Source organism: Sapajus apella, unplaced genomic scaffold (assembly GCF_009761245.1).
Source record: "Sapajus apella isolate SASKATOON/1434 unplaced genomic scaffold, GSC_monkey_1.0 scaffold1, whole genome shotgun sequence".
NCBI lineage: Eukaryota > Metazoa > Chordata > Mammalia > Primates > Cebidae > Sapajus > Sapajus apella.
Window position 1 is genome coordinate 60,312,991 of NW_022436941.1, and position 144,179 is coordinate 60,457,169.

General features: G+C 39.8%; 2 protein-coding genes and 1 long non-coding RNA gene across 10 annotated transcripts in view; all 3 read right to left on the bottom strand.

Moving 5' to 3' along the window:
- Positions 1-16,213: 16,213 nt before the first annotated feature.
- CMYA5 (cardiomyopathy associated 5) lies at positions 16,214-116,431 on the bottom strand. 3 transcript variants are annotated; one of them, XM_032277316.1, is made up of 13 exons: positions 116,170-116,426; positions 69,909-80,130; positions 65,220-65,315; positions 63,627-63,860; positions 62,031-62,053; positions 55,667-55,785; positions 49,814-49,963; positions 46,769-46,915; positions 45,526-45,673; positions 26,410-26,543; positions 24,764-24,863; positions 21,901-22,074; positions 16,214-17,072 (listed from the first exon to the last, which is right to left on the bottom strand). In XM_032277316.1, the coding sequence occupies exons 1-13, from the start codon at positions 116,316-116,318 to the stop codon at positions 16,826-16,828; spliced, it is 11,943 nt and encodes a 3,980-aa protein (XP_032133207.1). In that variant the 5' UTR covers positions 116,319-116,426; the 3' UTR covers positions 16,214-16,825. The 3 variants fall into 3 exon arrangements, 2 of the variants coding, with proteins under 2 accessions (XP_032133207.1, XP_032133210.1); XR_004268806.1 differs by lacking the exon at positions 62,031-62,053 and having other exon boundaries at positions 116,170-116,430; XM_032277319.1 differs by lacking the exons at positions 16,214-17,072; positions 21,901-22,074; positions 24,764-24,863; ... (3 more) ...; positions 49,814-49,963; positions 55,667-55,785 and adding an exon at positions 59,480-59,786 and having other exon boundaries at positions 116,170-116,431.
- A 3,538-nt stretch (positions 116,432-119,969) lies between these two features.
- TENT2 (terminal nucleotidyltransferase 2) overlaps positions 119,970-144,179 on the bottom strand; it is an 82,293-nt gene continuing 58,083 nt past the window's right edge. For 4 of the 6 annotated variants that reach the window (XM_032277336.1, XM_032277334.1, XM_032277345.1 and 1 more), the window contains exons 13-16: positions 133,726-133,862; positions 127,154-127,245; positions 124,440-124,519; positions 119,970-121,407 (exon numbers count right to left, since the gene is read on the bottom strand). In XM_032277336.1, the coding sequence (XP_032133227.1) occupies positions 121,333-121,407; positions 124,440-124,519; positions 127,154-127,245; positions 133,726-133,862 (384 nt within the window). In that variant the 3' untranslated portion in view covers positions 119,970-121,332. Of the gene's footprint in view, positions 121,408-124,439; positions 124,520-127,153; positions 127,246-130,453; positions 130,703-133,001; positions 133,272-133,725; positions 133,863-144,179 lie in introns of those variants that run through there. The other 2 variants (XM_032277354.1, XM_032277358.1) reach the window with 2 other exon arrangements.
- Positions 125,406-126,466, bottom strand: LOC116551292. Its single transcript, XR_004268831.1, has 2 exons — positions 126,393-126,466; positions 125,406-126,085 (listed from the first exon to the last, which is right to left on the bottom strand). It is a non-coding gene; the product is annotated as an uncharacterized LOC116551292 (long non-coding RNA).

Here is a 144,179-nt window from a genome sequence, read left to right on the forward strand (position 1 = left end):
TGAGATGTCTTACCAGAGGAGAATAAGATGATAGAACAGTGCAGTGTCTGTGCTGCTTACACCCAGCAGGCTCTGGCTGATAAGCCTCAGTGTCAAGAACTCCAGGCAATTGAGGGGGCTCAGATATTTAGAGAGAGAGAGAGAGAAGAAAGAAAGAGAGAAAGAAAGACAGGAAGGAAGGAAGGAAGGAAGGAAGGAAGGAAGGAAGGAAGGAAGGAAGGAAGGAAGGAAGGAAGGAAGAAAGGAAGGAAGGAAGGAAGGAAGGAGAAAGAAAGAAAAAGAAAGAAAGAAGGAGGGAGGGAAGGGAAGGGGGAAGGAAGGAGGGAAAGAAAGAGAGAAAGAAGGGAAGGGAGAAGGAAGGAAGGAGGGAGAAAGGAAGGAAGGGAGGAAGGAAGGAAAGAAAGAAAGAAGAAGAAAGAAAGAGAAAGAGAGGAGGGAGGGTAGGGAAGGGAAAGGAAAAGAAGGAAAGGGAAAGGGAGAAGGAAGGAAGGATGGAGGGAGGGAAGGAAGGAAAGGAAAGGAAGGGAAGGAACGAAAAGAAGGAAGGTCACACTCAGAATGCTGAGCAAGATTGAGACCCGGGGACTTCTCCCTGTCCTCCTCCATACCTGTCTTGGTTTATGAGGCTCTGTACACAGACTGAGGTGGAGCTCAGAATAGGCTGCAAGACTCCTGGATTTGGGGCAGTTTACCTGCTGGCTTCCTCAGGAAGGCCTACTTGTGCTTTTTGCCTGAGTCATCTGATCCAGTGATCTCATCTGCACTTCTATAGCAACAAACCCAGGATTGCCTATAACAGCATAGGACTTCTTCCTGAAGGTCAACTCTATTAGCACTTCCTCCACAAAAACCTTTCTTCATCCAACTGTCAATTCTTTCCTTGGTCTGGAAAGGAACCGGCACTGTGCCAAATGGATTGAATTCTGTATCCCATTGTCCACAGCAGAATCTTTGAGAGTCACAGCATTTATCATAAGGGAACAAGAATGTTCTACACGGTCTCTATTTTTTAGACCTAGTATTGATTGACCAACGCCAATTTAACATATAATTGCAAATGAACACATGGTATTAGCTTCAAGCTTAGTTGCTAAGGGATGATCTCATTATAATTCAAAAATCCAAAAGCTCATATTAACCTCTTTGACTCAATGTAAACCTTGTACCCTTAAGAGGAAGAGAATCATTCACTAAGACTCAGGCTTGTACTCTGTGTTTAGGGAACGAAGGAAAAGAACAATTATATGACAGTCACTTTAAGAAAATGACAATAGCAAAAGAAAGGTTAAAAAAAATCTATGAACTAAAAGAGAAAGCAGAAATAATGTGTGGAATGTGAAAACAGCCTGCCTTCAGTGCCCACATTCTCAGCTTCAATTACAAGAAATTAATAGGCAGACATTTATATTGAAATTGTTTATTGTATTTCTGGACAGCCAATCTCACTTTTAGGTCAAGTAATTTCCAATCTAATGACTTCGGTTGTCATTAGAAAGGTAAATAGTAGAAAAATTCAGTAAAGTTTAATGAAAAAAGTCAAATAAATATTTTTGTATTTTAAAGTGGTATTATTGGCTTCTCAGCTGCAGAATTAGGCACTCCAAATGCACATTCTCCCCATTTCTTTCAGCTAGTGTTTAACTCTATGCTGATTTGGCAGCATCTACCAAAAGCCTTTAAAATCTTGTACACTTTAATCCATAATTCCATGTCTGAGAACTTATTTAAGGAAAATGAGATGCCTGTGCAAATATTTATGGTCAGGGATATTCATTTTCAACTCATAATAATCAAAAGTTGGAAACAACTTAAATCTTCAGCATCAGAGTATTGGTTAAATAAATGATGGTACATCAATATAAGGAAATATTAAGCACATGTTAAAAACTACATTCTTAAAGAATATTGAAGGAATGAAGGACAACATATGTGTGCACTCATACGCATATACATACACATACAGCAAATATGATTCTCTGGATGCCAGTAATAACAAAAAACTATTTGAATGACTGAAACAGTTGTGACAAAGGTGACATTAAGATGCATTGGAGAAGAGGTGGCTTTTTATAAATAGGATCAGGTCAATTTTTTTCCATGAGGAAAAAAATGCATTTTGACCTCTACCTCACACCACACACAAAAATCAATTATATACCTTTTATGTATCTCAATTCTTTATGTATATATACATATAATATGTAAAAAATACATAAAATATAGAATTTTGTGTATATCAATTATTCGTCTATACACATGTAGCATATATAAAATATTTTTAAAGTGAGAACTAAAATAAAACATTTAAAAGGAAACACATGAAACTATCTCCATGACTTGTGGTAGGCAAACTTTCTTGTATTGAACACAAAAGTTTCTAACCATAAAGGGGAAACAAGATAAATTGAATTTTACTAAAGCAAAAACTTCTGTTTATCACAAAAATTATTAAGAGTAAAAAATTAAGTTACAGAAAGGAGAGAAGAAAACTGCAAAATGTATATCCAACAAAAGACCCATTTTCAGAATATATACAGAAATCCTACCAAAAAACCCCTCAGATAGCATAGTAGAAAAATGGCCAAAATATTTGAACAGGAAATTTTAAAAAAGATATCCAAATTGCTGATATACATATGCAAAGATGTTCAACTTGTATAGCCATCAAGAAAATACAAATTAAGCTACAATGTTATACTACTACATACCATTATAATAGTTAAAATGAAATAGATAATTCATATGAAGTAGTAGGAATGATATGAAGCCACTGAAACTCTCATACGCTGCTGGTTGGAGTATAAATTCATACAACTTTGGAAACTCTTTGGATTCTTGTAGTGTCTACTAAAGTTAGACATACCCATGTCATGACCCAGCAATTCTATTCCTAGTTATTTATCCCACAGAAAGTGTACATATATTTACTAAAAGAGGAGCAAGAAGGAACAAATAATGCTATGCACTGTAGCATGAATAAATCACACAAATATAATGTTAATCAGAAGAAACCAGACAGAAAGAGAAAACTCCTATGTGACTTGGTTCTATCAGTTCAAAAACAGACAAAACGAATCTATGGTTACTTTCAGAAGTGGGAGTGACAAGGAGTCACTTCTCAGGGATGATAATGTCCTTTTTTTAAATTTGAGAACTGTCTACACGTGTTAGCTATGAAAAACTCCATCGTGCTGTAAACTTGTGATGCACTTTTCCAAAAGTATGGAAGTATGGTATACTTCAGTAGAAAGCTATTTTAAAGGCTTCAAATGACAGATGTTTATTTAACTCAAGCAACAGAAAGTTTAGGCAGTAGAGAACCAGAATGCACCTCAACAATGTCTTTGAGAACCCAGGCTCCACCATCATGCTCCTTTATGCTCAGCCTGTGAATTACGTCTTCAAGGTTGTAAGATGCCTGTGACATTTCTAGGCATTGCATCTGCATTATGGGAAGGGAGGAGGCAAAAGGCCAAAAGCCAAAGAACATGTCAACTGAGCCTGAGTCTGTGGAATTGAGGATCCTTTTTCACTTTAGGCATCATAATTTTCTATGGTTTTCAAATGTTCCACAATGATACGTATTAATGTTATTTTAAAAAGAAAGCTGTGCTAAATGGATGGCAATAAAGCAAAATTATCCTCTGATTTTGAACTTCAAGCCTGTAGAGGTAATTCACAGAGTTTCCCATTGGGCTGAATAATTGGAGAATCCTTTCTATGCCTACGGGGCAGAAAAATAGCCCTGGTCTTATTCTCGAGAGGGTGAAGAACAGTGAGCTGCTCCCGGAGTCTCATATTATAAGGTGCATAGACACCTTGTGTGCGTGGGCCCTAAGCAGTATTCTTTGGGAGCAGAGGTGTTTCTGACCTGAAATGACTTGGGGAAAATGGCAGCGTCCCACGCAGCCATGGTTTGGTGTGTAGGTGTCTGCCGCTGCTGTTCCACACTCAAATGCATATTTTATCCATTTTTCTGGAGCTCTGCAGGGTAGAGCTTAGCTCAGAATAATTAAGGAGAAATGCAAATCAAGAAATAAGCTTGGTTATAATTTAATGCACTGAAAGAAGACAAAGTAAAAAGCAGTATAAATTATATTTCAAGACAGTTGATTGCCTGAAAGATACCATTGATCGACATTTTTTTTAAAGATAAAAACCTTTGAGATAGCTTGTGCTTTGAACAGTCAAGTTTATTCACCCTATCTAAAGGATAATTCTTGGCCCTGAGGCTTCAATCTCTTACTTGTCTTCAGTTGTTACTATCTGCAAAAACTTGGTGAGCAGCAAACAAACTCCATGGGGCTTCAACATGAAGAACCCAAGGAGAGAGCTCTCTCCCTCTGATTTTCAAGTCAAGAACCATTTGAAGAAGGACCTAAAATTTTCCAGTGAATAACAGCAGGAAATCGATGCATGATGGTTTTAAATTGTGAGAAGGGAAATGGTGTTAAAGAAGAATGAAAAACCTATATAGTTTTTAGACTTCACTTTCAACAGTATTTATTTCCTGCCCACTTTGTACGAGGCCCTGTGCTAAAACCTGCCATATTCAGAGAAAAACTCTCACACCACAAGAATCTCCACAATTACAGGTACACACAGTATGCCCCCAACACACAGACGTTTCTCTCCACCACCACCCTCACAGCCGTACCCTCCACAGTCACCCCCACAGATACCCCCACAATCACCTCATAGCCCTCCCACAGCCATCATCCAGAGTCACCTCCCACAGCCACTACCCAGAGTCACCTCCCACAAGCACCTCCACAGCCATAAAGATCCACCTTCAGCTTCTCCAAGACATCAGGCTCTCACCCGCCACCTTTGCTGCATATCAGGAACACTCTCTTCTCCCTCCTGCCCTTACAATGCACTCCCCTTGATCTGGCCAACTTCTACTCAGCCATTCTTCTGAGAAAGGCAGGTCACCTGAGTCCTCCCGAGTTTCTCTGCCTACGTTTTTGTTTAGAAGTTCTTCCCAGAAACATTTAAAGGACAAAGAAGACAAAAATAAAATGTCTTTTATGACTCTATCTAAAAAGTCTTGCTTAATCAACATGCTGATGACATAGAACAAATGTTTATTCCGTACATATTACATGGCAGGCATTGCTCTCTGTGCCTGGGGGGAGTAACATGATTTATTCTTCACAGCAGCCCTGAGAGTTGGATGAGTCGGCTTGCTATTGTTCCAGTTTTACAAATGAAGACACTGAGGTATGAAAAGATTAAACAACTTTTCCCCAAGTTCACAACGCTGGTCAGGGAGTCTTTGAATGCAGAAAATGCCCAAATATGGACCCCTTCCTTGAGCTTTTCCATGAGCTTGAGACTTGATGGACAGCTCCATTGGATGACCCCAAACTCAACTAGTCCCAGCTAAGCGACGTCTCTCCCCGCAAGCCTGCTGTGTGTTCTTTGTTACCCCTTTGCTAGTAGCACAGTCATGCTCCCAGGAACCCAGCTTCAAAAGTCTGTGTGTTCTGGGACTCTTTGCTTTTTATCTCCCCTTCTAGCCTCTAGATTCTATATCCTAGTGCTATAGGGTGTATTCCCTGCTTTCCCTTCCTTTAGCCAATATTCCATTCCAGAATTTCATAACCACATAGCTATCCTGCTAGTTGGCAACTCACATCTATAATCACTCCTACTTCATCCACTTTATTCTCAGGTCAAAGATCTTTAATAACTCCCCTTCTTGTGTTGTGCTAAGTAAAAACATCTGCCTGTCATCTCAACAGCTGTTATCATCTGGGCTTAAGGTACCTTCTGGGTTTGCTACCCACTGCTGCATGTTTCCTGTGTCAGATTGGATGGTTCCCCAAACACTTCCTGTTTCCCACATGTCTCATACTCTTGCCTCTGTCCAGACTTTGCTAATCTTCACCACCACCTACTACAATAAAAGCATGTCCCAAATGCCCTGAACTCTGCACAGCCTTTCATGAATACACCAAACCAACATGTTCTCTCCCTACTTTGAAACGTCATGATTCTTCTGACCTATATACTGTGTCACAGATGTGTGTGTGTCTGTCACGGCTTCCTTAGAGATAGGAATTATGTCTTTCTCATCTTGGTTTCCAGCAGAAGTCAGTGTGCTGTCCTAACATGGTGAATGTTAAAACTACATTGAAGTTGAATATGATGACATTGAATCGACTGTCAATGAAAGTGGGCACCATGCTTGCCCCATGAAAGAGTTCTACACAATCTTCCCAGCTGGGTTTACAAAAACTGATTGAAGTTCATAGTAAATATGGAAATAATATACACTTTTCCAAGATAAAATAGAGATAAACCGTGGGCCAAATGGTGAAGTTGGTGCCTTTAAAAGCAAAGCATTGTCATAGAAATGAAAACTTGGAATGTCAATTGGACATGTATCAATCAATAAGGGAGGAGTTGAAAGGTTTAAGGTTGATCTTTTCAGTGGACGACACCTGGGCATGAGAACAGTGATGTGAATCTGTACTTGTTGACATGAGATGTTCATGACAGCATTAAGTGACCAAAGCAGATTAGATAGCAGGGAGTTTATTCACATTTTTAAAAACATATGCCTGTGATGTTTGTCTAAAGAAAAAGGAAGAGCCTAGGAAAATATATGTCAAATGTTAACACTGGTTATCTCTGAGTGGTGAAATTAAGATTAATTTATACATTGTTCTAAATATTTTTACTAAATTTTTGCCTTGAGCAAAAACAAAAAAATATTCAACTTTCATTGGGAATATAGTGCTCATGCGTAGCTTAACTACATGCTGAGGTGCGTGAGAGGACATTGTGCCATTCTCATGGGTAAACCAGGCTCTATAATTGTGGTTGGATTAGTAAGAACAGCTAAAATGTTTGCTGTTGCTTTATGCCAGGCACTCTGCCAAGAATTTATGTACATTAATTTTTTCATTTACTTGTCATAACAGCCCTTTCCTGCTTTATTTTTCTTTACAGTATATGTCACTTTCTGATATTAAATAGTTTACATATTTATCTCCTTCACTATATGCTCTTTTCACTAGAACATAAGCTACCTGAGGGCAGGAATGTTTGTTTAATTTGGTCACTGCTATATGCCTAGTACCTACTGCAGTGCCTATCTTAGTTAATTTTGTGCTGCTATAACAGAATACCTGAAACTGGGTAATTTACAATTAAAAGAAATTTATGAAGCACTTGGTTCTGGAGGCTGGGAAGTCCAAAACTGAAAGCTCACATCTCGTGAGGGCCTTCTTGCTGCATTGTCCCATGTCAGAAGGCAGAAAGGCAAAAGAGCTCACAACAGAGAGAAAAAGGGGGCCAAACTCACTTTCATACTAAACTTGTTTTCACAATGACAAACTTGCTCCCAAGATAATGACATTATTCCACTCATGAGGCCAGAGCCCTCATGACTTAATCACTTCTTAAAGGTCTTACCTTTCAAAACTGTTGTATTGGGGATGAAGTTTTGAATACAAACTTTAGAGAACACATTCAAACCATAGTAAGTATTATTTCTATTTTACAATGATGACTCTAAGAGAGGCTAAACAGTTTGTCTAAAGACACACAGATATGAAGGGGCAGAGCCATGTCTCAGCCCAGATATTCAAGTGGTTCTGGCTCTGAACTGCTCTCTCTCATCAATTGCACCAAATCCTTGAATGAAAATGTCCTCCTTCTCCTACCTGTAGTCAACCCATGGGAGATGGAGAAATGTAGCATATGCATTTACAAGAATGGTTTTCTTTTGAGTATTAATTTAGCAGGATCTTCACATAATAAATGAAATTTTATCATCCACAGGGGTCACCATAATAGGAATAATCGTTTTCAGATTAAAAGCAGGAGGGACAGGGCCCAGAAATCTTATCAAGTAGTCACTAAATAATAAAAGAAAACTATAGTCTGAGAAATGATCCTCAGGTACCTTTTTTTTTTTTAAAGGAATTATGAATGTAAGAAGTCAGACTGAATATATAGACCCCCGCAAAGGATCAGTATCTCTCAGGGAAGCCCAGTGCTGATGAAGGAAGAAAGTACTCGGACCAGCAAATGCAACTATCTGGGCCACATGGCTGGCCCTCCAGTTCAACAATGCTGGCCATTCAGACCATCCACATGCTTTGCCTCGATCATCAAAACAATCTTTTGACTGTCACAGGCTTCCTATGTGAAGATGCATATGTTCTCCTGAGCATGTGGAGTTTGGCAGGTAGGCAGCCTCATGCAGTGTGTGCAGCCTGGCCCCAAATATGGGTGCCTGCAGGTCCTGGAGCTCAGGGTCCTGGCGAGAGAATCTCCTGACTAGCAGATACACATTCCCCAGCCCCCTTGGCAATTTGATCTCCTGCTATAAACTAATCAATTAGCATTTTGAATTATTATTATTATTATTATTATTATTATTATTTTGATGGAGTTTTACTCTTGTCGCCCAGGCTGGAGTGCAATGGCATGATCTTGGCTCACCACAACCTCCGCCTCTCAGGTTCAAGCAAGTCTCCTATCTCAGCATCTCGAATAGCTGGGACTGCAGGTGCCTGCCACCATGCCCAGATAATTTTGTGTTTTTAGTAGAGATGGGGTTTCTCCATGTTGGTCAGGCTGGTCTTGAACTCCTGACCTCATGGTCCACCCACCTCAGCCTCCCAAAGTGCTAGGATTACAGGCATGAGCCACTGTGCCGGACCCTGAATTATTAATTAGTATTTTGTGAGCCTGATTAATGTGACTGAGAACCCCATGGGTCTGACAACTTTTGAAAGCTCTCCCAAGTCCAGTTTTGGAATCTTCAATGGAAAAACCATTCCTGAATTGTCATAATTTACCTCTGCCCACCCATGTACCTCCCCACATGAGTGCACACACATATACACATACAGATACAAACATACACATGTGAGCACACACACGCTCACATGCACACAAAGATACACACAAGACCTGTTTAACTAGACAGCCTCTCCAGATGATGTTATTATCTCATCTTCCCTGTAACTGTAAAATCACACAATTAAAAAGATGTGAAACATTCAAATGTGCTTGTATATTTCTCCATTTTTGGTGGTTGTCAACTTTTCATAGTGGTCAGACACTCAATTCAGCCCCAAGTCACCTGGGTACAATAGCAGGTTTTTTTCCCCCCCAGTTTGTCTCTAGGCTGGTCCTAATAGCAACGAATCAGCAGCAGCTGCTCCCCTTGAAATCAGGAAGTGAGCTGGGCTACAGGGACCCTGGACAGAGCTGAGAATGAGATGAAGAATGCCTGTTCTTCCCTCCCACCCATACGGGGCCCTTTCGGCACTTCTCTACAGAAGCTGAAACCTGCAAAGGCCAGCCCAGGGGCCCTTATGAAACACCCATTTGATATTGAAAGACCTGATACCCAAACACTGGAAAGGCCGATTCTTTGCCATTGCATTCGCTCCTCGTAACTATCCCTTTTGCCAACTCAGAATATAACAGAAAGGCCTTACCTGGCCTTCACGGCCATTAAGAACCGATCCCCAGCTATTCTCGGACTCCATCCACTACCATTCTCACCTCCTTGTTCCATGGCAGCCTCCCTGGGCTCCTCATTCTTCTTCTAATTCACGCCCATCCTGCTTCCTCAAGACCTCTACGGTTTCTATTCCTCCTTCATGGGATGCTCCTCCCTCACACACATCCACAGGGCTTGCTCCCTCACTTCGTTTTGATCTTTATACAAATATTATCTGATCAGAGATACTTTCCTATCATACTTAACACAGCAGCCCCTACCTGCTATTACTTTAATTTTTTTTTTATTTTACTTTTATTTTATTATAGAGACAGGGTCTCACTATGCTGCCCACACTGGTCTCAAACTCCTGGCCTCAAGTGTCCTCCCACCTCGGCCTCCCAAAGTGCTGGGATTACAGGTGTCAGCCACTCTGCCCAGCTGGTACTTCCTATTACTCTTTATTCTCTTCCCTGATGTACTTTTTTCCCCCTAGTTCTTATTTCCCATTGACATACTATACTTGAATTTATTGTCTGTTTTCCTCCACTAGAATGCAGTTTCCTAGAGAGCAGGGATTTTTGTTTGATTTAATGACTGCCATTTCCTTATGGGCTAAATGGTGCCCAACCCATAGTAAACACAAATAAAGATGTGCTGAATGAATGACTGGTGCTTCTCCTTCACCACTTTTTCTTTTTCTTAATTATTTTACCCACTTCCTCCTAAGTTATAAAATCTTAAAGTAGCATGTTGACTCTAGACAGGTGTCATTTTTCCTTGAAATCCTTCAAAGAGTAAAGTCCTTCATGGTACTAGGGCAACCCAAAATGAAGTCCAGTGAGTTCAAAAAGAATTTCAATCATTGGCTAGTTCTACAGAAAACCACAAAAGGGAAGATGCTAAGGGGATTCTAAAGCCATCCTCAGAGGTAATGCCCACATTCATCTTGGGAAAAGGAATGTGCTTTGGTTGGGAGAATTGCTTTAATGGGCCTTTTAGTTCTGCAAAGAGAAGCCTAGCACTTGGGGAGGATAGCAGAGGCCCAGAGAAGGGGTGCAACATTTTGCTCTCATAATATTATAAAAGATGTCTATACTGGTAAGAGAGGTGTTTTTATGTCTGATGTTTTCTAATTTCATTGCCTGCTCTGAAAAACCAAAGCTTGAGCAGACGCTAAAACTTAAAGAATAAAGTAAAACAGAGAGGTTAGTCTGTTTAATGTGGCAGGAAAATGGGGTGAAAAGATCAGAAGGGGTTCCTCACAATGCTGGATGTTTTCCATCCAGCTTCATGTTTACATATGAAGTTTTATGTATAAATACCTGCCCTCATTCACTCCAAGTCTTCAACAAAAGCCACGTTAACCCCTAACGATGTCAGCCTGTGTGAGCACTGCCTTAAGGAATCAAAGGAGCACCACGCCCATGTTTTGGGATGATGCAGACCAAATGGGCCTAGGGGAGCACTAAGAAGTAATGATGAGGTGGCCAGTGGTGAGGAGGAGCATTTGGAAGCAGGAGGTCAGAGGTGTTAACCAGACAATGTAATCGCCTACAGAAATTCTTGGAAATTTGGGATAGGAAACAGAATGCCTTGCAGTCAACATCACAACAGCATTTGGAGAGTAAAAGAAAAGGGACCCTGAAGGAATGGAGGACTTGGAGACTTTGGGTCACGCTGGGTCACAATATTCAGGCTTGAATCTCAGTGGTTATCTGGTTTTCAAACATTATTTAACCATAGAAGGCTTTTTATCAAATAAATTTTAATATGGAACCCAATGTGTAATACAGATAAAAATTAAGCTACCATGATGAAATGAGCAAGGGGTTTGAATTTCTGCCCACTTGGCCTTCCTGTTGGATCCCACATTGACCCTCAGGCACCTCCATGGAATCCCACTACTTCAGAAACACAGTTTAAACACCATCAATCTACAGCCCAAAGCAGGAATCTACCCTTTGACATTCCAGACAGTTGATGATTCTGCCTGAGTGCTCATGACCTGCTAATCAACATGCCCCTTAGCCAGCTGTCACTGATGGGTGCTCTTCCTTCTCTTCAACTGAATTCCTCAACTTCTACCCATTGGTGGGACTTCTACCCACTGCTTTTAGTAGAAAAATCAAAATAAGCTTAATTCCTTCTGTGTAACAGCTCTTCAAATCTTCAAAGACCTCTTTTTTTTTTTTTTTTTGAAATGGAGTCTCACTCTGTCGCCAGGCTGGAATGCAGTGGCACAATCTCGGCTTCTCGGCTCACTGCAACCTCCGCCTCCTGGGTTCAAGCAATTCTCCTGCCTCAGCCTCCCAAGTAGCTGGGACTACAGGTGCGCACCACCATGCCCAGCTAATTTTTGTATTTTTAGTAGAGACGGGGTTTCACCATGTTGGTCATAATGGTCTCGATCTACTGACCTTGTGATCCACCCACCTCAGCCTCCCAAAGTGCTGGGATTACAGGTGTGAGCCACTGCCCCCAGCCGGAAGATCTCTTATATCCTTCCCTAAGTTATTTTTGTTCCAAGCCAAATAGTCATTTTTTTAACTATTCTCAAACTATCATAAAGCTCATATATTACCTGGGGATCTGAAATTACAGATATTAATAGAAAAACAAGTTAGGCCTAGAAAGGGAGTTCACTTAGGACCAAAATAGGGGCACACGAAAGAGAGGCAGACTTTGAGGGTAATAAAGGAAAACGAGATACACTGATCTCCTGCTCTAAAAACAGCCCAGGATATATGTTCCCTTCTGAGCACTGTGAGAGGGTGGAAATCAACTCCAACTTCACTCAGCTCAGGGATGTGCCTGGACTCACTCCCCAGCCCTAGAAGTCACCAAATCAGGACCTAAGGAGGATGGCTATTGGCAGCAGAGGCACTCAGCTCTTCCTAATAGTATTCTTAGGCACACTGCAACATCCCTTAGCAGCTGGGCTCAGGAATTCAAGCCAAGAAGTGCTTAGCATGAGTTAATTTCACCTGATGTTAATTGGCCATATGCATATCTAGAGAGCTACTGATGCTTGGATAATGACATGGAATCCTTTTTTTTGAGATAGGGTCTCATTCTGACATCAAGGCTGGAGTGCAGTGGCAAGAACATGGCACTATAGGTGAGTGCTACCACACCTGGCTAATTTTTGGTATTTTTAGTAGAGACAGGGTTTTACCCAAATGCCCAGGCTGATCTCAAACTTCTGGTCTCAAGAAATCAACCTACGTCGCCTCTCAAAGTGCTAGGATTATAGGTGTGAGCCATCGTGCCTAGCCCATGGAATCTATTAATTGATGATAAGTGACATTCTATATGATGGATCCATCCGTTTCAGAGCAGGGTGTATCTGCCTGTTAGCACTGTTTAGTAATAATCATTGGATTGATGTTGCACTTGGTTTTGGTGGCACCTGTGGTAGTGAGGAAGGTGAGTTTCAAAGGTTATCCTTTACACACATAAAGGATAGCTAGAAAGTGTCTGTGACCAGCTCACATTCTATGAGAGACCATCACCACCACAGACAAAAGTTGAGCTTCCTGGCATCAAGCTGCAACTCACGTACACTGCTGGCAGTTTGAAGCCTAGAGACAAAAGTGCACACCATGTAACCCAGTAGTGGGAGGCCAGAGACCTGCACCTGAGACCTCAGGAGCCCTTTCCACACCTGTCCTTCTTCTGTGTGGCTGTACTGTTTCCTCTGCCTGTAATAAAGCTGTTCCACCAATGTAAACTGAGTCCTATGGGTTCTTTCAGCAACTCAACACTTGGGATGATTAATGAGTAACGAACGCCATGAGGATGAGAACGACTTCAGATACAGACCTCGGAGGCCTTAAGGATGCTTCTGATGGGAGAGTGTTGTGTTTGGACTTTAAGCACACATCTTAGTAAGTGGGTGTGATGAGGTACAATATTATAATACTGTTGGACTTCAAGGAAGTATCTCCAGAAAAACAACAGGAACATGTTCTGGTTTGCTCTAATAGAAAAATATTTCTGACTTCAATAACAAATATGGCCATCTAAGGTTGCCAGGTGTGTACGCAAACAGATAATGACCATAGTGTTAATTCTCATTTCTTCCCCATCCCACAAACTCCTTTATTTTGACCCCATATCTTCTAGAAGCAGCACTGTATTTCTATATGATAAAGTATTTTCTCCACAAACAGAATGTTATAGACTCTTTTGAACTCTCAAACAACCGTGTGAAAGTAGTGCTGGGCATAAATGGTGCTGGGCATAAATTAAGGTCACTGGTATTGTAACCTCATGTCTTTCAAGAGTTATGATAGCACCAACAACAAAACAGAAGCTCAGGAAGGAAGTCAGTTCCAGGGGGAAGAGAAAATGTATGCATGCATGTGTGTGCACACCCGTAATTCTCACACACCACACATATGTGGGGAAATGATCTATGTAAGGAATGAAGCAAAATATAATCATTGTAGTCTCACATCAGAATCTGAGCTGTATCTAAATCCACGCTCTGCCAGCTGTGACTGTGAACAAGATCAGTTATTTAACTGCTCTAAGACTAGTTTCCTCATGTATAAAATAGCAACCATTTTTATTCTGCAAGGTTTTGATTAGGACTAAAAGAGAGAATTCATGTGCTGTACCTGTTATTAATAAACACCATTGACAGATTTCCAGAGGAGCAATTTTGACCAAAATTTGCTAGCTTCCTTCCCTCCCTCTGAGGTCTGTGTTATATGAAGAGGAAGGACAAAAGGAAGGGAAAATGAAAATCAAAGAAGGACCAAGGAAGAAAAACATTGCTTGACCATGTGTGGAAAGTGTATTAATTTAGTTCTACCTGTCTGTGCTAGAATAATGCCCAAGGACCAACCAAGAAATCGCCTATCAATCAGCAGACAAAGGCTGCCAACACGTGGATCTCCTGACCCCAGAGCCCTTCCACCGTCCCCTTGCCACAGAGTCAGAGACAGGAGGGTCACTCACTGGGGACCTAGTGGAAGGCTGGACTTAGAGGATTTCTGGAGTCCTTTGTCATGATGTCATATAAACTACAAAATGCTTTGCTAGTCCATAGGCTCATTTAACCTGGTGTTTACAATTATCCTGAAAAAAGGGATAACTATAGGATCTGAATTGCCCAAAGCAATTAATCTAGTAGGGGCTCAATCAAGATTCAAACCGAGTTCTTCCCATTATGGTGGTTTTCTCCTTTACACCAGAGCTGCTTCCAACCTGATGGTAGATGCCGCTGACGCTCAGTCCCCTTTTTCCCCTGCTAGCGAGGGTACACGCGCAGTTTTCAACATACCTTGTCAGGTGTCTGTGTTTCTCATTTACTCTTGCTGAGGGCTGTCTCAGGACCAGGAAATGCAGCTGGGAAAGGTGGGGGGTGGGAATGACTCCAGGCCACCTTCAACAATAGGGGTTGGGCAGGAATGGTTCAGTGCCAGCTACTGGCATGTTCCGTGTGGTTTCCAGAGGGGCCTCCAGCAGGGGTGAGCCCAGCTGCCCACAGTGGTAATAACCCACTCATAACACATGCCCTTTGTTGACTTTCCTCACTTCTCAAATGTTCTTCCTGGAATAACTCCTAGGTAAACAGCAGGCACTGAATCTTGAAGTTTGTCTACTTTTGGAGGAACCCAAACTGAGACAAATTCTACAATTCATGTAATTATACAGTCACAGCAAAAAAAAAAAAAAAAAAAAAAAACCCAAAAACAAACAAACAAAAAAAACAACAGTAACAATGGCCACGGGTGGCTGAGCAGTCAGAACCTGAAGATAACATTTTCAAGGATTGAAAAAGTGAAGCTAACATTCTCGGCAAAGCAGCAAGTTACTTCTCCAGTTTCACCAAGACTCCATCTTGCCAGCAACTGCTGAAATTGCAATCAGGGTGGTGATGGCCTCCACAGGCTCTAGTAAGGCAGTTACAGATCCGGTTCAGATTTTCTAGCTATTAAACAAGAGATTTTAGAATACATTAAGAAAGAAGGATATTATTTCTCAATTCACGAAAACATCTGGGCTGGGCGCAGTAGCTCATGCCTGTAATCCCAGCACTTGGGAGTCCGAGGCAGGCGGATCAACTGAGGTCAGGAGTTCAAGACCATCCTGGCCAATATGGTGAACACCTGTGTCTACTAAAGAAGAAAATACAAAAATTAGGCAGGCATGGTGGCGCATGCCTGTAGTCCCAGCTACTCAGGAGGCTGAGGCATGAGAATTGCTTGAACCTGGGAGGCAGAAGTTGCAGTGAGGCAAGATGGTACACTCCAGCCTGGGCAGCAGAGCAAGGCTCATCTCAAAAAAAAAAAAAAAAAAAAGAGAGAGAGAGAAGAAAAAGAAAAAGAAAAAAAATAAAAAAAGAAAGAAAAAATCGGAATAAATGTTTTAAAGTGTTTTTTAAAAACTACAAGTATGATCAACACATTTACATTACAGAAGACAAGCACAATCATCTCAATATACATTCTAGATGTATCCACTTTGCACACATATTTTAGAAAGATTTTGAGGGATTCAATATCTTAAAATGACTACTTAATTTTAGTAAAAAGAGATTCCCAGCTTCTGTTAATTGACTGTAACTATGGTCAGAGTGATTAAAGTGTTTGTGTATGTATACAATTCTCACAGGAAAATCAATAGTAGCGCACCCCACTGAAGTGTGATGAGTTTTACCCTGCAGTTTGTCTTGCTCCAGAGATGCCAGACTAGTAAATTACAGGGAATAAGTTCATACAACATGACTGGTTTTATAGACTCTAACCATTTATTTAACAAAATGGAAACTTCTAATATCTAGCACTTTTCTACATTTAAACTTTTAGAGAAGAGAGACGTATGTTCTACAGTATACATTATTACAAAAGTGTTCATTATAAATTTAAATCAGCTAAAACACTTTCTCTAATGATCAGGATTCATCATCCTTTGGTACAGTAAGGTGACATTTTGTGGAAAGCGTCCAAGTCTCTTTGTCAGAGGAGATGTCTTACCAGCACAACCTTCCTTCTCTCCCACCTGTCCATCAGAGGATTTCCTTTACCAATAAAACAGATGGAAGTCCACTTTTCTCTTTTGTGTCCCAACTCAAGTGTAGACCTTTTAATTTAGGAAAGAACTCAAACACATATAAACCAAAGAGTGAAGGCTGTTGTTTTCATTCTCTTTACTCACACTCTGCTCTGTAAAGTCAAGGTTTTCTTGTTGATTTTGTTCACGTGCTGATTGCTATGCATGCAGCCATCATTAATGCAAATGTGTGGGAGACTTTTGGAATAATGTATAGCATCCAAAGGAATGAACAGCAGGCCCCCTGAAATTTAAATTGCTGCTCTTGCAAATTCTGAAAGCCAAGGATCACTTGTGCCTTACAGAATCCGGGGGCTCTATCCCCAGGTGCAAAGTACATTTTCCAGGTTTCTCCAGGGCAAAGGCAGGGTGGACGCCCTCATTAAACCTGTGCCTGATGACAAACAGCAGCTGGCCACTCTCCGCATTGATGAAGACAAGTCTCTGGTTGTTGTAGTCCAGCAGGATGCCTACTCTGGCTGGACGCTCAGTAACATGAACATCGCTCATGATGCCACTGTAGAAAAATGTGTATCTGAAATGAAAGAGAATGGGAAACGTAAAACTCTGGAAATCTCAAAGAACTTGATAAGGAAAGTCACTTAGGAGTAACCAATTTTTCAGTTAGTAACTCCACTTCACAATAAGGAGTTGCAATAATGCCGTCCCCACTACTTTCATTAGATCTCTTCTGGATGCTGAAATGCAGAGCTCATCCCAACAGATGAGCGTTTTTAATAATTTTGCTCCTTCTGCATTAGGAGGCAGTCCCAGAATAACCAACATATACCTCCCTTGTGATTTTGCTCCACATTCTAATTCTTTCCCAGCTGCCCACATGTTTTAACTACCGCATTCACGGCGTGTCATTCTTTTGAATAAAACTCCTTTGAGGCTGCCATGTATTTTTAAAAGTACCGCAGGCTTGCCTTCCATACAATGTATTAATTTTATAGTTTTAAAAATTTATAGGTAACTTACATAAGGGCCTTTATGAAGTTTCAGAAATATTTCATTATTTTTGCCAACTTCATCCTTTGTTCCCACTCCCCCTTCCCTAAACCAACTTTCCTTTACATTTTCTGAAGGTTTTCTGCAGCCTTGCCGCGAGTGGGGCTGCCTTGGATTCCTCTCTTTCATTCGGACAAACTCAATTCAACAACTATTCCTTGTGCATATCTGTGTATCCAGCACTTTCCTAGATGCTCTGGGGGATGTGAAGGACATGAAGCACTGTCCTGGCCCACTGGGATCCCACATCATATGGAGCAGGAAGGAAAAACTGCCCGCATTTGAAACTCGGACCAGGCCTGAGAATGGCTCCCAGAGCACAGATCTTAAAGTTGACTAAACACATTTAATGAACCTGTTTGGGTTGTGAAGGGAAAGGTTCAAGGCTGGCAAGGAGAAATTGCTGACCAGAAAAGCTCAATTGCTCTATGCAAAAAGATAACACCAGTTTGGGGTTTTATCCTAGTAGTCTTAGAAACTGAGAATGTGGCCCCGAAAGTCAGGGCAGGGATGGAATGAGAGATGGAGGAAAAGAGATGAGAGAAAGATCTAGGGATGTGTAGGCTGGAGGGGTGGGAGCACAGCAACACCAGGGCGGTTTGGGCCTAAGAATCTGAGTAAGTGACGGGTCTAGCAGGGAGGGCTGAGGATCTTTAAGACTTGCAACCTCTGTCTTAAGGCCCAGAAGCTCAAGTGCGAGTATTTAGGGGATGGCAAGTTGGCATCTTCATTGCAGAAAGCAGCTCACGTGGAAGGGCAGAGGCTGATGGTGGTGGGGAGATAAGTGAGACTTTTGAGTTGATAAAGGACCTTTTCAATGCCTTGCTAATGAGAGAGATGCCAGAACACTACAACATCTGGAACCTGCAGGGCAGACTAAACGTTTCATGTAGCAATGATGGAGACTGGCAGTGTGAGGTGGGCTCTTGCAGAAGGCTTTGGGAGCACATGGGCTCACATTCAGCCAGAAAGAACAGGCAGGACTTGAATAGATGAAAAAGAAAGAGAAAAATCCACTTAGTAAGGGCAGCAGCCGTGATGGTGAGGTAGCCGAAAAAGCCTGTATGTGACAGAGAAAGTCACCATTGGCCTGTTGGGTTTGGACAGGACACGGGGGTGACTTTTAGGATGGTACATGGATAAGCAAGTCAGGAGCCAGGCCCTAGTCCGGCCCCGTCTCATACAGGAGCCACTAGACATGTGTGGCTACTTCCATTAAAATTAAAGTTGACAAAAATTTAAAATTCAGTTTTTCAGTTCTACTGGCCACACTTCAAGTGTTTACTAGCCACGTGTGGCACCATTTTTCTCTTATTGCAGAATGTTCTATTGCATAACACTGGTCTAGAGGGTTCTGAATGACTAAATGAGCCATTTCTCCTCCCCTGATTGGAAGGTCCCCAGTCCCTGCAGGCCCAGCGCTGGTCATTCCTTGAGCCAGTCCCTGCCCTGGAGGACAAGTGGGGAAGGCATTCCCTGAATCCTTGTCTCCGCCAGTTCTGCAGGATGCAGAACCTGACCAGCCCTGTTTCTGTATCCATTTCTGGCAGAGCACATCATTCTTCCACTAACCTCAACTCTGGCCTGAAACCAAGCCTGTCTGCACGGGGCCTGACTCCCTACCTGGCTTTGAACAGAGACTTGACTGGTTTCTGTTCAAACGAGAATCATCCAGAAGCCTGGCTCTGATCACCTGCATGATCCTGGAATTGCCTCCCCTCCCCCCGGTGGACTGAGGACCCCCACTCCCTTGAATCCCACCTCTGGCCCACACTCAGCGCAGACCCCTTTAGACACTGGTGGTAACTCCCCCCAGGGCTCCTCGCCCCCAGCCTGGCCACATTCTTTCTGGCTTCCCCTCTTCGCTGTGTCCTGCAGGTGGTCCCACTCAAGTTCTGATACCACTTAGATATCTGTTTGTAGGTCTTTGAGCAGAAAAACCAGGGACATGATGAAAATGATGTTTTAGAACTATTTCCCAGTTGTGAGTGGGTAGAGACTAGAAGTGAGGGTGCAGACTGGGTGGCTGCTGCTGAAACTGCAGAGGAGGTGTGGAAGCCTTGAGCTAGCATGGCAAGTTTAGGAATGGACAGGAAAGAAACCAGCAGACTCTCCTGAGACGATCTTCACACCTCCTTCCCAATTGTGACATCTGAAAGCCCAGATTCTGTGAGTAGAATCAAGAATAATATAGGTTGATTTCAATTCATTAAACCAGAAAAAGTAGAAGACAGGAGGGGCTCCCACAGGAGCATTCTCAAGAGTCCCAGAGGCCAGGGTGCCCCCATGTGAAGCCCTGGAAGCATGACAAGAGGGCCCTGAGCCCCACCTCTCTGTGCTGAGACCACACAAAGGGACACATTCTTTCTCTCAGAATCTATGGCACCCACTCCCAGCCTGAAAGAGCCAAAGACCAAGGCTGTCGGTAGAACTTGTCGACAAAATGTACAATTCTGTTTTCTAGAGTCCAGGAATTTGTTACTGGATTGACCAGGAGGTCAGTCCTTGGTGTGGGGTTTTTTTTTTTTTTTTCTAGAGTCCAGGAATTTGTTACTGGATTGACCAGGAGGTCAGTCCTTGGTGTGGGGTTTTTTTTTTTTTTTTTTCAAGATTTGAGGGTGTAAGGACATTTTCATGAAATTAATAGGTAGTTACAGCTCTGAATCTACTAACTGTAAAACCCTGAGTTTGAGTGATTTCAAACTCTGGGCAGGGGCTGGGTCCTTAAGCACTGCACAGCACTGAATATCAATGAATTATAATTGCTCTGACTTGATGAAATGTGTGACTTTAAGTAGTGCTTGGAGATGGTGCTCTAAGGAACCATCTCAGAATCAAACTGTCAAGCAGGATGCAGGGAGAAATATGCAGCCGGAGATATGCAAAATCCCAATCTGTGGGCCTTTTCTGGGAACTTGCAAGCACTGAAGGCTTCTTTTTAAAGCATTACATTTGAATAATGCCTCACATTTCTATGATACTTCACCGTTCCTAAGCTCTTCCCTGTACCTAGTTTCATGTGATCCTCACAACCCCAAAAGGTAGCGAGCCAGGCTTTACTGTCCCCTGCTGAGCGAGATGAAGCAACAAGGTATGCTCAAAGGGTTAACCCACTTATGGCAAATAACCAAGAGGAGGCTAATCAAGAATGGAGCCAGAACTAAAATTGGATTTCTGGTTCCTAGTCCAGTGTTCTTTCTATTGGACCATTCTGTGAGCATATTCAGATCTTAATATGCCTGCCTAATCGCTCTGAGACGAACACAGGCTAATGGCTTTTCACATCAACCAACCAAACAATATGGGTAATATAGAAAAGAGATTGGCAAACTTTTTCTGTAAAGGGACAGATGTAAATATCTGAGGATTTGGCAGCCATCAGTCAGCTCCACCATGGTAGTGCAAAACAATACATAAACAAATGAACATGACTGTGTTTCCACAAATCTATTTACACAGACAGGCAGCAGGTTACATGTGGCCTACGGGCTAAAGTTTGCCAACCCCTGATATGGACCAATGTGGAGGGAGGTGTTGGAGATCCACTTCTTCCTCACTCTTGCTGATTCCTTCTCCTTGGAGGGGACTCCTTATAGCGTTACCCTTGTCGTCTCCCTCCACCCTGTGGTGAGTTTAGAAGGAAAAACTGCGATGCAGAGCCCAGCAGCCCCTCCCTCTTCCCTATCTCTTACTCACTAGCTACCAGAGAGACGCACATCCTTCTCTGATTCTCCAGGGACCAACTCTGCCTTGTAGAGCTAGGAAGCTGGCCTGGCCTGGGCTCTGGTTGGGTAAGTCTGCCTCATAATAGGGTTTAATATAAGAAACCCTCTTGCCCTCAGGTATGATTCACACACTCTAAAATCAGCTTCCTCAGTAATCAGTTTCGTCTCCACATGCTTGACTCTTGTTTTCTTTCCTTTTTTTTTTTGAGACTGAGTCTCACTCTGTTGCCCAGGCTGGAATGCAGTGGCACAATTTCAGTTCACTGCAACCTCCGCCTACCAGGTTCCAATGATTCTCCTGCCTCAGCCTCCCAAGTAGCTGGGATTATAGGTGTGTGCCACCATGCCCAGCTAATTTTTGTATTTTTAGTAGAGACAGGATTTCACCATGTTGACCAGGCTGGTCTCGAACTTCTGACCTTGTGATCCACCTGCCTTGGCCTCCCAAAGTTCTGGGATTACAGGCTTGAGCCACCGTGCCTGGCCTTGGCTCTTGTTTTCTTTCTTCGTTGGCTCAGAAGTTGGGCATGGAAGTGGGTGCTATTTATCAGGTCCCTCAGAGAGCCCTGCCTGGACACCCAAGCATAACATTTTGATAAAGAGGGGAGGGCCAGGGTTCCAGCTTACCTCTGTGGCTCAGAGCAGTGCATGTACCACGAGGTTTCCCCTTGTCCCAGGGTACCTGCCCGCATGGCCGAGCTGGAGCAGATACCGAGTCGATATGCTGGGCAGTCTGTGACTGTGGTTTCCCAGTAATGCTGGCCGCAGGAAGGCAGTTCCTCACCCAGCACTGATGGGATTCTGTGGGCAAAGTCAATCAGAGTACGCTTAGTGCAGGAATCACCGGCCTGTATCTCGCGCGCACAAACATTCATTCGCAAACTCACACAGTTTAAGCAGGATTCTGCTCTTGGAAAGTGCTGGAATTTAACTAAAGATACCCTTTGTTCATTGTATCCCTAACCTTAACCAGATCACCACAGCACTCTCTAGACTCTCAGCAGGAATTTGACATATTTCCCCTGTTACATACATACAACATGCACGTTGTATGCTGCATGTTTTTCTTTTTCTGAGATGGAATTTTGCTGTTATTGCCCAGGCTGGAGTGCAATGGTGCGATCTCGGCTCACCACAACCTCCGCCTCCCGGGTTCCAGTGATTCACCTGCCTCAGCCTCCTGAGTAGCCAGGACTACAGGCAGGTGCCATCATACCTGGCTAATTTTTTTTGCACTCTTAGTAGAGACGGGGTTTCTCCATGTTGGTCAGGCTGGTCTCAAACTCCCAACCTCAGGTGATCCGCTCACCTCGGCCTCCCAAAGTGTTGGGATTACAGGCATGAGCCACCACACCCAGCCTGCTGCATCTCTTAAAAGAGCTGGGAATCAGGAAATAACTAGAATAATAGTAGGTCAAAAAGACATGCCGCAGTCTCTGCCTTTAAGGCGACTCCTCTTCATAAATACAAGGGAAGCAGGTAGGAAACATAATTTGCATAGCTTTTTTCCAAACCTTGCAAAAAAGAAATCTCCAAAACCTTAACCATAAGTTCTAGTGCCTCCTGACCTTACTGGACACAGCCACCAAATGAGGTGCAGCTCTTAAGCAACAAGGTAGCTAGAGCTGGCCCGAGCAATGTAATTAACCAGGTATGATTAGTGGTCAACAGTCTGCAAGACTCTGGCCTTGTTGAACTCCAGTAGGTGCCCCTAAGAGGCTGGTTAAAGGTTTTTGTCTCACCTTAGCTATTTTTCCAAGCACCTCAGTGAAATGAACCAAAGCACTTTTAACTTCTGATGGGTGACCCTGTTTGCATGAATTGCTCAATTTTGCTTGGAAATGGCTGAGACAGCAAGGAAGGATTTTTAATTTAAGCAGCATTAATATTCAGTCAGCAACCTCTCCCTCTCCCCTCTAACAGATGAGAAAATGATTAATGCAAGGGAATGTATTTCACTTTTCATGTCTTTACCTAACAACCTCATTTCAGAGAGGTGGCTACTGACAAGCCCTCACTCTGGAGCAAAGCCCAGCATCCTGATATTTATGAGCTAATTTTCAGGTTAATAATAAATAAAATTCTATAAAACACATTACAGTTATCATCAGTTATTATCTGTGAACTCTTACCCTCCTCTACTCTATTTTTTTTCTTTTTGATGTTTTGAGGAATCCAAAAGACAGAAAAGCCCAATCCATTTCTCAAATCTCTTTTTTTCCCTGAACTCACTCATTTGTATATTTTTAGCACCTGCAATGTGCCAGGCCCCACGCTAGATTTGAGGGATTCCAAGATGCAGAGGGCGGGGCTTCTGCTCCAGGATGACGATCATGAAGTGGTTGACAAATGGCCCCACAAGTTATCTGTACTTTTATACAGATAAAATCAAAGGGTGCCAGGGTCCAGAGAAGCCTTGGCCAGAGCCAGGAGCAGGTAACACCCAAGCTTGGCCACAGAGAGGCAAATAGCAGCATGACAGGGAAACAGTGCAAGTCACTGCTGGCTGGCTCAGTGTTTTCTTGGGAGCACCTGCCAGCCACCAGCACCAGGGCACGTCAGCAGCATTAGCAGCCTGTGCTTCACGTGGGTTGCAGTTTTCAAGAGTTTCACATACCTTCTCCAATTTTACCATTTTGGTATGCACAACAACCCCTAGAGCTTGCAGGCAAATTGCAGGGCAGCTTTCCCCACCCTGTCCTCTGCCTTTGCCTCTTCTTTTCTTTGATGCTTCCTTTTGTGGGAGCTACTATAAGGGCAAGATTCTGTGGCCAGAAACTAGAAACTCAATAAAATGTCCTTCTTTTCTATGCCTATTTTTTTTTTTTTTTTTTTTGGGGACAGGGTCTCGCCCCCTGGCTGGGGTGCAGTGGCACAATCTGGGCTCACTGCAACCTCCACCTCCCAGGTTCAAGTGATTCTCCTACCTCAGCCTCCCAAGTAGCTGAGAATTACAGGCCTGCACCACCACACCTGGTTAATTTTTGCATTTTTAGTAGAGATGGGGTTTCACCATGTTAGCCAGGCTGGTCTCAAACTCCTGATCTCAAATGATCTGCCCACCTTGGCCTCCCAAAGTGCTGGGATTACAGGCGTGAACCACTGTGCCCAGCCTCCTCTATACCTTTTTAAGAGGGTTGATACAATATCTGGTTTGGTATAGAAAAATAATCAAAGAATTACTGAACCCTTTTTTTCTCCACTGAACCAGAGATCATACCTTAAAATAGCCAGTTTTAAACAAAACCATCTGTGCCTATATTTCCAATAAAAATATTGACACTTGCTCCAAGTGATGAACTATCTATCCCTCAGTAGGAAACTACAGCCAAACAGTGTGGATGTGTGAACACTGATATTTGAGATCACGTCCCGGCATGTTCACTGCACCATGAATATGCTCAGGCAGGCCACCCTGAGGCAACACACCCTAAAACCAAGACCCTACTGCTGGGCCATCAACTCACTTGTGCTTTCTTCTTCTACTTACTCTGTCAGCCGTCTCCTCTCAGCAAAGCTGATCACTGTCCCACTTGAGGAAATGTGTAGAGCGGGATGAGCTGTTTCTCTCAACAAGAGAAATCTGGTTCCTATTGCAGATGAGAAAGTAGGATTAAAACATAGCCATGTGGACCGGTGATGTCCCTAGGTTAAGCCCCACATTTCAGACCCTAGACTCTCTTTCCCCTAACATCAAAATCCCCCACGCATTGTCTTCGGATCCACACTGAAAACTTCACTCATGATAAGGCCTTCAGGGATGCCGGTGGCTGGTTACCTCTACCTGGTGTTGGTGCTGCAGGCATGTCCTCAGGGTGTACCCTCTATTAGCGCTCAGCTGCTATGCAAAGGGTGCTCCTGGAAACTAGTCAGAAATTCACACTCTCAGACCCACTGCAGCCCTCCTGACTTCCAATCTGTATTTTAACAAGATCCTCAGGAAAGCTGTGTGCATATTAAAATTTGGGGATGCACCGGTATAACCTACAGGAGAGATTCTAACAATGGAAGGGCAGGCACCATATTGGAACTGTGGGGAGAACACTTCTGGGAAGGCAGCCATCGCGTCTTCTCTTCATAAACATCAGGCTTGCCCTGACTATATCACAAATGAGGCACAAGCACAAGATGTCGCTGGGGAAGCAGATCACCTGTGCCCCCTCAACATTGTGCCAGCTCTGGGTCCAGGATAACATAATAAAATGGTCATCTTTCCATTCTTTACTTCCTTTCACAAAAGAGACACACATATTTTTGTTGGCATCATCTAGGTATTTTCCCAAAAATGACATTGCATAGTTTTATCACTTCCACAAATTACTCTTGGTCATTCATTTAACAGATATTAACTATCAAAAACTATGTGCCAGGCTTCAACAATTAACAGAACAAGACTGGTAACTTGTGCACAGAGTTCAAAGAATACCTCCAACCTACCACACATATCCACACACCATACCCACAAAGTATAGCACATTGTGAGCCCAATAAAAATCATCTGCAAGAGGCCAGGTGCAGTGGCTAATACCTGTAATCCCAGAACTTTGGGAGGCCAAGGCAGGTGGATCACCTGAGGTCAGGAGTTTGAGATTAGCCTGGCCAACATGGCAAAAAAACCCGTCTCTACTAAAAAAAATACAAGAATTAGCCAGACATGGTGGACATGCCTGTAATTCCAGCTACTCGGGAGGCTGAGGCATGAGAATCACTTAAACCCAGGAGGCGGAGGTTGCAGTGAGCCAAGATTGCGCCACTTCACTCCAGCCTGGGAGACAGAGTGAGACTCTGTGTCAAAAAAAAAAAAAAAAAAAGATCATCTGGAGAGATTTCTAAAAACATAAATGTTTGAGCCCAACTCTAGATCAATTAACTCAGGATCTTAAGGAGTGGAGCCAGGGCATCAGTATTTTTTAAGCACCCTGACTGATTGCTAATAGGTAGCCAGGGTTGAGAACCTGTAAAGCAGAAAAACAAAAGGAATATCTTGACCTTTGACCAACCTTGTGTCCTCATGACAAAAAACTAGCACTGACAGTAGGTTTGGAGTTTATAAAGTTGCCCTCTAGGACATCTTCTCTGAGTGGTAAAAGGGAAGGAATCGCTTGGAAATAGCTCAGTGTACAAAGGAGAAAGTACCTCTGGTGGAGATGAGAGCAGCTTCACTCTGTTCACTCGTCCCAAATGCATTGATGGCTCTCACATAGAAAAAGTAATTATCATTGGGTTGGAGGTTAACTTTCAGCTGGAGTCCTTTGATTCCAGAGAAAGATCTAAATACAGGAGGAAAATAATAATTTTAAATACAATGCTATGTGCTAAATGAGTCATATTTCAATTTGGTAGTGAATGAACATCTTTTATTAGCAACAAACAACTTATTTTCTTCCCCTTTTATGCCACTGGATTAGCAAGCCAGGTCCTACAAAATGACCACTGTCCACTAAGATTACTTTATCAAATAATTTCTATTATGTGCCTTCCAGAATGTTCTTTGGACTAGAACCAGACACTTAAAAAAATTCAGAAAACAGACTACTTTTATGGTTGGTGAATCTCCAAGAATATATCCTTTTCTTTATCAATTGTTGGCTGAGAGAGCACTTGTGGATTAAGATGTTATTAAACTGATCTACAATGATTTTTTTTACATGATCATCATGCTAAAGCCACCGAAGTTAATAGAAAGTGAAGATATTTAAAGAAGACAATATATTTTAAAGCAAACTCGATCCTGGCAAGAAAAGAGAATTCTAATTGAAAAAAAAAAATCCTCAAAGTTGCTGTTCCTAAATTGCCTATTTAAATTAAAAGAAAATTGCTGATAGTGGTATCTAATTGGCAGTGGGCTTGGCAAGTACACTGTAACAGCCCCACCACTTAATACAAATGGACTTGCTGGATTTGAAGATGGAGCTCTCTGAATCTGCCAACAAGCTGGAATAGTTTTGTGCTTCTTTCCCATTCTCTTTAATCTGTTTGATATCATAGCCTAGAGCATTAATCAAGAAAAAAAAAAAAGAGCAAGCAGGGCTCTTTCTTTAAACTTCCATTTGGAGAGTCCTTAGAGAGAGTTACAAGTTAGATTCCTTGCTAAGGAAGTTCCTAACCTGGGTGCTGGAAAGCCAGAGTCCTGCTCCTAGGAGATATAATGATTGTTAATGAATAGAATAGTACAGTACCCTTCATGCTCATTCTCAGAAGGGAAGGAGTTTTTGTTTGTTTGTTTTTGTTTTGTCATTAGTGAATATACCACAAAAACATCAGAATCCAAGAGTGGTCACTGTTCATCTACAGATGAATTTTTTTTTCCAGGCTATTTCTACTTTTGCTGACTTATTTCACTTCCTAATACCCATCTTAGAGAATAACACATGGAAAACCAGTAAAAGGAAAAAGTGTTCTTAACCCAGAAAACAAACTAATCTCAAACTTCTTAAAAGCGGAACATTTGTACAGAATAAGCACTCCACCCCGACCCCACGTCTAAAAGGACAAAACTCACGCTGTGCTCCTCAGAAGGTAGGGGGAAGGGGAGCAAGGGGAGCACCCTGGACCTGCTTGTGTAACTGCTGTTCAGTGCCCGTGTCTGGAAAAGGTCAGTGCACGCTCCTCAAATCATATTGGTTGTTATTTTAGAACTGATCACCCGACCAGGCCCTCAGGAGAGGACTGTCCTTAGATGCACTCAGACTGGATCAATGACATTGAGCCCTATGTCCACTGAGAACTAATTAGGCTTCAGTGAATTAATGAAAAACTATGTCCTATGATTGAGAATGTAATTTCTGACTAATATCTAGAATATTATTCTGGGGTAGATGTATTGCTTATCTTATTGGAATTGATGACTGAATAAATGTTTTAAATGAACATTAATTATAATTAGTAACAAAATTATTGTCTCACTAAGACATACTCAGACTGAACTGAATTTCAGACTTCATTCGCTCTCTAAATAAATATGTATTGATCAGTTATCATGTGCCCAAGCCCTGTCTCTGCCTTTTATTCTGAGGGCTTGTTGAGGAGGTGGGGGTTGGAAAGGAGAAAGTAACAAGGATTGGTGGGGAAATTTTACCTTTAGAGACAAAGAGAACACACTGGCTTCATTTTATAACAATACACTTGTGAAATACCAAGGATACTGTTTTTTCAGGTAAGTGTTTGCCCTTAAGATGTATAAAGTCTGTCAAGGAGAAAATTCCACTTATATAGTCAACTGCACACTCTGTCTCATTGCTCATTTGAAGAATAAAGGTTTACATGGTACTGAAGTCAAAATATGGGATCCGTTCTGCTTTTAGCGCATGATACAGGTCAGGCAGATTTGACAAATATGCACAATGTGCTCACTGAATCTGTGAAATAAAAGCAGCAGGCATGTGAACAAAAGTAACATGAAATGTGGTGGTGTTTTATTGTTTACAAGTTGCCATCTTACGCCCAAGCACCAAGAAGAAAGCAAAAAAGTTTAGAACAAACGGTTCGTTTCCTTGTCTGCTTATTCTGACTCCACTCAGATGTCACCAAAGTTTTCATGTCAGCTGTCCCTGCTTTTTAGCCAAATGAAAACTTTGGAATTTGAGCTCTAAAGAGGAGCACTCTTCCAGAGATTATGATTTTTTTAAATTTTAGAAACAAAAATTTGTCATCATTGCAACTAATTTCATATGACTTATAACAAGCATTGCATAGTTGGCAGTAGAATTCAAGTTCACAGAATACCCAAACTAAGGTGAGTGATCAGATAGCAAATGAAGCCACCATAGTTTGTTGGTGCTTAGTTAAGAAGGGATTTTTATACCAGTAAATAACATGACTACGTGACTATGAGTGGAAGTCTACAGCCAATAATACATTTGAAAGACAATTTGAAATTTGACTCAAATGGTCTCATTTTGGGCCCAAAGTATGGGATTCTCTCTACAAGTGCTATAGTGCAATGGAAAAAGATGGCTTTATGCGTGGAGGTTCCAGACACGCGAGGGCAGTGAACAGCACAGCACCTAGAGCCTCTGAGCAGCAGCCACGCAGTTGATTGCTGGTGGAGGATGAGCTCAAGCGGAGGTGGAACTTATCACAGAGCGCTGTGCCCATCAGGGCTTCAGAGGCCTTTCAACCTGCTCATCTCACCCTTGGTAGCTCCACTGCTATAAGCAGAGAGAAATGACTTAGAGGAGACTCACTTCTTGGGCTGCCCTGCAAATGAGAGATGATCGGTCTCTTTCAGAGGCAAATGAGTGGAAGCCCCCAGCAGCTGGTGACTGTGAGGATGGCCTCGCTAGCTTGGGCCTTTTTATTTTTGGGTTTCTGCAAGGTGTGACTGGAAAGTGTGAAGCAATTAAGATGGACAGTGGGGCGAGAATCATTCCTGGTAGGAATTGAAAAGGATTTTTACGAAGTGAAAAATAATTGGGGACATAATGCTTAAGGGGGATATTAAAAGCATTCCTGTTAAGTCAGAGAGAATATGAGGTTAAAAAAGTTGGGAGGTAGGAGGTAAAATTATTACCATTTGCAGATGATAGCACCGTTTATCTAGAGAACCAAAGAAAATCAGCTGAAAAACTCTTACATAATAAGAGAATTCAGTAAGATTGCTAGACATAAAACTGATACAAGAAATCAAAAGCCTTCATATACAAATAACAACTAGATAGGAGATAGAATGAAAAATCTTATTTAGAAAAGTGACAGACATAAAATATGTATAAAGATATAAGATCTATATAAAGAACATTTTTTAAGTAGCTACTGAGGGAAACACACAAAAGACTTGAGTAAAGGGAAAGGCACAACAGTTCTTGGACAGAAAAATGCAACATCATAAAAACTTCAATTCTCCCTAAGGTAATCTATAAATTTAACATGATCTCTAAAAATAGCAAATTGTCAGAGGCAGGCTGATGGAGGAGGCTATGCATCCTGATTCTAAAGATCATATAAAATATAAACTAGCAAATAGAAAAAAATATCAGTAAGGGGCAACCTAATCTACCAGGAATTCTAAATTATAAAGCTATAGTAATAAAACCAGTATGGTCCTGGGGCATAAACAGATGGATCAACAGACAGATTATAAAGGTCAGGCATAGAGCCAAACATATTGGCTTGGTATATAATAATGGAAGTATTTCAGATAGGAAAGGGAAAATGATGGGCTTTCCTGTTGGGACAGCTAGGTAGCCATACTAAAAAAAAAAAAAAAAAAAGTAGGATTTCCTACTTCACACAGTCTACTGAGATAAATTCCAGATGATAAAACACCTAGTTTTAAAAAACAAAATTACTCTACTGTCTACAACAAAAAACATGAGTGAATAAACACACACACACACACACACACACACACACACTCACACACTTAGAGAGAGAGAGAGAGAGAGAGAGAGAGAGGGCATTTTAAAATATGCTACCCAGTTAAAAGCTATTTTCAAAATAGATTAATAAATTCAACTAAATTATTATAAAAAATAAGCACAGAAAAAAGCTTTAAAGATTTGCAAATTATACCTTAATAGGAAAGCTAACTTCCCTTAAAAAAAAAAAAAAAAGAGCTTCTACAAACCTAAAATATCACAATCCAAGAGAAAAAATATTGATAGGAAATGAACAGTTTGTAGAAAAGAAAGTACTGTACATGGCTCTGAGTCATATGAAAAGATGTTCAACCTAATAAAAGAAATGTATAGTCAAACTAAAATAAGATTTCATTTTCTACAAATTGTCAAAAGATCGAAAGTCTTATCATCCCATGTTTAGGCAAGGGTGTGAAGAACCAAGCACTCTCATACACTGCGAGTTGAAGTCATATAAACAGCTATAGCCTCTATAGAGACAGCTCAGTAATATCTACCAAAGTTCATAATGTACATACTTTTTAACCAGTTATTCTACTTTTAATAATTTAATTTACAAATACATTTGCACACGTGTGAAATGACATAATTGCAAGGTTGTTTACTGCAGCATTGTTTGTGATGGCAAGAGAATCGAAACATCTTAAATGGCTCTCAGTTGGTAAATAAGTTATATTCTTTTTTTGTTTTTTTTTTTTTTGTTTTTTTTTTAGACAGAGTCCTACTCTGTCACCCAGGCTGGAGTACAGTGGCGTGATCTCAGCTCATTGCAACTTCTGCCCCCCAGGTTCAAGAGATTCTCCTGCCTCAGCCTCCTGAGTAGCTGGGATTACAGGTGCCTGCCACCACACCTGGCTAATTTTTTTTTTTTTTTTTTTTTTTTTAGTAGAGACAGGGTTTTTACCATGTTGGCCAGGCTGGTCTCAAACTCCTGACCTCATGAGATCCACCCACCTCAGCCTCCCAAAGTGCTGGGATTATAGACATGAGCCGTCGCACCTGGCCTAAAATTGTTTTTTTAAAATTGAAGTAGTTTCATATGTATTGATACGGGATGCTCACCAACGCATATTTTTAGGCAAGAAAAGCAAAATGATAAACCATATATAGTATGCTACCATTTGTTGAAAAACTATAAATGTTTGTATGTGCACAGACTATCTGAAAGGATCAACATGAATCAGGTAACAGTAATTGCTTCTGGGGAAAAGAATTGGGTAGGTAAAATATAGGTAGAAAGGAGACTTAATTTTCACTGTATTCTCTTTTGTATCTTTTTAATTTGTACCATAAGTACATATTCTCTATCCAAATTTAATTAAATATTTTACCTTTAAGAGCTATATTATCAGCTCAGAAGTTTAGGAGTTGGTTGAACGTGTTTGCACAATCTAAAAGGGGACATTAGTTTGAACACTGTAAAGCTTCTCCAGGAATTGATAATTCAGCAATTTGTGTGGGATGGAAAAAAGGAGTATGTATGTACTTAATGTAACTTGGGGGGTTGGCAATTACGGAGCTTGGCAGTTTTCTGCATCACCATGTCCAACTCCCCGATCTAAGCATGCTTTCTCCCCAGGGGAGGGGGCGGCCTGTATACAAACAATATGGAGGAATCCACTGCTGTGACTCCTAGAAGCAGCCTACGGATAGTGTCGTCACTGCAGTGTACCACACAGATGGCTAAGTAGGGATTGTTTTTTAAAAACACAGTTGGCTGTCACTGGCATTCACATTGGCAGCACCAATATTCAGACAGTCAGTCAACAGCATGTAATGTGAAGTGTGAAGAGAGTACATGGCTGGGCCCTGAAGGACCAGCTAGGAAGGCAGAGTTCCCTAAACCTGCCTGGGCATATTAGACCGTCTGAATCGGAATCTTTAGTAGGGCCTTCCAATCTAAGTGTTTAGTAAGTATCCCAGTTGATTTTTATGATCATTTAGGTTGGTAAACATAATCATAAGATAATGCAGGGTAAGAAGGGGTAGGAAGGGAAAAAAAACTACTTGAGAACATGAGCAACATTAAATATAAAAAAAACCTAACTGAACAGCCATGGCTGTTTGAAGCTACCTATAAAATCTTAACTAACTGTAAATATGGAACTTTTTGTTTAAGGTGGAATGCTTGGTTAAATCAAGATTAAGAAGATTTTCTTTAAAAAAGTTGGTAAATAAAAACTTTTGAACAGAATGATTTTTCTTCTGATAAATATGATATTATGAGACTCGATAGTAAGAGTCTCACTCTTAGTTCATAACAGTGTGGAAAAGAACATGGGGGCTGAATGCCCAGGCTGGTCTTGAACTCCTTGGTCTCAAGCGATCCTCCCACCTGAGACTCCCAAAATGCTGAGATTATAGGTGTGAACTAACATCACTCTTAATTCACAGTAGGAAAGTAACACGGGGGTTGAATGCTGACAACCACGGAGCTTGGGCTTTCCTATAATCAGACATTCTTTAAGAATCAGCATAAACCAAAGGTCCCAGCAGAAAGTCAAGATTTTTGTTTTCCCTATAGTTACCCTTCAAAGGCTGAATGGTATCATTTATACTCCAGGCAGAGAATCCCAGAAGCTTAGTAATATTCATTCCTCTGGATTCTCTAGGCCCTCCTTTCCCCCTCCACAGCCACATATGCAAACAATTCCTTGGGCACCCCATAAAACTGCCCACCCAGAATGGTGACTTAACATTATGCTTTCAGATCCTGTTTAAAATAATGGTTATATAGAGAATGTTTTTGCATCTTTTGTAAAACTACTCTTAAAGACAATCACTATTATCTTGTTCAATAGCCCTTATATAAAGATCTACATGAAAAATTCATCTTACAGCTGAATGTCAAGAAATATAATTGTCTCTCAGTGAAATGTGCTTCCTTTTTAAAAAGAGATGAGTTATGTAATCTCTTTTTTTCCTCTTGCTGTCTCCCCCTCTCTCCTGTTTTCACTTTAGCTGCCAGTAAGTTCAGATTTAAATTTTATGTTCCACTGAGGTTCAGTTCTTCACTTTCAGTCTCCTCAGCCCTGCATTATTTGGCTCTTGTTCTCACAGGATTGTTTTCCTGGTTCTAGCATGTCTGGGTCTTTCATTGTGGACAACCTGAATACTTTTGGAAATTGACAGACTTAGAATTAGAAGGAAGGAACTCATTGGGTTTCCACTGATTGAGGTCAATGGAAGTAGGAGGAGTATGGGAATTTAAAGGATCGCAGTCAAATGAGGGTCATTTGGAAAGAAAGATTTCATTTAGGAAAAGCTGAATGCCAAGACACTGGGGGGCATGGTGGGGAATCATCTTTGCACAGCTCCCTCTCCCAAAGGCTCCCTGCTGAGGGATAGGACAACTGGGCCAGGAAAACAATTCCATATACAGACTGGTGATTAGCTTTTAATTATTCAATGAGAATTTTGGCCCAATCATGTCAGTGGCCCTCCTGTCACCCTGAAAAGAAGTATGAAGCAGAAATGACTGCCTCCTTTAGCCACAGGGTGCAGAGAAGCTCCAGTCTCTTGCTGTTGACCACTGGTCAGTCATCATCTACCTCCTAAAGCCTCAGGAAGAAACATTTAAAGAAAAGAAAAATGCTGGGCTTCCTCACTCTGCACTAAGTTCATTAGGAAACTTACCCTCACTTGTCCTTACTCTACAGACAGAGCAGTGGGTGTCCCCAGTTGAAAAACCCACTTATGACAGGCAATTCTGTTCCTGCTCCACTAGGTGGGGCCCCAAAAGCTGGAGGAAGGAGGAATATGAGCTCACAGGCCCAGCACCCAGAGCCCAACTCCCTGGGAATGCTTGCCCTCAAGGGTGGCCCGGGGCTGGGGGGTGGTCTCCCCAATCCATAATCTCGGCCAGGGCCAGAGAGCAGGAGACTCACTCCTAGCTACTTTCTGGCGTATTGACTCTCACAGATTTGTCATTCAATACCCGGCTTCTCTGGGTGCAGCCCACACAGCTAATCCCTGTACTATATTTCTCTCAGTTTTCCCTCCTCCACCCACACTTCTTCTGACTTCTCTCCACACAGGAGAGACAGAACAGCTGAGGAAACAGCAGAACGGTGGAAAATTTTTGAAAGTGTTTTGAGCCCACCCAACCTGAGGAGAGCATTCAAAGAAAAACAGGAAGAGGGTGAGTAGGAGCTCCCTCAGCCCCCGCGCACAAGCCCAGGATTGTCACTCCCGCCTACCCCAAACCCAACAGGGGCCGACTGCTGGGACTGAGCCTCGGTGCCCACACGCAAAAATATGCAAATGTTTTCTGTGAGGATTATGGAATGGAGGCAATTGCTCAGCTATTTCAGACATCGCGTCATGGAACTTGTGGGCACAGTAGGCTCATTCCATTAAAATACCCACCGTAAGAGTTCAGCTAGCACCTTTGGTCTTAAATTGGAATCTCCAGAGCCCATCATACCTGGGGAAGGACTGCAGGTCTGAAGATGGATGTGTTTCTATTCTGGCAACCAAAATTAGGCTCCCCAATCTAGAGGACAACCAATGCCTTCTCTCCGTGTGTGTGTGTGATTTAATATTACTCATCTTTTTTTCCCTTTTTGTTTTTCATTTCCTTTCAACTTGTCTTCCTACACCACACCAGAGCTTTGAAGCCTGCCTGTTTTTTCGGGGATTGGGGGTGGGAAAGAAATGTGAACTCACTTAGCTCTTGCTCCCTCTCTCGTTTGCTGGAGATTCCAGCCAGTTAGATGACTTGAAGTGGGCAAGGACAAAAAGAGATTGGCTAATCCCATTCATTCATTCATTCATTCATTCGTGAAACAGACCTTTATTGAGTATCTACACAGATAAGTTCCCCATTCATACCCCGTTTATGTGCCAGGCTCAGTCAAACTAAGACACAGCAAATGGATGTAATCTTTGATCCCCCTAATTTCCCTTAGGGACCTCTGGATCAATTTTTGGATCTGGTTTAGTCCTATAGGGTTTTTGTATGAAATACAGAACTTATGTAAGGGTTATATAAAACCAATGGATAAATAAGCTTGCAAGTACTTCCCTACAAGTGATCCATGGGAAGATTTCTAGTCCACAGATTAGACTAGTTCTATCTTCTGGTTAACCATCCAAGCATTACAATTAATTAATTCATCCATTCTTAACTTTGCTGGCACAATTTATTTTCATCCCCATTTTGAATAAGAGATTGTCCTCAAAGCTAGCCTAACTTTCCTTACTGATAATTGATGCTAATTGATATTTACTCATTCCAGTAACACACACTTATTGAGTAGCTACAATATGCCAGGCACTGTCATAGGCACTGAGATGGCAATTGAAGGGACACAATGATCCTTCATGGAGCTAACAAAGGAGTGAGATCAAACAAATCTTGGCTGCTGTTCTTTCTGAGACAAAGTAACTTTTCCCATTGCTGTGCAGAGAATCAAAGTGAAGAATGTGGTTCTAATACAATGGACAAAAAGGAGGAATTGTTTGCATTTATTGACTAGAGATGATCAAGTTTTGAGCTTCTTTATTCATCAATTAATTCTACAGTTAGACTGGTTCTCCACAGCTGATCTCTTAGAGATTGAACTACAGAGATCGTAGTTAAACAGTTAATGCTTTACAGAATTTTGAAGCACTGGATAGTGTAAAAAACATTTTAAAGTTGGTTGTGAAAACCAGATGGTCAAAAGAACCACAACACATGGCCACTCCCAAAGAGCAGAATTTTCCTTCCAGTCCTGAATTCTTACATTAAAGATCCAAAGAGATAAAAATGAGTTTGGCAGTCCTGGGACTCTGAAATTAAGGATGAAATATTTTAGTCTATTGATGCCAACCTAGGGAATAAGACATTGAGGCCTGTCTTGCTGGGGGATGGCACTGATGTAGACTTAGCAAAAGAACAGGGTAGTAATTTGTGGCCAAGAAAATTTTTCCTGCCTCAAAAAATTATCTATTGTCAAACTCAGCAGGAATCCAGAGGCTGAAGAGTCAAACCTGGGCTGTGGACTAAACATACCATTGCACCTCCTGGCACTGAGTGGTCTCTTAGCACCTAAATGGAAAGCAACTCCAACACAGCTTTAAACTATCAACAGGGCTTCACATGTGGAATTTCCCTTTATTTCTAAATTTGCTGGGCTATATCCACTCAAAAACAAAGAACCCCTTGCATTGTTCTATAACTACTATAAATTTTTGCTTAGCCAGCCCCTAATGTGCTTGCCTGCAACAAGAAAAATAAAAATGAATCCACTGGCAAGGTCTCAAATAGAATAAACTAATGACAAGCCTTATGTTTTAATAAGCTCAATGTTGGTCTTAATGAAATGGGTGGATGGTCTTTTTTTTTTTCCCCCTACAAATGGAACTGTCATTGGTTTCTTTGGCTTTCACAAAGGATTTTTTGGAACATATTGTTGATATCAGAAGGAGTCTTTTCTTTTTTCTTTTTTTTTTTTAGGTTGTGAGGGCCCCAGGATAATCAGGGATGGGAAAAACATTAACCAGAGGGGATTTGAATGGTAAGGCATTCTCTCTTCATATCTGTTTTTCATAGGACAGAGAAAACTAAGGATGCGCGATACCACCCAGTCAACAGTCTATTGAGGGATGCCTCAGTCTATTCGTGACAGCAGTTTTAAAACTAATGGAAAGAAGAAGACAGGCCTGGGTTTGAATCCTGACTCTAAACCCTCACTCCATCATTTCATACTTTGGCCAGATTATTTAACCTCTCTGGGGTCTGATTTAGTGGAGACCACTGCCTGCTCTGAGAAGGTTCACTGAGAGTAGGCAAGTTCCTGGACTGCTGAAGGCCCTCAGTGGAACACCGTCCCCCTTTCCCTTTTCCCTGTAGCCATATTTATGAGATGACATCACTGTTCACTAGTGAGATGGCTACTAGGTCTCAGGGTTCCAGATTTCTGCTGATTTAAGTATCCAACTGTGCTGATGTGATTTATGCAAATGCCAGCTGGGGATGGATGCCATAAAGGGAATTAGTCATTTCAGAGCCTTCGTTAACAGGCTGATGTTGCCTCTGAAAGAGCTGGATTTTCCTTACTGATGGTAGAAAATTGTGGGAGAGATTACTCTGAGACTCAGGCACTCCTGATACAGGGTTCTTCTCATATAGCATCAATGAATTCTCACAGTTAAGGTCCAGGACTCCCATAAATGATGTAAAGTAAGGGTTAACAGCTTAGACTTTGAAATGTGACAAAATGAGGTTTAAATCCTAATAGCTAATACTAGCTGAGTAACCTCTCAAAGTGTCTGTTTTATTTTAGAGTTTTTGTGAGGATTAAATGAGGCAACATATCTAAAGTACTTGGGATAGTGATTGGCACATAGCAATGCTCTATAAAAGTCTAGTTTGGTGGGGTTTTTTTTTCCCCTTGCTCTGTTTTAGCCAGAGTTCACCTCTCAGCTATTTGTTAATACCTAAGCCTGCCTTCCGGCAGTTGGCACATTAAAAAAGATGTTGTTTCTTAAACATTTATTATGTTTATATTTCTGCTTAAATGCCTACATCCCATCCAAATGTACCCTACCTGGTATTAATTCATCCTTTGATTATTATTTTGTGAAGCCTGTCTTCAACTTGAAAGAAACTATCATCATTGCTCAGTCATATGAAATCTCACATCAAAACTAAACAGTTGTTGATTATGAAGATAATCAAGGGCTTAAATAACATACTTTATTAAAAAGCTGTCTAGAGGTAGCTGGCAAGATGGATGAATAGGAACAGCTCTGGTCTCCAGCTCCCAGTGAGATCAATGCAGAAGGTGGGTGATTTCTGCATTTCCAACTGTGGTTCCTGGCTTATCTCATTGGGACTGGCTAGACAGTGGGTGTAGCCCATGGAGGGCGAGCTGAATCAGGGTGGAGTATCGCCTCACCTGTGAAGCACAAGGGGTCAGGGAACTTCCTCCCTTAACCAAGGGAAGCCATGAGGGACTGTGCCATGAGGAATGGTGCATTCCAGCCAAGATACTACACTTTTCCCACAGTCTTTGCAACCTGCAGACCGGGAAATTCTCTCAGGTGCCTCCATCACCAGAGCCCTGGGTTTCAAGCACAAAACTGGGCGGCTGTTTGGCCAGACACTGAGCTAGCTGTAGGAGTCTCTTTTCATACCCCAGTGGTGTCTATAATGCCAGCAAGACAGCACTGTTCACTCCCTTGGAAAGGGGGCTGAAGCCAAGGAGCCAAGTGGTCTAGCTCAGCAGATCCCACCCCCACAGAGCCCAGCAAGCTAAGATCCACTGGCTTGAAATTCTCACAGCCAGAACAGCAGTCTGAAGTCAACATGGGATGCTCAAGCTTGGTGGGGGGAGAATCATCCACCATTACTGAGGCTTAAATAGAGGGTTTCCCTTCACAGTGTAAACAGAGCCACTGGGAAGTTCAGACAGGGCAGAGCCCACTGCAGCGCAGCAAAGCCACTATAGCCAGACTGTCTTTCTAGACTCCTTCTCTCTGGGCAGAGCATCTCTGAAAGAAAGGCAGCAGCCCCAGCCAGGGGCTTATAGATAAAACTCCCATCTCCCTGGGACAGAGCATGAGGGGGAAAGGGCAGCTGTGGGCACAGTTTCAGCAGACTTAAATGTTCCTGCCTGTTGGCTCTGAAGAGAGCAATGGATCTCTCAGCACAGTGCTCAAGCTCTGCTAAGGGACAGACTGCCTCCTCAAGTGGGTCCCTAACCTCCATGCCTCCCGACTAGGAGATATGTCCTAGCAGGGGTTGACAGACACCTCATACAGGAGAGCTCTGGCTGGTATCTGACAGGTGCCCCTCTGGGAAAAAGCTTCCAGATGAGGGAATAGGCAACAATCTTTGTTGTTCTGCAGCCTCCGCTGGTGATACCCAGACAAATAGCATCTGGAGTGGACCTCCAGCAAACTCTAGCAGACCTGCAGCAGAGGGGCCTGACTGTTAGAAGGAAAACTAACAAACAGAAAGGAACAGCATCAACATCAACAAACAGGACATTCACACAGAAACCCCATCTGAAGATCAGCAACGTCAAAGACCAAAGGTAGATAAATCCATGAAGATGAGGAAAAACCAGTGCAAAAACGCTGAAAATTTAAAAAGCCAGAATGCCTCTTCTTCTCCAAAGGATCACAACTTGCCAGCAAGGGAACAAAAGTGGATGGGGAATGAGTTTGACAAATTGAAAGAAGTAGGCTTCAGAAGATGGGTGATAACAAACTCCTCCAAGCTAAAGGAGCGTGTTCTAACCCTATGCAAGGAAGCTAAGAACCTTGAAAAATGGTTAGAGGAACTGCTAACTAGAATAACCCATTTAGAGAAGAACATAAATGACCTGATGGAGCTGAAAAACACAACACAAGAACTTCATGAAACATATACAAGTATCAATAGCCAAATCAATCAGGAGGAAGAAAGGATATCAGAGATTGAAGATCAACTTAATAAAATAAACCATGAAGACAAGATTAGATAAAAAAGAATGAAAAGGAACAAATAAAGCCTCCAAGAAATAGAAGACTATGTGAAAAGATCAAATCTACGTTTGATCAGTGTACCTGAAAATGACAGGGAGAATGGAATTAAGTTGGAAAACACTCTTCAGGATATTATCCAGGAGAACTTCCCCAACCTAGCAAGAGAAGTCAACATTCAAATTCAGGAAATTTAAAGAATACCATAAAGATACTCCTCAAGAAGAGCAACCCCAAGACACATAATTGTCAGATTCACCAAGGTTGAAATTAAGGAAAACAATGCTAAGGGCAGACAGAGAGAAAGATCAGGTTACCCACAAAGGGAAGCCCATCAGACTCACAGTGGATCTCTCTGCAGAAACCCTACAAACCAGAAGAGAGTGGGGGTCAATATTCAACATTCACAAAGAAAAGAATTTTCAACTCAGAATTTCATATCCAGACAAACTAAGCTTCATAAGCAAAGGGGAAATAAAATCCTCTACAGATAAGCAAATGCTGATAGATTTTGTCACCACCAAGCCTGCCCTCCTTACAAGAGCTCCTGAAGGAAGCACTAAATATGGAAAGGAAAAACTGGTACCAGCCACTGCAAAAACATACCAAATTGTAAAGACCTTCAACACTATGAAGAAACTGCATCAACTAACGGGCAAAATAACCAGCTAGCATGATAGTGACAGGATAAAATTCACACATAACAATATTAACCTTAAATGTAAATGGGCTAAATGCCCCAATTAAAAGACACAGACTGGCAAATTGAATAAAGAGTCAAGACCCATCAGTGTGCTGTATTCAGGAGACCCATCTCACGGGCAAAGACACACATAGACTCAAAATAAAGGGATGAAGGAATATTTACCAAGCAAATGGAAAGCAAAAAGAAAGCAGGGGTTGCAATCCTAGTCTCTTATAAAACAGACTTTAAACCAATAAAGATCAAAAAAGCCAAAGAAGAGTATTACATAATGGTAAATAAATCAATGAAACAAGAAGAGCTAACTATCCCAAATATATATGCACACATTCATAAAGCAAGTTCTTAGAGACCTACAAAGAGACTTAGACTCCCACACAATAATAGTAGGAGACTTTAACACCCCACTGTCAATGTTAGACAGATCAATGAGACAGAAAATTAACAAGGATATTCAGGACTTGAACTCAGCTCTGGACCAAGCAGACCTAATAGACAGCTACAGAACTCTCCACCACAAATGAACAGAATATACATTTTCTCAGCACCACATTGCACTTATGCTAAAATTAATCATGTAATTGGAAGTAAAACACTCGTTGGCAATGAAAAGAATGGAAATAATAACAGTCTCAGAACACAGTGCAACCAAATTAGAACACAGGATTAAGAAACTCACTCAAAACTGCACAACTACATAGAAACTGAACAACCTGCTCCTGAATGACTACTGGGCAAGTAACTAAATTATGGCGGAAATAAATAAGTTCTTTGAAACCAGCGAGAACAAAGACACACATACCAGAATCTCTGGGACACAGCTAAAGCAGTGTTTAGAGGGAAATTTATAGCACTAAATGCCCACAAGAGAAAGCAGGAAAGATCTAAAATCAACATCCTAACATCACAATTAAAAGAACTACAGAAGGAAGAGCAAGCAAATTCAAAAGCTAGCAGAAGAAAAGAAATAACTAATATCAGAGGAGAACTGACAGAGATAGAGACATGAAAAACCCTTCAAAAAAAATCAATGAATCTAGGAGCTGGTTTTTTGAAAAGATTAATGAAATAGATAGACCACTAGCCAGACTAATAAAGACGAAAAGAGACAAGAATCAAATAGATTTAAAAAAAAAAAAATGAGAAAGGGGTTATCACCACTGATCCCACAGAAATACAAACTACCATCAGAGAATATTATAAACACCTCTATGCAAATAAACTAGAAAATCTAGAAGAAATGGATAAATTCCTGGACACATAACTCTCCTAAGACTAAACCAGGAAGAAGTCAAATCCCTGAGTAGACCAATAACAAGCTCTGAAATTGAGGCAGTAATTAATAGCCTACCAACCAAAAAAAAAAAAAGCCCAAGACCAGACAGATTCACAGCTGAATTCTACCAGGAGTACAAAGAGGAGCTGGTACCATTCCTTCTGAAACTATCCCAAACAATAGAAGAAGAGAGACTCTTCCCTAACTCATTTTATGAGGCCAACATCATCCTGATATCAAAACCAGGCAGAGATACAACAAAAAAAGAAAATTTCAGGCCAATATCCCTGATGAACATTGATGTGAAAATCCTCAATAAAATACTGGCAAACCGAATCCAGCAGCACATTAAAAAGCTTATCCACCATGATCAAGTGGGCTTCATCCCTGGGATGCAAGGCTGGTTCAACATACACAAATCAATAAATGTAAGCCATCACATAAACAGAACCAATGGCAAAAACCACAGGATTATCTCCATAGATGCAGAAACAGCCTTCAATACAATTCAACATCCTTTCATGCCAAAAATCTCTGAAAAATCTAGGTATTGATGGAACATATCTCAAAATAATAAGAGCTATTTATGACAAACCCACAGCCAATATCATACCGAATGGGCAAAAGCTGGAAGCATTCCCTTTGAAAACCAGCACAAGACAAGGATGCCCTCTCTCACCACTCCTATTCCTATAGTATTGGAAGTTCTGGCCAGGGCAATCAGGCAAGAGAAAGAAATAAAGTGTATTCAAATAGGAAGAGAGAAAGTCAAATTGTCTCTGTTAGCAGATGACATGATTGTATATTTAGAAAATCCCATCATCTCAGCCCAAAATCTACTTAAGCTGATAAGCAACTTCAGCAAAGTCTCAGGATACAAAATAAATGTGTAAAAATCACAAGTATTCCTATACACCAATAACAGACAAACAGAGAGACAAATCATGAGTGAACTCCCATTCACAATTGCTACAAAGATTTAAAAATACCTAGGAATACAACTTACAAGGGATATGAAGGATCTCTTCAGGGAGAACTATAAACCACTGCTCAAGGAAATAAGAGGGGACACAAAATGAAAAACATTCCATGCTCATGGATAGGAAGAATCAATATCGTGAAAATGGCCATACTGCTCAAAGTAATTTATAGATTCATTCCTATCCCCATCAAGCTACCACTGACTTTCTTCACAGAATTAGGGAAAAAACTACTTTAAATTTCACACAAAATCAAAAAAGAGCTTGCATAGCCAAGACAATCCTAAGTAAAAAGAACAAAGCTGGAGGCATCATGCTATCTGACATCAAACTATACTACAAGGCTACAACCAAAACAGCATGGTATTGGTACCAAAAAAGACATGTAGACCAATGGAACAGAACAGAGGCCTCAGAAAGAATGCCACACATCTACAGCCATCTAATCTTTGACAAATGTGACAAAAACAAGCAATGGGAAAAGGATTCCCTATATAATAAACAATGTTGGAAAAACTGGCTGGCCATATGCAGAAAACTGAAACTGGACCCATTCCTTATACCTTATACAAAAATTCACTCAAGATGGATTAAAGACTTAAACATAAGAACTAAAACCATAAAAACGCTAGAAGAAAGCCTAGGCAATACCATCAGGACATAGGCATGGACAAAGACTTCATGACTAAAACACCAAAAGCAACGGCAACAAAAACCAAAATTGACAAATGGGATCTAATTAAACTAAAGAGCTTCTGCACAGCAAAAGAAACTATCATCAGAATGAACAGGCAACCTATAGAATGGGAGAAAAATTTTGCAATCCATCCATCTGACAAAGGGCTAATATCCAGAATCTACAAGGAATTTAAACAAATGTACGAGAAAGAAACAAACGACCCCTTCAAAAAGTGGCCAAAGGATATGAACAGACACTTCTCAAAAGAAGACATTTATGCGGCCAAGAAATATATGAAAAAAGCTCATAACCATAATGAGATACCATCTCATGCCAGTTATAATGGCAGGAAACAACAGATGCTGAACAGGATGTGGAGAAATAGGAACGCTTTTACACTGTTGGTAGGAGTGTAAACTAGTTCAAATATTGTGGAAGACAGTGTGGTGATTCCTCAAGGATCTAGAACAGGAAATACCATTTGACCCAGCAATCCCATTACTGGGTATATACCCAAAGGATTATAAGTCATTCTGCTATAAAGACACGTGCACATGTATGTTTATTGCAGCACTATTCATAATAGCAAAGACTTGGAACCAAGCCAAATGCCTATTAATGATAGACTGGATGAAGAAAATGTGGTATATATACACCATGGAATACTATGCAACCATAAAAAAGTATTGAGTTCATGTCCTTTGCAGGGACATGGATGAAGATGGGAACCATCATTCTCAGCAAACTAACACAGGAACAGAAAACCAAACACCACATGTTCTCACTCATAAGTAAGGGCTGAACAATGGGAACACACGGACAAAGGGAAGGGAACATCCCACACTGGGGCATGTTGGCAGGTAGGGGGCTGGGGGAAGAATAGCATTAGGAGAAATACTAATGCAGATGACGGGTTGATGGTGCAGCAAACCACCATGGCATGTGTATAACTATGTAACAAACCTGCACATTCTACACATGTATCCAGAACTTAAAGTATAGTAATTTTTTAAAAGCTGTCTAATTTCATACCATTATTCCTAAGTTCCATATCCTACCAAAGTAGTTTATCTCAAGAAACTTTATTTAAAAGAAAAACTAAAAACCTGTCTATCAAAATATGAATAATAATAATGATCTGAATATTCATCTTGTTCATGAAGCTGCTCTACAGCAAGGAGGTGATAGGCTAAGAAAATACCACCTCAGTAGATAAGTTAACATTTACCAAATGCCTAGTGGATGCATAGCTGCTTATTGATAAATGTTAGCTTCATCATCTTAGTGACAGAGCGTCACATTTCTTTTCTCCTAGAAGAATCTCTTTACATATTTCATGCTTTTGGAAAGGCAGGTATGTCTCCATGATAATATATATGTAATTAGCTCCTTTATGTTACCAATATATCATGGAGACATTCAGATTTACATCATACACAAGCTCACTGTTAGTTTCCTGAGTTAGGTGGTACAGATTCTGATATAGCTAGTAAAAACCCCATAAAATATGCATAAATCCTGTCTAATGACTGAAGTTAAATATACCTCAAAGAATGCTCTATCATTAAAATTCACATACATTTTTCTTACAAGGGAGTTATTCTGCATTGTAGCATGTGTTTTATTACAAACTTGGAGTTCATTGATGAATAGTGATAGAGCTGCAAATCAAGTCAACGGTTTCATTAGCTCAGCAGGATTTTAGGCTGCATTTCTCCCTTGGTGAGCATAAGCTAGAGGGTAGTTTAGGGCCCAGAGCTGGGCCCTGGGCAGTCTCTCCCATGGAGAGGGCCCCTTACCTGAGCCCCTCACCCTCAGGAGAGTGCTGTCTGCAGTACTCCAGAGTGTAGGTCTCTGTGGCCTCAGGGGTGGCGGGCCGCCATCGGATAGTGGCTGTGTTCCAACACACAGTACAGTCCTCAGCGCGGATCACAGGGGTGGAGGGTGCTGCAGAAAGAGAGTCAGGACAGCTGTGGAGCAATGCCAGCTTGCTTTCCCAGGACCTGAGACGCACGTGGTCTTCTACGGCTTGAGCACAATTTTGTTTTAAATTTTTTATCAGAAAATGTATTCTGTGTTAAAAACCCAAAAGCGATCAAATATAAATAGTGAAGTCTCTCTCCTTCTCTGCCTTCCAAATTGCCCAGGTCTCACCCATCCCCAAACAGCCCCTAATAGTAGCTTCCTATAAATCCCACCAGACTTTCTTTATACATATACAAGCAAATCAAAATAAAGATTCTTTCCCCTCTCCCGGTACACAAAAGTCAGTGAGGATCTTGTCCTCAGTAGGTGCTCAATAAGGCTTGTTTTAAAAGGCAAGAGGAAAGGATAAAGGGTAGGAGTAAACTACTTCTTCCCCTGAGGCAGGCTGCCATTATCTTAAAGGCAGTGCAGCCTTGGTTTAGGCTTCATACCCTGTGAAAAGATTTCAACTTGAGAATGCATTTCCAGTTGAATACCACTGCTTAAAATGTTTTGGAGGTTCCCAGCACCCAGACACAGCCCAATCTTTCTTACCTCTCAAACACGGCCTCTATATGTTAGCCTTTCTCATCTTGTCTTCCTTTCTTTAAGTCTAAGAAATACCAAACTTCTTACGGTGCCCTGCACACTCTATAGTGTTTCTTGCCTTGATGCCTCTATTCATATGTCTTTTTCAAGTGGAATATCTTCCTTTAACACATTACTTCCTATGGATTCTTTAAAGCATTTTCTGCAGGCATCAGCTCTAGGAAACAGTTCCTGATCCTGCCCCTGCTCCAGGCCAACTTGGGTGCCCCTCGAGTGTTCTCATAATAACGTGTGTATATCTGGATATGGCTGTTACCATACATTTTCTATGATCTTCTGTTTTTCCATCTCCCCAGCTGAGTGTGAACGTCTTGAGAACAGGAGCCCAGTCTTATTCATCATCACATAACCAGCCCTTTGCGCAACACTCAACACGCAATAGGTGCTTAATAAATATGTACTGATCTCAAGAGCCTGTGAAGAATTGAGCATTGTCTCCTAATGTGCCCTTAGCATCCAGCTCCTTACCTGTCCTAAAGATTGCTCTTTCACTGGGCAGGCTACATCCAGTGAAGTTCACAGCCATCACCCACACTTGATAGCATCGGTCAGGTTCCAAATCTTCAAAAATGCAGTAACTTTCTTTCACTGTCAGTCTGTATTCTTCTACCAACTCTAGCATAAGACACAATTAAAATCTAAGATATCTTCCAAAGTTAATTAAAGTTATAGTTATTGGAGAAAGTCATCTATGATTTTCTTGCAGTGGAAAACTCAAACTGATAACCTTCTAGATACCATTATGTGAAAACCAGCTCCTTAGAATACATAAGAAAGCAACAGCATTCTGAAAAGAGATACTGAGGATGACACAGTACTACTTGTTAGCACTTATCAGAAAATAATAGCACATTAGTAAGATTCTGAGCTTCATATGCCACAATTAAAGTAACTTATTTAAGTAGCAAATATTAAAATTACATAGAGTTTATGTTAGATTAAATCTCAGTAACACATTCTTAAGAAAATCTTAAGAACCAATACCAATATTTCAGAAGAGTATGTCATAAAAAAAGGACAACTTCATGTTTTTTAAACATCTTTACAGATTAGTAAACTATTTTGGTATTCAGTATGACCTTCCAAGTTTCAAATCCTGGTTCCTTCTAATGAACTCCAGAATTCTTTCCACTAGAGATTTCCACAATTTATACAAACATTTAAATAACTTTGATAGGTTATAAGCTACTCTAAGAAGTAACTTTGTCCAATTAAGACATTTTCCTTCTAAAATTCTAAAACTTATTTTACTTTGAATTATTTTAATAGTTAATATTACTCAGTGTCATTATGAATATACCTACCAATTTGGGCCAATTTGATTATTCTTACTGAAATTTTACCTCCCTTAAAACATATGATTTTCTTTTTAAATTTTGCCTATGGTAATTTCAGTTATCTCCCCCCTTATTACTCCTGAATATCACATCTTCAACTTTTCCACTTAAGAACCCAGGCTGTTTCTTTAAAAGAAAATTGAGAAGTCTTCAGCTTAGCAGGTCTCTCAGTTGCCTCTCTCCTTTCCAATGAGCTGTACTTGCTGGACATAAAGTTCAGTTTAAAGAATGTCATAAGGACTTGTACGCTGAAAAACATTTCTCCCGTAGCCTAGAATCTGTGTCTACAGTTTTCACTGGAATCATTCTTTTAGGCAAGTTCCGATGATATGGTTTGGTTCCACCCAAATCTCATATTGAATTGTAATTCCCAGTGTTGGAGGAGGGGCCAGGTGGGAGGTGATTGAATCATGGGGGCAGACTTCTCCCTTGCTGTTCTCATGAATGAGTTCTCAAGAGATCTGGTTGTTTGAAAGTGTATAGCAACTCCCCTACTTTACTCTCTCTCTCTCCTGCCGGCCATGGGAAGATGTGTTTGCTTCCCCTTCACCTTCTGCCATAATAGTAAGTTTCCTAAGGCCTCCCTTGCCATGCCTATACACCTTGTAGAACTGTAAGCCAGTTAAACCTCTTCTTCATAAATTACCCAGTCTCAGGCATGTCTTTATAGCAGTGTGAGAATGAACTAGTACATCCTATTACCCTGGCACTCCCTTTAACAATGCACATATGTGACCAGAGACCCTAGCAGACATGGCATGGTAGCACAGACTAGACTATCAGATTAGCTAACTGTTTTAGCACGGTTCAGGGAACAGAAACAATGAGACACAGATAGGGAAGTGTTTGGGGTTGTGGGGGTGTGAAACCCAGTAAAAAAAAGTACTCCAGGCAATAACTATTTCATAAGAAGGGTCTCAGAGAGCCACGGTGTTTCAGAAAACAGCTGGAAATAAATGGAGATGAAGTATGATGTAACAAAACACACACAGAGAGAAATAAACAAAAGCATAAGCTTTGGAGCCTGAAAGATCTGTGTCTGACTCCTGTCCCTGTCATTTACAAGTTTTGAGGCCTTGAGCAAACTACTTAACCTCACATCAGTTTTCTCACTTGCAAATAGGGATAGTAATACTTACTTTGTTGTGCTGTGACAGGCATATGGAAATAGGTCAATAAAACAGGAGTCATTACATTGCAGACAGACTTAGCCAACTTTAAGCCATGCCAGTAGTTGCTTTTTAAACTTTTTTCTAAATTAATTATCACATGACATTTCAAAAGACTTAAATACTAGTAATAGTATAATATATTACCATTCATTCCTGATTACAAATTGGGTGCCTGAGTTAGGGTGCCCAAGCCTGCCACATGCTCATCTGGTTTCCATAGTACGTAGGTCTGTCTTCAACAAGCAACACAGAATGGCAGCACTCCCAGCTCTGATTCATCAGGAAGCACAACCTCAAACTGCCTGGCTTCCAGGGCTTATTAGAAGTCCTTCTGAGCTGAGAGATACTTACGGAGGCTCAGCCATAAGACATACCATTGATTCACCCTACTAAGCACTTTCATTTCTATCCACACATTAATTTGGGACACAGAAAGACTACACCAACCTAGGCCATGCCTTGGGAACTGTGAACACTGAATAAACCTTGTGGCTTCTTGGTAGCTTTTAGCAAAGATAGACCTGAGAAACTGCCAAGCATGACACCCATACTTCATTTGCATTCCAACCATGTGGAACACATTGTCCTCTATACGGCTTCTTCCCTACAAAGTGGAACATGTGACACTTATCTTTCAGGCTTCGGTACTGATTAAAACTTTATTTTCCTTGAAACTCTGGTACATTAGCTCCTTTCTGAAAATGAGAACCACTTCACTGCTCCTGTTATTCCGAGAGCTCAAAGCCAAATGTGAATCAATTACAATATTCATATTGACTATTATGATAATGTTTATGCATTTTTGTTTTCCTTGACCTTGATTCCCAAATTTCGCTTCTGTAGTTATTATTTAATTATATGGTTGTTGGGGTTTTGTTGTTGTTGTTTTGTAAGTGGCTACGAATGCTTTGTGGAAAGAGTCATACTGCAGGTATACGTTTAAATGCTTCACATGAAGATGCATGGATATGCATGTGAATCTGTCTTTGTCTTAGCAATCCTACCATTTACTTCTTGGTCATCTTGTGGTTCCTCCATACAGTAAACCTGAAATGAATCAATGACATCTTCCTTGTTCATGCTCCAATAAACTGCAATCGTTGTACTGGTGGCAGAATTTGGTTCCTGAGGTTCCAATCTAGGAGGCTGTGGAACTGGAATATAAACAACATTTATTGTAACTAATGCTGTTTTTATTGATTTTTAGGGCAAAATTTACTTATGCTTGTTGAAAAAAATTCAAACAATACAGAAATACATGGTATAAAAGCAGAAGGGCTCCTTTGTTTCCCAAAATCCCCAACCCAAATTATATTCTTTTTTAATTTTTTAATTTTTTATTTTCTATTTTCTTTCTTTATTTTTTATTTTTTTATTTTTTCGAGACGGAGTCTTGCTCTGTCATCCAGGCTGGAGTGCAGTGATGCAATCTCAGCTCACTGCAACCTCCACTTCCCAGGTTCAGGCAATTCTCCTACCTCGGCCTCCTGAGTAGCTGGAATTACAGGCATGCGCGACCACAACTGGCTAACTTTTGTATTTTTAGTAGAGGTGGGATTTCACCATGTTGGTCAGGCTGGTCTTGAACTCCTGGCGTCAAGTGATCTACCTGCCTCAGCCTTCCAAAGTGCTGGGATTATAGGTGAAAGCCACTAGACCCAGCCATATTCTTTAGATGCAATCACTGTTGCAGTTGAATGTGTATCCTTCCACAATGTTTTCTATGTATTTGTACATGTGAACATATATAATACATACAGAAATAAACAAAAATATATTCCAAAATGGGATCACTTGAGAATACTCTTCTACAGTCCTATAGCTAGAGCAATAAACTCATGTAGGTTAAAGGAGGCAACAACTGACTTTCTTTTCCTTCAAAATAAAATGCATGCTTTGCAGATAACCAAGGCTGTATCATTCTGTATCAATATAGTCTATATTCGCAACAGAGGCAAAGGAAACCCTTTCAAGATATAGTTAGTATATCTTAAAAGCCTGAAAAATACTTGCAAAAATAAAATATCAAATACTCTTTCTGAAATGACTATCCCATTTTGTCTTTCCAACGTGCCTATCCCTATCAATTTTTTAAATTATTAACTTTTTAAAAATTAAGCAAAATATAAAAACTACAGAAAAAGTAGCCCGCTAATTGATTCAGCATACATTTTAGACAGTTAGTATAACTTCGTTGTTCTGAATTTTAAGGACAACAAAATCCTTGAGTGTTTCCTAGAGACTGGTAAAGTTCATGATTATGCTTACAAACATTAATGATATATGCAACACCATAAATCAAGCTTCAATGCAATTCTCCTCCAAAACTTATGACACAAAATCTTTGAATATATTTTTCAAATTAGAGGAAAAGGTTATTCCCATAGTTGAAAAGATAGCATGCTTTTTTTTTTTTTTAGGTGGAGTCTCACTGTGTCACCCAGGCTGGAGTGCAGTGGCGTCATCTGAGCTCACTGCAACCTCCGCCTCCCGTGTTCAAGCAATTCTCCTGCCTCAGCCTCCCTAGTAGCTGGGATTACAGGCACCTGCCAGCACACCCAGCTCATTTTTCTGTAATTTTAGTAAAGATGGGGTTTCACCATGTTGGACAAACTCCTTGGCCATAGCTGATCTGCCCGCCTCGGCCTCTCAAAGTGCTAGGATTACAGGCGTGAGCCACCATACCCAGCTCAACAGCATGCTTTTACATTTATTTTTTGTGCTTATTTTTTTCTAGTCAACAACTTCCTGAGAGATAAGTTTGCTGAAATACTAACAATATGGACCAAATTTTATGAGATTACTTTATTGAAAGTGGACACCAAAGGAAAACAAAAATAAAGTTCAGTTCAGCAAGAAGGTAAAAATGAGAAAAACATAAATGGGTCTAAAGAATATAAGAAAAAAGACAAACTGAGAAGATTCAATGGCGATAAAGAGCGGAAGAAATACACGGTTGTGAAAAACAAGAAGCAGAAGAGGAGAAGGGTCAAGTTCATGGACTTCAGTGCAGAGTGGCTGGCCCGAGGTTAAACACCGGATCCACCCCCTCTGTTATGTTAGCCTCAGTTTCCCCATCTTTAAAATGAGAAAACAATACTAATAGCATCACCTCCCAGGGTTGTTGTAAGAAGTAAATAATATCAATCAAGTGCTTAGCAAAGTGATGGGCAGGTAACCAACACTAACATTCAGCAAGCAAATGGGACTTGGGACAGGAAACAGAGGGCCGAGGCAGGAAGCTCCTGAAGATGAGGGCTGAACGAGGGACCAATCATCTGGAAAGCCACAGAGGCCACGGAGGTAAGACATGTGGAGCAGGCTGCATGCTAAGGCAGAGGCCGCTGGTAAGAGCGCCTCCCCAGGGACTGATCACGGATCAGAGACCCTGATACTTTCTTAGAATGTATTGCTTGTCTTCCCAGCAGGAAATGGATGTCATATTCTAAAGGATTCCATCCAGATAAATGTAGTTCAGTAAATTTTCATATTACCCAGGTCTATGAAAGGACCAAGCAGAATGTTTCAGCTATAGTCGATCATCTTGGAAGCAGTGTTTGAGAACTACTTGAGGCGTGAACAATGAAATTGCTCCCGCTTTTATCCTCTGAATTATACATGGAGCTGTATCTGCTTTTTAAAAATGAAAACATCTTTCACATTTCTCTCTCTCTCTCGCGTAAATTAACAAACTTAAAAACTGATTAATTGATCCAAAATAATCACTTAATTTTAAGGAAGAAGCAAAGTATGTAGGTTAGAAATTTTGTTTTAATGTGCTCCTTCCCCCAAAAGCATTAACTTTAAAACACCTTTTTTCAGAAACAGGAAATACTTTTACTTTTCAAAGGATTCTGAAATGAAAAGGGAATAAGAATATTCCATAGATATAATCTAATAATAATGGCTGGATTTACAATTCTTATGTGGTAGGACAACATCAGAGACCCGGAGTTTAGCAACTCTGTTTACACTTCTGTAGTAATAAACTTGATTGTGATGCCAGCTGGGCGCAGTGGCTTACTCCTGAATCCCAGCACTTTGGGAGGCTGAGGTAGGTACATCACTTGAGGTCAGGAATAGGAGACCAACATGGCCAACATGGTGAAACCCTATGTCTATTAAAAATACAAAAAATTAGATGGGTGTGGTGGCACATGCCTGTAATCCCAACTACTGGAGAGGCTGAGTCATGAGAATCGCTTGAACCTGGGAGGTGGAGGTTGCAGTGAGCTGAGATGGTGCCACTGCACTTCTGCCTAGGTGACAGAGTGAGACTCCGTCTGGAAAAAAAAAAAGTGTGATGCCAAAAAAAACCAAAATTAAAGTTTAGGGCTTCACTACAAGAGGCTAAGGAACTGGGCAGAAGAATCACCCCTCTGCCTGATGAAATGTGCCCCAAAAGAGCCGCCACACTTGGAGAGTTAAGCATTAACCAAACTGGACTTCAGAATCTGTGGCCAGATACACATTTCCATTCAACCTGGCCTTCAGGAGAACAGGATTATTCACAATAGCCAAAAAGTAAAAGCAACCCAAGTATCCAACAGATGAACAGAGAAGGAAAATGCTGTGTTTACGTACAATGGAGTATTAGCCTTAAAAAGGAGGAAAAGTTTGGCAGGTTACAACACAATGAGGCTTGAGGATACTACTCTAAGTTAAATAAGACAGTCCCAAAAAGAGTAATGCCATATGATTCCAGTTAGATGAGGTACTTAGAGTAATCAAATTCACAGAAACAGAAACTAAAATGGTGGCTGCCAGGAGCCACGGAAAGGGGAGAACATGGAGAGTCAGCGTTTAATGGATATAGAGTTTCCACTTTGCAAGAGGAAGAGCTCTGGAGAGGGATGGCAGTGATGGCTGTACCACAGTGTGAATGTCCTTAATGCCACTAAACTGTACAATTAAAAATGGACAAGATGGTAAATTTTAAGTTATGTCTATTTTACCACAATTAAAAAAAAATCCCCAGGTGCCAGCATCAAGGAAGCCTAGAATTCTGTTTGTTTATCCATGATCTGTGCTTCTCTCATCTGTCTCAGCAGTGCACTCTGCCTCTTTGTTGTGGGGCAGTGATTCAAGTGTAGACTCTGAACCACAGGGGAGTGAATACCAAACTCCCCTGCCACGTACACCCTAACTGGCTATGTTGCCTTCAAAATAGAACGCTTTTCTCTTCCTCTCTTTCCTCACCTTTCTTCACCTGTCGAATGGGAATAACAAAACCTACCTCTTTGGGTTGTGTTGAGATGAGATGATTTGATATGCTTAATGGTTCCCACGATGCCAGGCATCGTGTTTAAGTGTGAAATAAATCATATGGGCTGCTACTTCTCACTGGAAGACTCACATCCTTTCCTCACTGTATCTGCTTAGTTTAGGAAGGGGGTCATCAGATCAATTTTTCAGGTAACAGGTGAGGACTTCATATCCAAGAGGTGTCACAAAATGAGCAAAAACTTTTTAGCAGCAAGTCAACACCTTGGGCTCCAATTTTGTGAAAAAGACACACAAAGTAACATTTATGGCTCTGAGATCATCTGTCCATAAAAGGCTTCGAACCACAGGGACTGCCATGCGCACTTGCTGAATTAATTGCTAACACTTTGTGACATTTTAATTCTGTGACTTCAAAAATATGTTAAATGTCCTCTCATTGTCCATTAAGTATTCAAAGGCATATTCTTCTAAATTAACAATAGCATATAATGAATCCCTTAAATGCAAAAGACTAGCTCTGTTAATCAAACTTTCTTCATTTGCAATCACTGCCCTGTTCTAATCCTTCTTAAAGACATTGCAATAAAACACACTTTGTTTAGAGATATTTCTAGAGAAAATCCATTAAGATCAATGATTGAGTTTTTAATTTTATAATGGGCTAGTGGAGTTTTGTTTTTGTGTGTGTTGTGGTGTTGTTTTTGTCTTTTTAGACACACAGAAGCCTTTTTAGTAGTTACTGAACTAACACTCTGTACAGGAATGAAAGATAATCATCAATTTAAACACAACAACCATCTTTTTTTGTTTTTGTTTTTGTTTCTGGGGTTTTATTTTTTTTAGAGACGGGGGGTCTCTATGTTGCCCAGTCTGGATTCGAACCCCTGAGCTCAAGTGATCCTCCCGCCTCAGCCTCCCAAATGGCTGTAATCTTTGAGGTGGTTTTGGAAGATTATAGCATCTTTTAAGGAGGACATCTGAGCACATTGTACAGTAAGTAAAACTCGGTAACTTCACTGAAACATGGCAGCTTTGAAAAATCTAAATAAGTTTCATTGTCCTGTTTGTTAAAATAGCACATTAAAAAATATTGTGAAGAGCTGGCAGGATGCTTCTGACAGCTGAGTGGGAGGCTCCTGGCTACAGACCATGGTGCTGAGCTGTTAGTTCTCTAAGCTCATCTGTTTAGTTTGAAAAAAAGGGGAAAAGAACTGAATTGAAGAGGGGAAAACCACTCATAAACAGAAATCTGTTTGACACATAGGAAAACATTTGACTTCTTTTTTCTTCTATACCTGGCTGCTGGTATGAGGCAAACGACTCTAGAGAAGAGAGGGAGAGAAATCTTATTTTTAAATGAAAAAAAAAAAAGAGGAGATCCTTTGGTTCCATGGCTCCTTCCACCTCCTCAATCTCCCAGCAAGTCATAAAGCTTCAGATGGAAATGCCCACAGAAATGGGATGCAGGTCTCATGCTCGATTTCAGAGTCTAGCTGTAACATTTTACAACTAATACTTTTCTTTTTCCAGTTGCATGCCTTAAAATCTTGTGTATATATCCTTTACACAAAAAACAAACAAGCAAAAACTGCCATATTTCATTTAGATAATTAATATATTAAAATGCTTACCAGTCACTTGTTTTAACATCTGGTCACTTCTTGCCGAGCTGTCATCATAATGTTCAAAAAGGGAAAACGCAGCAGGCATTTTCTCTAAAGAAGCAGTGCTCTCCATTGCAGAAAGCAACCTATCAGGGGAATAGAGCTCTATATAAGTCAAGAAATTATTAACATACGGAATGAAAGTGGAAAACAGTTGTTGAAAATGAAGCTGGTGTTGGTAGTGGTGCTTTTGCATAAGGCAGGGACTCTCACTCTCTCCAAAAAAGGATTTAAGGCTTTGAAGTCTCAAGATATATGTCTAAAATCTATTCTTAGGCCACTGGTAATAGTGGAAATTTCATTCCTATATCCTCTAGTTAGAAAAGATTCTATCAAACAATACGGTCTTAAGTATTTTACCTATAAAATTAGTCCTAAAAATTACTTCATTTTAGTGATTATTTTCTTTATTTCCTAAAGGGAAAGGATTATATCCAAAGCCTTTCATACCCACTGAGGCTTAAAAAGATAAACATGCTAAGAGCACATCTGGAAACTTCCACACTGTAGATGTCCTTGTTCTCAAACCTCAATATTAAGCTTCTGGTCATTATGTCATTCAAAACTTGTTTACCTACTCTGTCTCAGGCATTGTGCTAGGTACTGGGGAAAGAGCAGTGAAAGAGAATAAAGCTTGCCATTTGTGAAAGACTAAACAAGGCACAATTTATAAATCAACAGCTTATGGACTCAACACCCTCATTAGTTGGACTGCCAACTGAGGCTAAGTCTAAGCATTTGTATCCAGATGAAATCTGGATTTAAACAAACAATGACAAAAAGGTTAACTCTGAAGGGGAAAGAGGAAACAGAGAGTTTGCAAAAGAATTTATTTTTAGCATGGTGCAGTGTCTTTTGCCTGTAATCCCAGTACTTTGGGAGGCTAAGGTGGGCGAATAATGAGGTCAGGAGTTCGAGACCAGTTTGACCAACATGGTGAAACCCTGTCTCTACAAAAAATACAAAAATTAGCTGGGCATGATGGGGGGCACTTGTAATCCCAGATACTTGAGAGGCTGAGGCTGGAGAATCGCTCAAACCTGGGAGGCGGAGGTTGTGGTAAGCCAAGATCGCGCCACTGCACTCCAGCCTGGGAAACAAGAACAAAACTCCATCACAAAAAAAAAAAAAAAAAAAAAAAATTATTTTTAGCATGAGAGGCCTCCAAGTAGAGGAGCAGCTCTCCTCTAGGCACCCCTCTCACATGGGACTGGAATTCTCTTCCAGCAACTCAGTCTGCTGCAAGGAACTGCATCGGCTTCATTTCCATGGACGTCTTGGTTTTCCTAGCAGACCTGCTGCACTTGCTGTTAGAACTCTGTTCTCCCAGACCCTTGCTCAGCTCCTTCCTTGACTTAATTTAGATCTCTGTTCAAATGTCAGCTCCTCCAATTGTACGTTACTAAACAGCCTTGCCTGCCCCCTCGATTCCTCGCTAGGCTTTGTTTTATTTCCCCAGACTTATCACAGCCTCTTTAGTTTTTGTCTGTCTGCTTCACCAGAATACCATTTACATTCGGGAAAGGTCTTTGTATTCACTAGAATACAGTATTCGTTAGAATACACTACTGTATTCTAATGCATTACTTGGCACACGATGGCCATTTAATAAACGTTTAATAATAAATTAATAATAAATTTATTTTGAATAAATAAGAGGCCAATAATTTTGTGTGGGTGAGGATATCAGGATCTCAGTGATGGTGGATGTACGGTCAGTATGAAGGAAAAATATTATAAAATAAAACTGAATATTTAAAGAGTGACTGCTACACTTACTATTGTGAGAAACAATAAAATTCACTATCATTTGATTTAGGGGAGGTGGTTCCAGAGGGACTTTAAAGAGAAGGTAACATTTGGGCTGGGTCTTCAGGAGTAGGAGTTTCCTAGGCAGAAGAGAGAATAAAGAAGGTGTTGCAGATAGAAGAAGAGCGTGAACCAAGGCATGGAGGTGGCCAATTCAGCACATTCGAGGGCCAGAGGGCACCGTGGGAGTTGGGAAACACAGACAGCTAGGGATGAAATAGAAAAATGGTTTGTGGCTTGACTATGAAGAGCCTTTCATACCCAATTAGAGTTCAATTTTGTCTTTTAAGGCAGGGAGAACCACAAGATTGTTACAAAAGGGAAATTTAGACAACGATCTTGGCAAGTGTCTAAGGAAGGGTCAGGGCAAGCAGAGGGCAGAGGTCTGAGGTCAGGTGGGAGAACTCCACATGGTCTACATGAAGGAAGACAGCACAAGCCTAAATTAAGACTTGAGGGATGGAGAGGGTGGAAATGATAGGCTCAGAATTAACAAAAATGGTGTCCCATACATGTACTAAGCCCTCTAAAAATACACACTGCTGATGTGTGTTAATGCAGGACATTTCGTAGCACAAAAGCTCTGATGATAGGTACCACAAGCAAAATGTTCCAGTTTTCCCTTATGTACCGACCTATTCCAGTTTAACATCAGCATATGAAAAGGCAAGCAGACATCCTTTTAGAAGCAGGTCTTACAATGGTTGCAACTCATTTTCATTATTATAACACAAAAGAGCAAAATGAGAAAAAAATGAATCCCCTCAACAGAACAGCATTTTCTAAGCAAATGTGTTTTTCAAGATATGCAAATGTTGAGTCTAAATATGTTTGACAGCATTCCTTAATTTAAGCATTTTTAGTGTTGAGAAAAATCATTTAATATAAAAGCACTGCCTTTAGAGATATAATATGAAGGGAGGGAGAAAAAATGGCAAGGTAAAATAAATAAACTGCAGCTGACTCTTGAACAAGACAACGTTTGGGGTACGGACTCTTTCTACAGTTGAAAATTTATGTGCATTGGTTTCCCAAAAACTTAACTACGAATAGCCTACTGTGGACTGGAAGCCTTACCAATAACCTAAAGAGTTGATTAACACATATTTTGTATATGTATTATAGACTGTATTCTTAAAATCAAGTAAGCTAGAGAAAAGAGAAGTTCTTCAGAAAATCATAAAGAAGGGAAAATACACTTACAGTACTATATTAAAACCTTAATACTGTGTTTATTAATTCTTTAAGTGTACATCATCTCTTTACGAGATGATGAATCATCTGAAATGGTAAGCAATGGTGGCTACAGCACCAATATTTCCAGACTACTAGATATTTTCAATCTACTGAAAATATCAAGCAATTCAACTTCTTGTGATGTCATCACTTTTCTGTTTCTTGGGAGCACATCCAGGATCACTAGTGCCATTTCATATAGGTATCACGGTGTTATTCAAGGTTTACAGTATTGCACCGAACACAGTAAAAAATATACAAGAACCTTAAGAGATCACTTTTTACTGCAATGTGCAATTTACTGGAGGGAATAACTGCTCACAGGGAGATGATTAGCGTGACACAGTGTTTTAACCAGATACACAACGTGAGCTCATCACAAGAGCAACAGGAGGTGGTTACAAAATTATTAAAGCAGTATGGTAGTAGTATAGTTGTAGCAATTATTTGAGTAGTACAGTATTACTACAGTTAATTTTATGCAGTTATGATTTAATACTGTATCTTTATATTTGTTTATATTTCTCCCAACTGCATATAGTGCCATGGACGGTGTTGTTTGTGTGCATAAGTGCTGATGTTTTAATTTTTATAATAGATTTGTGTATGTTTCATGGTAGTCAATGATAAAATAGACTAATATCTACATATATTTTATGTACTTGTGACATACCTAACATTGTCTTAATTTTTTCAACGTTTCTGGACTATACAGTTCATCTTTGAGTTTTTTTCAAATTGTCACAAATCTCAAAAAATTTTTCCAACATATTTATTGAAAAAGATCCACATGTAAGTGGACCTACACAGTCCAGACTCGTGCTGTTCAAGGGTCAACTGTAGATACTTAGCACTTCTTATAGAAAGGAACATCAATAACGTCGAGACTTTGAGACAACAGTTTTCTTGAGGACAAGGAAGGCTTTGTAGCAATGCATCCAGCTTCATCAAGAGCGTGCATGCATACATGCACATGTGTGACAGGGCTTTCTTTAATTGTTCATATTTCTTCACCAAATCCCAGAATTTTGTTGTCTTTTTTCTTTACAGAAAAATAATGGTTAGCCCAAGTGTACTCGCCTTTAAGCGACAGGCAACTTTCGCAATAAATTAATTCATTGTTGGTTGGACAGTGAAATAGAAATTAACTAAAATGACATACAGATAAACACATTTAAGCACAAAACCAAAGAAACAGTATTTAGTATTAAGTGAATGTCAATTTATATTTGCAATATTCTGATGATTAGAAAGGTAAAAACATTCTATTGCATTTTTGCAACTTTTCACTCACCAAATTTTCTTACTGAGCAGTATCTTCCATGAATGGATAAAATATAAGTAAGCAAATATGCATCTACACTGTCCAGTGTAGATGGAATGGTACTGTAAATCCATGTACTTTTTAGATAAAAAGAAATGTCAATAACATTTAGAAAAAATATATAATTTTTTTAAAATAAAGGAAACTGGAGGTGGGTGGATCACTTGAGCTGAGGAGTTCAAGATCAGCCTGGGCAACATGGCAAAACCCCATCTGTACTAAAAATACAAACAATTAGCAGGGGATGATGGAGTGATGGAGTGCATCTGTGGTTGCAGCTACTCAGGAGGCTGATGCAAGAGAATCACTTCAACCCAGGAGGTGGAAGTTGCAGCAAGCTGAGATCGTGTCACTGCACTCCAGCCTGGGCAACAGAGTGAGACCCTGGCAAAAAAAAAAAAAAAAGGAAGAAAGAAAAGAAGGAGGAAGGAAGGAAGAAGGAAGGAAGGAGGAAGGAAGGAAGGGAGGGAGGGAGGGAGAGGGGAAGAGAGAAAGGGAAGGGGAGGGGAGGGGAGGGGGAGGGGACGGGGGAAGGGAGGGGGGAGGGGAGGAGGAAGGGAGGGAAAGAGGGAGGTTGGAATATCGTCTAGGTATCAGTTTCCAGAACTGACTGGTGTCTTAAACTTGTCTGTGGGAATTGGTAACAAGCAGATGCCTGGTGTCACTCTGGAAATTTTGATGTGGTGGATCTGGGGTGGGACCCAAGGATCTTTGGTTAAACTAATTGCACAGGTGATTTAGGCACAGCCAGTTTGGGGAACCATTGGGCCAAAGGATAGATTGTATAAATTAGAACTTTCAACCCTGGCTGTGCATTATAATCACCTAGGAAGTCTTAAAAATGCTCAGCCTCACCCCAGAGCCATTAAATCAGAATCTCAGAATATTCAGGCATCAGCATTTTTAAAAGCTCTTTGGGGAATTCTACTCATAACAGAGCCACTGTTATAAAACACTATTGATTAATGCCAATATTAGTATACAAATTATTTTCATAAAACTAACTGGCAATATTCTGTTGAACAGAATTTTTTTAGGTAAATATGATTCTTCTGTGTGATTTCAATTATCTAAAAAAGCATATTTCAAATCTAAATCCATTTTCTATATTTTAATACATTATAGATCTAAATTTCTGATTTTGCTTCATGCTGTATCAAAATTTGAATTGGGATGGAAGTAAACGAGGATGATATTTACAATTTAGAAATTTACATTTAAAATTACACTAAAAGGAGAAAGCATTAGGCTCAAACCAGAAGGAAAGACCTTAAGTCTTGCTATGAGGCAAAAGGGAGAATGTGTCAGATCTGTCAGAGAATTTCAATATCAGATGCTCCAAAAGATAAACACAAATCTGATGTTACATGCTTTTATAGACAACATGTTCTAATTTCTTGTTGAGGGTTTTGCTTTTGAAAAGAATGAAGAATTATCTTAGACGAAGTGTTAAAAACAACAACAAAACAAAACAAAATCAAAAGAGGGAGATTCATTTAGGTTAGCTGAGCAGAAAGAGAAGATAAAGGCAGGACTATCTTTTCAAGAGAAAATGATAGAACAGTCCATTAAGATTACATAAATCATAAAATGGCTCAAGGCAGATATGAATGATTCTTTCAAATATTCATATTTAACCAATGCATCTAAGTATCTACAAAATGTTCTATATGCAGTGACGGGAAAGATGGCCTAGATTAGGCTGACAATGCAGAATACATCTTGAGGAAGCAGTTAAAAATCTACATTATGATCATTGTTATTTAACTAAAGCACATGCAGTTTTCTTTCAAAGCTGTCATTCAGCTTTTAAAAGCACTGTGTCTAAAAGTGAAAATACTATAGCCCACTAAATGTATTATTTTTTTAATTGGCAGCTCATTTTCTATAAGGCACCAAAATATTAAAAAGCAGGCATCCAGTCATGCTATTTGCCACTATATTATGCCATGTTTTATATACCTTTCATTGATTTCCTCAAACGACTTAGGGAGAAAGAGAGAGGAAGGAGGAGAAGGAGAGAGAGAGAGAGAAAAAGAGAGAGAGAGAGAAAGAGAGAGAGAGAGAGAGAGCTAATTAACAACAGAAAGAAACACCAACCAGGAGCATTAAGATTATCCACGTTTGAAAATCATAACCCCTCAGCTTCCCTGAGGTCACTTTTCTTTGGTGGCCTCAGCCTGGGCAGCAAAGACATAAGTGCTCAGAAGGCGGGGTCGTGGGGGAGTGGGATGGGCAGTGTCAGGGCAGGGATGGAGGGTGCTTTCGTTTGCAGTTGGCCCCGTCTCTATGATCAGCGACTGGCAATGAGTCACTTATGCTCTGCTTCTCTCCATTCATCAACCAATGGCTTAGCTTCCAGAACAGAATTCTCTAAAGCAGGAAAAATGACGGGATAGATATCAAAAATGTAATCAGTATTTATCTGAGTGATATTTTCTGGGTGCTTTTCTATATTTTCCAATTTTTAAAAAAATGGGTAATGTTATAAGTAGGAAAAATGCCTTGTTTTTTTTCTTTTTTAATTTGTTCTTCTAAAAAGAAGTAAATTATTCTTATTCTTATCAAACAAAGATAAGCTTCTCAGGGAACAAAAAGCACTTTATTAATGTTATGCTTCACAAGAAGTGCCCAATTTATGAATAAGAAGCTTTGTCTTAATTACACACAAAACAATGTAATGAGTTTAGTTCTCTTTAAGGATGGCCATGTCCACTTCACTCAAATTTGCCCTGGCAAAAGGTGTCCCCAGAGGCAAATCAAAAGGCTAACATTATCCCATTTTGCCTTGCTGTATCTCCAACATTTGGGTGGGAAGATGGGGAACTTTGAAAGGGAGGTTCCTGGTCATCCTAAGAGCGGTACTTCCCCCGCCCCCAACATCTCCACTATTTCTGCTGAATCCTGGCTCCATTGAGAGCCAGCATCTCACAGAATATTCTGGGGATTGACGGGAGCACAGAGTTGTCTCTGCTGGCGCAATTTGAAGCACCCAAGGGAATTTCCATGTTTACAAATTACTTGCTTGAATTAAGGAATCCTGCCCCCAGGAATCCCCTTGTAAAAGCAGCAACATGTTTATTACCTGAGAGGATACCCCATTATGCCATCCTTTTGCACACCCAAATATTACTCTCTGGCCAGGCTCAGAGGGGGCGAGGTCCACATGAGTGGTCACTTCAGCTTAGGGAGTGGAGGGGACAGCCCTGGGAGCTAGCCAGAGGACATGAGCTGGCCCTCAGAGGGAAAGCATAGCAGGAACAAGACTGCTTTCCCTCCCTCTTAGATGGTGACCAATCCAGTAGGACACAATGGAATGATGATGCTATGAGCTGTCTCCATGTATCTTTCAGCTGGATCTGGGCAGGGAGGCTTTTAGGGTTTGCTAGGCCTTTTCTATAGGCATCAGCCGTGCCCAAATAATGTTTAAATGCCAGAATTATATAAATCCCACACAGAGATATAAATAATCTTAAGGAATAGTGAGAGATGAAGCTTTAAAAGTAGATGTGCCAGAGTGGGCGCAAGGTGTTTGAGCCCGTTTTACTTGGCACTTACTGTCAGGAAGACGGCCTCGTCGAGCTCCTCTGCTTCTCTCACGATAGTCTCCAGGGTGTCCTTGGCAGTGTCCATGCTCTGAAGAAAGTGGACCATCTGCTCATGCAGGAACTCCATCTTCTTCTTCTTCACTTCCTCAAAGCTCTGGGCTTTCTCATCATACTGTGCTAAAACCTTCTTCATCATTTCCTCATTCTGTTCTTCTAGCCTTTTCTCATTTTTACTACAGTTTTCCTGAAAACAAGCAAAAAAAAAATCCTCTTCTGAATGAAATAAGAAATGCATGCTTCTTCTTTTTTTGCTTTTGTTTTTGTTTTTTTGTTTTAAACACCAGCCTTTTAAAGAACTGACCTCTGGCATCCTGATCAGAAAATCAGACATCACATGCACAGTTCCAATTTCTAACCTACCAATCCCTTTCACACAATTAACTTTGCAATAAAGCAATCGAATTTACTATAAGTGTCATCAAAAAGGTTTTAGCTACCATAATACAAATGTGTGTGTGTGTGTGTGTGTGTGTGTGTGTGTGTGTGTGTGTTTGTATGGAAGTCTTGCCCACCTGCACTCACACATGATGAAACTTGAAAATGGCATCACAGTGGGTGAGGATCCCTGGCCTTCAGAGAGTAGAGAGGCATCGCTCCATTAAAATCACAGCGCAAGGCAGAAAGCAGCCCACATATGGAACAGGGGGCTACCTCCCCAAATGTTCTACAGTGAGGTGGCAGGTTATCCCACAGAGGGAGAAATTTCATTGCCTGTCCAGACACACCCAGATGCCTGGCTGTCCTCACTAGTAGGGCTAGTAATAAGATGATCCCATAATTTACTCTGTACAAAGGACACCTGGGGAAGGGGACACCAGAAATATCTAGCGTGTATTAGTTGACCTACAATTGGAATTAAGCAGACCTCTCACAAGCGAACTGGGATGTGGAGTGGCCCCAGTAGTAGGGGAACTGTGCAGCAGCCTCTGTAGTGGCCTCAGGCCTTCTGCCAGTCCTGATTGACTGGTGAGGGTACTGGGCCATTTCTGTATAAGGATGGAGCATTGCTAGCCCCTCTCTTCCCCACAGAAGGGACAGGAGCCAGCAGCTAGGAGAGCATGAACTCATCAGAAATAGTCGTGCTATGAGAGGCACTCACTGACCCTGGGAATGGGACACTGGACAGTGACTCAGAGTATTTCTGCAGAGTTAACCCAGTAAGCGGCATGAAAACAGAGGAATGGACTTTAAGACTTGGTTTCTTATCTATAAAATGGAAACAATAATAATAACACCCTCTCTTGTATTATTGTGAGGATTCAATTAGGTAAAGCATGTAAAGCATTTGCCTTATTATAGTAAGTGCGTAATAAATGCATGTCTGTTGTTAAGGGCAAATCTTTTATCCACAGACAGAAAGGAGTCTCACTGATTATGCACAGAGAGAAGACTTTAGGCATCCTTGCTTTGAATGGAACTGAACCAACAACAGCAAACAACACATGCACCCAAAAACCCCAAGTCAGATCCCTCTACCTCGGAATCATTTATTTCTGATACTGTGAACAAGCCAAGTTAAAGTAAAATGGGTGTGTTCACTTACCTCAATGGTATTAAAAAAGGATTCTATCTCACTAACAAAGGCTTCAATCCTCAAGGACTTTTCTTGTAAATTTTCTAGAAATTCTGCTAATTGAACCTGAAGAAAAGAATTAAGATACCCTTAGTATATGACATTTAGGAAAAGAACTTCAGCCAGTGGGCTCCAATTTCCTTATAAATTTAGTACGTTTGGTAGAGATTGCTATACTATATCCACTAACAAATCAACCCTTAAATTTTCTTTGCTGCCTTATCTGACTATAGATAATTCTGTATGGTAAACAATTAGGAGGTTTTGAGTGAAAACCTCAAAGCAACTATACAAAGACAGTATATCTTCTTAAGTGAAAGAAAGGACTTTCTTGGTCAACTGATGAGCTCAAAACATACTTGTTTTAATGAACTATGGGTGCGAATGCTTTCTCTTTAGTAAGGCCTTGGTTTTTATATGTTCTGAGAGAGGAGTCTTTTTGCTAAACTGGTCCAAAATACCTGAGTAGTTTCTTCACATTTACACCAAATGTGAAGAAGGCTTAAGAAGGTGATCAGAGTGCCACAAGGCCTGAAGTCTAGCAGACCAACTGAGAGAAGCTGTTTACTAAAGGGGCCTAAAGTTCTAATGACCCTCAAAGGGTTAACATATCAAGGGGTGATAGCCAACTAGAAAATGTATGGGGTGGCAGGGTAGCATGGTATCTACTTTAGCCATAGTTATAAACCTAGCAACAGTCAATCTTGCTAAACTTAAAAAGATAACAAAGCAGAAAAAACAGCAGAGCTTCAGCTGTCTGATTCACAAGCACAGACTGTTGAAGACACTACATTGATGGAGGCCTCTTCAGGATCTGGTCTCTCCTTCCCTCTACGGCCCTTACCTCTTCTCCACAGCCCCAGGCTCCAAACACACAAGCTGAATTTTGTCCTTGCACTCTTTCTCATCTGTGTGCCTTCGTATGTTATTCCTTGGTTCTAGAATGTTGTCCCTGCCCTTGACTGCTAGAAGAGCTCTATCTCATTTAAGACTCACCCAAGCTTCACCTTTTAGAGACACCTTTCCTAACATTCCCCTTCCCACCCCACCATTTCACTCCCAAAATGTTAGCTTCTCAGCACATTGTGCTTTCACAACCTTGTATCGATTTGGTCCTTTTTTTTCCACTCTCAATGATTAGCACAGTTCCTGACGCAGAATAGGAGAAAAATAAACATTGAGAATGCAGGAAGGGAGTTAGTAAATAAAGAAACTAGATAACATATAAAAGACAAGCATATGATGGGGATGGACTAGGGAGGAGACACAAGGACCTGGGTGATCCATACCTGCAGCCCTCGGCTCCTGGAACAGGCACAAATGCCTGTCCTTAAGATGCTAGAGAATTCTCAAGCTACAATGTTTTTAATTGACTTTTATTTTTAAAAAGTTGCCAGCTGACCAGCTGCAGTGGCTACTACCTGAAATCCCAGCACTTTGGGAGGCCAACGTGGGAAGATTGCTGGTGGCCAGGACTTAGAGATCAGACTGGGGAACATAGTGAGACCTCGTCTCCACTAAAAATTTTAAAAGTAGCTGGGTGAGCCGGGCGCGGTGGCTCACACCTGTAATCCCAGCACTTTGGGAGGCCAAGGCGGGTGGATCACAAGGTCAAGAGATCAAGACCATCCTGGTCAACATGGTGAAATCCCGTCTCTACTAAAATTACAAAAAATCAGCTGGGCATGGTGGCACGTGCCTGTAATCCCAGCTACTCAGGAGGCTGAGGCAGGAGAATTGCCTGAACCCAGGAGGCGGAGGCTGCGGTGAGCCGAGATCGCGCCATTGCACTCCAGCCTGGGTAACGAGAGCGAAACTCCGTCTCAAAAATAAATAAATAAATAAATAAAATAAAATAAAATAAAATAAAATAAAAGTAGCTGGGTGTGATGGCGCGCGTCTGTAGTCCCAGGTACTCAGGAGGTGGAGGTGAGAGGATTGCTTGAGCCCAGGAGGCTTCAGTGAGCTATGATGATCATGCCGCTGCACTTCAGCCTGGGCAACAGAGTGAAACCCTGTCAACGAAGAAAGAAAAAAGAAACGAGAAGGGAGGAGAAGGGGAAGAGAAAGAGAAAGAAGAAGAGGAGGAGGAGAAAAAAGGGGAGGAGGAGGAGGAGGAGAAGGAGGAATTGCCAATCAACCAATTCTTATTAATCTTCATGGCTGACTTAATGAAATGAAGCTAGCTCCTCGATTTTAGTCAACTGGGTTTCTACCTTCTCCTTCTCACACCGTTTAGAGAAGATCAAGAATAAAAAGAAAAACTTTAAAAATGATTTTAAGGCAAGAGTTTTAAATTGATAATACTTAGATGATTATTTTTTAATATCCAAAACTCATGGAGATAAACAAAACATATTAAGAAGGCCAAAAAATTTCAGTCTTTTTTCTGCAGGCAGTGCTCAGTAGGTGTGAGTTAAAACACTGTTGCTATAGAATGGGGCCTACTTCCACTGGCACTAATGCATCTGATATCTGAGATTTCGCAAAAGAAGTTGGCCTACTTCCTAACCTCAAACTTTAACAAGTAAAGTTTCCACAACATTCTACTCTGAAGAACAAAAACCAATATCAGACAAGTTGAAAAAGATCAATTCTGGGAGGAAAAATGCCAAGACTGTAATATGTTACCCTATTGAATCAAAATGAATCTAATAATTATTTAACAAGGACTTAATTGAATTATCATATTGAAAATAATTACTATTAGCAAGGTACTGAGCCAAGCAATATGCATATACAGTCAAGAACATGAGCTCTGGCATCAGACAGATCTGGGTACCAACCCCACTTCCACCTTTCATGACCTTGGGTAAATCACTTAAACTCTCTGAGATGATTTTATTATCTGCAGTCTGATGGCAGTAACAGGTCTGTTAAAAGGATTAAAAGAAATCCTGTATATAAAGAACTTAAGACTGGGCATGGTGACTCACACCTGTATTCCCAGCACTTTGGAAGGCCAAGGCGGGAGGATCGCTAGAGCCCAGGAGTTCTAGACCAGCCTGGGCAGCATAGGGAGACCCTATCTCTACAAAAAAGAAAAATTAAAAATTAGCCCAATGAGGCAGTGCATGCCTACAGTCCCGGCTACTTGGGACTTGGGAGGCTGAGGTAGAGGGATCATTTGAGCCTGGGAGGTCAAGGCTGCAGTGAGCTGTGATTACGCCACCACACTCCAGCCCAGGTGACAGAGCAAGACCCTGTCTCTAAAAAACAAGAACAAAACAAAACATAGGGCCTGACAGAGTAAGTGCTTAATCGTTATTGTTATTTAGTAATTTTAAGATAATTCCAGCTGCCCTATGGAGAATGTATTAAAAAGGTAAGAATGGTGAGACCAGTAGGAGGGCTATTAAAAGGTAGAGGGGAGTCTCAAAGACTAAATTCCAATAGTATCTCAGGGAAGTGGAGTATTTGTAGTCACTCACAGGAGGATACGTGTTGGGACTAACTTAACCAGAAAATTGGGATCCAACAGACATAGCCAGAAAAAATGCGAAAAAAATCAGCTTCTAATGTAAATTTTATAAATTAAAGTGAAATACAGAGAAAGTAAAAATGTAAACTGTCTTAATGTATTGAGTATATATAACTTGCAATGAAATTTCTCAATGTAATATAAATGTGTCTTTTTAAAGGATGAAATTGTAGATAACAGAAAGGAAATTGTTTTTTGCAGTGTCTTGCTCAAAGGTAATTTTTAAATTTCAAGTTATTTGGCATTTTGGGTCATGTTAAGGGCTATTGCCATAAAATGCCAAGCTCCTGAAGGGCAGTGACCCTGTGTTGTTTATCTTGCTAGCCCCCAATCCTAGAAACATGTGTGGCACACAGCGTATTCACAGTCATCTTCAATATCAGCAGAGGACTGGTCTCAGGGTGCCAGCGGATACCAAAATACCTAGATGCTCAAGTTTCTGATATAAAATGGCATAGGATTTGCATATAACCTGCATACATCCTCTCCTATACTTTAAATCATCTCTAGATTACTTATAATACCTGATACAGTGTAAATGCTATGTAAATAGTTACACTGTATTGTTTTTTATTTGTATTATTTTTATTGCTCTGTTATTTTTATTATTTATCTTTTATTTTTGAGACAGGGTCTCACTCTGTCACCCAGACTGAGTGCAGTGTGTGATCTCAGCTCACGGTAACCCTGACCTCCCAGGCTCAAGTGATTCTCCTACCTCAGCCCCCAAGTAACTGGAACTACAGGTGTGAGCACCACAGCCAGCTAATTTTTGTATTTTTAGTAGAGACAAGGTCTCCCTATGTTGCCCAGGCTGGTCTCAAACTTCTGGGCTCAAGCAATCCTCCCACTTCAGCCTCTCAAAGTGCTGAGATAATAGGTGTAAGCCACCACACCCTGCCCCCTTCTATTGTTTTATTTTTTCCCTGAATATTTTTTGACCTGCACTTGGTGATTCTAAGGATGCAGAACCCAAGGATAAGGAGGATGGGCTGTACACAATGAATGTGCATCAGACCTACCTTAACTAATTCTTGGAGCAATTCTTAGTTGTTTTCAGACTATTCTGCTTAAAGATGAATGATCAAATATGAATCATCTTTAAAACTGATGAAATGTGAAATCAAATTAAATGTATATATATTATTAATTATATGTGCGTTTTAAAATCTATTTACCTTTACAGCACTTATAGCTGTATCAAGCGTTGAAACCTCATGGTCTTTGTGGGTGCCAAACACCTTGTCAGTGGCAGAAATTGGGCTTTTGCAGGTGTAGCAGTATGTGTCAATCTGGGATTTTTTTGGCTCTTTTTGTGCCTTTTCAGTTACAAACTCGGATGATAATTGGTCTTGCTCTTTCCTCTCGCTGCCCAACTCCTTCTGTTCAGCAGATGTACTTTGTTCTGCCTCACTCACAAATTCATTTTCACTGATGTGCTCAAAGGATTCCTTTCCTTGAGATAAGACATCTTCAGGTGTAGATTCTGAAGACAGTTCTTCTGATAAAATGCCTTGAGGAACAACTTCATAATGCAGGGATTCCGCAAATTCATACTCATCCTGAACAGGGCTATTACGGAGCCTCTCTTCACTTGGCTCAGGTGGGACCAGGACTTTAAGTTCTTCTAGCGGTGTTTCTTGAACATGAGTTGCACCAGATGCAAATTCTTCCTCCGGGAAGGACACTTGTACTGGAACATTCAGATTGACCTCTGAATTTGCATTTCCAACTTCATTATCCTGACTGCCTGCTTCATCTGTGCGCTCCAGAACATGATTGGTGTCTTCAAATGGAACTGCATAACTTATCTTCTGGGTAGCCACTCTGACTTCCTCTGTGATGGGAGCTTTCTTCTGCATTGCCATATTACCAAGGATCTCCACATGGCCTACTGATTCTCCTTCCCCATAAACAGCTTTCTGTTCTTCCAGGCTCTTCTCCTCGTGAATAGTTCCAAACTTCCCCCAATTTTCCCCTTCTGCAGCTATTGGTTGGTATGAATCATCCCTACCAACTCGTTTTTCTTCCAGACCTTGGTCTCGGTCCTTTTGAGTTACAGATGTGTCATGGAGAATGTCATCTTTGAGTATATACTTCTCAAAATATATTCCTGTTCCATCATCAGTGTCAGAATTTCTGCTGGGAAATGATGCCTCAGAATTCACACCGTCACACTCAGAAACTGTCTCCTCTTCCTTCTTTTTCTCTCCAACTGCTTCCTCATACAGATCCTTATATAAAAATGCAAGTGCAGGGGGCTCCTCCAGAAGTTCTGGATTAATAGCTTTAATAGTGGTAGGAAATATCTGGGTTCGTGACAAAACTCCTTCCTCTGCTTCAAATAAAGGCATCCCAAGTGACTTTGAGTCGACATCTCTCTTTATGTCCTTTGAAACATTTCCGTCAGCTGATTTTTGGACACCCAAAAACTTTTGGGTCTCTGGATGAGATAATACATCATGGTCCTTTTCCGGTCCATAAAAACTTTCATCTAATTTCACCAAGTCATACTCATGTTCTAGGGTGCTTTCCACTGAACTTACTGGGAAAGAGATCATTTCTTCTGTAACTTCCTTTGAGAGTTTCTCTTCAACATTTAATTTCTGTGGAGCTTTCTGTTTTTCTGGGTCTGGAGAGATGTTATAATCAATTAAAGTATATTTTTCAAAATAATCCTCTTCACTGGGAATTGTGGCCTGAATAAAAGATAAATCACCGGTTTCTGAATCTGTGGATATCTCTTCTTTTGCCTTATGAGTTTCCTTTTGTTTATTTTCTTTCAGTGGTATAACTTTTTCATCAGAATCTTCTAACCTGCTCTTTAATGTTTCATGACAAGCAACTGCTTCACTATTATCAGGGAGTGGTGGTATGGTTTTAAATGAGAGTTTCTCTTCCAAATATTCTAACTTATCTTGCATTTGTTCACATTCTTCCTGATCAATTGAAGAAATAAAGGCAGGAGCATGAATATTCAATATTTCACAGCCTTCAGAAATAATACTAAAGGCAGTCTTCTGATCTTCTGAAAGTCCAGCTGGCTTACTAGTCACTGTAAAGTCTTCATCTTTTGCATATGTATCTTCAGTCTCCTTGGACATTTCTTTAGTAGACACCATTTTATCAGCATTGCTTGCTGATGCATTAGATATAAATTGAGCATAGTTGCTCTTTGCTGAAGAGAGTGGTTCCTTTACACCGGTGTCTTCCACAGCCTCCAACTGGTGCTTTGAAACAAGAACAGATTGTTTAGGCACATCGGATGTGTGATCTTTAGATGTCTGAATAGTATGAACTGTATGCCTTTCTGGAGCCAATTCTGATCGTGACATTTCTTGTTTCTTCACTGCATTAATTTCTGGAGAAGCTCTTGAAGCAAGAGTTTGTGGTTTCACAGATGACAGAAAATATGGCGGTGTTTCTGAGCTCCTAGTTTCATCAAAAGGATGAGCTAAAGTCCTTTCGGATTCTTTAGATGGAAATCCTTGTTTCATACTTTCTTTTGTGATATCTACTGAACCACCTTTCAAGAGCTCTGAGTCTTTGAACTGTTCTTTTTCTTCATTGTGATCTGGCATATCTCGGTTTGACTTTTCTAACACTAGATTTCCTTCCTGAGACAAAGAGTGGCTCTTTATTTCATCATGACAAGAAAGATCCAGTGGCAGGAAAGTCTTGGTTTTCTCCACCAAAACTTTACTTTCTTCTAAAGGATGTGGTTGGGTTCCTACTGCCTTTGTTTCTCTGACTTCTGAGTGAGCCTCCGAGAGCATGGCTTCTGATTTTTCAGTAACTGATGTAGCTTTAACTAATGAAAACGACTGAGTTTCACCCAAAGAATGACCTAAAGAGATATCTGATTTTTCAGTCATAGACTCGGCTACATTCACAGAATAAGGCTGATGTTTCTGCTGCTTCTTTCTTTCTGAAAGCACATATACCTGATTTTCTTTTTCTTCTCCTTTCTCCTTTTCAGAACCAACAACGATTTTGGGTCTTTCACTGTAGTCTTCATTTTGATAGAAGTGCTGTGGCATAGCATTGACTTTTGATTCTTCCTGTTCAGCAGATCTAGATCCACGTGTAATTTGTGTCTTCCCTATTTCATTACTATCTCTAAGCTCTAATGGGACCACAGAATCTTGTTTTTCTGCCATCACCTTCTTTTCTACAAAGGTATCTGACCTGTTTTCCAAATTATCTTTCTTCTCAGTTGGACTAATAGACCTGAGTTTTGTTTCCTCTTCGGAAATTTTCAAGGAAGTAGGTTTTTGCATTTCTTTCTTTAGTCTGTCTTCACTGAGATCAATTAAACTGCCTTTTGATTCTTCTACTGGCAAAATAATTGACTCTGGTTTCTCTGATTCCTTTGTGATATTTTTACTTGCAAAGTTGGAGGAAGCTAGTTTTGGCTGTTGTGGCACCTTATCTACTACATCAAATGAAAGGAGTGATTTTTCTTTTTGATCACTTCTTGGCTGTTCCTTAAAAATAGAAATATTCCAATTAGATGGAGGAGAGATTGCTGGCTTCTGGACTCCTTTACTATGAGTAACATGAAGAGGAACAACAGTTTTGGCTTCTTCCATAACCAATTTCTCACCGATTAGTGAATAAGGTTGAATTCCAAGATGTTTCTCACCATCAGCAGAAGTAACTACTGAGTTTATGCTCATTTCCTCTGAATCGCCTGAGATTTCTTTCTTTCCATAATCTTCACTGGACACCTCAGAAATGGATTTTGGCTGTTGTAAATCTTCTAAATTTGATAAAATTGTGGATTTTTCTTTAACATTTTGACCCTCATCAAATTTTACTAAAGTACCTCTGGATTCATCAACAGTTTTAAATTTTACTTCTGGTAATGAATGATCAGCGGGTTTCTCGGCTACATTAAAATTAGCAGGAATTGTACCTTCAGGCTCTATCACAGTCACTGCTTTTTCTACAGATGGACTTGGCTGTGTTTCTAAGTCTTCTTGTTCAGCAACTTTGTTATCTGGCGTGCTTGATCCAAAAAACAAGCTGGACATCCACGATTTGAAAGATGAAAGTCCTTTCTTTCCCTTTTCCTCAGGAAGGTCTGGCTTAGCTACCTTTGGCTGCGTGGGTGACTTTTGCGTCACCTCAGGTGACTCTAGGGGTTGAGGCTCTTTTGCATCAATTGAGGAGATGGGTTTTCTTTGTGTGGGTATTTTCACTTCAGGTTCTGGTTTCTTTCCCTCATCAGCATCATTGATAACCTTCGACTGAACCATTTTTGATTCTTCCAATGGCTTCTCTCCAGGAGAAGGAGGTGTGCACCTGCGTGATTCTTTTTCATTGCCCAGTGCAGGTTCCACACCTTCTGCCAGGAAATGGGCTGTTTTGACAGAGGAGGGGATTGTTTCTGACTTCACCTGTTCCACTGACGGGCCAGACACTGATTTCTGGAGGAATCTTTCGGGAGGTAGTTTAATTTTTTCCTGGCTATCTTCTTTGGAAGGGCAGGAAAACTCTGTGTTTGCTTTCTCCAATAGCAAACTTTCACTCTCCGTGAAAGAATGACTCTCCTTCTTCTCTGGTACATTTCTCTCTACATTTCCAGCTAGAACTAAAGACTTTGGTTCTTCAGCCAGCTTTACTTCTTCAGAAGAGTAACTTTGACTTGATAAGGACTCTACATTACCACTGGAAGTATCAAGAGCAGATACTGGTTCTTGTGATGACAAATGAGATTCTTCAGCAGAATCTGGCAGGACCTGCTTTCTGACCTCACAAGTAAGGTCCTTACTGGGCACAGCAGCCTGGAGCTGCCCTGGCCTCAGCTCATTGCTGCCAGAGGAATCCAGCTGCACAGATCCTGCTTTTCTCTCTTCGTGTTGATGAGCCATATGTTCTGGCTTTCCCAACATCCAGTTTTCATCCTTTGGAGAAATAAAGAATTCTTCCCTTGTTGTTTCTTTGATATCCACGGGCTTGGCTGTCATAAATGATTTTGATTGTTCCAAAGGCAAATTCTCTTTCATAAATGAAAATTGCTTAATATCCAAATCTTGTTTACCTGCAAAAGAGGTGCTTATGTCAGGTAATTTAATAGTTTGATCTGAGTGAAGTGCTTTTTCTGTCTTCTTTTGTTCCACAAGGAGGTCAGAAGGAGCAATCTTTGAAGATTCTGTTATGCTCTGGAGTACCTGGGATGAATCTGGGTGGCCTGTTTCTTCACTTAGCTTAGCTGCAACATCTTCCATGACTTGTGCCCTCAAATTTCCTGGTGATGGTAATGGGCCTATTTCTTGATTTTCTCCCTTTTTAAAGTCGGCTGAATGGCTCAACTCCTCTGATAATCCTTTTAAAGAAAAACTAAATGGCTGAAATTCTTCTGGGTTGTCTCCTTCAGCTAGAGAGGCAGGTGTTTCTTTTGACTCTAGGCTGACGATCTTGGGGGAGAAAGATTTAATTTCTTCATTCTGAGATTCCTCCCTAAGCAATGATGAAAGCTCAGAAATTACAGGCATCGTAGCAGATGCATAAAATTCTCTGTTTTCTTCTTTTCCTTCTCTGCTCCTAAGCTTAGCTAGGCCTTTTTCTAAAACAGAATCCCCTGTCTCAGTTATGGGAGATTTTGCTTGTTTTGTACCTATGGATCCACTTTGTCTACCTAAACCACTAGCAAATTCTGACCCAGCATTTGGTAATTCCGATGGTTGGTGTGGCTTGTCTTTCTTCTCTGGTTCCAAAGACAGCTGTGCCAAAGCAACGTCTTCTTTTTCTGATGGGAAGTCTCCCTGAGCTGAAGAAGATACCTCCACTGCATGTTTGTTCTTATCATCACTGAGGAGCAGTACTGCTGGGGCCAAACCTGATGCTAAATTTTCTAGTTCAGGAGGTGAACTTGCTATTTCCTCATCTCTGCCTTTTGGAACTATATGTTTGGGTGCAGGTGACACATTTTGTGATGAAGGAAGTTTAGTTTCTTCCTTCTTTATCTCACCCTCTAGGCTAAGTGAAAGCTCATTTTCAGGCCCCAGCACCTCTGAGGTAGACACCAAGCTCTTTTTCTGTGATGAAACCAAACGTTCAGAGTCACGAACTATAGAATATGAAAGACCTTGTTTGTCTTCTACCCTTGCTTCCTCGGATTCATCTGAATGCTGGGAAGATGATGTTTTGATTATTGGCAACCCAGCTTTAACTCCTTTGGCTTCTGCTTCTGACAAAATAGAATGCTCTGCTATAGAGGAGACACTTGGAGGTGAATAAAATTTAATTTCCTTCTCTGCTTCTGACCAAGCCAAATGTTTGGATGACGTTTCAATGGGAGAAGCACCTTTAATTGCCACCTTGTCTTCTTCTGCAAGAACTGAATGCTCATCTGAAGATGTTACCAGTGGTGGCAAACCACTTTCTAATTCACCCTTTCCTACTTTTGTTAAGACTGGACGATCTACAGGAGTGACAAGAGATAAATCTGTTGGGATTTCTTCTTTTCCTAATTTGGTTAAGTTTGAATCAAGCTTAGTTACAGATGCTGTGGTTGTTGAGGAACCAGGTTCAAGTTCTTTGTTAATTTCTTCTGACAAAGCTGAAAATGCTAGAGCAGGTAGACCATGTTCAACTTGCTTGTCTACTCCTGAGGAAGCTGAATCAAGCACTGAAGGTGTACTTGTTATTTTAGAATCATGTTTCATCTCCATTTTCACTGCTGGTAAAACCCCAGGTCCAGATAAAGATGTTTCCTTTAGAGGTGAATATGGTTTTATAACTTCAGGCTCATTCTTGGACAACTTTCCCTGTTCTAGTTCAGAAGTCACATTTAGAACTAATTTGGGCTTGACACCCTTCTTTGGCTCATCTACCACGTCAGGCAAAATTGAATATTTTGTCTCAGACCCTGGAACATTTGGAGGCTGAGGCTCCATTTTTTGATCCTGTGATACATGTGCTGTAGCTTCTTGAGAATTAGGCAAAATTTCTTCCTTTCTGACTTTTGGCAAAGCCATCTGTTCATCTACAGCTTTTAGAGTGAGTGCTGCTGTGGGTTCCTGTTCTTTCTTAATTGCAGGGACTGAATCAGGTGAAACCGAATGTGGAGATGCAGGTTTGGTTTCTTCCTTTACTACAGATGACTGTACAAGTAAAGAAGCAGGTATTGCAGCTACTGATGAACTCGCCTCTCTTTCTCCCTTCTCCACTTCACTGGTTAAATGTGGAGGAATCAAGTCTTCAGACTTAGGCTCTAAAGATGCTTGAGTTTTCTGCTTCTGTGCCAAAATGAGATATTCAGATACAGATGCTGAGGTTGCTGGAATCTCTGGCTTAGTTTCTGCTTTCCCTGATTTATCTGTTGAAGGTGGCAAACTCAAGTCTTCAAGCGGAGACACTGAAGGGAAAGTTTCAGCTTTTTGCTTCTGTGATGAACTGTACAGTTCAGGCACAGGTGTAGCAGCTGTAGATCCAATGTCTTCCTCATCTGCTCCTGGAAAGCAGGAATAACCTGAAACAGACACCGCAGTTAATAGTGAATCAGGCTCAAAATCATTTTTCTCCCTTTCTGGGATTGTAAATGGAGGGATTGAAACTTGTGATGCCGAATCTGGAGAGAACAGTTCAGCTTCTTCAGTGTCTTCATCTGAAAAAATAGTGTGCTCAGATGGCGATGTTAAACACATTGGAGAATCGCATTCAAATTCTCTTTTCTCTGCTTCCTGTGTTGCATATGGTGGAAATGAGAATTCTGACACAAATGCAGAATCGGGAGAAAAAGGTCCAATGTCTTCTTGATCTTCTTCTGATGAATTCACGGGTGAGGATGCGCCTTTTACGTTTAGAGATCTGTGGACAATTTCTTCCTCCTGTGACTTCGGTGTTGCATATGGTGGTATTGAAAATTCAGAAGCAGATGTGGAAGAGGGTGTATACCGCTCCAGCTCAACTGTCTCTTCGTTTAATAGAACCCCACGTTCAGATGGAGTGGCTGAAAGTGGTGGGGCCTGGTGTTCAGAAGTCATCTCAGTTGTGTGCAGTGGGAAAGAGTGTTCAGATGCAGCGACTGAATCTGGGGAAGATAGTTCAATGTCCTCCTTTCCTTCTTCGGACAGAATTGTGCACTCAGAAATACCTTCTGGTTTGAATTGGGATGCCTCATCGATTATTTTCTTTTGTGGTTCCTGTGTTGCATTGAGTGGGGTTGCATATTTGGAAGCCAACTTTGAATCCGGTGTGAAACGTTCACTTCCTAGGTCCTCTCTCTCTGATGGGACTACGTGTTCTGACATGGCAGTAGAAGTCAGTGGTGACTGGCATTCAGAAGTCTTCTCGGTTGCGGATGGTGAGAAAGAGGGCTCAGAAGCAGAGGCCGCAGCTGGAGTAAATGATCCAGTGTCTTCCTTCTCTTCTGATGGAATCATGTGCTCAGAAACATCTTTTGATATTAACGGGGACTTATGGTCAATTATTTTCTTCAGTGACTCTTTTGTTGCCTGTGATGGAGCTGAATATTCAGAAGCAGATGTGGAGTCTGGTGTGTAACGCCCACTTTCTGAGGCCTCATCTCCTGATAGGACCATGTGTTCTGGTGTAACTGTTGAAAACAGCGGAGACTGGCTCTCTGAAGTCTTAGTTGTGAACGGTGAGAGAGGGCTCTCAGACGCAGAGGCTGCAGCTGGGGAATAAGCCTCAAATTCTTCATTCTCTTCTTCTGACAAAACTGCATGTTCAGCTATAGCTTCTACATTGGATGGGGAAACTGCCTCACCTTCTCGCTTCTCTAGTTCCTGGTTCAAATCTTGTAGTACTGAATACTCTGATACAAAAGCAGAATCAGTAGAAACTGATGCAATTTCCTCTCTTTCTTCCTCAGACAAAGCAACATGTTCGGGAGTTGATATCAATAACGGTAGAATAAGCTCCTCTTCTTTGTGCTCCACTTCAGGGGACATACATGGTGGGAAGGGCTTCTCGGAAACTAATGGGCTTTCCGGGTAATCAAGTTCTATGGTCTCTTCTTCTACTAAATTAGAATCTTCAGGTTCAGGGGTAGCAGCTATGGGTAGGGAAGTTTCTATTTCTTCTTCCTGTGGTTCTTCTAACATTAGAGGTTCAGAAAGAGAAATGGATGGCTCGAGCACGTTTTCCTCCTTCTCTCCTTTGACACTGGGCTGTGCAGGGGTCAGTTTTGCAGAGGCTGGTTCTGCCCTTTGTGAAGTCAGGTTTGGGTGTTCTTGGTCTGGGTCCAAATTCTCCTGGGTAGTTGCTGCCAGACCTGGTGAATCTGCCTCCACAGAAATGGAATGGTGAGCAGAATACACATCTTCCTTCTTCACCTCATTAGCAAACGAAGGTGAGACTGAAGAGTCACTGGCTGAAGCTGCAGTTCCTTGTGAAGCAACCTCACATTCTTCCTTTGCTGTTCTCAGGAACGCAGTTGCAGGTGAGGGAGGCTCTACTTCACAGGGTTTTGCTTCATCCTCTGGCTGTTGTGGCACTGGCTGTGAAGGCCTGAGCTGTAGTTCTTGCTCTGCTCTGTCACTACTTGAATAAGAGGGCACTGTGTGTTCCAATGCAGATGTGGCATTTAGGGGAGAATCAGCAAAAATTTTCTTTTGATCTTTATGACTGAACATTGAGGGTAGGGACTCTGATCCTTTGGAGAGTGTGCCTCTCCAGGGTGGAGCAACCTCTTTTACTTTATCCTCTATGCTTTGGGCTACTAATTTTCTTGTTTTGTAAACTGTATTAGCATCACTGTTGTCCAAATCTGGCTCTAGACTAATGGATGCATCTTTCCCTTTCCTATAATGTATTTCTTTAATTACATAACCCTTTGGCAATGTTCCATAAAACTGTAGAGGAATTAATTCTTCTTTAACCGAATTAAACATCTTAATTTTATATTGTACTGTTCCTATGTAGACTGGTCGTAATACTAAAGGCTTGTGTTCTTTGTATATTGCCCCAGTAATTGGAGGTGTATTTGAAGTGGTCTTCTTTTTTCTTGTTTTATCATAAATGCCAGACTTCTCTTTCTCCATGGTTAGTACCTGGCTTGCTGAAGTTAAAGGACTGTCTTTTTTGTTTGTTGGAACATCTTGGGATTCAAAAGAATTCCTTTTTTTGTTGCCTTTCCGGCGTAATGATGGTGAACCATGTTTTGACTTATGAGTCCTTTTCCGAGGCTTTTTCACTTCATCCACGATAAAGGAAACATTTCCAGGAGGAGAATTCACAGTTGACCCTTCCCGACTACATACACCGGAAGTCTGACTTTCTTCCGAGGCCCAAGGAGTAGAAGATCTACTTGAATTGGTTTCCCAGGTTATCCCACTATCTTCCCTTTGGACGGTCACCATGGAAAAGGAGGGGTCAGATATGATACACTCCTGCTTGATCTTTCCCTCTTCATCCTGGTCTGATAACCTACAGCAAATAATAATATTATGTATTATAATAAAATAGTATTAACTAATTAATAGAATAAGTAAGTTTATTTTTATCAGGTAAAGGATCAATGTGAAATTAAAATATGGACATCAAAATTGCCATCCATGTCAAAAAGAGGGATGCATATCAAATAAAGTTTAAAAACCAAAGTCAGGATATCCAATACAATGACACATCCCAGGCTAGAGTGACTCACTGTTCCACAAACTCAAAAAAGCTAAAGTTAAATTCACTATCTTCTCTCATTAGGATTGCCTTCCTGAGGGGCTCAGCAGTCACTCAAGCCCACTCTCGTCACTGGGATCTTCATAATAACTCTTGCATCTGTGCTCTCTCTGTTACCAAGATCACCACCTCACCTAGCTTTTCACCATTTCCCTCATAGTCACCGCCATCAGCTTCCTAACTGGTCAGCTGGCATCACAAGTACATCACTTTCCCCCACTCTCAACCCATCCTGCCCATCCCCCCCAGACAGGCTTTACTCAACAGTTACACATGCCACCCCCTGCTTTAAAATGTCAGCAAATTCTTCATACCTACAGAAAAAAAAAGATGTTCAAAATCCTTGGTTCTCTGATCCCTATCTGATATTCTTTCCAAGCATCCACCTGTACCCTACCCTTACAGGTAAATTCCTGTTTTAACAATAATTTGCTGATCTGCGAATAGCTCTTGGGAACTCTGAGTCATGATAAAGGGAAAACACGTCATTGAATAGAGAGAGGCCACAAAAAATGTCAGCCTACTGTGCTTCACTTTCCTCATCTACAAAACAGAGGTAATAATAGAACCTATCTCGTGAGCTTGTTGTGAAGATTAAATTAGTGATCCACGTGAAATGTTTAGGGGATGTTCCTGGCATGTAGTTAGTGTTCAATAAGCGTTACCTGTAGTCAGGCCTTCCTGATTACAGATGATGAAAGGGGACTGGGCATGGTCGTTTCCAGCTGCTGCAGGATATAGGAGTGTAGAAAGGCTGTGTCCGTGGACTGCTCTCACAGCCCTTCTGAGACCACTAGCTATGGCCGCCCCTTCATTTGCTATTGGGCCCCCATCTCAGACTTGGCAGTGCTCTTCTTTGAAATTGTCTTCTGCCTCTTTCTCACCTTTACTTATGCTGTTCCTCCATTTAGAATGCATAGCCCTCACCATCCTCCACTTCTGCAACTGTAAATTCGACCTACTCCTTCGGGCTGGATTTAAATTCCTCTGCTGTTACCATTCCTGACTAATGCGGCAGCCACGTTTCCCATCACTTCACAAACATATTTCCTCCTAGGAACACGGGAGATGAATCCCATCCATTGACTGTCTTACATCTGTCTACGACAATAAAATCAAAAAACCCTCTGCTAAAACCACTAAACGTAAGTGTTAAATTAAGGCAACTAAAAAAAATCTACAGTTCGATTTCTATCCCTTAGTAAATTGTTTTTATCATTAGTCACTGCATATATCAAAGGTTCTTAACTCTGAAACATTATAAAATCACCTGTGGAAAGGTTTTAAAAAATACTTATACTGCTCCATACCTTTCTCCACGGAGATTCTGATTTAATTGTACAAGGGTCTGGTCTGCACACTGCTACGTTTTTAGATTTTAAAAGCTGCCAGGCAACTACAATAAGTATTCAGAATTGAAAATCACTGGCCTGGCTAGGCACAGTGGCTCACACTTATAATCCCAGCACTTTGGGAGGCTGAGACAGGTGGATCACCTGAGGTCAGGAGTTCAAGACCAGCCTGACCAACGTGGTAAAACCCCATCTCTACTAAAAATTACAAAAATTAGCCAGGTGTGGTGGCAGGTGCCTGTAATCCCAGCTACTTGGAAGGCTGAGACAGGAGAATCGCTTGAACCCGGAGGGCAGAGATTGCAGTGAGCCGAGATCACGCCATTGCACTCCAGCCTGGGTGACAAGAGTGAAACTCTGCCTCAAAAAAGAAAAAGAAAAGAGGAAAAAAAAAAATCACTGGCCTAAACAATCCTAGCTCTGGTACTTAAATAGCACATATCTTTCTCACTGTAAACCCTTCCTGGTTAGGTTGGGTGGGGACCAGGAACGTTAAGTCCTTGCAGGTGCACTCACTTCCCTTATTAAGCTTCAGAGTTTTCCCAGCAGTATACTGCAAAGGAGTTATGGCTGTCCTGAGATCCTGATCTCCTCAGGTCTCAGCATAGCCATGGGAAGCCTAGGGCAGCCAGACCCCTTGGGCCACTAGCCTGCAATAGCAAGCAGCCTGATCCCTTCACCCCAGTGTGCTATGAATTCTAACATTTTCTATACATGCCATGAGTGAAGGGTCGGGAAGTAGTCTCTCTATTTCCCCACAACTCTGCTCTCACTCATTTGCTTTGGTATTAAACTGCTGAACTTAATTAGGAATTAATACTCTGTCTTGGTCCTGAATTGAATCTTATTTTGTTTTTTCAGGCTCTTTTACATACTTAATTAAAACTACTACCCCAAATTTTCAACTCATACTACATCTTCTTTCTTCCCTGTCACTTAAAAATAGGATGAAATTTAAAATTAAGGTTATGACATGCATCTGGGAAGTCAGCATTTTGAATGCCCATGATTGTAGAAGCATTATGAAATTCAATTATGAATTCAATTTAGAGTTAACTATTGACTGTAAATTCAATGTGCCCAACCAGAGAAGTTTTCATTACCAGCTAGAATGAGTTCACCAGTGTTGGGGAGAGAACACACATGTGGTCACAAGCCAGGCGAGGCCTACTCAGGTGGATTCACTCACCCAATTGTTGCTTATTCATTTTCATTCATTAATCTATTTCTTCACTTAATAAACTTTTATTGATTTCAGGCACTAGGAGTACAAATATAAAACCACAGAACCTTCTTCTAAGAAACTCAAAATCTAATCAGAAGAGACAACTAAACATTCTTTTTAAATTTTCATTTTAAAAAACGTATTATTTTATTTTATTTTATTTTATTTTATTTTATGAGACAGAGTCTCGCTCTGTCACCCAGGTAGGAGTGCAGGGGCACAATCTCGGCTCACTGTGACCTCCACGTCCCAGGTTCAAGTGATTCCCATGCCTCAGCCTCCAAAGTAGCTGGGATTACAGGTGTGTGCCATAATGCCCGGCTAATTTTTTGTATTTTTAGTAGAGATGGGGTTTCACCATGTTGGCCAGACTGGTCTCAAACTCCTGGCCTCAAGTGATCCGCCCACCTCAGCCTTCCAAAGTGTTAGGATTACAGGCACGGGCTACCATGCCCTGCCTCCATTTTTACTTTAGATTCAGGAGGCACATGTGCAGGTTTGTTACATGGGTATATGGTATGATGCTGAGTTTGGAGCTTCTATGAATCCCATCACCCAAATAGTGAACACAGTACCCAATGTGTTTTTTAGCTCTTACCCCTTTCTCCTCCCCACTTTTGGAGTCTCCAGTGTCTACTGTGCCCATGTTTATGTCCATGTGTACCCAAGATTTGGCCTCCCACTTATAAGCAAGAACATGCAATATTTGGTTTTCTGTTTCTGCATTCCTTTGCTTAGGATTATGGCCTCCAACTGCATTCATGTTGCTGCAAAGGCCATGATTTAGTTCTTATTTATGTCTGCCTAATATTCTATGCTGTATATGTACCATATTTTCTTTATCCAGTCCATCGTTGATGGGCACGGAGGTTGATTCCATGTCTTTTCTATTGTGAATAGTGCTGCAATGAACATGAGTGCACACACATGTCTTTTTGGTAGAATGATTTCTTTTCCTTTGGGTTTATGCCCAGCAATTCCATTGCAGGGTTGAATGTTAAGAACATTTTAATACAATGTGATAAGTACTTTTACAGAAGATAGGCAAGATATAATTAGAACATAAAGGGAAGACTTCAGAGGAAAAGTACTCGAGTTGGTTTGCAGAAGAAATAGGAGTTTGCTAAGTAAATGAAGATAGGAGATTGTATAAGGATGGGGAGGTCATTATGAGAAAAGGTCATAGGATATGCAAAATGTAACATAAATAAACAGTCGGGCTCATTGAGAGACCCAAAGCTGAATTACAGATCAACAGACACTAGAGAATGACTATACAGTATTAGCATGTGTAAAGCCATGGCAGTATTACACTCAGTCTAAAGCAACAATGTATTAACAGAAGAGAAATGGTCACTATACAATTCAACATTCCCATCTATGTACATATCAGCTTTTCATAGCTAAAAGATACTGGCTGTAAAAATCATCTGATCCATTCCCCTCCGACTACATTCTCACAAAGCAACCTTCTGATTATCAGTTAGCATCCTACATAGATGTATCTATAGGAGTGTAGTGAGACAAATAATGACTTTGAGAAGCTCACTTCCTACCCCCTTTCAGTGCTAGGCAAGAAAGTTCAACTGATCTGAGTTAGATCAAGTAAACAGGCTGATTCCAGAAATGAGTGTCAAAGGCTCCCCTTTCATTTGAAGGATAACCCTCATCTGATGAAGGAAGTTTACTTCTATTCCTATTTGCTAAGGCAGTTTTTTAAATGATGAATGAATGTTAAGTTTTATTAAACAAATACATTGTTTTTAAATGGAGTTTTGCTCTTGTTGCCCAGGCTGGAGTGCAATGGTGTGATCTCGGCTCACTGCAACATCTGCCTCCTGGGTTCAAGCAGTTCTCCTGCCTCAGCCTCCCAAGTAGCTGGGATTAAAGGTATAGACCACCATACCCGGCTAATTTTGTATTTTTTTTAGTAAAGATGGGGTTTCATCATGTTGATCAGGCTGGTCTTGAACTCCTGATCTCAGGTGATCCACCCACCTCAGCCTCCCAAAGTGCTGGGATTACAGGTGTGGGGACCACACCCAGCTGATTAAACAATTTTTTATGAAACTATGGAAATGATCATATTTTCTTTTCTATTCTGTTAATGCGATGAATTACAGTGATTGATATCCAAATAATAAGCCTATCTTAAACTCCTAAACTGAACTCAACATGGCTATGATATATTATACTTTTTATACAATGCAAGATTTTTTTGTCAATGCTATGTTTAGAAATTTTGCTCCCATGTTAATGAGTGATATTTCCCTGTAATCTCCTTCTTTTTTTTTTTTAAATTGCTTTGTTTTTGAGACAGGGTCTCACTCCGTTGTCCAGGCTGGAGTGCAGTGGCATGATCATAGCTCACTGATACCTCAAACTCCTGGGCTCAAGCAATCCTCTCTCTTCAGCCTCCCAAGTAGCGGCAACTATAGGTATGCCCCACCATGCTGGGCTCATATTTTAATTTTTTGTAGAGAGAGGAGTCTCAACATGTTACCCACGCTATTCTTGAACTCTTGACATTAACCTATCCTTCTGCCTTGGCCTCCCAAAGTTTTGGGATTACAGGTAAAAGCCACCATGCCCAGCCTGTGTAATCTCCTTTTCTACAGCGTACTTATCAGGTTTTTGTAGCAAGATTATGATGCCTCATAGAACAAACTGGGAATTCTTCCCTCCTTTATTCTCCTCTAGAAAAGTGTACAAAATATTACATTATTTCTCCGTTAAGTGTTTGGTAGAATTTGTTAGTGAAGTCATCTGGACCTGGAGTCCTCTTTGTGATAAGGTTTTTAGTTAGCAATTTAATAGTTGTATGACTTCACAATTTCTTTTTGTTTTGTGATACTTTTTATTTTGTACTTTTCTAAGAATTTATTTCATCTAAATTTTTAGAAATCATTGGATTAAAGTTGTTCATAATATCCATTTAGGATATTTTAAATGTATGTAAGTCCTAAAATTATACTCCTTTTTTTTTTATTCTTGATATTGGTTATTTGTGTCATCTCAATTTTTAATTTAATTTAATTTTATATTTATACTACCTTTTTGAAATAGATTTTTGTTCTCTTTTTTGAGAGTCTCACTCTGTCACCCAGGCTAGAGTGCAGTGGCACAATCTCGGCTCACTGCAACCTTTGTCTTTTGGGTCAAGCAATTCTTCCACCTCAGCCTCCCAAGTAGATGGGATTGTAATACAGGCACATACCACCATGCCATCTAATTTTTTGTATTTTTAGTAGAGATGAGGTTTCACCATGTTGGCCAGGCTGGTCTCAAACTCCTGACCTCAGGCGATCTGCCCACTTCAGCCTCCCAAAGTGCTGGGATTACAGGGATGGGCCACTGCACATGGCCGAGATAGATTCTTATGTCATTAATTTTCAAATTTTGCCTTTTTCTAACAAGTGAAGTCAAGGCTATGCACTTCTCTTTAAGCACAAATTTAGATGTATAACCTAAAGGTTGATACATAGCATTTTAAAAATTATTAATCTCAAAATGTTTTCAAATGTCCTTTGTGATTTCTTATCTGGCTCATAGATTATTTGAAAATGTATTTCACGATTTCAAAATATATGAGGATTTCTTAGTTATCTTTTGTTTACTTTCTAGTTTAATTGCATTGTGATCAGATAATTTATTTTGTATGAAGTTACACTTCAAAATTTGTTGAAATTTTCTTTATAGCTATATGGCCATTTTAAGAAAAATGTTTATGGGTTCATGAAAAGAACATATGTTCTGCAGTTTTTCAACAGTGTTTTATTTATGTCAACTAAACTAAGTCAAGCTTATTTATTGTGTTATTCATATCTTTTTTAGCCTTAGTAATATTTTTTGTCTGCCTGTTCTAACATTGAAAAATGTGTTAACATTTTCTACCACAGTTGTGGATTTGTCTCTTCTTATGGTTTTATAAATATTTGACTTATACATTTTGAATCTGTGTTAATAGGTAATACTAGATTTAGAATAGTTATATCTTTCTGGAAATTTTAATTTTTAATAATAATGAAATGTCCCTTTTATCTGTGAATCAAGATTTTTTTCTAGAGTCTAGTTTGATACTAAGATAGCTTTGCTTTATATTAATAACCAGCTATCTTTTGGTTAATATTTGCATGATATCTCTTTTTACATTTTTACTTTGAACCTTCCTATATCTTTCTATTTTAGATGGGTCTCTTATAAGTAGCATATAGTTTTTAAAAATCCATTCTGACCATTTAAATAGAGCTCTCTGACTTTTATATGGAGCCTTTTGGGAGTTAAATTTGCCATCTTATCATTTATTTTCTATTTGTACTACCTATTCTATACTCCTTTTTCTCTCCCCTCTTGCCTTATTTTGTTTTCTTATTTTTTAAAAATAGAGATGGAGGTCTCAATATCTTGCCCAGGCTGGTGTAAAACTCCTGGACTCAAGCAATCCTCTCACCTTAGCTTCCCAAAGTGAGCCACCACACTCATCTTTGCCTTATTTTTGATTGAATCTTTTTATTATTCCATTTTCCTTTCTATTTGCTTGTTAGCTACATTCAATTTTACTATTCTTTTAGTGACTATTCTGAAAATTACAACATACATCTTTGACTCATTAATATCTAGTATAAATTGACATTTTTACCTCTTCCCAGACAACACAAGATCATGAATCCTTTAATTTCAACTTACATGTCCTTATATATTTTCAATCTAAATGTTAAGCTACATGAGATATAATTATTTTTATTATTTTAAAGTGTCAATATTTATTTATATTTACTTAGATACTGGACCTTTTTATTTCCCTTCATTTCTTCCTGCATCTCTAAGATTCCATCTGGAATCATTTTCCTCCTCCCTTTAGTGTGAATCTTCCTCTGGTGTGAATCCAGGTGACAAGTTCTTCCTACTTTTTTTAATTAAAAGTCTTTTTACACTTTCATTCTTGGAGAATATTTTTTCTGAATATAAAATTCTAGATTGGCAGTTACTTTTATCTTAGCACTTAAAAAATATCATTCAATTGTCTTCTGTCTTCCATTGTTTGTATTGATAAGTTGGCTGTCGGTCTAACTGTTGCTTTTTGAAGATGATTTGGACTTTTCTCCCCTACTATCCCACTACAGTGGTTTTGGGGATTTGGTTGTTGTCTTCAGTTTTCAGAAGTTACTAACATATTCTTAGACATCTTATCCTGCTTGGTGTTTGCATGGTTTCTAGAATCTGTAGATTAATGTCTTTCATCATATTCAAGAACTCCTCAGCCATACCCTGTTCAAGTATTGCTTCTGCCTCATTGCCTCCCTTTTCATCTGAGATCCCAGTTTTTCATAAATTGAAACTTTTCACTGTATTCTGTGTGTGTTTCATTTGGATGTTTCCTCCAATTTATCAACCAGCATATTAATTCTGTATTCAAATGTGTCTAAACTGCTTCTTAAACACAATCAAAGGTGTTATTTTTTATTATTGTATTTTTCAGTTTTTGAATTTCCATTCTTTTCATTGTTTTCAGTTTTCTGACAAAATTCAGTTTTGTCTTTTATTTCCATGTCCCCCATCCCTATAAATAAATTAAGCATTACATAAGCATCATTCTTCTACAGAAGCCCTTCCTTTCCCTTCCCATAGTAGTCCAGCTATGCCCTGAGCAAGCATTACTCTTCGTGAGAGAGAGCTTATAGGATTCTGTGTGCTCTACTACTTCTCCATTTCTGAATTTTCTCTGATAAACTTGAATTTACATTTTCATTTCGTGTTCATGTCCCTTTGCATGGTAGGAAGGAAATGTGATAATTTATGGATAGTGCTTTAATACATTTGCTGGTGATCTTCTTATCTCCAACTGTTAAATTAACATATTTTTCTAAATTTATTTTTTGTGAGTTGTATTAGTATAAACCAGTTCTCAAAAAATGAATTTCATTAAATGTGGTGAAAAATATAACATTTGATATTTCAAAATGAAGGATCAGGTTCTGGACTATGATGACCACACCAAAAATTCCTGTGTTTCCTGGTTAGGCTGTGGTCAACCTTCCTAGGTACAGCCATTTCATCTTAGCTCAGAAACCAGTAACTTATTGAAAATTAAGTTATTAGAATCATGAGTGGAAAGAGGCTTGTGGTTTTATAATATATCTCATTTTATAAGTGAAAAAATATGAGGGAGTTAACACATATATACAAATTAAACTTTTAAAGAGGGAGATGGTTAGCTATCATAGTGGAGCTACCAAAGTAATAATTTCCCACATTTTTTCATCAATATCTTTGTTTTGAATTGATTCTCGTTCTTTCCTTTAGAAAAACCTACACTTCTGAAGAAGTGAAATGGGTTCCCTATTTTTATCTGAAGGTTAAGTTTGTAACTATAGACGTGTCACTTAACAACAGGGATACATTCTGAGAAATACATCATTAGGCAGTTTCATCATTGTGTGAACATCATAGACTGTACTTATACAAACCTGGATGGTAGAGCCTACTACACAGAGACTACAGGATAGCCTATTGCTCCTAGGTTACAAATCTATACAGCATGTTACTGTATTAATACTGTAAGCAATTGTAATGTAATGGTGAGTGTACATGTAAACATAGAAAAAAATAAGTAAAATATGTCATTAAAATCTTATGGGACCACTGTTGTATAGTCAATCTGTCATTAACCAAAATGTCATCATGGAACATGATTATATGATTATACTTTGTGTCTACGAGCTCAAGATTTGTAGTTCCTTTCTCTGATTAGCAGTTAAAGTAACATTGAAGTTCTATATGGGGATATAATTATGAAAAATACCTGAGATTTGCATGATGCTTTATTCTACTCTCAAGCAATGACGGTGCACTAACAGGAAGTGTATCAAACAAAAGAATGTAATGGGTAGGATATTTTTCTTATGAACTCTTTTAAAATGCATTAAATATCAATTGTTATTACAATGGGGAAGTCACATATGATCCTGCTTATATTACAAACTTTAAAAGACATATTTTAAGCCATAAAACACCAAGCAAGCTTGTGATCTTTTAATACAAACTGTTAGTGTTTTATATGAATCTTTTAAAAAAAGGAATTCTTAAAAACAATCAACTCTACAATTAATATTTAACCAAGAATTAATTAAATATTAATGTCTTTAGCTGAAAAAATATATGCGTTGCTGAATAAAAATTTGGGAAAATATAATATAAAATAGCTGAGGTTAAAAGACATTTTCATGCCATTAGGGAGTTAAAAAAAATTTCATGAAACCATGAATGAATAAATTATTATACAGCATTATTATAATAGAAGGTGTTCATTTTGTAGATATACTAAAGACCATTCAACCTCATTGTGGATGGAAAGAATAACTATCTTGTTTTCACAATGAACAGGTATTTTAGAAGCCTGGAAGTTAGAGCCCTCTGCTATTTAAAACCTGGTTATCTTCCCACTCATGAACTCTATAATCCAGCCAAACACAGGCCTTACCCTTCATGCCTTTGCTTATATCTTTCTGTTCACTTAGAATGAATCATCTTTATCTCTTATTTTTTTTTTTGAGACCAGCTCATATATCAACTTCTCCATGTATCTGTCACTGATGCTGCAAGCCGAAAGTAATTTTTTACCTCTGAACTTATGGAATCTTAATGTAATTCTCCTATGGAATCTACCATCCTACATTCAAAGTAATTTTTATGTATATCTTAGCTCCTCTGTAAGACTACAAACTTCTTGTAAGCAGGAATCAATGTCCTTAGTGTTTCTTTTAGTGGCTCTCCTTATAAAGTCTTTCTAAAAACATTCACCTTTGTTTTCAGAGGAACAACAGCTCTTTTACTTTTATACTCCTATTTTATCAGCTTAAGCAATATTTAATTCAATCATGTTATAGCAATAACAGGTACGACTAGTATAAAAAGGTCCTGGAACAATCACAACTGATCCTTAGTAAAAATACAATTCAAAAGAGTGAGTATGATTATTAGAGAGTAGCCTTCTAGCAGAAGTGGTTCGCTTGCCTGGGGCATCAATCTGTTTTAAGTCAAGATTTATTCATTCAACAAGTATGTATTAAGTTCAAATTATCTACTAGATAGGCACTATGTTATGTGTGCTCTTTTACAGCAAGATTACCATCTGGTGCAATTTTTAAAAGGTCTTAAAAGTTCACTTCAAATTAATCAATTTGGTCTGTGCTATAGATTTGTGATATAAATTAATTTTGCCTTATTTTAATGTTCTTAAATCTAAGATGTGTCCGGATGTTGCTATTGAAAGTAGCTCTACAGTCAAACAAGCTGAGTGCCTGCCTAAGCCTCACCTGTACAATAGCAGCACTAGACACAATCAACATTCTCCTAGCTTAGTTTGAGTTGTTTGTGAACATTTTTCTGTGTCATCTACACAAGAGCGTAGGAGTAAACAAGTGATGTAAAGATTCATATCTTTTTAGCTCTTTAAAATTTCTTACAATGCGCGATAGTAATTTACTTAGTTGAGACACTAACTCCTCATTCTAGATGTTTGTTCTCAAGTTGAAGGACATCTATTAGTACAACACTGCTGGCCTAGCTTCTCTTTATCACTCTTCCCCATTCTGCCGTGGCAAAAGCCACAATTACTTTTGCACCAACCTAAAATATTCCTTGTACTATGAAGTATATGGAGAGAGGCTGTGATTCTTCAGAGGCTGTGACTGGGCATATAAATCTGTCTAGTTCTGAGATTCAGTAGTAGAAATCACATTGTTTTTCTATACCTAAGCCACATTCTCTGAGATCAGCTATATCAATGATGAAGTTGATATTTTGATCTCTAGCTACGATTCCTTTATCTCTCAACTGTCTCAGAACTTAGACAAGGAAAAGAGAGTAATTCTAGTAATGAAATCCTAATACAAATAAATGGCCACACATGCCATCTATTAGTTGGTAGGAACTAAAAGCTATCACTTAATAGTAAGAATGGATATAATAGATAACCTACATGCTCCACCACAAACTGACCTATGGACCAATCAGACCAAGAGAAATCCACCAGTTAGAACTCAGCAATGCCATGAGCCCATATAGATCTCCCTCAGAAGCACACAACACGTGCACATCTTTATTTGCATAAGATTTAAGAACTCCAGAACTATAGTGGTTGACACAATGCTCTGTAAGCAACACAGAACAATTTTAAAGTGAGTTATAAGTCATATTATATCTACTGCAAAAATTTCTATGGGTTGAAAAGAATAGGGTTGACAATTTGAACCTGATTATGCAAAAAAGATAAAAGTTGGTATTCTTAAAGGAAATGCCTCAAGTTACTTTAGCTTCAGGCCCTGCCAGCTCTACAGCTGCTTCTGTTAGCATCTGCTAACAGGGGTAAGGAAACCTGGATTCTAATCCCTGCTCTGACATTCACCAGGTGTCTAGTTTCCAGCAACAATGACAATAAGCTATAGCTGCATATCACTTAATGACTCTCCAAATACCTGCACATATATTATTGCCTTTGGCTCTTAGATTCATTACTTGATTTAGTCAACGAATATTTAACACCTACTATGGACCACACTGTTCTAGGCAATGAGCATACAGCAGCAAAAAAAAAAAAAAAAAAAATCCATATACACATACACAATTCATTTTAATTACAAAAGTAAATGAAAACATTCTTGTTATTTAAAAAATCTACATAAATCGTCTCCCTTCATTACCACCACCCCTATTTCTGTCCCATTACCAGAGATAACCCAGTTAATTAGTAACATTTCACAAATTGTTTTAAATGAGCCTTGCAAAATAAATAATCAGAATTCTGTGTTTAAGTTATGAAGTACCCATAATATGCAAAGCAATGGGAATATAAAGAAGAATAACATCGTTCCTACCTTCCAGGAAATTAGAGACTAGCATAGATATATACCTGAAAACAGATTGTTGCCATATAGTGTGACACATGCTTCAACAGAAAGAATGTGCAAAAGACATCAGATGTGAGGCTGGGCATGGCTGCTCACGCCTGTAACCCCAGCACTTTGGGAGTCCAAGGCAGGAGGATTGCTTGCACCTAAAAGTTCAAGACCAGCCTGGGCAACATAGTGAGATCCCATCTCTACAAAAAATTGTAAAAACCAGCAAGGCACATGCCTGCAGTCCCAGGTACTCAGGAGGCTGAAGCAAAAGGATGGCTTGAACCCAGGTGTTCAAGGCTGCAGTGAGCCATGGTCACAGCACTGCATTCCAGCCTGGGAGACAGAGAGACACCCCAACTCAAAAAAAAAAAAAAGACATCAGATGTGGTACGGAGAAAGACATTTTTAAACTTTGAGATAGAATGGTGCATGCTGTTTGAATACATGTGTGAGAGGAGGGGTCTGTAATATAATCACAGGGTATGACAGACTGACAGAAGATTTTGCAAGATAAGAATGAGTTTTCCAGGGAAACCAGGATGCAGGTGGTTAGAAGCAATTCGGATAAAAAGAACAATGTGCAAAAGAAGAGGGGTGTGAAACCATATGTGTCTGGCTATTTTTTGGGGCACCTTTGCAAGTCTGTAATCATCTTGAAAGTTGTAAAACCCAGTAATATATATGTTAATAATACACAGATGCTTCCAAATACTACTGCAACCTCCAAGCAGATTGGAAAATGGCCATCATTCTGTCTTTCCTAGGGCTCTGGACAGTCCTGATAATTAGCTAATGGTGGGATACACACATACTTGTTATTAACAGCCAAGATAACTTGAATCATTGAGTCACTAAGACGTGTGCCTGACCTTACAACCAGGACAAGATGAAGATGTGATCTATGTGAAGGGAAGAGATTCAAAGTAGTGAGTATCTTCCTTCCTACCCCCACTCCTCCCCAACCAAAATACTACATGTGGGTCACATGCATAAACTCCATTTATTCCAAGTAGGAAGTATCCATGTAGTAGTAGTAGTAGGTAAAATTCCATTCAGAACTCTGGAATTGCAGAAATCATTTCTCTCTCTGGAGTTACAAAAGAGTCATTTGGGCTTTAGCATGGATAATCAATTTATAAATACTTAGGGAGTATCTATCTATTCAGGTCATGGCCATGAGCTGGGGCTACTATTCAATTACATAAACTGCAAGCAGACATCTGAATCTACCAGAGAAAAGTATAAAACTCAATCACTGGACCAGGCTTGGTGGCTCACACCTGTGATCCTATCACTTTGGGAGACTGAGGCAGGCAGGTCATGAGGTCAGGAGTTTGAGACCAGCCTGATCAACATGGTGAAACTCTGTCTCTACTAAAAATACAAAAATTAACTGGGTGTGGTGGTGCACCCCTGCAGTCCCAGCTACTCAGGAGGCTGAGGCAGGAGAATCACTTGAACCCGGGAGGTAGAGGTTGCATGAGCCAAGATCGCACCACTGCCCTCCAGCCTGGCAACAGACCGAGACTCCATCTCAAAAAAAAAAAAAAAAAAAAAAAAAAACTCAACCACTAAATTCTCCACTATCATAAAAAACTAAGGACAAAGAGATGCCACGTCAGAGAACCAAAATAAATAGGCTATAATGTGACAGCACTGTTATATAGCTTAGTGACTGCTTCAGAACAAATCATAGGAAACTCAATTATTTGTGGTCTTGGGAGGTAGGCGTTCCTCCACAGTGACACTATTGACATTTGGAGCTAAGATAATTCTTTGAGCTGGCGGGTGGTGGGGTGGGGGTGGGTGAGGTGGGGTGGGGGCTGTCTTGTGTGCTGAGAATGTTTAGTGGCCTCCCCGTCCCCTATCCACTAGACGCCATTAGTACCCTATCCCAGGCTGTGACAATAACAAAATGTCTTTAGACATGTAGTAGTTGAGAACCACTGGCATAGGTAAACTCAAGAGTGAGAAAAGACACTCAGTCACAGGCAACACCAACCTTGGCTGAGGATACAAGTGAAAAACGACGGAGGATGAGAATGTTCAGGTTCCTGGGATTCCCAGCAAAGGAGTTAAACACAGGCTTAACTGTTTAGTGCTGGAATTCTTCAACAGCTACTGAGCATTAGCACAGAGCAGAAACTCTATCCCACCAGCCACTGCTGTCAAATTCCTATGAATGTTGAGTGGTGGTTACTAAGAGACAGAGCACTTCATCTGAATAGAATATGTCAGGTTGGGATCTTTTTAAAATAAATCAGTGAGCCACGATAGATTTCTTTCCACCTGTTACACTGACTTTTTCTCCCTAATACAATTATAACTCCATAAAAACACGAAGTATAAGTGCAAATTTGTTCAAAAATTAGGGGAAATCTGATCAGATTTCCTTCATGGCCTTCCAGTAATTTTTCATGTTAAGTTTGCAACAGAGAAAGAGCCCTTACGTTGTAGCCTTGAAAATAATAATAGTAATACATTGAAAAATAAAGCCCAGCTCATCTATTGAATGGAATCAGGATTTGTCCATATACGTAGAATAGTGTTTGGCAACACTTTTTTTCTCTGTCATTTTTTAAGAAGAAAAAAAAAATAGGCCAGGCACGGTGGCTCATGCCTGTAATCCCAGAATTTTAGGAAGCCGAGGTGGGCAGATCATTTGAGGGTGGGAGTTCAAGACCATCCTGGCCAACATGGTGAAACCCCATCTCTATAAAAATACAAAAATTAGCTGGGCATGGTGGTGCACACCTGTAATCCCAGCTACTTGAGAGGCCGAGGCAGGAGAATCGCTTGAACCGGGAGGCAAAGGTTGCAGTGAGCCAAGATCATGCAACCACACTCCAGCCTGGGCAGCAGAGCAAGACCTTGCCTCAAAAACAAACAAACAAACAAATAAATAAAACACCAATGCCTCACTCTGGCAGATGCTGCTGAGATGAACAGGGATAGATGAAATATATCCCAGCCCTGCAGTTTCAGGAGAGAGCACCCCTTTGCCTGGTACCAGCAGAGAGACTTGGCTGGCAGTGTGTTGGTTCTCCTGCACCTGTTTGGATAAACCTAAGAGAGAGTCCTCTGGAAGCACAGTGATGGCGCTATCCAGCTATGGGGAGAAACATCCTTGAGATCCTGCTGTACAACATAAAAGAGGGGGTGAAGATGGAAGGGGATCAGACTGAAAATCGTGACTGAAAAACAACCACACACGTTGCCTTTAATTTCCGGGTGCTCCTCCACTGAATTTTGATCTAGACCCACAATTAATGCTGCCAGTAATTCATCAAAAAAAAATTAATCATGATGTTATAGTCACTGACAAATCCTCAGATATCTTCTGCTGGATCAGCTCTGGATGATAACTCGGCGCCATTAACTTTGTGTTTTCTTCAAGTACAGTATTAGAAAGTGTGTTCTTTTGTGCATACATAAAATGTTTAGAAAATTTCCCAGCCCCCTTTTTTTTCTTTATTCTCAAACCAATGATCTATAAAGGGTGTATGGAAATCTTTACCTCTTTTTTGAAAGTGGTTAATTTCTTTCTCCAATGTGACCTTTGCAACCTGAAAGAGTCATTTCTCCAGAACATAATTTACAAAGTCTGCTAACAAAACCTATATTGACAATTAAAATTTGCCTCTCTCCTCTTCAACTTTCCAAGCAATTGTCTACGTATTTTTCTCTCTGTACCACCTTTAGTGGCTATTCCACTTTAGACAAACTCTGCCAGGTACGGTTGGTGGCAGGGGTGCCTGGGTCCTCTGAAGCTGAAAGCAGATCAGCAGCAGCCTGGCTGTCGGCGGAGTTGCCAGTGAAAAGCAACCAGAAGACCTGCTGATGGACCCATCATCAGGCTCCACCACCAAAAAACACAAGAAACCTCTTACCTAAAACATAACCAACAGCAAAACAGAACTTATGAAAAGAAGTCTCTAAAATTTCACAGGGGGAAAAACAAAGAGATTTTTTAAAAAGCCTTATTGATATACTAGGAAATAACTTGCCAGTAGCCTCATGGTTTCTGACTTGTAAAAATCTCAGAATTGGAGATTCAATAACATCATTTGTTTTTATGGGAGACTGTATTGGAATAAGAGATTACTGGAAAACTTTGCATCCAGAAATCTTTTTTTTTTTTTTTTTTTTTTTTTTGAGACGGAGTCTCACTCTGTTGCCAGGCTAGAGTGCAATGGTGTGATCTTGGCTCACTGCAACCTCTGGCTCCTGAGTTCAAGCGATTCTCCTGCCTCAGCCTCCTGAGTGGCTGGGATTAGAGGCCAGTGTCAGCACACCTGGCTAATTTTTGTATTTTTAGTAGAGACAGGGTTTCACCACATTGGCTAGGCGGGTCTCGAACTCTTGACCGCATGATCCGCCCGCCTTGGCCTCCCAAAGTGCTGGGATTACAGGCGTGAGCCACTGAGCCCAACCGCCAAAATTATTTTTATAAGACTTTACAGCACTTATATCTCTTCAGGAGTTCTAAAAATTAAGATGAATTTCCCACAATACTCTCCTATTAATCACTCACAAAAGAGAAAGACAGAAAAACCCATTAAAAAGGATGTGCATTTGATCCAGTAAAATGTTTTAAAAACCATAATACAGGCAACCCTTGTTAATACATTTCCCCCCATTCCTAAGTTGAACTCAGGGGAAAGTTCAAGATTTTTATGTCCTGTGTGTAAAAATAAATTTTTTTTCTAATGACCAAATGTAAATTCCACTGTAGGATATGCAGGAAAACAGAAGTGCACAAAAAAGAAAATTAAAACAACCAGTCGTCCCAGCACTCAAAGATGACCACTTTTAATGTATTAGCATATTTCCCTCATTCTCAGTCTATCCTATGTGCCTCTTTTACACAAATAGTATGTTTTTTAATGTGCTTTTTTTTAAATTAAAAAATACATTCTAAATATTTTTTCATGCTCTTAAATATTCTTTTTCCAACAATTCTCAAAATTTTTGGTCTCAAAACCACTTTATATTCTTTAAAATTATTGAAGACCTCAAAAAGCTTTTGTGGGTTATATTTATCAATACTTATGGTATTAGCAATTAAAACAGGAATTTAAAATTTTTTATTAAGTCATCTAAAAATTATAATAATATTTATAATATAATAACCTACAACATGTCAACATCAATAACATATTTTGTAAAAAGTTATTTTCCAAAACACACAAACAAAAACATTTAGTGAGAAGAATGTCATTAATTTATATTTTTGCAAGTCTTTTTAATGGTTGGCTTAGTAGAAGACGGCTGAATTCTCATACCTACTTCTGCATTCAAAATGTGAATATGTTCTGCTAGTAAGAATACATAAAGAAAATCTAGCCTCACAGACAGAAGTAGTTGGAAAAAGGAGGAGTAATTTTCAGATAATTGTATACATTTTCTAATTTTTTGAGACAGAGTCTCACTCTGTCACCCAGGCTGGAGTGCAGTGGTGTGATCTTGGCTCACCGCCACCTCCGCCTCCCAGGTTCAAGTGTCAGCCTCCCAAGTAGCTGGGATTACAGGTGCGTGCCACCATGTCTGGCTAATTTTTTGTTGTTGCTGCATTTTTGTAGAGATGGGGTTTCACCATGTTGACCAGGCTGGTCTCAAACTCCTGACCTCAAGAAATCAGCCTGCCTCGGCCTCCCAAAGGGCTGGGGTTACAGGCGTGAACCACTATACCAAGCCAATATTTTCTTTATACCACACCAAAACTTAAAAAGTAGTTTTTTTTAAAGATTAGTTGTAGTGTGGAATCTGAAAAAATAAAATCAATGAGCTTTTCATCCTCTACACAGTCATGAGAGAATGAAAGTGGAAAATGCAAATAACGTCTTAGAACTATTATAAAATTAGCTTTGATCTTGTGGATGCCCTGAAAGGAAACCACACTTTGACAACTGCAGTTCCACAACTTCCACTTGAATGGTTAGCATAGCATTGCATCATGTAACACTTTCTTTACCCAGTACCCCATTGTTGAATGTTTAGATTGTTTCCAAGTTTTTTCTGTAATAAAAATGCTCTGACAAACATCCTTACAGATACATCTTTCAGCACATTTGTTTTCTTAGAATAATAAGGCAGGAAGTAGAATTTGAGACTCAGAAGCAAAATAACTTTTTCAGGCTTTTTATACATATTGCCAATTTTCCCTCCAGAAAGGTTGGTTAATTTGCATTCCTATCAGTAGTGTGTACAAGGGCCACACCTACCTATACTCTTATCAACACTAGGTACCATGTGAGCCCTGTCTTGATACCTGTTTGTAGAAAACCAAAGTGTCACTGAGCCAGCTCTTATCTGACTTTCTTATATGAAATACAATACTTGAGATTTACTGGAATTCGGTAGAATACTTCTCCGGTAACTCTACCAGATTTTTAAAAAGTAATTAAATCAAATCAAAAAAATGTCTTGAGACAAGGTCTTGCTCTGTCACCCAGGCTGGAGTACAGTGGCATGACCTCAGCTCACTGCAACCTCTGTCTCCTGGGTTCAAGTGATTCTTGTGCCTCAGCCTCCTGAGTAATTGGGATTACAGGTGTGAGCCACCACACCTGGCTAACTTTTTTCTATTTTTAGTAGAGATAGGTTTTCACCATGTTGGCCAGGCTAATGTTGAACTTTTGGCCTCAAGTAATCTGCCCGCCTCAGCCCCCTGAAGTGCTGGGATTACAGGTGTGAGCCACCACACCCAGCTCCATTTTCTTTCATGTTACTTTCTATTATTATAATTAGCATTTGCCACATGTCTTCTATTTAACAATAAGTTTCTTGAGACAGAAACAATGTGTCATTATCTTAATATATGCCACAGTGCCAAGCCCGTAGGATAGAAACATCAAGGTGTAATGGTAGAAATAGCATTTTTGACCTCAGAGCAGCCTAGGTTTAAATCCTGACTTCATTACTTACTAGCTATGTGCTATGGTCTGAATGTGTCACAAAATTCATATGTTGAAACATAATCATTAATGTGATAGTATTAATAGCTGGGGTCATTAGGAGATTATTAAGTCATGAGGATGGAGCCCTCACAGATGGGACTGGCAATCTTATGAAAGAGGTTGAAGGAAGCACCCTAGGGCCCTTTGCCCTTCCACTGTGTGGAGTCAGCAAGGATGCTCAAGTCCTCACCAGACACTGAATCTGCAGTGCCTTGATCTTGGACTTCCCAGCTTCCAGAACTCTGAGAAATAACGTTCTGTTATTTCTAAATTACTCCGTCTTAGGTATTTTGTTATAGCAGTACAAACAGACTAAGGCACTGTGTGAGCTTGGGCAAATTACTTCCCCTTCCTTTCCTGGGCTTAAAGGTCATCATCAGTTAAACAGGGTGACTAATATCTACTTTATAAGGTAGTTATGTTGAAATGATACCTAAAACATCTCGTATAATACTTGGCAAATGAAAATATTTTTCTTCTCTTCCTTTCCTTTTCAGTGTTGAATTAACCTTGTGAAGTCCAAACTTTGAAGATACATTAACTCACTTCAATTTATTAACAAGCCTATAATTAAGGCAAAAGGTACCTCTTTAATAATTATTACTTCCAGAAAGTGTAACTAAGCAAAATTAATGTGTTTTCTAATTATTCTTCCCTGTATCATTCATTATTCATTAAATTCATTAATTCATCATCATTTATTATTCATTCACTTAGTAAACATCTCTGAGTGTGTATTATGTGTTCCAAAGGCAAGCTACATACAGTCCCTAAACAAATAGAAATGTAAAATGAAATCCTTTCTAGTGCCAGAGCCATTCATAAAGATATGGTGAGTGGGCCATTCCGGTTGTATGTCTCAGTGGCTACAGGTGCATCGTTCCTGGCCCTATTCTGTTCAAAGCTAACAATTCTTGCAGTGGGGCTTTAACACTCGTCACGTAGGACCCTGAAATGTATTCATATACTAACAAGAAAGCTTTAACATTTTCTGACAAGCCACACCATGAAAATTAGAGTAAAGACACCGGTGAGGATAGGTACAGTCCACACTGGAGTTCATGCCTAGTTTTGATTTAAAATTAAAACAAAGCAAAAAAACAAAGAAGAGTTATTCATGCATACAGGAGTACACTTCAACTAAGGGTGCAGGGTAAGGAGTGCCGGCTGAGGAACAGCATTGCTAGAGATGGCAACATGAACCTAGGAAATGACTCATGTCAGGGTACTGGTAGATTATGGGGAAGAGAGGGAAGAGGAAACTGACATTCGTCCATGTCCCACTCTGTGCCAGGAACATATGATGTCCTAGTGCATTCCCACTCTCATTTCCCCACATCTACCTGTGAAGCAGGTAGTAGTACCTACTTCTTTTGGAGTGTGAAGCTCAAAGAGGTCAAGTGGCTATCAATAGTGTATTCCAGAGAGCTGCTAGTGTTCAGTTCTCCAAGAGAACTCCAGGAGAGATTGAAAGAAAGTCCTAGACTCTGATTCGTGAAGTCAAACTGAGATTGATCAAGATCTTTTCTCTACCAGCTCCTGGATGGTATATGTTTAAGTTGGTGTTAGGTCACCGTAAACCTTTCTTCAAGCCTGTAACTCTGTTCAGTCAAGTTTAAAATATTTTCAGTGGGGAGATGTGTTGGCAGGAAATAAAAGTTCTTTCAAATCTGAATCAAGTTTTTAAAAATTTTCTGCAGGCATGTTGCGGTGATTAAGAACTAATGGTAGCTTTGGGTTTCAGTGTTGGGATTATTGATGTTCAAAACGTTTCTGATTGTAATATATATTATATATATAATATATTATATTAATTATTAATAATATATATATAATATAAAATATATAATATATATTTTATATATATATAACATTTCTGGACATGTAGGGCATAACTCCAGTTTTGGGGTTCTTTGGCTAGCTCTCAGTTATGCCACATGCATTGCCAAGGCCTGCAGGAGAAATTTTTTAAAGCTGTTAGAAATGTTAAGAAGGGCTTAAGGCCCTTGTGCTGGTAAGGAACAAACTATTTTAGGCTCGCTTAAATAGAGGGGCTTTATTAGAAAGAAATAGAGATTTCTCATGGAATCCAGGGGCCAGAGCTATACCCAGGCCTCCCAGCGAAGGGGAAATAAGAAAACCATCAGGAGTCAAGGGAGCTCCTCTGTCTCTGATGTGTCAGTTTGGTTCTGGTCTCTCCTCTCTCCCCCTACCCACCCCCAACATGGCTCTGGTCTCTCCTTCTCTCTGCAAGTATTCTCTCTCTCTCTGTCTCTCTCTCTGTGTCTCTCTCTCCCACCCCAACATGGCTATCCCCAAATGGCACCCTCAGCAACAGAAAATTATTTCCCAAAGAGATTAAGAGATAAACCAAGAACAAAGGCAGGGACTCCTGGGTTTCAGAAAAGGTATTTTATTGCTTTTCCCTCTTCTAACCTCTATATCCAAAAGAACGAAAACGAAGGGGCAGAAAAACTTCTGCTTGTTGGCATGACTTGCTTTGATGAAGGATGGAGCCTCTCCTGGGTGACAGGACCAGTTCAAATGGCTTTCAGACCCTTGAACATAGGTCTGAATTCTGGTTGCTCTACTTTGGGTGAACTGTTTAAGGTTTACCCTTAAAACAGTTTTTAAGGTTTTAGAAGCACACTTGTGATACAGCATTCAGACCCACAGTGGGAGTTGCACCCTTTCCCTATGGATTGTCATCTCCCCACCCTTCCATACTCTGGGATTCCTGCCTTGACAGATAGTTTTTATTTACCATTAAATAGCTTTTATTTTTCCCTTGGACACCATCTTAGATACCAAATTATGCTCAGCAATTTTAGCTAATATTCTTTACCACACCTTTGACAGTTTGGATAGTTTCACAGATGTACATTTAGAATTTTTTTTTTTTTTTTTAAACACGGTCTCACTTTGCTGCCTAGGCTGAAGTGGAGTGGCACAATCACGGCTCACTTCAGCCTTGACCTCTGGGCTCAAGCGATCCTCCCACCTCAGCCTCCCAAGTAGCTGGGACTACAGGCATGCACCACCATGCCTGGCTAATTTTTAAATTTTTTGTAGAGATAGGGTCTCCCTATGTTGACAAGGCTGGCCTCAAACTCCTGGGCTCAATCCATCCTTTGCCTCAGCCTTCCACTGTTGGGATAACAGACATGCTCCACCATTCCCAGCCCTGGAATATTTTTTGACTGATAGAAAAATTAATAATTTTCAAACTTAAAAACTAACACTCTATCATTATAGAAAAGATCAAAATAAAGTTGAGTAGATCTCCAAAAAGTTGAGAAACATCCTCCAAACCTCTTTTGTAAAGCTATCTCTGCCTCCAACTTACCAGAGAAGGAAATCTGGCACGACTGGAGTCTCATCTCTCCCACATATACTCTGTCGTAGCCCACTTGTGAGATGGTGACAATTCTCCAAAGGAGGATTACCCTAAGCATACAGACCAAAAGGCTTTAGAAGGAATTAGCTTCCTGATAATAGCAAACAGATAGTGATAGGATTTCAATGGAGTTTTGAAATCCCAAAGCAAAAATAACAAGGTGTGTAAGACAGGTCATATTGAGGCCAGAGTGAAAGACTTCTTTGTTCTTATTGTAAAAAGGAATGTTCATGCTGGAATAAATAGTGAATAGTCAGATTCAGCTGATATTTAATGGGAGAAAATTTCAACCTCATATAGTTTTATCTGTTCACTGATCTATTTTGTATTTTCATTTAAATTTCCTTGCGAAATATTAACTAATTTATTCTATTGTTTAAACAAAGTGTTGAATATCCATAGCAAGAGCAAAATATCCCATATCCTGTGTTAAATGATCTGAGGGTCAGGTAACAAAATCTAAAGAAAAGCCTAACCCAGGACCCCTTGCTGATTCAGCAGACATCTGACATCCAAAAAGACACTTGAGCAAATGATCTCTCTCCCCACTTGGTGAATTCCCCACCCTGGGGGGCCTGGGGAGACAGAGCTGACAGCACTAGATACTCGCCTAATGATGACCTTCACATCCGTTTTTAGACTGACTTGAGAGCTACTGAGGAAAAGAAACAGATGTGGAGCTCCTTGTTCTCTCTGGCACTAGCAGGAGTCCCAGTTGCTGCAATATGGAACTGCTGGTGTGGGTGTGGCAACAGCACAAATTGTGACATCTAGTGCCCCAGCTAGGGCAACAGTTTGCTCACCAGACAATTTTTTAAAACTGCTTTATTGTGGTATAATTCACCCTTTTAAAGTGTGCCATTCAATGGCTTTTAGTGTATTTATAGAGTTGTGTTACCATCATCACAATTTTAGAACATTTTCATCAGCCCAAAAAGATATCCCACACCCCTAAAGCATCACCCCTAATCCTTTCCACATCTCCCTTCCAGCTCTAGCAACCACAAATCTACTTTGGATCTCTAAAGATTTGCTTATTCTGGACATTTCATATAAATGAAACCATACAATATGTGTTCCTTTGTGTCTGACTTATTTTACTGAGCATAAAGTTTTCAAGGTCCATTCATGTTATAGTTTGAATCTTCATTCCTTTTAATGGCCAAATAATATTCCATTGTATAAATATACACTTTTTTTGAGACAGGGTCTTGCTCTGCTCTCCAGGCTAGAGTGCAGTGGCAGATCTTAGCTTGCTGTAGCTTCACACTGGGCATAAGCAATCTTCCCACCTCAGCCTCCAGAATAGCTAGAACTATACCATGCTTAGCTAATTTTTAAATTTTTTGTAGAAACAGGGTCTCACGATGTTGCTCAGGGTGGTCTTTCTTGAACTTCTGGCCTCAAACGATCCTTCTGCCTTGGCCTCCCAAAGTATTGGTTGGTATTATAGGTGTGAGCCACTGCACTCAGCCCACATTTTCTCTATCTCTTCATTAGTTAATGGACATTTGGGCTGTTTCCATTTATTGGCTATTATGAATAATGCTGCTATGAATATTAATGTAAGAGTTTTATGTGGACAAATGTGTTCACTTCTCTTGAGTACACACCTAGGAGAGGAATTGCTGAGTCATATGGTACCTCTATGTTTAACTGTTTGAGAAACTGCCAGACTGTTTTCTAAAGTGGTTGTACCATCTTACATTCCTACCAGTGTTATATGAGGATTCTGATACTTCCACATCCTCTCCCAACACGTGTTATTATCTGTCTTTGCCATCTTAAAAAGTGTGAAGTGCTATCTTATTGTGGTTTTGCGTGTGAGAGAGATTTTAATTAATTTTATTGAGATGTAATGGCTGTACCTATTTTCTGAGTACATGTGACTATTTGAGACATTTATATAATCAAATCAGGGTAATTAGGGTATCTATCACCTTAAACATTTATCTAAGAAACATTTGCTTTATTTTCTTCTAGATATTGAAATGTACAGTCAATTAATGTTAACTACAATCACCCTACTGATCTATCAAACACCAGGTATTATTTCTTCTAAGTGTATGTTTGTTTATTTGTTTGAGACAAGAGTTGCTCTGGAGTGCAGTGGTGCAATTCAGACTCACTGCAACCTACGCCTGCTGTGTTCAAGTGACTCTCTTGTCTCAGCCTCCTGAGTAGCTGGGACTACAGGCATATACTACCACACGTGGCTGTTTTTGTTTGTTTGTTTGTTTTGTATTTTTAGTACAGATGGGTTTCACTATGTTCACCATGTTGGTCTTGAACTCCTGGCCTCAAGTGATCCGCTCGCCTCAGCCTCCCCAAATGCTGGAATAACAAGTGTGAGCCATCACGCCCAGCCCTAAGTGTATATTTGTACCTATTAATCAATCTCTCTTCATCCCTCCCTCCCTGCTACCCTTCCTGGCCTGTAGTAGCCACCAATCTACTCTCTATCTTCATGAGAGCTACTTCTTTAGCTCTCAAGGAGTGAGAAAATATCATATTTGTCTATCTGTGCTTGGCTTAATTCACTTAACATAATAATCTCCAGTTCCATCCATATCACTGCAAACGATGGAATTTCATTGTTTTTTAATAACCAAATAATATTCCATTGGTCTATATACCTCATTTTCCTCATCCACTCATCCTTTAATAGACACTAGGTTTTGCTGTAGTTTTAACTGGCATTTATCTGATGGATAATGATGTTGACCATCTTTTCATGTGCTCACTAGACATCTGTATATTTTCTTTAGAGAACTTCTATTCAGATCCTTTGCCTATTTTTAAATTGGGTTGTCTTTTTAAAATTGAGTTGAAATAATTCATCAGACTAGTTTTGAGCCATGATTTGAGGGTCTGTTCCTGACTATTTAATGACTAGTTCTCCACCCTTCCCATGATTTAGGAGCTATCAAGCAATTTTCTGCTTAAATTGATCACAGTTTCCTTCTATTGCAAATCAAAACCCTAACTGATGAAGATTCTGGAATCCAAAGCAGCACCCCTCACCTAGAGAAAATAACTTACATAAGACTTTCCTAGCAAACTGAAACCTGTTCAGTGGCAGTGTTTTCACTAAAGCCTGGATGTCTGAATTCATGATTCTAAAGCGTTGAACTATGCAAACTCAGTCAAAGGAAACTTAGGAGATTGACAAGTGAAAACTGTAGCAGGTTGAGCAGCAAGTATGAACTGGAACAGAAACAGAAAGAAAATCTATGAATGGATGCCGTTTCTTGCCATTTTTCTCTAAGATAAAGTAGACCACTGATTCCAGTCAGTTAGTCAGATAATAAGGTCTGATCTTCGGACGCCAGCATTCTTCTCTCGAGCTTGGCTCTCTAGCCACAAAGGCTGTGTTACCCTGCATCTCCCTGCCCACCTAGGCTGCTGTCCAGGGACTCCACTAGAATTTTCTTCCAAGGAGTCAAGTATGTAAGTGCAGTAGGGGTCCTAACTCTATCATATGCTTCAACTCCACATTTGGTTTTCAGGCAGTCTTAGTTTACACGTCAACCTGGTTAAATCTGTCCATGCTCCTTTTCCCCTTCTATATCGGATTCTCTGAGAAGTCAGGGAAATAAGAATGTTACCCTCTCCTTCAGTTATCAGTGACTGAGGCTGAGAGTTTGCAGCCAGTTTTCTGCCGTTTCCTGAGTGATAGCCTCAGTTCACTCCTGTGAGCAGCATAGACTGAGGCACCACAGTCGCACCCAGCCTGCTCTGGGTGCCCTCTCTCTCCTCTTCTAGGCGCCCACTTCCCACTTTCCACTTTCTAGTGTCCTCTTCTCCCAGGAGAGTAACCTAGATCCTGTATTTGAAAGGATCTATTAAAAAAATGAATTCAATCTAAAGCAGGTGCTGATAGGTTTAAACTATTAAGCCTCTCAAAGGTATCTGCATTTCTATTAGTTATTAATCTCTCCCTATGGACTTGTATTTTGCCAGATTCAGTAACCACTGCTCAGTTCTCATTCTCCATGCCTTTACTATCCTGACACGGGAATAACAAAGAACAAGGTGATTTGTTAGGAGGTGGTGATACGAATGGTGTTCATCAGGCAGAAGGGGCTGAGATCCGCGGGATCAAATGTTATGGTGAAACCCAACCATTTATTCATTCAACATCCATTTCCTTTTTCTTTCTTTTTTTGTTTTTGTTGTTGTTATTTGAGACAGTCTTGCTCTCTCGCCCAGGCTGAAGTGCAGTGGCGCCATCTCAGCTCACTGCAACCTCTTCCTCCCGGGTTCAAGTGACTCTCCTGTCCCAGCCTCCCGAAAAGCTAGGATTACAGGTGCGCGCCACTACACCCAGCTAATTTTTGTATTTTAATAGACATGGGGTTTCACTGTATTCCCCAGGCTGGTCTCAAACTTCTGATTTCAAGTGATCTACCCACCTCAGCCTCTCAAAGTGCTGGGATTACAGGCTTGAGCCACCACGTCCGGCCACAACAACCATTTCTTAGGCACCTACAGTGTAGCAGGCACTGTGTTCTAGCTGTTGGCAATGTAACAGAGAAGCAAGGCCCCTTCCCTCATGGAGCTTACACTCTAGTGCTGGCAATAACGAATACAATTTCAGATAATGATAGGTGCTCTGAAGAGCAATGTGAAATAATGAATAATGTGACCGTGAAAGACACGAAGGGAGTGAACTAAGCCCCTGAGGCAGGGCATTTGAGGAAAGCCTCTTTGAAAAAGTGACATTTACATCAAAACCTGAATGGTGGACTTAAAGACACATTCCAGAAAGAGCAGACAGCAAGAGCAAAGACCCGGATGCAGGAACAGGCTTTTAGCCTGCTGGCTGGGGTACAGTGAAAATGACACAGTGGCATGAGATGAGCTGAGAGAGGTAGGCGGGACCAGGTCAGGGAGAAAGTTTGAAAGCTGTGGTAAAGACACAGAGAGGTGAAGTATCCTGCCCCACATCACACAGCTAGTAAGTGGCACAGCCAGGATGATCATCTTGGCCTTCTCAATTCTATCAGGTGTTTGTTTCTGTTTTCATTTTTTTAATGCAATGTAACCTGATTTATGCCCAAAATGGTGATGGATGACTAGGGGATTTATTGAAGTCCTCCTTGGGGCTCCCAAAATTCTAAGAAGAGCCGAAGTCAGTTTTCTCAATCTCTTCTCATGCCCTCTTGGGGGAAAAAAAATAGAAAAACTTCAAAGTTTGGGACCCCAAAACTAATGTAAACTGTCTTTTAAACAGAGGATCTGAATTTTATACATATTATGGTAAATAACTATTGCAGGTTTGTTACATGATCCCATACAGCATATAAGGAAGTTATTCTGGCGTTACTGCCTTTGGCCTTATGAGAATGCAATCACATTGGACTGCCTAATGTCTATTTTTAAACATAAGATCTACTCTCCTTATTACACATGAGGAAACTTAATATTGCTAAGGTGTCGTCAAGATTAGCTACTATGCGGATTTTCTGGGTCTTTGATGCTTCTGCCTTTAAAAAAGTTTGAAGTAAATTGAAATGATTATTAGCAGATTGTACTCAAATATAAAAGAAATAAATTGGCTAATAAAAACAGGTGTGTATAATCTTGAGGCGAGCACTGAACTGAATATGGTTCCAGCACAAGTCCTGACAGTAGCCTGGGGTTAGAATCCTAGCTCTGATACTTACCAGCTGTCGGAAATTAGGCAAATTACTCAATATTGCTAAAATTGCTAATATTGAGTAATTTACCTAATTATCTCTTCCATAAAATGGGAATGAAAACAATGCCCCATATCAAAGAGCTATTGTAAAAATAACTCAAAATAATAAGTGATAGTGCTTGGAAGAGATTAGATGTTCCTTGACCAAGTGATGGTTTCCCTCCTATCTATGCCTCTGTTCACTCACCAGAAGCATGAGGGTAAGGGAGATGACATGTGAAGTCTCTTCTAGGATAAGAGTCATCGGCAGCCAGGCTGTCTTGCCAGACTCTCATTACAGGACAGTGAAACCTTTTGCCATAGATGGAGAAGGACTAACAAGAGGGACCTACACACTGACCGAAAACTCCCAAGGGAATGAGCAAGGAGGCTTCAGAGACTGGGACTTGAGGGTCCTAGCAGGCCCCTACATACGCTCCCTAGGACCAATTCATCTTACCAATGAATAGAATTTAACTAATTACTTATGAGATTATTTATTTAATACCTGCCCTTCCCAAAGGCTAAACTTTGAGGATTAATAACTTTACTGTTTTGTATACTCCATGTTTATATCGCCCGGTACACAGTAGGCCCACAATAAATACCTTTTGAATGAATAAGCCTCTTTTCTTACAGTAAATACACTTCTTTAAATGGAAGGAATTAATTTTATTTATAAATCAACAATTTAAGTGCCCTAGTGAAATCAGCCATTAAGAGGAAATTTGTACTGAATGTAAATTTCTTTTAAAAAATTTTAAAATCAAAACTGTATATATTTATGGTATACAACAGTGAATGGAAACTCCCATTTAGCAAGTGAACTTTTCTTAAAAGGAGGCATACTTAAATGAAGAAAAGACATGAACAGCTCTCTGAGAGGGCTCTGACGCATTTAGTTTGGTGGACTGAACAGTAATATCAATTAATCTTCCCACATATCTCGGACTTCATCAGATTAAGATGAAGAATTCTGGAACTGAACCCATTTTGGTCGCCTTAAAAGAAAAATTTTCTCTGAGCAAAAAGCAAAGCCTCTTCTTATTTTTCCATCTATGATCTGGCTGAAGGATCAGACTAGGGGTGGCATTCTAACAAGTCACAGAGGGGGCACTGATGACTGCAGACATCTTAATTGAACAACCCTTCTGTACTTATCACTGTTCCCTCCAAGCTGCTGTCTTTCCAGAGTCACTGGGCATTGTCAACCCCTGGTAAATGAACTGTCAACAACCAACAAAAACCTTACCTGATCTAACAAGTTCAATATCCCAACTCAACTTGCTTCCTGAAGATGTCTGGATGACTTGCCCTTTACTCGCTCACTCATTTATTCATTCATTTATTCACACCATTCACTTATCCAATCAACAAATATTCTCAACCCTAAAAAATCCTGAGATGCTTCTGGATAATAAAAAGAAAGTTTAGACAGAGCAGCAATTAGCAGCACAAGAGCTGGAACCAGGAACTAAAGGGATATCCAACCATATATTGTGCCTGGAACATCTTTCTGCCCAACTGCCATGGCACTCTGCAGAAATCTTTCTAACTCTCATTTTAGGAAGACTGTCTTTGGATATTCCTCTGTTAACATCCTTAGTATAGTGCTTATAATATTAGGTTGAAACTAGCTGCTTCCACTCACCAGACTGAGCTCCTTGAGTGAAACAACTGCATCATCCAATCCTCTTTATGTCCCTGGTATCCAGCACAGGGCCTGGCATACAGGACTTATTACCAAGGCAGCAGCTCTCCAGATTCCAATGAAGCTAACAGATTTCCAGGTATTATCAGGCCTGCATTGTCCAGTACGATAGCCACTAGCCACATGTGGCTATGAAGCACTGGAAATGTGGTTAGGTAGGACGAATTGAGACGCGCTACAAGTATTAAAAAAACATCAAATTTCAGACTTAGTACAAAATAATGTAAGACATCTCTAATAAGTTTTACATGGATTCTTTGGATATTGGGTTATATAATTACTAAAATTAATGTCACTTGTTTCGTTCTACTTCTTAAAATGTGGCTATTAGAAAACTTTAAATTAAGGATGTGGCTCACCTTATATTTCTATAGGATAATGCTGGACTAAATCAAAAATTACTTTCATGTACAAACCACAACCGGCCTCTTGTACTTGATTCTCTAAGTCATGCTGGTAGGAAGGGGAATTTGGCTTAATGACTAAACAAAATTAGGCTTTCATTAAGCCTGTTTTCAGAATATCCAGAAAATATAAAACTTTTTTTTTTGTAAAATTTTTTCAGTATGTTCTATGCTTTTTAGTAAGTTTGCTTTTTTAAAGAAAAAATAATAATAATTCCAACTCTTGCTGAGTTTGACTCTTGGTTGATTAAAAGTCTTACCAAGGACATATAATATCCATGCAGCCAACACTTAAATAGCTCTTCAGTTTCTGGCTACACATGACTCTGTTATCTTCTCTCCTCCCTCAGCCTCTGGCATCCTGAGCAGTCACCCCTCCCATTCTGAGCTCTTTCCACTGACCTCAGAAGGCTGGCTCAAATAACACGCTTGTCAAAACACCTAGGTAAGCACATCTACGGGAGACACCATATAAATAGATATATGGAAACAGAGTGCTCTGTACTGATAACAAAAACCACTTACAAATTCCCTGCACCTTCCAAAAGGTTTATTTCCTACAAGGACTAGTTAAATGTGAATGCCACTAATAATTTTTAATTCTGTCAGCTTAGACAGATCTGTTTTATATAAGCACTGGCAAAGCTGCAACTGAAGGTGATTTTTAAGTTTGGGGTACGGCTGTGGCAAAAATTCTCTGTGCTTAAATAGAGAAAATAAAATGGATCAACAAAAAATGACCCAAAATAAAAATGCTGAAAAGTTTCTAAGTGATCTGTGGAAAAGGCTGGAAGAATTGGCTTTCACTGGTCTACAGTCAGAAAAATACAAAAATAACAGTTCTATCTACTTCTGCCTCCTCACCATACAGGAAACCATGAGTTTAAAACAATTAGCATAGTGTTTGGCACAATGTAAGTGTTCAATAAATATTAGTCAAATGAAAATACAAATGTATAAGTGCTTATTATTTAAAGGAATATTGCAATCACGGTGCTTTCCTTGTTTTTTTGTTTGTTTTATCCTGACTGGTGTAGTAGACAGCACATAGCTTCCAATTTTACTCAAAATAAAATTCAAAGTCCTTACTATGATGGACTACAAAGCCCTACGTGATCTGCAACCCAGCTCTCTCTTAAACTCGACTCTAACCACTCACCCCCTTACTCACTCTGTTCCAGCACCCTGACCTCCTTATGCTCCTCAAATAAGACACATATTCCTGCCTCAGTGCCCTTGCACCTGCTCACCCCTTTGCCTAGAAACTCCTTCCTTCAGTGTCTGCTCAAATATTAACTCATCAGAGAGGCTTTCTTTACCACTCCATCCAAAACAGCATACCCATTTGTCCTGTTGTATTTGTCATCACAATTTATTAGCACTTGACATACTATATGTTTTATTTATTTGCCTCTCCAAACTGGGGTGAGTTTTAGCAGGGCAGAGACCTTGTTCATTGCCTGGCACATTGTAGGAGTTCAATAAATATCTGCCAAATGAACAAATTAATGAACTTTAAATTGCAGTCCAGACAGCTGGGGTCTACTCCTAATTCTATTATAAAAAATTCTGTGGCTGACCGGGCTTGGTGGCTCACATCTTTGGGAGACTCTCAGCACTTTGGGAGGCTGAGGCCGGTGGATTGTTTGGGCCAAGGAGTTCAAGACCAGACTGGGCAACATGGCAAAACCCTGTCACTTATAGAAATATAAAAAACTAGCCAGGCATGGTGATGCACACCGGTAGTCCCTCTACTCAGTAGGCTGAGGTGGAAGGATCACCTGAGCCTGGTTAGTCAAGGCTACAGTGAGCCATGATCACGCAACTGCACTCCAGCCTGGGCAACAAGAGTGAGACCCTGGCTCAAAAAAAAAAAAAAAAAATTGTGACTTTGAACAAACATCTCCTGACACTCAGTTTCTGAATCTAAAATCAGATCAATTTTACAGATACTTCTAAAGCCTCTGCTAGCTCTAAAATCCTGTGGATTTTAGAATCTGCCTTTCACAAAAGTTCTTCTGTAAAGTTTTAGCAACATAAAATCTTTTTTGATGTCCACAAACTACAAGCACTGAGAGGCACCTTATTATGATTCAAAACACTGCTCCAATGATGAAGCCTTCTCCAACCCTTCCAGGGAGTATGGATCCAAAGACTTTGAGGTGCTTCATACAGACCTTTTCTTCCTTAAATTTCTTCTAACAACTAACGACATAATTAGGTTTTTCTGTTTCTCCAACTAGAATGTGAAAATAATGGATTCTTATTTTTGTATCATCAGCACTTTGCTTTGCCTATGGCAAATATTAATAGTAGGCACTCTGTGAATGTTTAGTGAATGAATGAATACAGGTAAGTCAAAGTGAAATAAGATCATTATTTATACTGAAAGCTGAGACCATCTCTCCCTTCATGGATGAATGGTGGGCAGACGGTAGAGGTTTCCTGCTAATAATGATTCATCTGATGGAATAAAAGAAACTAAAACTTAATGGGAAACTACTAAGAACCAAGCACTCCTCCACACATTCACATAATTTATGCAATCCTTATGACAACCTTATGAATTAGGAATTTTTATTATTTTACAGATGAGAAAATTGGGCTCAAAGAGGACAGAATCTGCCCATGATGGAACAACTAATAGGATTCACAGTCAGGCCTCTTGATGTCACATGTCACATTCATATCACTGGATGATATATCAGAAGGGCAATTTTCTGATCCAATATACATGTTGGTATATGTAAATGATGAGCTTTCCTGCACTACAAAAGCATTTTATAATTAGAGGGAATTTTTCCAAAATTCAGAAAGGTAACTGTAGATAATTATGTACATTATACCTGAAAGGGTAAAGCTTACAGATCATTTTGTGCCTTTTGAATTCTTAAAAATAAAGGTTTGTAAACCAAAAATAAAATTCTAAGCCCCTTGACCATCTGAATGGACCCCTCTGCTCAGCAAGGGCATTCCAAAGCTAACCTGAAAAACTCACTCAGGCCATGATGGTGGGATGGGGAGATGGACCGTGCCTCATTACACCCCCGCTCCCTTTTGGAATTACTGATAGAACAACTCTTTAAGTCTAATAAGAAACATTTACAGTCTATTCTCTCACAAGCTGGCTACCTGCAGGCTTCATCTGCATGACAAAACTTTGGTCTTAACATCCCCTTATCATAACCCAAACATTCCTTTCCACTGATTCCAGGTCTTTAGAGAATAACTTAACTCTTTCAGCCAACTGACTATCAGAAAAAAAATTATATCTACCTATAACCTAAAAGCTCCCACTGCCTTCCAGTTTTCCCCTTTCTGGACCAAACCAATATATATCTTACACGTATCTGATTGATGCCTCATGTCTCCCTAAAATGTGTAAAATTAAGCTATACCCAACCACCCATGTTCTCAGGATCTCCTGAGGGCTGTGTCACAGGCCATTGGTCCCTCATATTTGGCTTGGAATAAATCTCTCCAAATACTTTAGAGTTTGACTCTTTGTCAACATTTTTCCTAAATCCAGAAGTTTTGCTGACTTCTTGTTACCCTTGTCATCCAATGAATAATAAAAAAGTGGATGCTTTTTCCAGGCCTCCCTTACCCACTACCCTATTCCCTCACGTTTCCCTCCACTCTATTTATTCTGACCTCTTTCCCTGGTGTCCACCTTACTGTCTGTAGTCAGAGCAGCCTGAAGTTTACTGCAGACAAATCACATCCTTTTCTGAAGGTCTTGACCTTTGTCAAATGGCCATGCAACCCCAAAGTGGTGAATTGTCAGCTGCTCACATTTTAGTGTAAATGAGTTTTCAGATTCTATTCGTAGTAAATTGTAATTGGGCAAGGATAGGAGGAAACCAGACAACAGTAAGGTAAAGGTTATAAAAGCTGGGGTGGACAGACTTCCCCTTCTCAACTGCCAAGGGATCACAGGTCCCCTACTTCCTGATCTACTTCCTACAGAGGCCTTCTCCTCTGCTCTTCCCGTTTGCAGCTCCTGCCCACCTCTTCAAGGCAGCTCCAGTGCAACACTCCCCCTTCTGCCCTTGCACAGTACCCATAGTCCTCCCTTCTATCTCTATATAGTCTCACCCTCGCCATGTTAGGAAAACTTCCCCATGTAGGGGAAGAAGTTAGGGAAACTAACTTTTTCCACAAAGTCCTTGAGGGCAGGGGCTGTACCTGCTTCCCACTTGGTAGCTGCTTGGTAAACGTGGCTTACACTCAGGACTTTTTATCTGACTGACCATCCATCCTCCTCAATGCCACTCTATAGCTAGTTCTTCAACATCGGCGCTGCCGGCTTTGATTAGGTTAGCTGGTCGTTCTGAGGTGGTACACACCCATCTGCCACCTTCAAGGCCTCTACTGTTACCAACAGATTGAGGAGACATCACTGATTGACACACAGTCAGGAAAAGAACCAAAAACCCATACTCAAGGAGAACAAGTGAAAGGAGAAACAAATCCAAATAGAGATTAGGTGATTTCTATTATTCTCATTTTAGGACTTTCTTAAGAAAGGGACAGAGGGTGGGAGATCGAGGGGTGGGAGGAGCATTTTTTTATATAGTATTACTTCACCGCATTTACATTCACTGAAACACTGATATTTGGGACCAGGAAAAAAGCAGCAGGACTTGAGGAAGAGGGGTTGAAGCTCATTCTTTTATGGGCCAAAGAATTTATGGGCCTTATTTATCAAAATAAGGTCCCCTTATTGCAGCCTAGCCCAGAGGGGGCCCCAGAGACCGCCATTCATTGGAAGGTACCCAGCGGCCTTCGCTTGCACCCCGCCCCCTTCTCCTCTAGAGCTAGCTTTCACGATGGTTCCTGTGCCTTGGGCCAGATGTACGCGTTCCAGCACATTTCTGCAGTTAGGCAGGACCCTAAGTAAATCCTCAGGAATAAACAAGGGCAGCGAGTCACAAGGAGCTGGGGGCGGGGGTAATGAACTCTGCTGCAGGCGGGCCTGTCACTCCAGCTGACAGCAAGCACCTTCACCTTCAAGTTGTTTTAAACGGCAGTGCACCCAGACAGAAAGTGCCTAGCTCGAGGGAAACGGACCCCAGAGCTTAAAAACTTAAAGCAAAAAGGCAAGGGCGCGGCTAGCTGCCCTGCAGGCCCTGGGCCGAGGAGGGAGGCTCGCGCTACCTGGCGTCCGGCTCCTCCTCCGACTCCGCCGCGGTCTCGTCCTCCTCGCCCTCCGTCCCCTCCTCGGTCTCCAGCTCCCGGGTGGCCTCCTCGTCCCCGTCGGAGCCGAGGAAGCTCTCGCCAGTGTGGTTGCTCTCGCTGCTCGCCATCGCCTCTCCCGGGCCGGAGCCGGGGCCGCCCGCGCCGCGCCTGGTGTTCTCCCTCCGACTGCTCTGGCCCCTGCCCTCCCCAGCCCTGCCCTTGCGGGGGCGGCTCGGGTTCCCGGCGCCGGGGGCGGGCAAGCCCCGCGACTTTAAATAGAAGGCGTCAAAGTTTCGCCACCGAGCTCTCGGGGCCCGGGCTCAGCTTCTCTTCGCCGAGCCCTCCCCCGCCCCAGTTTCGCCAGATCCCTGGCGGGCCTTTTGGACAACTGGAGATCAGTTTTAAGGGGCGCGCGCTCCGGCTGCACCAGGGGGTTCAAAGGAGAAAAGGCATCCTAGCCCCTCTCTGTTTCCTCCAGAGTGAGTCTTTTCGGTTTTGAGTTGAGCTACTTTTTGGACCCTTTATCCCGAACAATAACTACATCCTGAGCAGGGCACTTGCTCCCAGGCACTCTGCTAAGCTAAGGATCTCCCTTTCATTACCTCGATTCTGCAGCGGTACCTGGAGAAAGTTTTACTGTTAGTGCTGGTTTCCCAGATGAGGAAACAGAGGCTCCGAACAGCTCCAGCAGCTGTCTCTCATTGCTAGTAAACTGACCCAATGACAAGCAAAGCTAGGTGTGCCCTGCTTAAAAGCCCAGTTTCGAATCATTGTTCAGTCCCGGCTCCCTTTATATCGCAAGTCAATATACTGTGTATTTTCTTGCTCAGTCAGTGGTGCCTGTTATTGAGCCAGGAAACTTTATCTCCACTCATCTTAAACCTTGAGGAGCAGCAATTTCCCCCACGTTAGCCAAAAGCTAAGTTTTGTCTAAACTGGCCCAAATGCCCTAAGCCCTTTCTCGGATCAAGTTGTGGTTAAAAGCCCTCAACGTTTCCCACTGCTCAAAGACTGAAGCCCAATATCCTCACAAAGGTAACGGTTGCCTAACCGGCCATGTTTTACCTATCTACTCTCTTTATTTTCTTTTTTGAGAGGAGTCTTGCTCTTGTCGCCCACGCTGGAGTGCAATGGCGAGATCTCGGTTCACTGCAACTTCCATCTCCTGGTTCAAGCGATTCTCCTGCCTCAGCCTCCCGAGTAGCTGGGATTACAGGCACCCGCCACCACGCCTGGCTACTTTTTGTATTTTTAGTAGATAGGATTTCACCATGTTGGCTAGGCTAGTCTCGAACTCCTGACCTCAGGTGATCCACCCACCTCAGCCTCCCAAGTGCTGGAATTACAGGTGTAACCCACCACATCTAGCTTGTCTGCTCTCTTTAGAAGTCAGGAGTTCCCAACATTATATCAAGTCACTCCACTGTGTCTTTATTTACACAATTCCTTCTGCCACAAAGGTTCGTCCCATTTTTACCGGGATATATCCTTAACTCAAGATCACCACCTTTCTCTGAAATCCCGAAGTTAAACTCAGTATCTCTCTTCCAGGTTCCCACATAATCCTATATTCAAATTATGTTTCTATCTCCTTCCCCAGTGGACTTTGTAAGTTTATTACTCTTCTTTGTCTCACCATCCCCATCCCTTACAAGCCTACACACTAGCAAAGTACCTAGCACATAGCAGGTACATATAATGAATGCTCCCTGAAGAGAACAAAACCAGACCTGCTGACTATGTACAAGCTGCGGTATCTCTACAATACATGAAGATATCCATTTCATGAGAATGATGTGACGGCTAGAAGAGTGAACATTTATCTTTAATTATAGCAAGTCAGAGTTGTTAGATAAGACTGTAGGTTGGGGATTATTCACCAGTTACACTAGCTGATATGCATACATTATGTCTGTAGATAATGAACTGTAAATCGTTGAGAGAGAGTACAGAAACATCAGCTAGTGGGGCATAAGGAGGGAAAACAGCAGAGTCCAGATTTCCCCAGCTCACTAAACCAGGTTTAGCATCAGCAATATTTATTTTCTTAACACCAGCTAGACTTTACCATCAGCAGTCTCAAATGACCAGGCTCATCCAGGACAAAAGGAATTCAATTGCAGCTGTGGAAATCTGTTAAACACTAATCAAAACCACAGGGAGCCATTCTATGTTCTTTCCGTCATTTAATTAAAATTTTCTTACAAACAGTAATGTCTATAAGATTTATTTGCAAAGATCCTAGTTCAAATCAATCCAAAATTTAGAATTGTAGTATGGATTGCACATTTTAAACACCACTTTAACAACACATGCAAATACAGTCAGCCCTCCGTATCCATGGGTAGTATTTGTGAATGCAACCAAGTATGAAAAATATTTGGGAGGGGGTAGGAAAAGGAAGGAAGAATGGTTGCATCTATACTGAACATGTAGAGACTTTTTTCCTTCTCATCATTATTCCCTAAATAATACAGTATAACAACTATTTACATAGCATTTACATTGCATTATGTATCAGGTAATTTAGGGATGCTTTAAAGTATACAGGAAAATGTGTGTAGGATATATGCAAATACTACACCATTTTATATAAGAGACTTGAGCATCTGTGGATTTTGGTATCTGAAGAGGACGGGAGTGCCTGAAACCAATCCCTCACATATACTGAGGGACTATACACAGAAATGGACAGATGAACACAAACAGAAAATAATTTCGTACTCACCACACAAATAATTGAGATTGAAAATAACAAGAGTCTAAAAAATTCTCTCATATATAAATATTATCAGTTGACTTATCTGACATAGTTGGCCAGTCACATGTGCATAATTTTAGGCCTCAGTCTACTGATTTAGAACTGAGTCTAAATTTAGTGACTTCTTTTTTTTTTTTTTTTTTTTTTTTGAGACAGAGTTTTGCTCTTGTTCCGCAGGCTGGAGTGCAATGGCGCGATCTCGGCTCACCGCAACCTCCACCTCCTGGGTTCAGGCAATTCTCCTGCCTCAGCCTCCTGAGTAGCTGGGATTACAGGCAGGCGCCACCATGCCCAGCTGACTTTTTGTATTTTTTTTAGTAGAGATGGGGTTTCACCATGTTGACCAGGATGGTCTCGATCTCTTGACCTCATGATCCACCCGCCTCGGCCTCCCAAAGTGCTGGGATTACAGGCTTGAGCCACCGCGCCCGGCTAGTGACTTCTTAATCTATCACAATAAAGCAAGTGAAAAGAAGCAGTAGTAAGGGTGGGGACATTGAAAACTGAGAAAACAGTGACAGTGAAGGAGTCCACACCATGGTAAATCCTGGGTTTTATTACGAAATGTCACAATACTGTAGAGACATGGTACCCTACCCATCCCTGTTGCACAGTATTATCAAATAGTACCATGACCAATGCTTATAATGATGACCCAGTCATTACTAGAATATTTACTTGGCATATTTTGATTAAGAGATGCACAGTGTATAGCGGATTTTAGGAAAAATTTCCCCCCAAAATATGAAAAGCTCAGTTGCATAAAAAGTGTTACACAGCAGGATATCTAAAAAATTAATATGTGTAAACTTGCATTCCTCATAATGCCAGAGACATAAGATATTGATGTGGTTAGCTTGCTTAATCACAAATGAACTTGATTCCAAGATTCTCCGTACTATCTAAATAATCAAGCATAGTAAGCAGATTTAGTTCAGTTCTAGAAGGTAACTATAGCCTCGGTCTCATCTCAAAAGCAAAGACTTTCACAGAAAAAAAAAAAAACACCTCAACAATGTCTGTATATAAATTTTATTGCATTTGACATCATACAAAAATTTGAGCTTAAAGAAAATGAAAATGTGCACCTTTTATAAGTCAAAGAAAAGCAAAAGTTTTAGCATTTGGTCTGGAAAAAAAATACGTCAGAGGTACAAACTGTACTACAGTAGGTCTAAAAAATGTTGGACATAGTCCTATTGAAAAAGTTAAAACTGTTTTCAAGATTACTTTTTATATTTAAATTTACAGGCACTGACCAATTTACAAATATTTACATACATCAAAAACAACCTTAATAAACACTGTAGCTTTTTTATTTTTAGCAGCCACCACTACTTCTTCCATGTGAAAAAAGAAATACTAAAAAGAGATTTTTTACAAACATTAAGCTTTTATTTATAATAATTTTATTGTGTCTTATCTAAAACATTTTGTAGTGGCTTACTGCCTAAAAATTCCAGTTTAGATTATAATCCTACAATTGTACACAGAAAAATATCTGATACTACAAACAGGATATAATCTTAACTTTGATCTCTCAGTTTCTGTTGCTTCATGTCACAAAGAAAATAGAGCAGGAAAACAGCAAGTAAAGCAGAAGTGCACATTGCACTAAGCTATCATAAAGCACAGGAAACAATCTTTTCAAAATGTCTACACTGAACTGATTCTTTGAAACAATTCTCTAAGAGTTGGTACTCCTATTACTACAGTGCAAAATGTATTGTTCTTTCAATACAAAATTTTAAAGCAATCTCAAGAGTGCATCAAAAGCCTGTGAAGTACTAGTGAAATGCTAATACAGACACACCCAAAGCCTCAGTCTATCCTAGTGAGTCAAGCAAAGACTTAAGGCAATTGTTCAGTATTTCATGACTCTGCAGTAATGTCACTGAAGTGAAAGATTTTGTTTTGCTTCAAGTAACTGAACAACTGACTTGAATCTTCACTTTACTAGAACAGACTTAGACAACAAACTAGCTAATGTAGGTTATACTTTAAGCACGTATGAATTAGATCCTTTCCAAAATTCCACACATCTCAGGATTAGCATGTGGTACCATTAATTGAGGTTGTATCAAAAACTTTTTATTTGTTCAGGTAATTTCCCAAAATATATTTTATCTGATCACCTGAAAATTCATGCCATAATATTACTAATCATCAATGTAAACATTTTCAAAAATACATTTTTAAATCAAAGGGTTTTATTAGGAAATGTCATAATAAAATATGCAATCTTTGTATGTCTTTTTAAAAATAAAACATGAAAACAAGAACTATGAAAAAAGAAACTATGATGCAGGTAAACATAATGTATTATGATGAAACTATTGTTCTTTATTTCTTGGAATAATTTATTAAGAAACAGAGGCCAGTTATCTTTTCTGGATAGCAGCTCTTACGGGTAGTATACTGTTCAAATCTCTCTTGTTTTTCAATCTGTGCCATGACTGGGAGAGAAAGAAAAATCATTCTTAAAACCTAAAATTAAGGCAGAACAAAAGACTAAGAGTTTAAAAGAATGTTAACAGTGGTTCTCTTTAGGTATAAAATTTTGAATAATTTTTTTCTTCAAGTCCTTTCTTTTTCTGAGATAGGGTCTTGCTCTGCTGCCCAACCTGGAGTGCAGTGGTACAATCTTGGTTCACTACAACCTCCGCCTCCCAGGCTCAAGATATCCTCCCACCTCGGCCTCCTGAGTAGATGGGATTACAGGTGTGTGCCACCACATTCAGATAATTTAAAAAATTTTTTGTAGAGATAAGGTCTCACTGTATTGCCCAGTCTGGTTCTCTGAGTTTTCATTTTCCAAGTTTTTAACAAAGTATAAGAAAAGAAAATGTTATTTTAAAGCTCTGTACTTTTATGGTTCCAATTCATTATTAAAGAAATGGGCACATAGGTGGTACTGAAATACGACTGACAATATTAATATTTATTCATGAGTTAATTCGATTTAAAATAGCAAGGTAATTAAGACAAAACCTTTGGATTTGAGAGGAGAGGATTATTTCAATTATTTGACTGACTGTCTTACATCTTCATTAGCTTTTTCCATTAAAAATATTTATGAGGCTGGGTACAGTGTCTCATGCCTATAATTGCAGAACTCTGAGAGGCTGAGGTAGGCAGATCACTTGAGCCCAGGAGCTCATGACCAGCCTGGGCAACATGGTGAAACCCTGTCTGTACAAAAAATACAAAAATTAGCTGGGTATGGTGGTACCATACCCAGCACTCAGGAGGCTGAGGTGGAAGGATCATTGAGCCTGGGCGGCTGAGGCGGCATGAGTCTGGTGACAGAGCAAGACCCTGTCTAAAAAAAAAAAATAGTATTTATGAAGGAGAGAGTAAATTTACAAGAAGGCACTTTATGTATGCCTCTGGAAAAGAACAGTGATTTGAATTTATAAGGAGAAGAAACTTGTTCACAAGTTAAAAATCTGGCTACTTGGTGACTGCAGATCTTTGTATTCTAGTCTCACTTCAATTGTTCAATTGACTAAAAGTATTGGTTTTACAACTAAACAATCCTAAATGAAAGCTCACTCATCAATGAGAACAGCAATGTAGCAATGCTATTTTTGACTTCTCAATTTAATCTGATAAACAAAAATATTCTCTCTTGGATATCTGTTTTAAAGTTAAAGAATTTCTTTTCTGGTTTCCAAATTAAGAAAGCCTCATTTGAAGGATAGCTTGTAATAGAATACTATCTATCTATCTACCTACCTACCTACCTACCTACCTACCTACCTACCTACCTATCTGAAACAGGGTCTCATTCTACTGCTCAGGCTGGAGTACAGTGGCACAATCACAGCTCACTGCAGCCTCGACCTCCTAGGCTCAAGGCCATCCTCCCCAGTAGCTAAGACACAGATGAGCACCAGTGTACCCAGGAATGGAGGTGGGGTGGGTGGGTGTGGGGGTGTGTGTGTGTGTGTGTGTGTGTGAACTATGTCTTGCTATGTGTCGCTGAGGCTGGTCTTAAAACTCCTGGCTGCCTTGGCCTCCCAAAGTGTTCGGATTACAGGTGTTAACCACTGCACATGACCATTATTTTATTTTATGTATGTATGTATGTAGAGGTGGGTCTCACTCTGTCGTCTAGGCTTGAAGTGCAGCAACTTGATAATAGCCCACTGTAGCCTTGAACTCCTGGGCTCCAGTGATACTCATGCCTCAATACTTGCATTTTAAATTATCATTAAAATAAAGTCTACTTGTATGTCTAGATAATAAAAAAGTATGCCTCAGCCGGGGATAGTGGCTCATGCCTATAATCCCAGCACTTTGGGAGGCAAGGTGGGCAGATCACCTGAGGTCAGGAGTTCAAAACCAACCTGGCCAACATGGTGAAACCCCATCTCTATCAAAAATACAAAAATTAGCCAGGTGTGATGGCAGGTGCCTGTAATCCCAGCTACTTGTGAGGCTGAGGAAGGAGAATCGCTTGAACCCAGGAGGCAGACTTTGCAGTGAGCCAAGATCATGCCACTGTACTCCAGCCTGGGTGACAGAGCAAGACTCTGTCTCCAAAAAAAAAAAAAAAAGCCTCTAAAATGGTCTCTGCAGTTCTCTCATCTTTTTCTTCCATAAAGCTTTCTCTCCCCTCCAAGTCTCAATACATACATCAATGCATTTCTAAAATGTGTTGTGGAAGTCCTTGAAGATAAAGACCACATCTAGCAACCTCACTGATGAATAAATTCATACTATGGACACAGACATAATTTTTTTTAACTGTCCAAAATATAAACAAAGATCAAATGGCACTCTAATTCCTGTGACAGTGGGGTATACAGAAGAAAAAGCATGGATTACACATCAGCTTCGTTGTAAGGCCACAATAAATTCCCTGATATACTAAGGAGGTCAAAGAGTCCATTAGGTTTTACTTACTCACTTTGGAAATTTAATAAGGTCACTATGAAAATACTTTATTAGGGCATGGCACGGTGGCTCACACCTGTAATCCCAACACTTTGGGAGGCCCAGGGGTGAATCACCTGACGTGAGGAGTTCAACACTAGCCTGACCAACATGTTGAAATCCTGTCTCTATATAAACAAAAAATCAAACAAACAAAATTAGCCAGGTGTAGTGGCACAGGTCTATAATCCCAGCTACTTTGGAGGCTAAGGCAAGAGAATCCCTTGAACCTGGGAGGTGAAGGTTGCTGAGACTGTGCCACTGCACTCCAGCCTGGGCAACAGGAGTGAAATTCCATCTCAAAAAAAAAAAGAAAAAAGAAAATGCTTATTTCCATGAAAGTGAAAGCAATGTGAATAAAAACAGAGCCAGATCTCTTTGAAAGAAAAGTTTATCTAAATTCAAACAATAAGTTCCCTATTGTGCTAGATTAGTAGATTCACAAAGAGAAACCAGGACTATTCTGTCCTATTACATATATTTTGTTTCCTTTTTAAAGCATACTGGTGTACTACTGTTTCTAGGGTTGATCTAATGCATTGTTTACCTTTAAAAATTGATCCTTGATCATGTCAAATTTCTGCTTTTCGTGCACCGCTCTGGCTGTATTTGTTCCATCAAAAGGTTCTGCAATGTTAAATGCACATGTAAAAAAAATATTAAAATGAGGGCTACAGTATCTTTTTTAGGTTTGACACTGTCAATATGTGACAGTTTCTGACCTACAAAAATTGCAATTTCAGATGGGTCAGCCTAATATTTTTATTAGATTTATATATGTAGAAAAGCTTAATATAGTTATGAACTACCTAATAAAGTAGATAGAATTCAAGGGAAAGGGTGATTAAAAATCAAAGTCATCAGCACAGGTGTGTTAAGTCTAAATCATAAATGTGGATAAGATTTCTGAAAAATTACAGAAGGTCAAAGACCTACCCTTAAGAAAATAATAAAAAGTCATCAAAAAGAAAAAACCATTATATCTAAGAGAGGCAGTCAACATTAAATATCACAGAAAGGTAACCTTAAATTTAAACTTAAAAGCTGATTTGTCCTTTTAAGGTAGAGGTTCAATACTGGAGAAAACAAAAGACAGTACAGGGAGTTATGGCCCGAGTGGATGGTTTAGAAAAAAGAGTGAAGTAACTTGCATGAGAAATTAGGCAGAAAAAGAGAATAGCAAACAGAGAGGATAGGAAAAAAAACAAAGGAACGGTTTTTATGTATGTGCATCTCCAGTATATATACCTTCCGTGATCACACCACCATCCCACTCACCCTTCACCCACAAGACAGAAGAATCCATACAGAGAGATAGGAAGAAACCAGAAGAGTACAAGGAAACTGAAAATAGTGAGAAGACAAGGATAACTAAAGGCATCAGGAATGAGATGAAGTGACTAAAATCATGCCAGCGGTAGGTAAAAATTACTAGAAATTAAGAATTTTAGCACAGAAAAGGGAGGAAAAATGCATAGAAGAACCAGTAGGACCAAATCAAGAGTATTTTTTAAGAATGAGAAGATCTGTGTATGCCTTAGAGCTGAAAGGGAAGGACTGGAGAGAGAAAGAATGAAGTTGCTGGTAAGAGGAAAGGTATAAGGGGAAAGACCTAGAAAAAGTGTGAAAGAACAGGCAATCTGATGGAAAGGTTAAACTTTAGATTTCTCATACAATCTATGCAGGACCATAATTTTAAATAATTCTTTTGCTTAATTTTTATTGAAAGCCTATGTTAAAAAGGAGTTAACTATCACAGTACTGTGGGGTTTTTTTTTTCCTTAACAGAGTAAGGTCATAAACCAAATTATACTGGATTACATAATCATTGCAATTTATAACAGTTTAGTATTCATTAGAATACAAGTAACTAAAATAATGTTCACCCAGTGCAATTTATTAGCACACCAAAGCAGGAGATTTAATTTCATATTCACAAACTCTTCAAATACTGCATATGATTCAAGATTAAAATATCTGAAATCTGTTGTTTTCTACACATGCTGATTCTCAATTACTTATACTTTTTTACCTCTAGATTTACAAAGGTCTTTAGTTTAGCAACTATGAGAACAATTCTGTCCATTGAAGTCAAGGATATTCAACTACATGTAAATTAATTTTAGAGAAGAAAATTTCTTCAGATCATTTAATTTTTAAAGCACAATCAAGTCCTAGTTATAAAAGTGCAACCTGTGGGCCGGGCGCGGTGGCTCAAGACTGTAATCCCAGCACTTTGGGAGGCCGAGGCGGGTGGATCACAAGGTCAAGAGATCGAGACCATCCTGGTCAACATGGTGAAACCCCATCTCTATTAAAAATACAAAAAATTAGCTGGGCATGGTGGTGCGTGCCTGTAATCCCAGCTACTCAGGAGGCTGAGGCAGGAGAATTGCCTGAACCCAGGAGGCAGAGGTTGCGGTGAGCCGAGATCGCGCCATTGCACTCCAGCCTGGGCAACATGAGTGAAACTCCGTCTCAAAAAAAAAAAAAGTGCAACTTGCATTAAGTAATAATATTTTAAGTATAAAAGAATATAAAATAACTCAGGTCAATATAAGAATCATATATAAACAGGCCGGGCGCGGTGGCTCATGCCTGTAATCCCAGCACTTTGGGAGGCCGAGGCGGGTGGATCACGAGGTCAAGAGATCGAGACCATCCTGGTCAACATGGTGAAACCCCGTCTCTACTAAAAATACAAAAAATTAGCTAGGCATGGTGGCGCGTGCCTGTAATCCCAGCTACTCAGGAGGCTGAGGCAGGAGAATTGCCTGAACCCAGGAGGCGGAGGTTGCGGGTGAGCCGAGATCGCGCCATTGCACTCCAGCCTGGGTAACGACAGCAAAACTCCGTCTCAAAAAAAAAGAATCATATATAAAGATTTCTTCCATCCGTAAGTCATGAAATTGTCTATCAACCACAAGTAAGAGGAATAAAGACAGCCCAAATCTTACTAACTCAAAAGGGTGAATGCCTAAATTTATGTTTATTATTTTTCACAACTAAAAAATTTCAATTATTTTGTAAAATTAATTTTTACTTTAGGTGCATACTATATCTGGCATTTCTTCCCACGTTATCCCTCCCGCCCCTCCCCTCCCTCCCCATCAATGATTTTTTAAATTAAAAATTTTAAATTAAGAGACTTAGAAATCACTTCAGATATAAATGTATTACTTTTAACTGAAACACAGCTGAAATTACTCAAGTAATTCTCTTAGTGCCATGATGATAACTGGAAGGCGAACAGAAAACTACCTTCTACACAGATGAATTTATTTCTCCATTCAATACCATCAGGCCTCGGAATGGCTTTGGCTTCACGAACTGAAATCATTTGACTATTCCAGCTATAAGAAGAAAAACAGTAACCATGTTAACTATTTTCATAATTCCCTTCTTACTTTTATTGTATTAGTAGTAAGGTCTACCCCAATTTTCTTATGGAATACTGAAACCTGTGCCCTATCCTCAGCGCCACAACCCCTATTTCCCTCCTCTATTTTTTCCTCCGTAACACTTATCATCTTCTAAGAATTTGTTTCTTACATTTACTATTTATTATATCATTCTTCATTATGTCTCCCTCAAGTAGGATCAAAGCTCCAAGATACTGGATATTTATTTATTTTTTACACTCTTCACCTAGGTGCACAGTACATACCAGGATTTCAACACGTATTTATTGAAAAAATAAAGTAACTGGAAAAATAAGAAAGTACAAGCCAGGCGTGGTGGCTCACGCCTGTAATCCCAGCACTTTGGGAGGCCAATGAGGGCAGATCACTAGGTCAGGAGATCAAGACCATTCTGGCCAACGTGGTGAAACCCCATCTCTACTAAAATACAAAAAATTAGCCAGGCGTGGTGGCACTCTACTTGGGAGACTGGGGCAGGGGAATCACTTGAACCCAAGAGGCAGAGGTTGCAGTGAGCTGAGATCGCGCCACTGCACTCCAGCCTGGTGACACAGTGAGACTCCATCTCAAAAAAAAAAAAAAAAAAAAAGAAAGAAAGTACAAGTAAATAAAATAACAACTATGGTCATAGTTAACAACGTAGTAACAATCTTTTATTTGTTAAAACAGAAGTAATCTTCTAGCATTGTCTTCTGGTATTATTAAATAATTTTTGTTCATGTACATCTTTATTTGTATGATTTGGGAGAAATTTTGAAATTTTCCAATAGAAGCAAGGAGATGCTGTTTTAGGAAAGCAAAATTAATACTCTATGAAAATATACTAGGCCGGGTGCGGTGGCTCAAGCCTGTAATCCCAGCACTTTGGGAGGCCGAGGCGGGTGGATCATGAGGTCAAGAGATCAAGACCATCCTGGTCAACATGGTGAAACCCCGTCTCTACTAAAACTACAAAAAATTAGCTGGGCATGGTGGTGCGTGCCTGTAATCCCAGCTACTCAGGAGGCTGAGGCAGGAGAATTGCCTGAACCCAGGAGGCGGAGGTTGCAGTGAGCCGAGATCGCGCCATTGCACTCCAGCCTGGGTAACATGAGTGAAACTCCGTCTCAAAAAAAAAAAAAAAAAAAAGAAAATATACTTTATTGCTGTATATCAGATGCAGCTGCTAAGAGTAAAACTTTATTCAAGTAAAACAATTTCTTGAGCAGGCCTGAAGGTGAATTGTTCAGTCTTTAGTATATATTAACTTCACATTTTTTAAAAAGGTTTTTCTAATGATTGTCATGAGTATTTTCTTTTTTTCAAGGAACATTTTAAAACATAGGACTACCCAGCTTGTATACAAGAGGAAACTAAATTTAAGGAACAACTGATATCATTTTTTGAGCAGTATTTAGCTTTCTCTACCATTTAACCAAGCAGAGAAAGACTATAGCTTGGGACCCTCCAACACTGACCCTACACTTCTCCTGTATTTATCAGAAACAGAATCTGTAAGAATATAATCATGGGTCCTGTATGGCATTTGTTTATAGAAATTTGATTAATTTCTATATTAAATAAGCATGAAAAATCTTGCATCTTGTGAATTCTGATCCATGTAAAGCACCATGAAAGTATAATTTATTTTGTTCTGATCAAGAGTAGTTTGTAAGTATTTTATAAAGACAACTTTACTTTTACAATATATATATTAGGATATGAGCTTCTGAAAAATAAGTGGGTTGTCAAATGGAAACACTTAGTATCAGGTACAGTAAAATGTTTTAGATCTCTCATGTATTGCAGTTCCATTAGTAGAGACTCCAAACAGAAAGAATGCTCTATAGTTTCAAATGTCTCTACTAAAAACCAAAAAATTATCAAGCGTGGTGGCAAGCGCCTATAGTCCCAGCTACTCAGGAGGCTGAGGTGGAAGGATCACCTGAGCAAGGGTAGGTTGCAGCTCATATTCCTTTACCCCCTGTATTTCCTGTAAACTTCTCAACACTGGAGTATCCAAGGATATAACCTTTGGTCCTTTTTCTCTTTTCCATCTACATATTCACTCCCTTGGTTTTTTTCAAAGTGTTTCATAGCTTTAAATACCATCTATCTGGTGACAACTCCCAAATATTTAGCTCTGTGACCTCTCCCCTAACTCTAGGTTTATATGTCCAACTGTCTACTCAGTATCTCCACTTGAATATCTTGTAGGTATCTCAATATTAAAATGATAACAAATTCAGTAAAGCTGCAACCAAACCAGCATGGGACTGGCGTAAAAACAGACACATAGACCATTGGAACAGAATAAAGAACACCAAAATAAATCCATACGTCTACAGTGAACTCATTTTCAACAATGGTGCAAGAACCTACACTAGGGAAAGTACAGTCTCTTCAATAAATAGTGCTGGGAAAACTATATATCCATATGCAGAAGAATAAAACTAAAACCCCTATTTCTTGACATACACAAAAATCAAACCAAAATGGATTGAAGACTTCAATCTAAGACCTCAAATTATGAAACCACCACAAGAAAAAATTGGAGAAACTCTCCAGGACATTGGTCTGGGCAAAGGTTTCTTGAGTAATACCCCATAAGCGCAGGCAACCAAAGCAAATGGACAAATGGGATCACATCAAGTTAAGAATCTTCTGCAGAGCAAAGCAAGCAATCAACAAAGTGAAGAGACAACCCACAATAGCAGAAAATATTTGCCAACTATTCATCTCACAAGGGATTAATGGCCAGAATGTATAAAGAGCTCAAACAACTCTACAAGAAAAAATCTAATAATCTGATTAAAACATGGACAGAAGAGTTCAATAGGCATTTCTCAAAAGAAGGCATACAAAGAGCAAACAGGTATATGCAAAGGTGCTTAACATCACTGATCATCAGACAAAGGCAAATCAAAACTACAATGAGCTATCATCTCACACCACTTAAAATGGCTTTTATCCAAAAGACAGGCAACAATGAATGCTGGCAAGCAAACCTCATACCCTGTTGGTGGGAATGCAAATTAGTACAACCATTATGAAGAACACTTTGGAGGTTTCCCCAAAACTAAAAGTAGAACTACCATATGATCCAGCAATCCCACTCTTAGGCATATACCCAAATGAAAGAAAATCAGGATACCGAACAGAGATCTGCAACCCCATGTTTATTGTAACACTATTCCCAATAGCCAAGATTTAGAAGCAACTTAAGTGTCCATCAGCAGAGGAAGGGATAAAGAAAACATGGTACTTATACACAACAGAGTACTATTGAGCCATACAAAAGAATGTGATCCTGTCATTTGCAACATCAAGGATGGAACTGGAGGACATTAAGTGAAATAAGCCAGGCACAGAAAGACAAACTTCACATCTTCTCAGCTATCTGTGGGATCTAAAAATTAAAACAATTGAACTCATGGAGATAGACTAGAATGATGGTTACCAGAGGCTGGGAAGGGCAGTGGAAGGGAGAGAGGGAAGTGGGGATGGTTAATGAGTACAAGAAAACAGAACGAATAAGACATATATTTAGTAACACAACTGGGTGACTATAGTCAATACTAATTTAATTATACATTAAAAAATAACTAAAATAGAATAACTGGATTGTTTGTAATGCAAAGGATAAATGCTTGAGGTGATGGATACCCCATTCACCCTGATGAGATTACTATGTACTATATGACTATATCAAAATATCTCACATACCCTATAAATATACAAACCTATCATGTACCCACAAAAAGTAAAAATTAAAACAGAAGTATTTCAACAGCAAGGTGTAAGTAGGTAAGAAAAATAGTAATCGTATTTTTTTTTTGAGACAATAGAGTCTTGCTCTATTGCCCAGGATGGAGTGCAGTGGCGCGATCTAGGTTCACTGCAACCTCCACCTCCCTGGTTCAAGTGATTCCTGTGCCTCAGCCTCCGAAGTAGCTGGGACTACAGGAATGCACCACCAAGCCCGGCTAATTTTTGCATTTTTAGTAGAGAGTGGGTTTTGCCATGTTGCCCAGACTGGTCTCAAACTTCTGGCCTCAAGTGATCTCCCCTCCTTGACCTCTCAAGTACTGGGATTACACACATGAGCCACCACACCTCGATGAGAAATCATAATTTTTAAACGACCATATAAAACTTCTGTAACATTTATGCCATATATTCAGGCATCCCTTAACAGTCACTTAATGTTTTGTCTTTCAGAAAAAAGAACTTTTGGCCAGGCACGGTGGCTCACACATATAATCCTAGTACTCTGGGAGGCTGAGGTGGGTGGATCACTTGAGATCAGGTGTTGAAGACCAGCCTGGCTAATATGTTGAAACCCCATCTGTATTAAAAATAATAATAGTAAAAAAAAATTAGGTGGGCACGGTGGCAAGCACCTGGAATCCCAGCTACTCAGGAGGCTGAGGCCGGAGAATCACTTGCACCCAGGAGGCAGAGGTTGCAGTGAGCCGAGATTGCACCACTGCATTCCAGCCTGGGCAACAGAGCGAGACTCTGTCTCAAAAGAAAAAAAAGAAAGAAAAGAAAAAGAAAAAAGAACTTTTTAAATGATTACCTCAAAGTTCAGAAGAAATCCTTATAGATATTTTTAACAATTGCCATAATTCTTTTATACAGCATCTAGTTTATTACCATGACTACATTCTTGGCTGTGATACCTACAGTAAAATTTCTGAAAATATCTCATTTGAAATTACAAATGTGCTATATGGTAAAGTTTTGAAACCTCTTTCCAAGCATCAACATCATTTGACCCAGCAGACTAGTTTCCTTTAATATTAAATTAAGATACAAACTACGCATCTACTATCTTGTTTCTGTTCAACAAAGCAGGTGATTTTCAGGTTATTTGTATCCAGATGCTCTAATCCTATACATGGGAGAAAAATATCTTTCTTCTGTGAATTCTTTTCCCCCATCACAAACATCCCCCAGTCTCTAATTTACATAACATAATAAACAATGTCTATACAGTCTAACAATTAAGAATGTAGTTTTGGAGTCCAGCTTGAATGTGGATCCCAACTCTCCCACAATCTAGCTATAGAATGCCATGGACAAATTTCATGCACACAAATTCCTTAAGCTTGACAGAAGTTATTATGTGGATTAATTGAAATCCATGGGAATCACTCAGCTTACTACATGATACTAGATAAATTCTCACTAAACATTAGCTATTCTTATTGCAACATCTTAAAAAGAACTCTAGAATAACCATTAAACTCTAGAATAACATTTACAGTCTATGTACTGCATACATAACTCTAGAATAACCATTAACTCTAGAATAACATTAACTTTAGAATAACATTATATACTGCATACATAATTCCAGAATAACCATTAAACTCCAAATAACATTTACAGCCTATTTATGTACTGTATCTCATCGTCTTTAATCTTTCCTCATCTTTACATAAATGAAAGCTCCTACCTTTTTATACTTGTTGCCTGGACTTATATTCAGATACATTAAAGTGTCATAGTTTAAGCGTGAATTCTGCCGTCAAAATTATCTGAAATACTACTCTTATTAGCTATGTGATCTTGGAGCACATTACTTCCCCTCTTCCTGTGCTTCACTGGTAAAATGGGCATAATATACAACACATCAGATAGCAATTATGTAAACGGAATTATAAATATAAATAATAATATAATAAATATATTTAGAACCATTTCCCACCTAGTAATAGCAATTTATTATTATTACTATTATTATTCCTCTATGCAAACTTCTTCAAAGTGGTATTCTATGTTAACTGTACCCGCCTTTAATTCTGTACAGTTCCTAAATCTTCTCTCTTCCTCCCTCAAGCTTTTCCAGATTGATCAGAAGAGCTGCAAATAACTCCTAACTCCACTCTATCTGGACATAGAAGTCACGTAAGAACTTTCAGTTCTGTCCAGCCTGATTATATATTCTTTGTTTCATGTTTACATATCACCTTCAAGAAAGAAAAGAAAAAAGGAAAAGACACATTCCTTGATTTGTATATCATACTAACACAACTATTCATGAAGATGCCAAGTATTAAACAGATCTTTATTAGTGTCTGTCTTAACAGTGCTTTCTACTATACATTTTAAGTTCACAGAAAATGGATGTTCCGAACTACACCTGCATAGGACCAACACATTGGGCCTATCACTACTGAAATCAGCTAAAACTGGGCTTACTAACCTATACATTTATTTATCAGCTAAGATAAAATCTAATTAGCTTCCAATAATTCATTGTTACACAGGAAATTTTTACAAACTATACATTTCTGGGCAACTTTACAGCACTAGAAGTGACAAATATAGCTTCTGACCAAATTTGCAGCATTCGCTTTTATATATACACTCATATATACATATATATGTGTAAAAAAAAACACAATTTAAAGTTTTACTTACTCAAATTCTGTAGCGTAATATTTAAGAAAGCCCAGTAAGAGGTCCCCAAGGTTTGATTCATTCTTTGAGAGGTAAGGAGGAACATTACATGGAGCTTGATGTACAAGGTGCAGCTGTACAGCAGGACTAAAAGATTCCTGTCAAAAAGAAGGAGGAAAAAAATGTAAAGCCATTTAAAACACACACTAAGAAATTTTATAAATCTTGAACTAGGCTCCTCTTTGAAAAAGAGAGAAGAAATTTTCTCTGCATTGGCAATTTGGAAACCTGAAATTTTTCTTCCACTAAAGACTTCACCAGTATTTGCAGTAGGCCAGAATGTACCTGAAAAACTAACATTCTAATCCTTGGCTTGAGTATATCACTCAGTTAGCCAAACAGATCACTAATTGGCAAAAGATTTTCTAACTCATAAATAAAACCTTACTATACATACCAAGATTCTACCCAATACCATACAGATTTCTTCATAAAGGTTATCTCATTCTTAATTATTCCCACAAGGAGCAATTATAATTCAAGGCTATATCAAGCACAAAGAGTTTTTTCTGTCACTTCAGACTTCTCTCAAAGGCCATAAGAGTAACTTTAACAAAGAAATAGTACTTATACGAATTTTAAGATTTTATAAATTTTGCTTTGTTTCTCTATCTTAGAGGGAAGAGAAAAGAGACGTTCAACCTGAATTAAACTTGGAAAGACAAAGAATGCAGGGAAAATAAGAAAGGAAACATAACAACAAGCAATATTCAGCAAACTTTTACCATGTTTATAAAGGAGGATATTATTTGCCTGAAATCCAGGAACAAAGATGCCTATTAGAAAGAATACTAATGGGTACTTATTCTGTTTTCCTATTGCATGTCATTCATTTTCATATCCATCTTTCCTCTATTAACAGCAAGTTCTGGCTCTGAAATATACTAAATGCATTATAAAAAATAACAAGTCATATATATACATCAATTAGAAAATAATACAAGGTAATTTGCACAGTGCCATTGAGAATGGCTTTCTGTATCTCTCCACTGCCATCAGAATAAAAATGGATTTTTTGGTTAAAAAAAAAAAAAAGCAATTAGTTAAGGCAGCAGAGTGACAACTACAGTTAAGATTCCAAACTGTCTATTCAACCCTGGGCTTATAGATACTAATGTAATTAAAGACATCTAAATAATGCCAAGTTAAAAATCAGAGACTCTAAATAATGAAGTGACAGTAGAGAAACAGCATAGTGCATCATTTAATGCTAGTGCCCCAAAAACATGAGTAAAAACAAAGGAGCAAGAAAACAAAAATTCCTCCTCCCTTGTTCCACTACCTATAATTCTATCAATAATTGTTAACTACCAAGAAATGATTACCCTTCTCTCAGAATAATTCTATTCCAACCAAATTCATAAAGTGGACACTCCTCAACTTGGGACTTTCCCTTACATTTCTAACAGCTGTAGTACTAATTACATTTTAAGATTCAAGCAGAAATTGCAATTGTCTAAAGGAGGACAGGGTAGGAAAGAAACCTCAATTAGTAAAGACTAAAGTCAAAAGGAACAGCAGATGCAGTGCCTCTATTCCCCTTTGACTCTTGTTAGGTATAAAATTGAACTTAGGGCAACAATATTTAAAATCATAAAATTTAAATGTTATTTTCAGGCAAATCAAACAAAAGGTAGAATGTAGATCAAATAAAGCAGCTCACTGTTTAATAGCTTCTGCTCTGAAAGCTTCTTACTAATTTTGATTCCTAGCACCAAGCACAATTAGAATTCAATTTATGAACTAAATATGCTAAAATAGAAGTCACTTTCTTCTATTTTAAAATGTTCGTACCTCCTGTAAAATTTTTATTTTGTTAAATAATTTAAAGAAAAAGGTCAGCAATTATGACATTAAGAACTAAAGAGCCGTGAGATCCACTCCATTAAAATGATGAATGACCTCAGACCAACAATTTGGCCAGTCTTGTCTTAGCGCCACTGTTCTTTTTCATGGTCGTGCACAAAAAGGGTCAGGTCATGCTTATTGAGGGAGAACTGAGGCCGAAATCTGAACCAAAACTGAAAAAGATTCCATATGAAGTTTAAGGTGTTTTTTTCCAGTTCTGTGAAGAAGGTCATTGGTAGCTTGATGGGGATAGCAATGAATCTGTAAATTACTTTGGGCAGTATGGCCATTTTCACGAACCAAAAGAGAGCCTACATAGCCAAGTCAATTCTAAGCAAAAAGAACAAAGCGGGAGGCATCAAACTACCAGACTTCAAACTATACTACAAGGCTACAGTAATCAAAACAGCATGGTACTGGTACCAATGAGATATAGACCAATGGAACAGAACAGAGGCCTCAGAGGCAACACAACACATCTACAACCATCTGATCTTTGACAACCCTGGCAAAAACAAGCAATGGGGAAAGGATTCCCTGTTTAATAAATGGTGTTGGAAAAACTGGCTAACCATGTGCAGAAAGCAGAAACTGGACCCCTTCCTGACACCTTACACTAAAATTAACTCCAGATGGATTAAAGACTTAAACATACGACCTAACACCATAAAAACCCTAGAAGAAAAACCATTCAGGACATAGGCGTAGGCAAGGACATCATGACCAAAACACCAAACGCATTGGTAACAAAAGACAAAATAGACAAATGGGACCTAATCAAACTCCACAGCTTCTGCACAGCAAAAGAAACAGTCGTTAGAGTGAATCAGCAACCAACAGAATGGGAAAAAATTTTTGCAATCTACCCATCTGACAAAGGGCTGATATCCAGAATCTACAGAGAACTAAAACAGATTTACAAGAAAAGACAACAAGCCCATTCAAAAGTGGGCAAAGGATATGAACAGATGCTTTAAAAAACAAGACATACATGAAGCCAACAAACATATGAAAAAATGCTCATCATCACTGGTCATTAGAGAAATGTAAATCAAAACTACATTGAGATACCAACTCATGCCAGTTTGAATGGTGTTCATTAAAAAATCTGAAGACAACAGATGCTGGAGAGGATGTGGAGAAATAGGAACACTTTTACACTGTTGGTGGGAGTGTAAACTAGTTCAACCATTGTGGAAGACAGTGTGACCATTCCTCAAGGACCTAGAAATAGAAATTCCATTTGACCCAGCAATCACATTACTGGGTATATATCCAAAGGATTATAAATTGTTCTACTATAAGGACACATGTACATGAATGTTCATTGCAGCACTGTTTACAATAGCAAAGACCTGGAACCAACCCAAATGCCCATCGATGATAGACTGGACAGGGAAAATATGGCACATATACACTATGGAATATTATGCAGCCTTCAAAAATGATGAGTTCGTGTCCTTTGTAGGGACATGGATGAACCTGGAAACCATCATTCTCAGCAAACTGACACAAGAACAGAAAATCAAACACCACATGTTCTCACTCATAGGTGGGTGCTGAACAATGAGAACACATGGACACAGGGAGGGGAGCATCACACACTGGGGTCTGTCGGGGGGAAACAGGGGAGGGACAGCAAGGGGTGGGGAGTTGGGGAGAGATAGCATGGGGGGAAATGCCAGATATAGGTGATGGGGAGGAAGGCAGCAAATCACACTGCCATGTGTGTATCTATGCAACAATCTTGCATGTTCTTCACATGTACCCCAAAACCTAAAATGCAATAAAGTAAAAATTTAAAAAAAAAAACTGAAAAAGATGAGGACGCCTAAAAGCAGCTACAAGTAAATAGTAATTCCATCTATCCTTAAGAAATCCTCTAAGCCAGGCATGGTGGGTCAAGCCTATAATCCAAGCACTTTGGGAGACCAAGGCAGAAGGATCAATCTTTGGACAATTAAGCACTTTCTGAAATAAGTTCGACTGGCTACGCTTCTATTTGGAAACTGTTCTTTAAAATGATGTAAGGCTTAAGTGAAAAATGATCACTTTCCATCTCCAGGTAAACAAGGAAATTTCGGTTATTATTAAATAAAATAAAGTATAATTTCCTAACAATATGAATCATGAAATCCATGAGCCCAGGAGTTTGAAACCAGCTTAGGCAACACAGTGAGACCCTATCTCTACAAAAATTAGAAAGATTAGCTTGGCCTGGTGATGCATACCTGTCACCCCCAGGTACTCAGAAGGCTGAGCCTGGGAGGGCTCATCACTGTACCACTGCACTCCAATTTGGGCAAGACCTTGTCTCAAAAAGAAAAAAAAAGAAGAAAAGAAATAACCAGTTTTTAGTGATCATTCACACTACAGAAAGAAAGATTATTTGCTTTAAAATTTCAATGAAGAATTTCTTTAAGGCTGGACACGGTGGCTCATGCCTGTAATTCCAGCCCTTTGGGAGGCCAAGGCAGGTGGATCCCTTGAGGTCAGGAGCTTGAGATCAGCCTAGACAACATGGTGAAACCCTGTCTCTACTAAAAATACAAAAATTAACTGGGCATGGTGGCAGGCACCTGTAATCCCAGCTACTCAGGAGGCTAAGGCAGGACAATCGCTTGAACCCAGGAGGTGGAGGTTGCAATGAACTGCACTCCAGCCCAGCCTGGGTGACAGAAAAAGACTCCACCCCCGGCTCCAAAAAAGAATTTCTTCAAAAGGGAGCTTCCCCACTATAGTTATGTGTTTAAGAAAAATACATGCTGCTTCAGATAGGACAAGGGGGTTCTGAATTTAAACTAATATTTTAGAAAGTACATAAAGAGCAACCCAAAATTCAAAGAGAAAGAAAGCAGCCGTAAAATTACAAACTAAGTCCATAGAATAGCAGTTAAACTGATAACATCCATCTTTTTAATAAATACATTTTTGGGTTACAAATATTTACTGTTGCTTGTGTACCTATATAGAGGGAAGATGTATTAAATATTTTAGGTTGATATCTTATTCTGAGCCTCTAATAATCAAATGTATGACCTATTAATTCCTGAAAACATTTTCCAAATGATTTTTAAATGTTGATCCTTTAGAAGACATGTAATCTTTCATTTCTCTTCAAGTTAAAAAAAAAAATTAAATGGAAAACCCCTTGAAAAACATCTGAGAAGTCTCACCACTTCTATTCATAGAACTGTCTATAAAAGTGGCAAAAATATCTTTTGCCAGGTTCCACCATTTTTTCTGAGGCTGTCCCATAATATCTTATTTGATCTTCAAAGTCTGAAATTTCGACAATTAAGCAATTTCTGGAATAAGTTAGACTAGCTAACCTTCTATTTGGAAACTGTTCTTTGAAATGATGAAAAGTTTAAATCAAAGATGACTACTTTCCATCTCCAGGTAAACAGAAATTTAGGTTATTAAAAGAGATTAAGCATAATTGCCTAATAATATGAATTATGAGATCCTAGAAATATATGTTAAGGTTACAAGGAAAAGAAAAATTGATAGAGAATACTTTTGCCTGAAAAGAAGTACAACTAAGTGATATCTTGAAGTTTCTGCAAAGCTAACTTAATTGCAGGCAGGTCACCACTGAGATAGGGAATACTTTTTCCTGAAAAGAAAAACTAAGCGATATCTTGAAGTTTCTGCAAAGCTATCCTAATTGTAGTCGGGTCGCCATTAATCAGGTGATGTATGTTAAAGACTGATCATAAAATTTCCTTTAACTATATCTGACTTCAGTAGATTTTAAAAGTTTTGAAATCAACATAAGTATCTAAAATAAAGTAGAGGTACTATAACGAAGTGGCTAAGAGCATGAGCTTTGAAGTCTGAAGGGTATGAAGCATCACCCTTCTATTAGCTGCATGAATTTAATCAAGTTACCTAGCTTTCCTCAGCTTTGTCATTTATAATATAAGGAAAGGGAAAATACTCGGATGTTGTAAGGATTTATTAACTGTTTAGTATATGTCATGTATCATTATTATTGCACATTTATACAATGCAGTGTGGTTACCTCTTAAAACTTTTCATGTATTATTTTCAAATTAACTTTCCTGTGTTTTCAAAATTCAAGTAATGTCAACTTTAAAGCAATGTTTTATAACCATTAGAAAAAAATCACCAAAATTTCAATTTTTTTTTTTTTTTTTTTTTTTTTAGACAGAGTCTCACTCTGTTGCACAGGCTGGAGTGCAGTGGTGTGATCTCGGCTCACTGCAACCTCTGCCTCCTGGGTTCAAGCAATTCTTCTGCTGCAGCCTCCCGAGTAGCTGCGACTACAGGAGCAACATGGTGAAACCCTGTCTCTACTAAAAATAAAAAAATCACGCCCAACTAATTTTTGTATTTTTAGTAGAGACAGGGTTTCACCATGTTGGCGAGGATGGTCTCGATCTCCTTACTTCTCGATCCACCCGCCTTGGCCTCCCAAAGTGCTGGGATTACAGGCGTGAGCCATTGCACCCGGCCAAATCTTTTCAAAGGTATTCATTTATAGCCTGTTTCAGGTAATTGATCAATCCCTTCGCCACGTTAGGTCAATTTTTAAAAAGAAAAAGTTGTGCGGTGGCTCACGCCTGTAATCCCAGCACTTTGGGAGGCCGAGGCGGGTGGATCACGAGGTCAATTGATCGAGACCATCCTGGTCAACAAGGTGAAACCCCGTCTCTACTAAAAATACAAAAATTAGCTGGGCATGGTGGCGCACGCCTGTAGTCCCAGCTACTCGGGAGGCTGAGGCAGAAGAATTGCTTGAACCCGGGAGGCAGAGGTTGCAGTGAGCCGAGATCGCGCCATTGCACTCCAGCCTGGGTAACAAGAGCAAAACTCCGTCTCAAAAAAAAAAAAAGAAAGAAAAAAAAAAAAAAAAAAGAAAAAGTTGTTATAGATATGTGTGTATAGTTGTCCCCTGGTATTCCCAAGCAACTGCTTCCAGAGCTCCAAAGGATGCTCAAGTTCCTTATATGAAATGGTGAAGTATTTACTTATAACCTAGGTACATCCTCCAATATATTTTAAATCATCTCTAGATTACTTATAATACCTAATACAATGTAAACTCCAACTAAACAGTTATGTTTTTTATTTGTATTATTTTTTATTTTTCCTGAATATTTTTGAGTGTGGTCGGTTGAATCCATGGATGAATAACTCACAGATACAGATGGCCAACTATATATATACAGGAACACCTCGTTTTGTTGCGTTTCACTTTACTGTACAAATTGAAAGTTGACAGCAATGCTGCTGCATCTGACAAGTCTATCAGCAGTGCCATTTTTCCAGCAGCATGTGCTCACTTCAGATCTCTGTGTTCCATTCTGGTAATTCTCATATTTCAGACTTTTTCATTATTATATGTTATAGTGATCTGTTAACAGTAATCTTTGATGTTACTACTGTAACTGTTTGGGTGTACCACAAATGGTATCTACATAAGACTGCAAACTTAATCAATAAATGTCATGTGTATTCTGACTGTTCCACTGATGGGCAATTCCTCTGTCTCTTTCCCCTTCCTTGGCCCTCCCTATTCTCTGAGACTCAATAATACTGAAATTAGGCCAATTAATAACCCTACACTGGCCCTCCAAGTGAAAGGAAGAGTCACACATCTCTCACTTTAAAGAAAAAGCAAGAAATGACTACACTTAGTGAGGAAGTCATGTTGAAAGTCAATACAAGCCAAAAGGTAGGCCTCTTGCACCAATGACATCCAGGCTCTGAATGCAAAGGAAAAGTTCTTGAGGGAAATTAAAAGTACTACCCCAGTGAACACATCAATGATGTAAAAAAAAATAAAAAAAGGAAAACAGCCTTATTGCTGATATGGAGAAAGGTTTATTGGTCTGCATAGATCAAACCAGCCACAATATTCATTTAAGCCAACACCTAACCAGAGCAAGGCCCTAACTCTCTTCAATTCTATGAAGGATGAGAGAGGTGAGGAAGCTGCAAAAGAAAAGTTGGAAGGTAGCAGAGGCTAGTTATGAGGTTTTAGGAAAGATGCTATTTACATAACATAAAATCACAAAGTGAAGCAGCAAGTGCTTATGGAGAAGCTATAGCAAGTTATACAGAAGTTATCTAGCAAAGATAATGTGGCTACACTGAACAAAGATTTTTCAGTGTAGATGAAACAGCCTTCTATTAGAAGATGCTATCTAGAATCTTCATAGCTACAGAGGAGACATCAATGCCTGGCTTCAACGTTTCAAAGGACAAGCTGGTGACTTTAAGTTGAAGCCAATACTAATTTACCATGCCAAAATCCCAGGGCCCTTAAGAATTATGCTAAATTTACTCTGCCAGTTCTCTATAAATGGAACAATAAAGTCTCAATGACAACACATCTCTTTCCAGCACAGTACACTGAGTATTTTAAGCCCACTCCTGAGACCTACTACCACCGCTCATTGACAATGCACCTAATCACTGAAGAGCTCTGATGGAGATGTACAAAAACATTAATGTTTTCATGCCTGCTAACACAACATCTATTCTACCAACGGATCAAGGAGCAATTTTCATTTTCAAGTCTCATTATTTAAGACATACATTTCACAAGGTTATAACTACCATGGATAGTGATTCTGCTGATGAATCTGGACAAAGTACACTGAAAACCTTCTGGAAAGGAGTCACCATTCTAGATATTGTTAAGAGCATTCATGATTCATGGGAGGTCAAAATATCAACATTAACAGAAGTTTTAGAAGAAGTTAACTCCAACTCTTTTAGATAACCTTGGGAGGTTCAAGACTTCAGTGGAGAAAGTAACTGCAGTTGTGGTAGAAATAGCAAGAGAATTAGAATTAGCAGTGGAACCTGAAGATATTACTGAATTGCTGCAATTTCATGATAAAACTTTAACAGATGAAGTTCTTCTGCTTCTTATGGATGGGCAAAGAAAAGCAGTTTCTTGAGATAGAATCTACTCCTGGTGAAGATGCTGTGAATCTTGTTGAAATGACAACAAAATACCAGTATTGCTTGTATCAACCATATAACTTTTCTAAGACTTAGTTTTTTCATCAGTGAAAGAGGGATAATACTTTCAAGTGTGTAAACAAAGGATTTAGAACATTACATAAATTTAGCTGGTAAAGTAGTGGCAGGGTTTGAGAGGACTGACTTCAATTTTGAAGGAAGTTCTACTATAAGTAAAATGCTAGCAAAGACCATCATACACTATAGAGAAATCTTTTGTTAAGAAGAGTCAATCAATGTGGGAAACTTTACCACTGTCTTATTTTCAGAAATTGCCATGACCACCCCAACCTTCAGCAACCACCACCTTGATCAGTCAGGAGCCATCAATATCAAAGCAAGAATCTCCACAACTCCTGCTGAAAGCTCAGCCCATCATTAGCATTTTGTAGCAATAAAGTATTTGTAAACAAAGGTATGTACATTTTTTAGACATAATGTTATTACACACTTAACAGACTACAAGATAGCATAAACATAACTTTTACATGTACTGGGAAACCAAAAACTTTAAGTGACTCACTTTATTGTGGTAGCCTGGAACCAAATCTACAATACTTCAAAGGTGTGTCTGCACAGGCTACAAACCTGTACAGCATGTTACTGTGCTGAATACTGTAGGCAACTGTTACACAATAACTATGTGTATATATAAACATATCTAAAAATAGAAAAGGTACACTAAAAATATGGTATAAAAGATTAAAAAAACAGTATACCCTTACCATAAATGGAGCTTGCAGAAGTGGAAGTTGCTGGGTGAGTCAGTGAGTGAGTAGTGATGAATGTGAAGGCCCAGAACATTACTATAAACTACTGTAGATTTCATAAATACTGTACACTTAGGCTACCCTGTTTATTTTAAAATTTTTCTTTCTTCAATAATAAACCTTAGCTTTCTTTAACTTTTTTGAGACAGAGTCTCACAATGTCACCTGGGCTGGAATGCAATGGTACATTCTTGGCTCACCGCAACCTCGGCCTTCCAGGTTCACGCAATTCTCCTGCCTCGGCCTCCAAAGATGCTGGGGTTACAGGCACACGCCACTACACTCAGCTAATTTTTTGTATTTTTAGTAGAGACGGGATTTCACTATGTTGGCCAGACTGGTCTTGAACTCCTGACCTTGTGATCTACCGCCTCAGACTCCAAAAGTGCTGGGATTACAGGCATGAGCCACCATGCCCTGCCTATTTTTAAAACCTTTTAACTTTTAGGCTGTTGTGTAACAACACAGCTTAAAACACAAACACATTATGCAATGATATAAAAATATTTTCTTTCTTTATATCCTTATTCTATAAACTTTTCTTCTATTTTAAATTTTTTTTCCTTAAACTTTTTTGTTAAAAACAAAAGCACAAACATACAAATCAGCCTAGGCCTGATCATCACTATCACTGTCTTCCGCCTCCACATCTTGTCCTAGTCTTTGGGGACACCATCATGCACAGAGTTGCCATTTCCTATAATAACAATGACTTCTGGAATTCTCTTGAAGGACCTACCTGAGGCCGCTTTATAGTTAGCTTGTTTTTTAAATAAGCATACTGAGCACACTCTG

Bases quoted from the DNA above. Each gene is read 5' to 3' on its own strand.
- CMYA5 (XM_032277316.1), bottom strand. From the start codon at position 116,318: ATGGCGAGCAGCGAGAGCAACCACACTGGCGAGAGCTTCCTCGGCTCC. The intron at 65,316-69,908 runs GTAAATAGATTT...TCTTTTCTTCAG, and splicing joins CAGCTATAAGTGCTGTAAAG to GTTCAATTAGCAGAATTTCT. The intron at 62,054-63,626 runs GTAAGTGCCAAG...TTTCTCCCTAAG, and splicing joins ACGAGGCCGTCTTCCTGACA to TCGTTTGAGGAAATCAATGA.